Below are 144179 nucleotides of genomic sequence, written 5' to 3'. Positions count from 1 at the left end.
TTTTCCCTCCCTCCCCTCCCTCTCTCTCCCCTTGCTCTAGCCAAGAACCGTCAGAATTTTAGAAGTTTAGAAGTCTAGACTGGTTTTAAGACAAATTACTGTTTTAACGATGTATAACATTAATATTTTTCTTTCAGACATTTAACGCCAACACTAATGCTGATGATTCAGCCGTTGATATTACATTTGCGGAACCTGTTTTGGCACGTTACTTGAAAATCATACCGAAAACGTGGCATGACTGGATTTCAATGCGCTTTGAAATAAAAGGCTGTGGTAAGAGGAATAAGCGGTCTGTTTTGTTTGTACTCTTTAAACCAAAACATAATATAAAACTGTTAACCAGATATCACAAGGTTTCATCGCATGCATGCCGGTTCGTCCTTCAAAAATAGTTGACCAGATTTAAATTAAGTTTTAAGAAAAGCAGTGTTTTTCAACATTTAGTCTTGAGAAATGATGTTGAATCAGATTAAACCAAACTGATCCTTTTGAGGTATTAACAATTTTACTTATTCTCAATTTATAGGTTTAATAATTTCTTTATGTATCCGTATAACAAGATTTTTAGAAAATTGATGGCGCTATTTACTTAGATAAAAATGAAGAGTTAGTATAGTTTGAGTCATGATTTAGCCATTTATTCATATTTTTATACTTTTCCTTTGTTAAATCGGAAGTATACAATTAAGTCTTTTAAAACATGAATTTCACGTACAACTTAAAATAAATAGCGCCCTCAATGTTTTCATTTAGTTAATAATACTGCACATCTGCATGAACTAAACAGTGGCGGACTATTAAAGTATTGTCCGCAAGTCTGTATCTCTCTCCCTACCACTCCCGTCCACTCTCCCTATTGTTGATAATCTCACTAAGTTATAAAGCTGCAGCCACTGTTTGACCAAATAAGAAACCGCCAATAGTGATAAACTTTGCAACACCCTGCATTTCCAACCTAATTGTGGACACGATATCATTTGGAGATTATAAACGCATTATTCATATATTTTTATGTGTATTTCTTTTTCATAGATACTTCCGGACAACGATGATTCAACGTACTCCGAAATGTCCGATCTTTTGCTGAGCCCGTATATAGGGTCATGCTTGCCAGCGTTAATTTTTTTAATAATCCGACATTCAAATGTTACTAAAACGTTTCAACTAAACCCATAACATGTTTGTAACATGTTTATCTGTTACAAAAACATTGCTGAAATATTGTTGTTAAAAGAATTTTAACTTGTTGCAAATATTAGCTTTCGACACGTTACTTGAAAATCATTCCCAAAACGTGTTATGACTGGGTTTCCATACCACGTTTTAATCCGTTTTGAAATAAAAGGATGTGGTAAGAGGAATAAAAGCAGTGTGTTTTGTTTGTTTGTATGTTTGTTTGTTTGTTTGGGTGCATCAACAACCGAAACCCAATCTATAGCAAACATATTCCATCATACAACCAAAAACAATTTGATTTCTCAATTTGGGCCAATTTAAGGGTACGAGCAATTAAGTAGGTACTCTCCGAAAAGTTTTTCGATAAATTCATTAATTTCTCAAAAAGTTAAAATCTCAGTTTAACAAATAACGGTTAAAATGAAAGCCATTATTGGGGGCCTACTTATCGTATCATTATAATAGGTCTGGCACCAATACAAGCATTTGTTTCGGTGTCCCAAGTTCATAGTCAAATACGCTCACGCTGTTTTTTACAAATCGCCTGGAATTGCATATTTAAGTTTCAGCGATTACTGAAAAAAGAGTGGTATGTTTCTGAAAATCGTTTCCGCTTGGAATGTAGATGCCTATGCTGATTTTTACCTTCTCCAGATGAAATCACTGAATAGGCTTCTAACGCATGGTATAACGCATCAGTCACCTCCAGCTCCCCCATCATGATCATGAGCATCAAATGCCTCCACTGAGCTACTATAATTATGGAAGTGACCCCGGTACAAGACAATTTTCCATACCATTTAAAGTTAGGGTACTTGCCCACTGAAGCATGATTAATAGCTGCTAGTATTGCATAACATGATTTCTACATTGTAAAGCGTTTTCTATAGTGTGCACAGAAAAAAAAACAGAAAAAAGAAACCTTCTGCGACGAATAAATATTACTATAGTCTGGTCAGTACAAAAAGCGCAGAATGATTTTATTTATTGTATTTTTAATTAAGGGAGGTGTAATGGGCGTGAACCCGGTTTGGATTCCAGAGCGGATGTGCCTGTAAAGAGTCACGGCCATCAGAAAAGGACCAGGTCAGATCGCGCGCCAAATAAGTTTGCATTTCAGAAATAACTTTTTTTTTTCAGCCTTGAAAAAAAATACAGGCAGAGCTGGGAATCGAACCCGGCGGCCCTGATTTGGTAAAACGATCTAACTTGAAATTTGGATATTTTGAGATAAATCTATATCATGGGTAATGTGAGGGTGCTCTTTCCATTGGTGACATCCTAAAATCACCACCATGCCACCAAATAATGAGATTTTTATATTTTCTAAGACATTAGATCTGTTTAATAATTTATTTTATTCCAAAAGAAAAATGTCAAGTGTTCAAACTTTAAAGCTCTTTTTCTCGAAACAACGATTTTAATTTCAAGTTAGATCATTTTACCAAATCAGGGCCGCCGGGACCTCCCGTTTGTAAAACTCAGTGCATACCACTGAGCCAAGTAACTATTAGCTACGAGAAGTTTGATAGTAATCCTTGATATTGCTGAATAGAATAAATCAATACTTATAGCCCTATTTATCTCATGTACGATGCAATTCAAAATTAAAAGGGCCTATAAACTAGGAATATGTGTGAAATGGCTATCAATCGATCAATCAACCAAGTTTTTAAGTTATCAACAATCAATAATAAACCGATGAATCATGGAATATTATTAATTAATTACTAATCTATCAAACTAGTCAGTAAATAAACAAATAGATAAATAGGCATAGGCCTAAAGAGAAATAAATAGGCCTACATAATGCAGAACGCAGTTAGTATTTTAGGTACAAAATTCTATTATTCTATTATTTATAACTTCCTACTATACACGGGATTAGGACCTGTGCTTTTAATATCCGCGCCTAATCAATAAAGGGTCTTTCACTGCATGTTCACCCAATACCGTAAAACCCCGTCTACAAGCATATATAGTGTTTTTTATAAAAGCTTAATTAATTCGAAGCAAGCGTTAATATACCAATACAATTGATCGGTCTTAAAATAATACTTGTTTGTATATGCTTGGATCCGTAATTTATTTGCTCAAACTCCATAATGGCGACTGGATTAATGTAGCTTTCATCAGAAGCACACTATATGCTTGTAGACGGGGCTTTACGGTAGTTAAACTATACTGTATCCCTGTAGGATTATCTACTGACGAGGTGCTAAAATCGATGCTTTAACAGTACCCAAACAAGTGTACATATCAAGGTCATAGCAGGGCATTATACAAAGAATGGTCAAAGGTCAACGTTTCCAAAGAAGTAGAGTATAGAAGTAGACGCAAGCTTTCGTGCGGGAAACATAAATACATACTCGCCAGTCGTGGCCTTTTTATGAGATTTGATACGGCGCCGAAGACTAGAGCTCTTCCATAATTTAGTCCGAAACCCGGTTTCCAGACGAACATTTGTGTGTTGTTACAAGGAATTCAAAGTAATTTTATCATCAAGTGACCTACATAGAGGAATACGACATCTGTCGTGAGTCAATCTGTCTGCATTCTGTTGCCTGCAAAAGCCGACGATCAGGTATAAAAGGAGCGTGGGCAGATATTTTTCTTAATTTCATGATAAGCTTAAATTGCATTGAAAACGCCAAATTGCAGTCACAAAATATATAATATTCGTAAATCACTAAAGTGAATGGTAACGTAGGTATGTGGAAAAGAAGTGCAATAGCAATAACAAAGTATGTGCCCAAAGAGTTGTCTTTGGCATGTCGCTTTTTTCAAATATCACTAAAAATATCAAATTTTGGAAAAACACCCCAAAATTTAAAACAAACCTTCCAAAATAAATACACATTCGCACTCGGCGGCCCAGTCACTACCTGCCGCTGTGATTTGGGGTAACTCGTTCCCTCTCCAGATACCTGTACTTCAAGTTCGCCCATACCCCATGCCTTAAAAGAACCACTTTTTTGGTAAGTTACACAGCTGAAGTTGTTATAGTATTGAGATACAACAAGTTCATGCTTTAAACAGGAATATGTTCCTTTGGTAAAAATTTCTATTGTCTCTACCCTTAAGTACAGGTTTTGGTCATATTTCACATGTAGTTAAATTTAATATGAAAATCATCACAAAAATACCAACTTATTTTCTATATAACATATAAAATATGATATTACAAAAGCAAGCTCTTTCGCAGGCAATTTTCATTAAACTCGAGCTAATATAAATAATTAATGATTCCAATGCATTCATATCATATCATATCATAGCCATAGTAACTAGAGTAACTATTCCTTCCGGGGGGAACCACTGTACGGTGGAGCTCTCGTACTGTGATGCTTGCGACTCTCGTACTCTGATTCTTGCGAAACGCATGGGCGTATTTCAAGACAGGCAAGCCGCACGGCCACCTTGAGACCTCGATATTTGTTTAAGGATTTCGTATACGGCACAATGTAGAGTGTATAATGGGGTCCGGGCTCCGAAAAAGTGGAAATCAGGAAGCTTCTTCCAGGTTTGTTTTTTGTTTGTTTGTTTTTTCATTTTTATTTGCATTTGCAGGTAAATATTCTGCTTCCTTTAAAAAAAACACATAATTATACAAATTATCTCTGTAATACTAGAAAACAAAGCGAAAACAAATATATACAAGTATTTTTCCTTTACTTTATTTTATTTCATTGCCTTTTTTCTTTTATTGTTTACAGAAACTGATTCCATGCAAATGTGAGTATTTTCTGCGACAAGGAAATCCCTTGTGGGTGAATTCTCCCTTCTGCACCCTATTTCTTATGAAATTGTTTCTGAAAACCATGACCTTTATGTACATATTTACATTGTTACTTTTAGTGTTACCGTATACAAGATTTGGTATACTCTAATAAGACTTCTAAACATTTATCTTGCAGTTGTCATAGTCTGATAACTTTCTATTAACAAACGTTGGAGCAACCTTAATACATTGGACAATTCTTTACCGTTTTTCAAGTTTACTGCTCTAAATTCGGGATCTGGTGAATTTTTTGGTCCCCGAGGTGAACTGGAGACCGCGTGGCTGCTATTTTCCCGAGACTGCTAAGGATAGGAAAATAGTAGGATCGCCATGCTCACGGTCTCCAGTTCACCAAGGGGACAATTAGATTCCATCACATCCCGAATTTAGAGCAGTAATTATTTGTTTTATATCCTTCATTAATATATTCTTTGTTTATTGATTGGTTAAAACGCCAGGTTTGTATCATAGATGTAGGCCTAGGCATACATGTATGCTACGGGGGTATGCTAGGCCTAGTCAACCACAAAATCTCAAAAACGAAATTACATAATTTTGATTGATTATGATGATATGATTTGATATAAGAGCTCTTTGCAAATTTGACAATTAAGATATATAAGTCTCAACAGGTGTCATTTTGGTGATAACTAGAATAAGTGATAGACGTCATAAAACCATCGCAATTATCGTCAAGTAGGAAATGACAGAAGAGATATAAGATTTGTGTTCTACCCAATGAAATCATTATATCACCTCACCATGCATAATATTTGTCCCCTACCGCATTTTGATATAAAATTGGACCGATGGAGCCCATTTTATTGATCGAGCTATGAGTTTCAAAACTTCAGACGAGACGCAGTTGAATCTAATATTTTAAAACACATCGAGACCAATAAATCGAGATGTGAGAGACAGAAAGCCTCAACTTACAATCACATGCTCCCACAAAATGAGCATTAAGTCGCCTAGACATTATAAAGATGCAGTCCATTAATCATGACAAAATTCAATAGACATTGTGGAGGAAATATTGACTTTTGTAAACCAAGCAAGGAGCCAACTTTACGCTCATATTGCGAGAGCTGGCAGGCTTTCTGGTTCAGAACCCTCGAAATAGTGGGCGTCAAACATCCAATTTTATCATTATTATGTTTTGGTTCCAATATTTTCACACACTTGGATTTATCAAAACATAATAATGATTTTTATTTGCCGACATCCGCCTCATTCTATTGCGTTGAGTCACATATGCAGTTTTGCATGATTTACTCTTTACATCCTAATATCTCGAACCTCAGTGCGTAAAAACCGCCATCTCTATGCATGGACAGACAGGTGATGCGTACAATACGGGCATATACGGGTTCAGCAAAAGTTGTGACCACATCGGCGTACCCGTCAACGTTGCCTGCATATATCTGTAGGAAAAAGAATGTTATTGGATTGAGTAATAAAAAGTATAGTTTGAATAGAGAGAGGTACAACAACAGGCTGTTGATACAAAGGTGTACGTTGTCTCCTAAGTAATAGTGGTTTTGTTGCGCATATGGCTCTTTCAGGGATAAATAGAAAACATTTTATTCGCGTTTAACCCGGCTGTGCACTATAGGCGTTGATTCTTTTATGTTTCGTTTTTTTATAAATACAAGCAAAAACAATATCAATTCATAAACCCCCAACTGCATTTTTTTATGGATTTTATTCCACTCTTTCACTCGTTAAATTTATTAAAGCTCACATACGCTACGGCTACGTAATGCTGGTTTCATACTTTTCTGTCTCTTACCGCTCTTACGATGATTTTGCTCCACTGCGCAATCGCACCAAAACGTTAGCGGTGACCAGCGGCAATCCGATATATCGATCACTCCACCGGGTCACTCCACCGCTTTGCCAATGCGGCAGCATCGCTAGGAGTTGAATTTAAGTCGGAGCGGTGCCGCTCTGACGTATGAGAACAAATTATGATTTTCGAACGGTGCAGTGCGGCAACATTGGCTTTCAGAGTCATGCCGTTACTGCTGAGCGGCGTGCTGCTCCGCTTGCAGAAAAGTGCAAGCGACATGATGAATTGGCGTCACGTCACTCAGCGGTAAGCGACAGAAAGTATGAAACCAGCTTAACGCTTATCTGCTGATTTCATTTTACAAAAACCTAGTGGTCAAATGATTCCGTGTTAGCTGATAATTTTTCACACCAAATCTCTATTAATACCGTCATGTCTTGACTTTAAAAAAATGCCATTTTTACTACATGCATGTCTGAGAGTGCACAGTTGTCTTACCTTACAAATCTGAGAATAATTTTATTGGATTAACCCTAACACTGGACCCTGCTTTTTGGGATCGGAAGTCAAAGAAGATCCGAAAAAGTCAAGGAGAAGAAAATTTTTTGACTTGGCACCCCCGGATTCGAACCTTTGACCCCTCGCATGCCAAGCACACGATCACGGACCGGTAGCTACACGGGTTATTGCTGCCCGGCCAGCAATTCCGTGCGCATATAACACTTAGGGTGATTGCGTCATCGCAGACCCTGGGATTCATGCATGCGCAGATTTTTTCATCGTAAGATTTTGTAAGATTTTTGGGTGTTAGGGTTAAGCAAAAAATAAAGTACGTAATTTTACAACGAAAGGGCAAAATCACAATTGTGCCACTTTTACTAGGTAAGAGAGCTGTACATGAAAATCAATGATAGCTGATGTTGATGCGTCTAATGCACTCCTCATTTCGGGGCGCATGCATTAGACGCATCAACATCAGCACGCGTGCATTATTTTTGTCCAATATCTCTCCCAACAAGTAATACGCGATCATTAACCTATAACATGTTTAAGTCCGCAATATTTGTTTGTCTTTTAACATGTCTTAAGTGACTGAGAGAACAGCATTTACCATGATAAAATCATTGACATGCACATGTATTTAATTTTTACAGCAGAATGTGAAATATTTATTTATCTTTTAATATCTTTTAAGTGGGAAAAGAGAATCATCATTCCTGTATCATGATAAAACAGTAAAAAAAAATGTTGTATTGTGTAATTGATGCATTTTTTTGATTTCACGAAGGAACTCTTGATAAACTTGATGCTATCCCTGTTACATTTAAAGCCTTTCTTTCCTAGCAAAAGTGGCACAATTGTGATTTTACCCTTTCGTCTTTAACTAACATATCTTAAAACCAGCAAATTGAACAGAACAAACGGCATTTGAGAGCTAAGACTACGACCTTGACGTTGATGTAAACATTATATCACAACGGTATTTTCTAACTGCCAGAGAGGGCGCTTTTCACTTGCACATTTTTTTTTAGACAGGCTGTAGTTGATGCTTTCGCTCCGGATAAAGCTGGATTGAGATCAACGGGCAGTGGACGCCTGCTGGAGCTTCGCCCACGAACCTTACGGGGGATAGATTCTTCGAAGTTGGTGACCTAAACCATGGAATACACTGCCTGTAGCACTGAGAACATGTGACATCACAACTTTCAAATCCGGACTTAAGACCCATCTGTACAATGAGGCATTCATAGAGAGACTCGTTTAGTATTTGACTGTTCTTATGAACTGTTTCCCCATGTTGATTTACTTTTTTTAGATCTTTTGAACTTGTTGTGTCAAGCGCCATATACAATATTTATTATCTCAAGTCATTACTTACAACCACGTTTCCATCTTTATCTCTAACAAACACCTCGGTGCTACCAGTAGTCAAGAAGGTTGACACTTTGAATGACGTCACCCAGTCAGGGTTGCCAAAGCCACCATCACCCTGCGTTATAACACCGGATACATGCGTCTGATAACCTATGACAATACGAAATGACACATTTTTTTAGATATTGAATCATGTGGACCCTATAATTGATCATCAATAACTTGTTTACTTATCACTTGTGAACCGTATACCGTGGTTTTTTTCCAGCCAGGACGGTTTTCGAAAATCTAAAAAGTAGGGGTGGGGAAGTTTTTTTCACATATTTTCAGGTGTTACACCCCCCTCAATACCCCCACCGCCTCGAGCTTTAGCCCTGTTTACGGTCAAAAAGGTATAGTTTCATTAGTTTTCCATAATTTTTCGCCCCTTTTCCTTGCCGCCCCTTCAGTCCCAAAAAAAAAAAAAAAACGCGCATGGGCTCACATTGCAGTTATGTTAAACTATACTTGTTTGAATATTCATTAATTAATTATTTAATTCATTCATTCATTCATTCATTCATTCATTCATTCATTCATTTATAACAATTCGGCCATGATGCCAGGCGAAATAACTAAATAAATCACTAAATAAAACGTGACCTAAATGTACCAAACAAGAAATGAAATTGGACGCACGAAAAAATGAATAAACAAGACAAAAAGGTGAAAAAAAATCAAGTACTGTCAGTGGAATGAAGCAGTGAAGCAATTAAGTGAATTTGTTTTGTTATGATAAGAGTAGAAAAACACTACCTACGATGTTTTGTTACCATGGTAGCACACCAAAAGGAGTAACTGCCTGTTGATATATTTTCCCTCGTTACCTAGGTAACGAAATGTCATACAAAGTGAAAACTATTCTTTTTCTGAATTACATAACAAGGCAAATATTTTGAGACAATTCTAATCAAAATCGGATATATTGTATGTGTTTGACTCCTACGGAGCCCAAGTTAAACCTTTGACCAGGGCCGTTCCTAGGGATTTTGCCGCCCTAGGCAAAGCCTCTCCCTGCCGCCCCACCAAACATGCCAAACCATACCAAAATAGTGTTAAGGGCACTAGTGGAAAATTTGCAATGAGAATTCTTTCAAAACGATGAGAATTGGACAACATTTTTTTTTTCCAGTGGCGAAGCTAGGGTTTGACGCACCCAGTAGGCTTAGGATACATAATTCTTGACACAATTGCGCGCGGAGCGAGCAAAAATGTGCACAAATAGGGCTTACCACTAATTAATTTTGGTTATAATGAAATTGAATATCGGTCTTAAATTGATATTGCAAATGATTTTGCGCGAAAAATTTTGACTTTCATCACTTGGAGGGGCGCAGAATCTATACTGAATGGGTCAATTCGGCGCCCCGAAGGTAGGCGCTGTCATTTTTTCTTCCCTTTTCTTTCTCCATTCCTGTTTTTTTTTCTTTTTGCGCCCTTTTTTGCGCCCCTCTACGTTTGCCGCCCTAGGCGACCGCCTTACCTGACCTAATGGTCGGAACGGCCCTGCCTTTGATCCTTTCAAATCGAAGCAATGTTGAGTTTTGACCCTGTATAACCTTTGACCTCATTATTTCGTTTAGGGGCGGTGCAATAATTATGTGTACATATCAATTTGTAAGCGCTATTTTAATTTAGCAAAGTCATAGTTCATTGAATTTACAACCGTATGACAAAACAAGCGAAAATAGCAACTTTTCACACAAGATTTGCAATTTAAAGAGAATTGGTCATTGCTCATTAATATGAGGCTAGTATATGGACAATATAAGTGTGCTCTTTCATTTAATGACATAAAATTTAAAAAATATTGTTTTGAAAAACAATGTGCTTGGATAGGTATTTTTCAACAGATTGACCACATTCGCCTTACTATAACATTGAATTGCGTTATCTGTTGACTTAATGACGAAAAGTGTTTTAGGGGGAAGTTAGGATTCAACTTTAAACAAGAAATTGTTAGTCATACGCAACTTTACACTAAAGGGAAAATAGCAAAAGGTGTCTACCAATTTATTCCCCTTGATAACAGTTACAGAAGTAGTTATATAATGTTGTTTTGTGACTAACATAATATATTCTGATCTAAATTACTTATTTAAGATATTTGATTAATCGATAAAGCTGATCGGTAGGTAGAAATATATTATACAGAATATCACTGATAGTGACTTTTAATGACTGGTATACAATTAAATAGATTCGTGAGATACCTATATCAGCTTGAATCCACTGTGGTCCTGACATAGATGATGCCCAGCAATGTGGACCATTCAGTCGTCCATATCTGGCTGGCCGAAAAATGGTCCCAAATTGATAATATGATGACGCTTGAATATTTTCATCTGGAATGCTACCATTTTTCATTCCCAGATAATCGTTGCAAACTAGAATATTGAACAAGAAATATTATAGGGAGATTGTATTAAAGGATCGATTGATATAATTGTATTAAAGGATCGACTGATATAATTATAAAGTAAAGATCATTACGATACTTCTTCTTGTCTTGCTGACTTAGTATCCACATATCACTGTACATGACCGTGTAGTTCGTGTACATGTATGTAGCCAACGGGCCCATAGTGCCGGCGTTCCACTGACATTTGGCTTTGCGAGCGTCTGGTATAAAACCAAACTCCTGATAAGGGGTCCGAATATTAAATCACAAAGATATACCTACTAAACATTTTAAATAAATACTGTTTCTGCCAAATCGATAGTAATGACAAATTTGATAGATACAAAGCATGAAATAAGTCGTAATTTAAGAGATAAAACACACATTTTGAGGCATGATATATATTTTTTTTTTCATAAGACAAATTAAATATTTCTTGCACACTGAAACATGATGCAATTAAAACTCAATAACGCTTGAATAAATTATTTTTGATTTGAAAACTTTAATCAATCATAGAAGAAAAATTATGATAGGTATACACAATTTCCAAAAACGTAGTTTGACTCGCGTATAGGTTACAATTATTAGAAATATATAGAATTGTAGCATGGTGCATAATAGACTAACCTGTGCATGTTACTCCATCTCCACTGTAACCGGCATTACATGCGCATGTGAATGAACCAACAGTATTGGTGCAAGCATTCTTTTGTTTATAATAATAATAATAATAACAATAATAATAATAATAACAATAATAATAACACTAATAATAACACTAATAATAATAATAATAATAATAATAATAATAATAATAATAATAATAATAATAATAATAATAATAATAATAATAATAAAATTCTTACCACAATGAGCAGTGCGATCCAACATAATATCAAGTATATCTTTCCTCCAGTTATGTCGCATGCTAAGTGGCCGTGGGTCATCTACATACCACAGATCACCTTCTTCATACTCATCATCCCCAATTGGGCAAGATGACATGGTTACAGGTGCTACCACGCCTTGACAAAGACATATTTCTGCAAATGGTAGAGACCATCTCAAGGCACCGCCTCTTGAAGGATCTGGTCTTTCTTTCAGAACACAAACGTGAGTCTGCATCACATTTAAATGAGCTGTAAATAAAAATTATAATAGGGAACAGCCCATTAGACTAAAGGGTCATTAGTTGGGGTTAGGAATAGGGTTAGGAATAGGGTTTGGTTGTCAGAGTTAGGATTAGAGTCAGGGTTATGTTTAGAGTATGGGGTAAGGATTCGAATATAGGTTATAGTTATTGGGGTATTTATTTGGTTTGTTTTTGGACTAACGATCCTCCAAACTATCAACATGACGAACGTGAACTTCCAAGGACTGGTTGGTGTTACTTTCCGCTGCGATAAACGTAGCGGTTAATTCTCTGTTAGCATCTTCAATAGCAGGTGAAATGTTCTTCCCCTGCAAAAAACGTCGATGATGAGCACAAGACCCTGAACAACGCTAATCGACTGCGCGTAAAATCAAGGCCCAGCACCAAAAGTCGCCGTGGAGAACTAAAAACGCGATGTCCCGCAAAGACATGGGACTATAAGGCCTATGTTTTAATAGTCTCACTTTGACGTTGCAAGAGACGCAGCGGCTTTTTTCCGCAGCGTCTTTCACATTTGGTCAAATTTCACACAGCATCTTGGCCCTTCCGAAGACATGCGAGCAGAAACTCGCGGTGGACAACCGAAAACGGAATCTTGTTTCCGCTGAAGTTGTCAGATTTTTTTTGAGCTTTGTTAATCTCATTGACGTCTTCTGTTTGTAAACTGTACTCGCTGTGGGAGACGCTACGGAAAGTTAGCCGCTGCATATGTCGCAGCGTCAAAGCGCACGCAATACGCCCGACTATATTTTGACATGTATAAAACAAATTCTGGTTGGCGTTTTCACATTTCGAATTGCTAATTTTCCGCTATTGTCTTCCGCAGCGGCTAAATTTCTGCAGCGTCCATAGCAAAGCCTCGCAAAGTTTATCATCTGAGCGGGAAGAACCGAAAGTCGCAGCGGACTACCGAAGTCGCTGCGGTGAAGAACCGAAAACGCGACGCCTGTCGCAACGGTAAAACGCTCGCAAAAAAACTATAATCGTGGCATATTAAAGAAAATCGCCTGAAAAAAAATCCATCGAACGATTAAAAAAAGGCGGATATAATTTGCCTCAGCGTCATCCGCCACAGAAACTATCAATAAAGAAAACAAATTTGAGATCAATCAAAGATAAATTAATCGAGCCCGAAAGTCGCTGCGGGGAACGGTCAACGCAATGACTGTCGTCTATAAAGACAAAGACGCCCAACTATAGCCTGGCCTTAAGACCAATCAAAATGAATAACTAAACAAATGACAACTTACCGGTGAAGACGAGCAAAACAAAAGAGACAGCGACATCCATTATTATGCTTATTATTATTTCATTATCTGTACGGTGTACAAAATTTGAAAAGTCTTCATATATATATTTTAGCGCAGAGTGAATCAAACTATAAAGCAGAATGATATATTTTCGTATATCTGACACTATAAGTTATTAGAATGAAATACCATCAGATATTTAATTCTGAATATACAAGCCGTTGGAGCTTAACTGTGTATAATGTGTAAATTTGATGTTGTCGAAGACAAGAATGCCGATTGGTTAGCTGCATCATCACGTGATATCGCATATCATGTGAAAAAAGTAGAAAAACAACCAGTTACATTAAAGCGTGTCATTTTAGCGTCCTCAACGGCTACTACATGTATCTCCATAGATTTACATATTAAAGACATTTTAAAGCCCTTTTTCTTGTTATGGCTATACGTGTGTTTGGTTTCTAATAAATAAAAAAAACCTCACAAAATAATAATATACTTTTGCTTCTTCTTTTTTATAACATACAGACGTGTCATTCTGCCATTCAATAGTTTAATGTTCGGGCCCAATCTATTGTTCTCTCAGTAACAAGGTTGAGAAACGTGTCTTGTAAAAAGAAACTTTTACGAAGTCCTCATCCTTCATATTGCATAAATGATATTTGTAGCGAAATATTAGCGTTCTAGAAATGAAAACCTATCATGTACGAGAGGAAATTTACAACAGTATGTTAATGTACTTCAGTGTTAGGAATATTATCGCTCATTTCCCCAATTTTGTAATCTTTTTATTTTGCTATGATGTCGCTAATGAATTGATTTTGAGTCTCATGATATAATCCCACAAACACAAAACGTTTTTAAAACGTTTTAAACAGGTTATATTTTGGGTTTTTGTTTTGGTAAAAACGTTTTAGTAACATTAAATGTCGGGTTATAGATTATAAAGGTCATGAAAACGTTTTAAAACGTTGTGTATGAAAACACACTACATCAACATTTTTAAAATGTTATTGTAAAATATTTTTTGCCAAATATTTTGTTAACGCTAATACCAACCTTCCTAATTCACTTCTTTCAAACAAAATTTCACTCCTCTCCTAATGATGACAAATGCAAATCGAAGTATACACTATATTATCAATATCATTACTACATAATTATTTATCTTTACAGTTCCTCATTTGCTCACCCTGTTCCTTTTTAAGGGGTTGTTTGGAATGGCAGGTGAGTCAGGGGTCAAAAACAAAATTGTTACCTTTTTGACCTCAGCACATGTGTATGTATGATGTGCCATACAAAAATTTAAAAAACAATACCTTAAAGTATCATTTTTTAATGTTTTTTGTCATAATCACGCTTTTTTACAAATTATATCTGTTTGTACCGGGGGCGTGTCTGTTGCCATGTACATGACAGCATAGACACACGTTACAACCTTGAATAATAATACAGAATTGTGACGTTAACCTATCTTAGAACTGCCCTCCAACGTGCCTATTATTTCAATTGTTATACTGTTCTGGTTGGTTTATTGCATATACTGTATAGAAATTATGCAATATGACGTCGAGCATGACAGAGTCACCTTCATTCAAATAAAATCCAGGTACCCATAAGGTACCACGGAGCAATTCGCAAGATAATACAATAAAACAGATGAAAGGTATGAATGGTTGTGGAATCGAATTGCAGACCTGTCCCTCTATCACCTTAGGACTGCATCTCCTAGGCAATGGTAGGTAATAAACCAACCAGAACAGTATAACAATTGAAATAACAGCATGTCTTGGTCTCAATTCAAATTAGTTCAAGATGTGCAATTTGGACACACATGAGTGACCGGACAGCATTAATCTGCATTTTTGGGACATCACTTATTGGGGAGTTGTGAGTTAGTTTGCAGAGTTTTGCAGAGTTTATATAGACGTGACATCATGATGATGAATGTGTGGGTGGGGGCTTGTGTTAGGATGTGGTTATGTGTGATGTAGGCTTTGTGTCATAGCACCTGTGCGAAGTAGAGGACTTACATTTCATTTATTATTAATTTTCTAATAGACAGACACGTATAGCAGAAACAGTTTCACTTTAATTTACTGGTCTTCCACATGATAGTTATATATACAGGAATGTACAACATTTAACACCATAATGTGAAATTCTTGTCAAATTTGAATCTTGAAAGATGATGAAATAATATACGTAATAACATTTTAAGCCGAAATAATGATGTAAATGAAATAAATGAATAAATAAATAAATAAATAAATAAATAAATAAATAAATAAATAAATAAATAAATAAATAAATAAATAAATAAATAAATAAATAAATAAATAAAAATTCATCCGTTATCCTCTATAAAAACAGCAAATTTATTTGAGTCCAATAAGGTACCAGCTGGGGCATGTGTAAAAATCACAAATATATAAAAAAAAAATAGGTTTGGGAAATATTAACGTTAAAATTTTACGTTAAAACGTCGTCACTTTATGCCTGCCAAATAATGTACATTTTCCTGATTGTTGCCCTTTACTGGTGGCATTATTTTCGGAAAGTGATTGAGGTTAAATGTTTCAGTGAAATAAACATTCATGCAACATGAAGGTCTTTCTTTTTGTTCACAATTAATGATAAAACTTAATTAATATTCAAGACAGTGTCAGTAAGTTATGGGTTACAGGCCGATATTCTTGAGGTCATTAGTCCAAAAACCCAGTAATTTTGTTCTATACCCTAAACTTCACTAACCTATAACCTAAGCTTTAATCCTAAACCTAAACCTAGCCCTATAGCCCCAAAACCTTAACCCATGACTCTCTGAATCCTAACTCTCACTTCTAACTCCCCGCAACCCTTAAGGGATGAAGCAACTAAGGTGACGATCTCCGAAAAGTGTTTCGATAAATTCATTAATTTCTCAAAAAGTAAAAATCTCAGTTTAATAAATAACGGTTAAAATAAAAGCCATTATTGGGGGCCTAATTATCGTATCATTATAATAGGTCTGGCAACAATGCACACATTTGTTTCGGTGTCCCAAGTTCATAGTCAAATATGCTGACGCTATTTTTTACAAATCGCCTGGAATTACATATTTAGGTTTCAGCGATTGCTGAAAAAAGATTTCTGAAAAGCGTTTCCGCTTGGAATGTAGATGTCTATTGTGGAGCTTAATGTCCGTGATTTTAATTTATAAGCTCTTTCATTGACAATTTGCAACGTCTTTTGCACACCATGCGGGTCGCCTGCTTGAATCCCGATATTTTAAAAATTATGGTGTTTTTTTTAAACCAAACAACCAGCTAAACGAGTTCTCTAAACTGTCCTCTAACCGCAGATAACATTAGATCGACTGTGTAATCGGTAGAATTTAAACGAGAACCAAAAGTGTTCGCCAAAGTCATGTAAATATGGACTTTCGCGGAATATGGCGTTTTAGTAAAAAGTTGCATTTTTGCCAGTGATTTTGCTGTTCTTGCTATGAAGAACATTATGAACTTACCTCCAACGTAGAACATAGTTGGCAAATATATTCCGGTTCGACTATGACTTATTCCAGATCCTTGATCTTTGCTATTGGCAAACTTATGAACATATTTGTATTTTGTAAAATGGCGAAAATATTGCAAAACTGAGCACTCCACCAGCCATACGTTAACGTGTCATATGTTGTCCTTTCCGATTCTGACAGAATGCAGTGAGCGTATTAGAATTCTGATTCTTTCCCATATTGATTGATTTTAAACAATTGATTCGAACCAACGTCCTTGATCCTACTGTAATGTCTGTGGTAATGTGTTCAGAAGTTTTTGGATCTTGACAGGCGGCGAGTGGCATGATAGAGCCGGCAACTTGTGAAACGGCCCGGCCGTATGGTATTTCCATATACTCGGTTAATTTGGTGCATGTGGGGTTCATTATCGAACCCCAACGGTTTTAGCATGTATTTATATTATTTATTAACATAGGCCTATTTGTTTGTGATATTTCAAGCGTTTTAAAATTTCAAAATAATCCCATTCAATTACACGGTTGACGATGGAAATTTACTGAATTTAGAGAATGCACGGCGACCACCACCCGGATCTTGATCAATTTTGCAACAACTGTGCTCAGTCTGGCGTATAATAAGCGTTTCTTTGTTATTTACATCAGATAAATGAATGGGAAATAAACAGAGTTTATTATCGTGAGTTATAGGTTTGTTGGACAGGAATATCGCTATGCACAGCTCCAAGATATAGTATAGTGCGTTTTATTTTTTAATTCATCCCATTATTTTGGCTGAAACTGGACATAAACCACTTTTTACAGTTATTACTGATAGTGATATTATTTCTTCATTTTTGGTAAACCGAAATAATATACTATAAAACCATTAACTGATGGAATATATTTCCTATAAGGCGCGTGAAAGTCGATTCCGAGTTTATCGTCCCCCGCCCGCGGCACTTTTTGGAAACCAAAAATACCCGCGTCAAATTTTCAAAAATGCCTAATAAATAATTCATTATTTCCAAAGTATCAGTGTTTTCACAGGTTTTAGCAATTGGAAACATATATTTTCGTTTGTAAAACATATATTCATAACTTGGAAGCAAAATCCGGCTCTTTTCTAACTTTTGTAGGCCTTACCCATATAAAAAAACATGTTTATAAATCACATGTATGAGTTTGGTTTAAATCAACGCGCATTTCAGGTCAATAATGAAATCTGATGAAAGAATGAAAAATGAAAAAGTCACCTCACCAACCTGGAAAAAAAGGTGACGATAAACACGGAATTGACTTTCATGGGCCTAATCTATACTGTCATGTTGGTGCAAAGTAGAGCATTTGAGATTGTTCATCAGGTGGTAAAAGTTGTTCCTGAGAGTATCTTATGTCCCGCTGCCTTCAAATTTCAAGCCGTAACAGTATCAGAAATGTTGAATGACACCAGGCAGCTGTTATCACCCACCCCTCCCCCATAAACCCCGGGTCATAAACACAACACATGCCCCTCACATCCACACACCTCGCTCTGCTTTCACTTTGCAATGGAGCTTATAACTCCCCATTAAGAACTCAGGAAATCATTTTGTATTCTTACATGTCAAAACTAAGCATAAGCGTGTCATTATCTTGCTATTCGGGGGAGCACTTCAATGAGATCTACTAATGAGGCCTTATAATTTCAAAAGACTATTCGGCAACATCATCAGTGATAAATATAATAAAAGTTGTAAATGAAACAATAAAAGCGTCTGAATCAGGATGACGAAAGATCCAATGTGAAAAAAGTGTGTGGGGTGGGGGAGAGGGGTGGTGGATGGCAAACCATGTGTTCTGGGTGATAGCGAATGGGGGGGGGTCTTAATTTAAGGGTTATCCAGTGATCCCAGCGAAAGTATAAAATGGTAAAACAAATTTAAATTGTATATAAAATGCCCAAAAGTGAAGGATAAAATTCATTAAAAATTATTGTCATTAGATATTTTAAAACGTTTTGGCAAGAACCGAGGAAAGCAGCAGTAGGCCCTATTGATGAAGTTGAAGCCCCGTTCAAATGCTTGTAGCTAATTTCTCTGCTGAGTAGAGAAATTACAGATTCATGTTAAATAACTTATTTTGTCTTTACAGGGCTTAATGTTTGCACATCGAAACTAACAAAGGTGCTGGGCAAGGTGCTAAAATCTAAATTTTGCTGATTCATGGATTTCTACATTCTCCGGATGAAATCCCTGAACAGGTTTTTTACAGCCCTACATAGGCCTACTACGCATCAGTCACCTTCACCATAGACCCGAAAATAACGCCACTGAGCTCCCCCCGGACAAGACAAATTTCAATACAAGTTAGAAGTACTTGCCCACTGAAGCATGATTAATATTAGCTGCTAGTATTGCATAATATTGTAACGCGTGCACAGAAAAAAATATTACTATAGTCTGGTCAGTACTAAAAGCGCAGAGTGATTGTATTTATTGTATTTTTAATTAAAAGAACCACTTTTTAGGTAAGTTACACAGCTGAAGTTGTGATAGTATTGAGATACAACAATATCATGTTATAAACAAGAATATGTCACTTTGGTAAAAATTTCTATTGTCTCTACCCTTAATACACACACACACCCCACACCTCACACGCCGCGTAGCACCCAAATCCACATGCCATCGACTTCAAACATATCCCCATATCCCAAATACCTCACTCTGCTAACTCCTATTCTACCATATAATATATAACTCGTCATTAAAAACTCACACAAAATTACATGCTGCTGGAATATGGATTTTTAGCTGTCGTTTTTGCTCCTGGATTTAGATTGGCTGATTTATACTCAACAGTTCATACTCATTGTTCATTGGCCCGCAGTATGCGCTCGCCCCGGGGGCACTCAACTTTAGAATTAATGGGTATGTGCCTACAAAAAGCGTCGCGAAGTAGGGGCATATCAGTACGAAACGTTGGTTTGTGTTTGTTTTTTTTTGGTTTTTTTTAAAGGGGGTCATTATGTACAATCAAAATGAAAAAGGGGTCATTGGGTATAATATTTTGAAAACTGAAGGTGCATGGTCATCGGGTATAGTCGACTTCAAAAGAAGGGCCTATATTGACAGGCACATACCGTCACTTCTAAAGTTGATGCCCCAGGGTGCTCGCATTATATTTTGTTCAGGGCTCGGCTTTTAAAGCTCCCGCACATCACAATAAGGCTATTGAAAAGTGTATAGAATAGCTAATAGACCGGTCCCTGCGATTAGTCGCGGATCTGCAGCGACAATATAGTAAACACACCCAGTTAATAACACAGGTGACAGAAGTCGTGAATTATGAAGTAGTGTTGCATTGAACTTCTACCAGCAAAATATGGAATAATACTCTCACAAGACACCAATCGAGATGATAAATGCAACCATAGTGGAAGTCTTGTATTTGACCTTCTTATGAATCCAATTTCGTGGCGAGAAGTTGAAAAGGTAAGGTATATTTCAAGAAATTTGGGTTCAAAAATTCCATATCACCATTTCCGTAGATAGGCTATGCCATATAGGAGCACAACTTGACAATAAACTGAACTATTTAAACGCAAAGGACGCGCTGAATACACATAAATTTGTGTTTCCTTGCTGACGGTGTGGTTGCAAAACTCTTTTTTGTCAAAGGACAATTTATGAATTTTGATTGGCAAAATAGCGAAAGGAAATAGACTTTTCCAACCATGTAAAACTACACTGGATTGTTGACATGGTCGACATAAATTAAGGCATATGCACGTCCCCAAAGTGGGAGGTAAGTACTATAATTATTTGTTTAAAGTGCTCAACATACCAGCAAAAAGTCATTGGGTAATCAGAGAACAGGGACTTTGTGAAATAGTGGGTACAAAAAAAAAAAGTGCGTGAGCCGATATGCAACATCAAATATACAAGCCGGTTTACATAATTTCCCATGACCTTACAGAAGTGATCATGCTCAAATATAAAACTATCAGAGTTTGGTCCTTGATATGCACCATCAATTGTGTACTTGTGATCAATATTGCTAGGCAAACAATCACAGCAAACATGCCAAAATCCTCCCATTTCTCTTCAATTTAAAAATAAATTTCCCCACCCCTTAAAAAAAATTTATTATGGTTTTACGGTTCAAAATGATCCCACGTCTGTCCTGGTTTCAATACCATTTTACAGGTTCATGTTTTATAATCAGAATTAACTGGTTAAAAAGGCCGAATTACATACAATATGTTTAACATGACTCTGTTGCAAGATCTTGTTTTCCATGATTACCCATGACTCGCATCCGTACAGAAAGACAGTAACACAAGTGTACAAAGACACCTATTTGGGTAAGTCCACCCAACAAGGATATACTGAATCGGACATTGGTTTGACATTATGACATATTTTTGCCCAGAAATCCAAGATGAACCCCATTCGGTACAGCGAAAATGTAACTTTTGAATGCATCTAGGATCATGAATTAAACCTTTTTTTGGCTAATTCTAAAATGGTCACGGATATGGAAGCATAAGTGTGTCATCTCCGCCTTACCTGGGGTGTATGTCCCTCATCTTGGGTTTACATCCCTTATCTATGGACAAGGCGCCTTATTTGTGGTTTAGACTACCTTATCCGGGGTTTACGTTCCGTATCTGCGCTAAGATGCCTTCACCTTAGCATAACGCAGTCTAAACCCCAGATAAAGCATCTAAACCCCAGATATGGCGCCGTAACCCCAGATAAGGGAAGTAGATCCCAGAAAAGGCAGTCCAAACCCCAAATAAGGGGCGCCTTAACCCTAAGTAAGGAACATAAACCCCAGATAAGGCATCTAAACCCCACGTAAGGTGCCTTAACTCTAGATAAGGGTCTAAAACCCCAGATAGGGCAGTCTATAAACCCCAGGTAAGGCATCTAATTTAAAAAAGACGCCTTAACCCCAGATAAGAGACGTAAACCCCAGATAAGGCGGTCTATAACCCCAGATAAGGCGGCTTAACCCCAGATAAGGAACGTAAACCCCAGCTAAGGCATCTAAACCCCATAATATAAGGCATCTAAATCCCATATAAGGCGCCTTAATCCCAAATAAGGGATGTAAACCCTGCAGTCTTGTTTAGGCATCTAAACCCAGATAAGGCGCCTTAACCCCAGATAAGGGACGTAAAACCCAGATAAGGCAGTCTAAACTCCAGATAAGGGACGTAAATATAGGATAATGCAGTCTAACCCCTAAATAAGTTGCCTTAACCCCTGATAAGGGAAGCTAACTGGAATAACGCAGTCTAAACCCCAGATAAGGCATCTCAACCCTATAGATAAGGTCGCCGTATACGCCATATAAGGGACGTAAACCCCAGATAAGGCAGTGTAAATCCCAAATAAGGTGCCTTAAACCCTAGATAAGGAACGCAAACCCCAGATAAGGCATCTAAACCCCAGATAAGATGCCTTAACGCCAGATAAGAGACGTAAACACCAGATAAGAGAGTCTAAACCACAGGTAAGACACCTACCCCACTTAACAATCTAAACCCCAGACAAGTAAAAATGAGCAATAAATGGCAAGTAAATTTTCTTTAAAATTTATATTATGAAATTTATGATGTCATCTCATGAATATTCAAATTAATGACGTCATCTCATGAAAATTCAAATTATTCTCATGAATATTCAAATTAAGGTGGGACAGGTGGAATTGGCACTTTTTTCTAGTGGAAACATTACTACTTAAACCCTTACAAAATATATGAAACAAGTATTTACTGAAATACACATTTCATACTTAATTACATATTTTACGCATATTGATTAGCTAATTTGCATAATTAATTAGCATAAATTGGCCAATTAAAAAAAATGTGGAGCCACTATGCAATGTCCTATGAAGTTCATTGAGGTGTCAAATCAGGTATTTTGAATTTACTTTAATTTAGGTCCATACCCTAGATAATTAAATAAGCTTTATTTTGATACCTCAATGTGCCTCGTAGGACATTCTATAGCGGCTAGAAAATGACAAAAACTAATTATTGATGAAATGATGATTTTGGACTATCTAATTACACATGTCCCACCTTAATGACGTTATCTAATGAATATTCAAAATATCATACCCCATTGGATTTTCTAATTTGAGGTGAATGCAATTTTGAAAATGTACCAAAATCACAATTTCAGGTGTTATGAATTTACTTTAATTTAGGTCCATTCCCTAGATAATTAAATCAGCTTTATTTTGATACCTCGTAGGACATTCTATAGCGGCTCCACATTTTTTCAAAATTCGATATTTGCTGAAAAAATGAAATGCGTAAAAACGTCATGCAACGGGTTCGTAAACAAAGAAAATAATAAGATTCTTGTTGTAATTAGCACGCTTATACAATTTGCATAATTTTGCCAGATTTTTTTTTATGTTATGAAAACTCCATATATTAATGTGTCTATAAATGACAAAAACTAATTATTGATGAAATGATGATTTTGACCTATCTAATTACACCTGTCCCACCTTAATGACGTTATCTAATGAATATTAAAATCAATGACGTCATCTCATACATATTCAAATTAATGACGTCATCTCATTAATATTCAAATTAATGACGTCATCTGATAAATATTCAAATTAATGACGCCATCTTATGAATATTCAAATTAATAACGTCATCTCATGAATAATCAAATTAATGACGTCATCTCATGAATATTCAAATTAATGACGTCATCTCATGAATGTTCAATAAATAATAAACGTAAACAAAAACAAAACTCAACATTTTATTGAAGTGCGCACGGCCTTGTTCTTCGCATCGCAAAAGTCCGTTTTCCAAAATATTGTAAACTGTAAAAGTTTTTAGCCTCAGCAATTCGCCAAGCTCAGTAATTTATTATAGATGTCCATTTAAGACCAAAAAGCTAGTCAGTAAGAGACCCCGGGAGGGGGGGGGGGGGCACTTACATTACGTGATGGACACCATGCTCATGTATGGACGCTCGAAACGCACCCTAAACGAGTATTACTCAGCGCGTGCAAAACATACCCTAAACAAGTATTTTGCCATTTAAGAAAGTAAAAATTCATGTTCAGGTTCTTGTTATAAGGTGTTTGATGTTTCTTAATGTTTTACACTACCACTTGTTCTGATAGAAGCCAAACATAGCCTATTTCACCCCTTTTTATTTTGCCATTAAACTTTGGTACCCTTAAAGCAAGTATATTGTTTGGAAAAGTATACCCTTTTTCCTGATTTTTGGCGTTTTTGACACCCGAAACAGGTACAGCGCTGTACTTGCCCAATGCTGAAAGACAACTCTTTTTACTCTGAACAAATTCATCAGGATCGTTCATAAATCACAGGTTAATAGTAAATATTCTCAGTACAGATCCAAATAAGTAAGATTAGGTACTCACTAGAAATATTTCGATTCCTATCAGGAATCTTGTTCACTCTGGTTTGGTGAGTGGTGGTGTTTCTAGTTGTTATCGGCAGTCTTTGTGACTGATCTTGATGACGTCACATGGGTTGCTTGCCGATTGATGATCTGATCGTAGATTCGATCAAGTCTGTACGCCCCCTCGTCCTTGTTCATGGCGGTGTTGCCTCTGCTTCTAATCCAGCTGGCCTCTTTGAGCCAACGGGTTGTTTTGTTAGCCTCTTGATCGATGACTTTGGCCTCCTCCCACCCAATCACGTGATTATTACCGTAGTTGTTGTGTGTTCAGCTATGGCCGATTTATAGGTTTCTGTGGTTGACGCTTTCCTCTGTGCTCTGGTGAAAGTTTTCTCACTAGCTTTATCTGCTTCTGACTTATGTTCTTTTAGCCTAGTGGACAAAAGGCGACCTGTTTCCCCTATAATGTTTTTGGGCAGCTCGGAGGTAGTAGGGACAATCAAGTCAACTAAACTACCAAAATAATGTAACAAAGGACAAACGAATCGCCATTAAAGAGCTTCAAAAGGGAAAATCCATTCAAATCTTGGGTGCAGACAAGGGTAGAGCCACTGTCATATTCGATACCACTGAATACCGTATGAGGAAAAGCTTGAAAATCTGCTCAATGATACTAGCACGTATGAAGAGCTTAAAGAAGACCCCACCCCAAAATTTAAAAAGAAGCTTGTTGCAATCTTAAACAGACTCTTGCGTGATGAAAAAATATCTCAAAAGGACAATTCCTGTTCCCAACAGCGGAGATTGTCCCGCGCATATACGGCAGTCTATAAGATAGGCCTACATAAGAAAGACAATCCGTTACGCCCGATTGTCGACTACACAGGCTCAATCGGTTATAATGTATCGAGATCTCGGGCAGACATAATTATACCCGCATGCGAAGCATGGACGGGTATATTGTTATCCTGTGGTTTCTTCTCCTCCTTTTCCTCCTCCATCAAACACATCATTCTGTCAAGGCTAGCGCTAAAACTACAAAGGCCCTGGGGCCCATATGTGGTACACTTATGGGCCCTACCCCGTAGAAGTGCCTTTTGCCCAAATGTGAAAATACAAAGCACGCCAGGGGCCATCAAATGAAGCAGCCTACACTGAGTTGGTACACTGATAGCCCTAGGGGTACTCTATATTTACAAATATACAAGAGCCCCATATGTTATATATTATGGGCCCCAGGGGCCCAAATGTTAAAATATGGTGCAACAGATTGACAAGCCTAGCTCTAAAAGTACAAGATCACCAGGGCTCATATGTGGCATATGTATGGGCCCTAAGTTGTAGATTTGCCTTTTGCCCATTTTGGCCCCAGATGTACAAGGCTGGGGGCCCCAGGGGCCCAAATGTTAAAACAAAGGGCCGGCCGTTTCTCCGCAAATAAAGTAGCTACAGGGTTCAGATTTGGTACACAGGTCTTTAGTATTATATTGTCATATGTATATATAACCCCCATATGTCACATAATATGGGCCCCAGGGCCCCAGGGCCCCAGGGCCCCAAACGCTAAAACATAAGGCCGGCCGTTACTCAGTAAATAAAGCAGCTACAATGCCCAGCTTGAGTCTACTGATAGCACTTGAGAATCATACTTCAACGTATGTACATGAGCCCCATAAATATATATATTGGGCCCAGTGCCCTAAATGTTAAAACAAAGGGCCGGCCGTTTCTCATCATATAAAGCAGCTTTATGGCTTAGAGTTTGTACACAGATTGCACCTGAGAATTACATTGTTATATGTACATATGAGCCCCATATATCACATAATATTGGCCCCAGGGCCCCAAACGCTAAAACATAAGGCCGGCCGTTACTCAGTAAATAAAGTAGCTACAGTGGCCAGCTTGAGTCTACTGATAGCACTAGAGAATTATACTTCAACATAATTATGTACATGGGCCTCATAAGTCAAATATTAAGGGTCCCGGGGCCCCAAATGTTAAAACAAAGGGCGGGACGTTTCTCATCAAAGAAAGCAGCTTCGGGGCTCAGAATTTGTACACAGATAGCACCTGAGAATTATATTGTTACTAACACTCACACACACCCATCCACCCCACACACGTAGGACTAAACAGACAGATCGTATTATATCATAATTGGAAATACCAGCGTGAAGCGTTAAGGCTGTTCCAGTTAAATTACATACCCATTGGCTGTTCCATTTAACTTACATACTCCCTCTGAAATGGCCCAAAAAGGCTGTTCCGTTTAATTTACATACTCCCTCTGAAATGGCTGTTCCATTTAATTTACATACTCCCTCTGGAATAGTTTCCCCTAATCATATTGCATAGCCTCGCTGTGATAAGAGAGACTGACAACAGCAACCTATGGAGAGTAAGAGAGACGACTCCCCTGGGAGGGGACTTTTTACAATTTCTTTATTTTAAGTGCTACGACAGTGCAAGTGCAACCTACATTCAATTAAAGCTTGTGACTTGGACTTTCACTTTTTACACATTTTCTGCCCAATTGGGCGACTTTTTACAATTTCTTTATTTTAAGTCCTCAGCAAAAAAAGGACTGTAAGTTTGGGTACACCGATATAAACATGCGGGTATAGCCGTATTTGTGTACAAATATATAGCCTTCTAGTTAGTCCTCTTGTCGGTAACACAGACCATTATGTCCTTAATTTTTCTAAACAACTTGCTGAGGACTTGAACGGGATCATTATCGGTGACGACGAAAACCTGATCTATGACGTGGTATCCCTGTTCACAAAGACGCCTGTGGATCTTACGCTGAAGATTAGCCGAAAAAAGTTGGAAAAAAGATCATGAGTTGAAAAAAAGGGACTCTCCTCAGCGTCGACGACTTGATGGACCAACTAGAATTCATTCTTACCACCACTTACTTCACATCAAAAGGCAAAATCTTCCAGCAAAAGAAAGGTATGGCAATGGGCAGCCCCCTAAGTCCCATAGCGGTCAACCTATTCATGGAATGGTTCGAGAAGACATATCAAGACAAGAGATACCGTATATGTAGACGATGTCTTCCCAGTGGGCACAATTGGTTGCTACTATGTTGTGTCAACGTCAATATCTAACGTTGGACGACGGTTGCCTGGAGGATGGATATGAAAGTTTTTTTGACGCCAAAATAGAACGTTGGTGCGACGTCCACATTCAGCGTTGTGCAGACGTTAGCCAACGTCGATCCAACATTGACCCAACCCTAATAAAGATGTAATTTGTGACGTTGGGCTAACATAATATCGTTGATGTTGGGCCAATGTTATTAATCCATCCATTGACCAACGTTAAACCAACCATTAATCCAACGTTGATCCAACCATTGGCAAGTAACCCCAAAGAGACGAAAAATCATGAAAAAAAGAAAGAAGAATATTATTTTGTAGCATATACTCTGCTTACACAGAGTCTTACACTTAATACTGTCTATATTACAACGGAAGCAAATTTCCTAGCTTAATTTTATACATAACACTTACCTTGATGTACCTGCCGGGATTCGAACCCATGACCTTTGGATTATGAGACTGATGCCCTACTGACTGAGCTAACGGGGTTCGAACCCATGACCTTTGGATTATGAGACTGATGCCCTACTGACTGAGCTAACGGGGTTTACATATTCTATGAAGTGTTTTAAGTTAATATAAGCAATATTTTGATGGCTAAACCTGCTAAAGTGCATTATTTAAAGGATATTGATCAAATTTACTGTAAATATTGATAACATTTACTAAATTTGTTGATTTTTTTTTTTTTTTTAAATAAAAAATCTTACTGACGATTGAATTCCAAAATTTTATTGTTAGTATAAATATAATTATATATTCATTAGGTTTATATATTACATTATCACTAAGCATTATATTCATCACCATCATCATCATCATCATCATCATCATCATCATCATCATCATCATCATCATCATGAGTTGCAACATCATCATCATCCTCATCATTATTATTATTATTATTATTATTATTAGTTTATCTAGTGGGCTTTTATAGTCTTTATTTAATGTTACACTTTAATGCGCCTAGTAAATAGAAAATTTTGGACCAACTTGACCATTCCGATGACTTGGAAACAGTAGGCCTGTCAACTGTCATGCTGTTTACCAACGTTGGTCCGATATCGCGGACGGCATTCTGACCATCATATTAAGGTTTGTGCGACGACGTTTCCCCAATCTCGGCGTAAGAAACTGTCATTTTAAGACAATATATAAGCCAAATGCAACATATTTATCGTCGGTCGTACCGATGTCGTCAATGAAGTGTTACTTCAACGTTAGTATTAGCTAGTATTGAGGTCATACGACAACCAGCGTATGGCAGACGATGTCGTCAATGAAGTGTTACCTCTACGTTATATTGAGATCGTACAACAACCATTGCACGGCAGTCATTATGTGACCTTAATACAACGTCTTTATCGCAGTTGTACCGATGTCGTCAATAAAGTGTTGCTTCAACGTTAGTATTGAGGTCATACGACAACCATCGTACGGCAGACGTTGTTGCGACGTCTTCAATCATTGGTGTACCGATGTCGTCAATGAAGTGTTACCTCAACGTTGTATTGAAGTCGTACGACAACTGTCGCAGGGTAGTCAACAGGTGACGTTAATGTAACATCTTTATTGTCAGTTGTACTGATGTCGGCAATAAAGTGTTGCCTCAACGTTATATTGAAGTCGTACGACAACTGTCGCAGGGTAGTCAACAGGTGACGTTAATGCAACATCTTTATTGTCAGTTGTACTGATGTCGGCAATGAAGTGTTGCCTCAACATTGTATTGAAGTCGTACGACGATCGTCTTACGGCCGACATTACCACAACGTTTGTGCGACGTCGTCACTAATAGGTGTACTGACGTCCTAGATTATTACTTGTGTTAACGTTGGAATTTGGTTGCCCGACGTCCGATCTTATTACAACGTCCATACAACGTAGTTTTTCCCGATTGTGCCCACTGGGTTAGAAGTGATCAAGAAAGGAGAAGCGGAGAATCTGACTACACATTTGAACCAAGTTGATCCTACAAATAACATACGTATGAAGAAGAATCGGACAATAGTATCCCTTTCTTAGACACTTTACCAAGAAAGATGACGGGTCCCTCAAACTGTGCAATATTTAGTAAACCAACGCACACGGACCAGTAGGCCTACTTGCAATTCCAATCGCACCATCCGTTACACCATAAATTAGGTGCCGTGAGGACCCTCATTGATAAGAAAGATTCTATTGTTTCTGAAGAAACTGATCGAAAGAAACATACTGCAGTTACTGTCCGTTTTCCTATACAAAATACACAGTGCTCTTTCCCATTGACGCGTGACCTCTACAAATAGCCTACGTTAAAAGTATGGGGATATGCCTATTAACTTCGCTGTGTGAAAAATAACCGGCCAATATTAAAAGTACTCTTCTAAAGTTCTAGAAAATATAGTTTTGTAACATATCCTAAATTTTTAGCTAATTTAGATGTTTGGAAATACTCGTACTTTGGTGTTTTAGTTAATGTTATAGGTAATAGTACATTGCCTAGTTAACGTCGCTGTGTGAAAAATAACCGGCCAATATTAAAAGTACTCTTCTAAAGTTCTAGAAAATATAGTTTTGTAACATGTCCTAAATTTTTAGCTAATTTAGATGTTTGGAAATATTCGTACTTTGGTGTTTTAGTTAATGTTATAGGTAATAGTACATTGCCTAGTTAACGTCGCTGTGTGAAAAATAACCGGCCAATATTAAAAGTACTCTTCTAAAATTCTAGACAATATAGTTTTGTAACATGTCCTAAATTTTTAGCTAATTTAGATGTTTGGAAATACTCGTACTTTGGTGTTTTAGGAAGGATATGTAAACGACAGAAAAAAAAAAAAAATATGAAGAAATTATTTCCAACCCGTGTTAAGTCTGCAAACCACCATGTTTCTCATTTTCAAGAACGCTGGTTAACATGCACGTATTGTCTCATTTCGTAAACAAAGACCACACACAATTGTTCTCTAGCGCTCGCTTTATAATCGTTCACCCAACTGAAAGTATAATCCCAGCTCATTGCTCCATTGTACGTTTAAAGCAGACACATATGGTGTGTGTATTTAACCAGAGAAGATATGATTTAATCAGTTGAGCTGTTTTCAATGAGTGTTATCTTGGTTTAATAGCTTTTAATGGGGTTTAAGTCCTGCAAAGGTCGAATTGAATTCTACTGTAGACATGACTGCATCATGAAGAGCCATATAGACAGTGATAGAGCAGGCACTTCAGTGTGGTTACCTCATCAGTGGTCAATCGAGAAAGAGGAAAAAGATTTCCTAAAGCCAAAGAAAACCAAACCTAGTGACAGTAAAGACAAAAGTAAAGACCTCGTTGTGCTTCCATATGTAGAGGGCCTATCTTAGATACGGCACGATTTAGGGTGTAAAAAAAATCGGATCTTTTTTTTTCTACAGCCTCACATTTCTATAGAACTAAAAGACTGTTGCCTCACAAAACAATCAATAAAAAAGCAGAAAATATATTATATACATCAATGTAATTATGCAGCATTAGAAATGTTTGCGACATTGTAACCGGGCATTGTAACCAGTATTATAAATCATAACAAAGACTCCAAAGGGAAATATAGTCCAGTTTCGATAAGCAAACAGGCTTTAATCCCCCAACTTAAATACATAGACCACTCACAAAATAATAGAAAACATAACATTAGGCTTTTTTCTCTTTCCTAAAAACGATCGCCTCACAAAACAATATAAAACAAAAAATAGCCACTAACAAAATAATAGAAAACATAACATTTAGATTTTGTTTCTCTCTCCTAAAATTGACCGCCTCACAAAACAATATAAAACAAAGAAAACTATTCACAAAATAATAGAAAACATAACATTAAGATTTTTTTCTTTCCCAAAAACGATCGCCTCACAAAACAGTATAAAACAAAAGATATCCACTTACAAAAATATTAGAAAGCATAACAAATAGTGGTTTTTTACTCTTTCCTAAAAATCAGTGATCGCCTCACAAAACAATATAAAACAAAAGAAATCCAATCACAAATAATACAAAACATAACATAGTGGGTTTTTTATCTCTCTTGCAAATGATCGCCTCACAAAACAATATAAAACAAAAGAAATCCAATCACAAAATGACAGAAAACATAACATAGTTGGTTTTTGTATCTCTCCTGCAAATGATCGCATCACAAAACAATATGAAACAAAAGAAATCCAATCACAAAATAATACAAAACATAACATAGTTGTTGTTTTTTTATCTCTCCTGGAAATGATCGCATCACAAAACAATATGAAACAAAAGAAATCCAATCACAAAATAAAATAAAAAAAAACATAACATAGTGTTTTGTATCTCTCCTGCAAATGATTGGATTTCTTTTCTTTTATATTGTTTTGTGAGGCGATCATTTGCAGGAGAGATAAAAAAAACCCACTATGTTATGTTTTGTTTTATTTTGTAATCGCAAAATAATACAAAACATAACATAGTGGGTTTTTTTACCTCTCCTGCAAATAATCGCCTCACAAAACAATATAAAACAAAAGAAATCCAATCACAAATAATACAAAACATAACATAGTGGGTTTTTTATCTCTCTTGCAAATGATCGCCTCACAAAACAATATAAAACAAAAGAAATCCAATCACAAAATGATAGAAAACATAACATAGTTGGTTTTTGTATCTCTCCTGCAAATGATCGCATCACAAAACAATATGAAACAAAAGAAATCCAATCACAAAATAATACAAAACATAACATAGTTGTTGTTTTTTTATCTCTCCTGGAAATGATCGCATCACAAAACAATATGAAACAAAAGAAATCCAATCACAAAAAAAAAAAAAAAAAAATAACATAGTGTTTTGTATCTCTCCTGCAAATGATTGGATTTCTTTTTTATATTGTTTTGTGAAACGATCATTAGAAGATAAAAAAACCACTATGTTATGTTTTGTTTTATTTTGTAATCGCAAAATAATACAAAACATAACATAGTGGGTTTTTTTTACCTCTCCTGCAAATAATCGCCTCACAAAACAATATATAACAAAAGAAATCCAATCACAAAATAATACAAAACATAGCATAGCGGTTTTTTATCTCTCCTGCAAATGATCGCATCACAAAACAATATAAAACAAAAGAAATCCAATCACAAAATAATACAAAACATAACATAGTGGTTTTTTACCTCTCCTGCAAATGATCGCCTCACAAAACAATATAAAACAAAAGAAATCCAATCACAAAATAATACAAAACATAGCATAGGGTTTTTTATCTCTCCTGCAAATGATCGCATCACAAAACAATATAAAACTAAAGAAATCCAATTACAAAATAATAGAAAACATAATATAGTGGTTTTTTTTATCTCTCCTGCAAATGATCGCATCACAAAACAATATAAAACAAAAGAAATCCAATCACAAAATAATAAAAAACATAACATAGTGTTTTGTATCTCTCCTGCAAATGATTGGATTTCTTTTCTTTTATATTGTTTTGTGAGGCGATCATTTGCAGGAGAGATAAAAAACCACTATGTTATGTTTTGTTTTATTTTGTAATCACAAAATAATACAAAACATAACATAGTGCTTTTTACCTCTCCTGCAATTGATCGCCTCACAAAACAATATAAAAGAAAAGAAATCCAATCACAAAATAATACAAAACATAATATATTGTTATTTTTATCTCTTCTGCAAGTGATCGCCTCACAAAACAATATAAAACAAAAGAAACCCAATCACGAAATAATACAAAACATAACATAGTGGGTTTTTTACCTCTCCTGCAAATGATCGCCTCACAAAACAATATATAAACAAAAGAAATCCAATCACAAAATAATATAAAACATAACATAGTATTTTTTATCTCTCCTGCAAATGATCGCATCACAAAACAATATAAAACAAAAGAAATCCAATCACAAAATAATATAAAACATAACATAGTATTTTTTATCTCTCCTGCAAATGATCGCATCACAAAATAATATAAAACAAAAGAAATCCAATCACAAAATAATACGAAACATAACATAGTGTTTTTTTTTACCTTTCCTGCAAATGATCGCCTCACAAAACAAAATAAAACAAACGAAATCCAATTACAAAATAATTTAAAAAAACATAACATAGTGGTTTTTATATCTCCTGCAAATGGTCGGATTTCTATTCTTTTATGTTGTTTTGTGAGGCGATCATTTGCAGGAGAGATAAAAAACCCACTATATTATGTTTTGTTTTATTTTGTAATCACAAAATAATACAAAACATAACATAGTGGTTTTTTACCTCTCCTGCAAATGATCGCATTTTTTATCTCCCCTGCAAATGATCGCCTCACAAAACAGTATAAAACAAAAGAAATCAAATCACAAAATAATACAAAACATAAAATATTTTTATTTTTATCTCTCCTGCAAGTGATTGCCTCACAAAACAATATAAGACAAAAGAAATCCAATCACAAAATAATACAAAACATAACATAGTGGTTTTTTTATCTCTCCTGCTGAATGATCGCATCACAAAACAATATGAAACAAAAGAAATCCCATCACAAAATAACAGAAAACATAAAATAGTGGGTTTTTTAATCTCTCCTGCAAATGATCGCCTCACAAAACAATATAAAACAAAAGAAATCCAATCATAAAATAATACGAAACTTAAAATAGTGTTTTTTTTATCTTTCCTGCAAATGATCGCCTCACAAAACAATATAAAACAAAAGAAATCCAATCACAAAATAATACGAAACTTAAAATGGTGTTTTTTATCTTTCCTGCAAATGATCGCCTCACAAAACAATATAAAACAAAAGAAATCCAATCACAAAATAATAGAATACATAAAAATGTGGAGAGACTGTAGAGGGCGGTAATGTGAGTGCGGCACAAAATCCTCACACAGAAATTACACCTTAAATCGTGCCATAGCTGGCCTATCTGAACGGGTATCAAGAATTTTCAAAAAACATGGTTTCGCACTACATCGTTAAAACCACATTCCATCATCCGCAAGGCTCTAGTACACCCAAAGGACAAGCGAGACCCGCTCCAGACAGCCGAGGCGGTTTATGAAAAGCTATGAAATTCCGTGTAAGAGCTGCCCAAAAACATTAGGCCTATAGGGGAAACAGGTCGCCTTTTGTCCACTAGGCTAAAAGAACATAAGTCAGAAGCAGATAGGCCTACAGCTAGTGAGAAAACTTTCACCAGACCACAGAGGAAAGCGTCAACCACAGAAACTTACAAATCGGCCATAGCTGAACACACAGCAACTAATAATCACATATGATTGGATGGGAACTACTGGGAAGAGGCCAAAGTCATCGACCAAGAGGATAACAAAACAACCTGTTGGCTGAAAGAGGCCATCTGGATTAGAAGCAGAGGCAACACCACCATGAACAAGGATAGGAGGGGGCGTACAGACTTGACACCCTTACAAAATTCAGTTCAAGGTGCAGAAGTGCACCCTAATGTCATAAAAAAGAATTAATTATAATTATAATTATAATTATAATTATATATAAATATAATTGGTTTTGTTTGGAAGCAGTGGTTTGACTCGGAAAAGTACCCAAAGTTACCCCATTTTACGGTAAGAAGCAAAAATCAAAAAGCCACACAAACTAGGCCTATGTGAAACAATTTTTATGCCCAGAAACAATTTTTATGCCCAGTTCATGACATGCGACCAAATAGGCCCCCCAAAATAAGTATGAGGCTAAAAAGTCGACATGTCTGGGATATTGTGCAATTCAATCAATCAATTCTGGACTTCCCACCTCTTGTTTCAGGTGCACCGCTTTATGCGTGAATGTCACTGGTAACTCCACAGACGAAAACACCACACTGTCACAAAAGAATATAAAACACTCAAAGCAAGCCAAGCTATATGTATTATGTACATGCTCAGGTATTATGTACATAATTTCAGATTAGGTCGAGTTGCTCATAGACCGAGTTATCAGCTCGAGAGCTGTTCGGAGTGGGTCGAGTTGTTATAGTAGCAGTAGGTCGAGTTTGCCGACAGACACCTGTTGCTGATGCGAGCGTAGACTAAATCCGTCAGTCTCCTAACCTATGCGCACGGCCGCTTCTCTGTGCCGGTTCGGAGACTGACAAAAATATAGCGCAAAGAGTGTAGCAGTAGAATTTGACCCTACGTCATGAAACGTCACTTCATGAATATGGATTTTTCAAGCATATAAGATCGAAATTCACATCGGGGATGCGCTGGCTCAGTTTATTTTTACTGTCGCTTAGATGTAAATTTCGAATGTAATTTCCCTAAAAGATAACTTTTACTAATCTTTCTTGACTTTCAATGAGCATGTAGAAACTTTGAGTAAGTGGGCACACCTGGACTCCACTTGGGCATATACAGTGCTCCATTTTACGTATATTTGATAAGGACAAATATCGTAACCGGGGATAAGGCACCATACGCCGATACGGCACCTATACACACATGCACATAAATGTGTATTGAAAACTGCAGGCAGGTGCTCCTGAAAATGTGAAATGACATGAGCCTGATCGTCAAAATACTTCTCCACCGCCCTGCACATTAATGGCATCTGCAACCTGACATACCAGAGATGAATGGGTGAATACTGAGTCTGAGATATGTGCCGTTTGTGGTAAGTTTACTCGGACAGAAGTCTGAACTGTCACAACTTCAACTGTTGTCTGTTGAGCGTTGTATGGTTGTACTGCTGGTTTGTTTAATACTGGCATCATAATACTAATCATGCCATGGCGTGTCCATCCGTCCGTCCCTCTGTCCGCGCTATCAAGCGTGCGCGTGGCTTCGCTAACGCGTGCTTTCGCGGTGCGTATCGCGTCGCGAGCTGTCGCGTAGTCTTGCGCGGACGCTGCCGAGTATACCCACGAGCGTCATGGGCGTAGTGCGAGCATCGGAAAGCATTATACAGTGTGGTTAATCGTGCAGGTGCATCTCATCGGATTCCAAAACGGCACACGTGTAGAGGCCTATTAGTAGTTTAAAAGGTCAGGGCAAGTAGGCCTATATGGGTAACGGGTGTTGGGTAATGAGAGATAGTCACAAGAACCACCCAACTCGAGAACCGCGAAATCTAGTTATATATAAGGCGGAAATTATTCGGGTTTTGTTACTACGTGCGTCAATAAAGTCCCAACTCACGCTTGCGTAAATTTTTATTTAATATTAAGCGTGCGCCAGTCACGCATTGCATTTACACAACAACTAGCGTAAGCACTGCACCCAACAGGATGCTAGCTAGATGAGTCTTATTTTTTCCGCCTAATGCTGGTTTCATACTTTTTGCCGCTCAGCGGCATGACGCTTCACCGTGCCATTTGTACTTGTCTGCAAGCTGAGCGGCACACCACTGAGCGGCAGTGGCATGACTCTGAATTGCACTCTTTCCGTGCAGCACCACTCCAACAATTGTATTTTGTTCTCATACGTCAGAGCGACACCGCTCTGAATTGATTTGGAACTCTTTGAAACCAGGTCACCAAACTCAAGGTGTAGGGTCTTAATAGTGTGCGCATTTTGGTGATTGCAACAAATTATCAAATCACAGGTACCGTATTCGTTCCATTGCCCAGGGCGCTTAACAAAATCATTCAAAATCATTTTGGGTGGGTGCTGATTTTTTACATTTCTTAGGCCAAGAAGATGTAAATAAAGGCCCAAAATATTCATCTATCATCGTCGTGTGTCATATGTTTCAGATTTGCATGGGCAGAACTAATAATGTAATATTATCAGTTTGCTTGATGTAAAGTCACTACAAATTATGTAGGTGGGCGGTTAATGGAACAAATACGGTGCGGTGCGCCAACCTAATCCTTCAGCCGCAGAGCGTATACATACAATGGTGGTCTGTTGGAGGTGGCACACTGAAAGTAGGCCCAACTGATGTTAACTATCAAACTTGAAGCAAGTAAAAAAAAATACTATGGTCAATGTTTATGAATTCTAAAAATAGGCCTAAATGTAAATAAACCAAGACTACTAAATGTTTTGTATTGTTTGTTTTTTCAGTACGGTACACAACATGACTGTATAGTGTTCAGCAACTTGAAGTTTCACAACTCAGATGACAATCAATTATCAGGTATGTACAAATTAAACAACAAAAAACATTGTGAGAGAAAGATATGATCACTTCCATATTGAATTTTGAACTGGAAGTCATGCATACAGGTCATAAGTTATGTGTTATTTAGACCAAAATGTTTTGTGTTTATTAAGACAAAATGTAAACCAAATAACCAATGTAGGCCGAGTATGCCCAAGAGGGGGGCAGAGTGCCCCGGCTTTTCCCCTGACAAAAATGGAAGAAAAACTACCTTTCTGACAAAAAATGAAAGAAAAAAGTGAAAAAAAAAAAAAAAATAAAAGAAAAAAATCAGGAGGGCAAAGGAAAAGAAAAAGAAAAGGGGCAAGGAGCTCCTTTCCACCAATATTCACCCTGATCATGGGCAAAAATAGTGTAAAATGCATGAATGGTGTTGTTACATGTGCAAAAACAACAACATTTTAACTGTTCAAATGAGGGGCCTTCATGAGGCCTCATCGTACCACTTCAAGATGAGGCCTAAAAAATGTTTGATCGGCGTAACCCGACCGACCCCAAAAGAGTCCCGACCCTGACTTTTTTTTTTTTGCAAAATGAAAAATAAATGAATTAAATTTTTTAAAAGAAGAAAAGTTCAGCTAAATGGGTCATCTGGTTACGCCAATCAAGCAATTTTTTATGCCTATTTCAACAACTTGGAATTGGAATGTGTTACGATTTTGAAAGCCAACATGCTGTAATACCGTACATGATTGCATATCAATATTCTTTACTTTTATTGATTTAGCGTTCTTTTTTGTTGTTATTTTGCAGATCAAGAAGATGGATTTCAACTATAACAAGTTTTGCCTACAGCAACAATAGATGAATGATTAGCAAGCAATGGGTGCTGGCATTTTGCTGAACTGAAAATATGAAAAAGACCAATTGTAACATTCACAATCATTGTTTAAGAAAGCGATTTTGTAACTCTTAATTCACATTCCTCCAGGAGTGAAATTCATACCGTAGTTTTCCTTACTGATGTTAACAGTAACAGTATCCTGCAGGGTTCATCAAAAATAAATGAAATAAAAGATTGGGTCAGATTTTTATCCAAGTCCACCTCATCTCAGTCATCCAAGTCAGAGCGATTCCATAAATTGTATCCAGGTCAGTCAGCCACTTCCGAATTCATTTGTGTCTGAGTCTAGACTCGAATCCAAGTCCAACAAGACTATGGCAGATTTCATGCTCATAATTGGAAGTTACAGATTTTATATTAAAGATTCCAAAAAAATTGCCACCAATCCCATTGTAGATGTTCAGTCACAAAAACAGGTGTTATATTTCTTGTAACTCTACATCCATACATTGTGAATCGCAAATTAAAACACCTTGGGCGGGTGTTGTTTTCTTATGAATAATGATTACTCTTCATGATTTTGTTGTTTATTATGTAGGGTGTCATTTTTGGGTAATTTACTGCCCGGTACCCGGCGGGTAACCGGTACCCAAAATTGCAAAAAAAGTTATTTATTTTTTCGGTTTTGTAGTGTCCCTGGACCTAGACCTAAATGCTAGGATCATTCATGGTTGACCAAAAAAAAAAATTTTTTGCACGATGTTTTGTGTTTTTAATATGAAAATTTATACTTTGTTTTCATGTCATACTCTATTAATGATATCAAAATGCATTGAATTTGAAAAATGCACAAAACATTGTGCAAATTTTTTTTTGGGTCAACCATGAATGATCCTAGCATTTAGGTCTAGGTCCAGGGACACTGCAAAACAAAACAAAAATTAAATTTCGGGTACCCGGGCAGTGTAATCCCGGGCGGGTACCGGCTCATCCGTCAAAAATGCCAGCCATATTATTATGTCAATGCAACTATTGGGTTGATCTGTGTTTGTCATTACCCAGCTTTTTGGCTGTCCGTGCTTCTTGCCATGTGCATTCACTTCTTCTTGACACAGATCATCTCCATGTACCGTATTTAATTTTAAAATAACTTTCATAATGTGTGATTTGATTGTATGAGCAGTAGTTGATTAAGAGCAGGGGGCTGGTGGTTACTCTCTTTGTACCAGAGATGTAAGTTTTCGGGAAATTTCCTGGGTTTGTTTTGGTTTGGTTCTTTTTCGTGGAATTTTCATGCCTTTCACAGGAGTTTTTTCGTGGCTTACATCTCTGTCGTGTGTCTTTTCCCCCCACCAGTCCCAAGTACAGGGAATAAAAAAGGAAAAAAGAATTAAAACACCTGTTTTTATCTTTTTCTAAGTTTTATGATTAAGAAGTAAACAATAAAAAAAGTGCACACTTCACAACCGTATCAAACTGCACCACTAATAATAACAAAGAAAAAGTAGCATTTTATTATTAAAAACATGCAAGAAATCATTAATGTTGTGACCAGATTGACTCTTCTCTTACAATATATCATCACTTCCCTGATCATACAAAGTGACAAAAACAACAACACTCCAACCCCTTCAGATGCTCCTTTTTTGTCTGAATTCAGTTCCTAAAAGTTATGTAATGGGACTACTCTGCACTGCACACCCCTACCAAGATTTTAGTTCAGTGCTCGCACCACAGAACCAGTCACACAATGAGTCCTGAATACATACTTATGAAGAGGCAGCTGCTACTATGAGCCCCAACTTAGTAACTCGGGCCATGACTTAGTAACTCGGGGCCCGAGTTACTAAATTGGGGCCCGACTTAGTAACTCAGGGCAACGCTTTAGTAACTCGGGGCCCGACTTAGTCACTCGGGGCCACAACTTAGTAACTCGGGGCCTTGACTCAGTAACTCGGGGTCCGAGATAGTAAGTCAGGGCCCCGAGTTACTAGCTCAGACGCCGGGCTACTAAGTCGGGCCCCAAGTTACTTAGTAACTTGGGGCCCTTACTTAGTAACTTCGGGGTCCGAGTAAGTAACTTGGGGCCCGACTTAGTAACCCGGGTCCGAGATAGTAACTTCGGGGCCCCGACTTAGTAACTTCGGGTCCGCGATAGTAACTCAGGACCCCACTTAGTAACTCGGGGCCCCGACTTACTAACTCGGGGCCCGCTTAGTAACCCAGGGTCCGAGGATTTTATTTTCTTTCATGTCACTGGGGCTCCGTAGACATATGACCATCCATCAAGCACGTAAAAAGGATAGAAGACGGAACCTAAGCTACTAAGGGTGGAATTGCACCACCACCAACTTATGCAAGTTGACCACTAGTGCATAGTGTAGTGCTAGAAGTTCCATTTTAAACCCTTAAAACACATACCGTATCTTGTGCAATTGACATATTCAAGGTCTGTGACCCGATTGACAGCCTCATCCCCAAGTTGAGATTTTTATACCATCAGAAACCTGAATTACCTGATACTACATCACATTAAAATGTATTTAACTTTACTGCGATATCGTTTGCAGTGCGATGCAGTCGGCACCGCACCGCATCGCAAAAACAACGATCGCAAATTTGCGGTGGTAGTATGAACGGACCTTCATGATAAGATCATGATGTACCGTACCATAAAAAGGTGTGACATAGGCCTAGCCCTAGCTGAGGCTAGCTCTAGTATTAGACTTAGAGCGCTCACTTTTTGGGTATTAGTTCCAAGGAAATGAAGAAATCCTTGTGACCAGATCCACAGTACCCACACATTAAAGGTCCGTTCATACCGCGACTCAACGCAACTCGTCACATTTCCAAGTTAAAATGTATTTAACTTCATTGCAATGCAGTATTTTGCAGTACGATGCAGTGCGACAACGCACCGCATCGCATTTGCGTTGCTTTGCGATGCCGATATATCGATTACTTTTTACCGCAACTCAACGCAACTCGTCGCACTCAAAGTTGAAATGTCTTTAACTTTATTGCAGGGCTGTCAACTTTTTGGAATTGCTTGGCGTGAAGGTCCGTTCATACTACCACCGCATTTGCGATGCGTTGCTTTGCGATGCCGCTATATCGATTACTTTTGCCGCAACTCAACGCAACTCGTCGCATTTCCAAGTTAAAATGTATTTAACTTTATTGCGATATCGCAATGCAGTACGATGCAGTGCGACAACGCACCGCATGGCAAAGCAACGCATCGCAAATGCGGTGGTAGTATGAACGAACCTTGAGACGTACTGGGATTTGCCGACTCCAATGTTCATTTTGTACCATGATTATTTGAGCCATGGCGCTCGGGAATGTGAAAAGTGGGGGGGTAGGAGCAACAAATTATTCATGACAATGCGTGAGATTTTACTCATTTTCCAGCTTTTTATGCGTGAGATTTACTACCTGGCGTGAGATTATACTACCTTGGCGTGAGACCGTGAGAAAGTGACCCAATGCGTGAGACTCACGGCCAATGCGTGAGAGTTGACAGCAACGAATCGCAAATGCGGTGGTAGTATGAACTACTAGGCGTAGGCCATATAGTAGTCACAGACACTATAGGGGCCTATAATTTAAAAGAGTCCTGTACTCCTAGGCTATATTTTTCACCCATGTGTCAGTGATGTCAACGCATTGTGGAGGCTATTTTCACTTACACATCAGCAATCTATGTGAGTATGTGGTGTCCTTACTCGTGTGCAGGTGTACACCAGCAATTTCATGGTACGCTAGCTATTTGAACTTGAAGCTGCGCCCAAATGCAATGTCTGATGTCATGAAATGCGCAGTCATGTCACTGACACTGCCACATCACAGGTTGCAAAATGGTAGAACTATGCATATATGGACACCAATATGGCAATAATATTTTTGTTGAAAATAAGTCGGTCTGGACAAACAGATATTAAACATCCGGGATGACATCATATTCATAGGCCCTAACCTTTCCCTTTTAAAGTAATTTATTATAAGCTGAAGCTTATACTCAGTTTTGTGAGTAAATATTTTTACACACTGCACTGCGGCCTCGGCATGATCAGTCTCAGCAGTCAGTATTCTCAGGGCCAGGGCAGGCATCAGAAACCCGATAATATTGCATGCTTGTGCATAAGCTTTCTTGCAGATCAGGCATGCATACAATGCATAACTATGCAGGTCGTTTGACAAAGATATTTCTCGGATAATCATCCATAATTAATACCTGACTAAGTTGACGGTAGATGAAAACTTGCATTCGGCCTACATGCCCGGGCCTACATGATCATGTCTGTGTCTGAAAACACAAGCCCTTACCCGGCCGGTTCTGCACCGGGGTTCTGCATGCCCTTTTACTGATGATGAAGCTATTCTGAACAAATAAATGTAGCGATTCCTCCAAAATAATCATGAAATACATGATTAAATGGTTAAATTACGATCACCAACGACACAGTTTATGTAAACAACTTCACGTGTGTGATGACACGATCCCGGCACAATAAACCTGTACCGCTGATATTTATGACAAAACAGGACACTACTGCGCACGCTCAAATGGCAGGAATCCTGCCAGAAAGTGCTAAACTTTTTAACACACAAGTTTTGTCAGGCCCTATTCGCGGCCGAACAGGATTATGGGTAAAAACGAACAGGATTGTGGGTAAAGTAGGACGCCGCCGCGATAGGGCCTGACGGAGATAGGCTAATGCGAGCGAACTGAACGTTGATGGGTGTTGATCGAGGGTAAGCTTAAATAAAATCTTGTGAAATTGATAAAAGATTCCTGCTAAATACGGTAAATACCAGGCGGGCTTGCCATAAGGTATTAATAATGTGGTAACGTGTCAGTAAATTTTAGACTTTATCATTATGTAGTCCGAATAATCAGACCCAGAACAAAATATTAATTTCTGACATGATCGTGTACTGGGTCTGAACTGTTTCCATATGAAATCTTGATGGCAAATTGGACAATAGAAGCACATGGCTCTACTTGACAGCTTTTTAATCCCTATTCAGGTTACGTGAATCATGCTATTGTGGACCATCCTTCTGATACTTGAGTGTTTGGACAAGCGGAACGGTTTTTTGTCTACCTCTCTGTTTGTAAACAAACCAGGAGGTCGAAATCGTCCTCCTCGCCGAATACGAAAGTCAGCGTAATAGTACGGCACTGATCATTATGCAATGCTCTCTGGTCGATGAGTCCGAGTTGCCCGGTAATTAATAAGCTTAAGTTTTAAAATTAAATACAAACTCATGAACTGAACTCAGCATTGTCTTTTTGTCATCATTCAACTTCAAGTTCATTGTTGATGTGTTATGGTCATTATGATACTCATATCATGATGGTGTCGGATTGTTAAAGGGGCATTTCGTGATCCACAGCCTCATCCCCCCACTTTTCTCAAAAAAAGTTGAGATTTTTATATCACTGGAAACCTCTGGCTACATAATGTATATGTACAAAATATTTCTTGCAGATTAATTCGTTTTGCAAAGATATCGTGAAATTTGAATTTCGTTCTGGTGCACCAGAACGAAATTACAACGCATTGTCTCCCGGTACGTTCAGTTTGTATTTAAAGGTAGGACATATGACCGTTCCAGGATTTGAAAATGACCCCTATTTCACGGGGAATCGAGGACATTTGCAACAATTTTACCCCCTATTTTGCGTGAAATCAAGGAAAATTTGCCCCCAAATACCTCCCCTATTTTTATCATTTTGAGGACGCATTTTCATTTCACCCCCTTATCACGAGGAATCGAGGACATTTTTCCAAAATAAATACCCCTATTTTTATCATTTCAAGGATGCTTTTGAATTTTCCCCCCCTATGTCACGGGGAAATGAGGACAATTTTTATGGACATCAATTTTTGTGTGGAACTACTAAAAAACCGGGCAGAAAAAATAAAACAAACGAAAACTGTAGTGGTAAAACGTGGACAAATGTCCTAGAAATACACCCTATTTTTCATTTCAAGGACAATTTTGCTCCAAAACACCCCTAATTTGGACAATCGCAAACCATTTTGTCCTCGAAAATTCCGCGGACATTTCTTGAAAAGTACCCCTAATTGGAACCATCATGCGTACACATCGTCAGTGAAGACTGAACCCACCGGTCATTGTCTATGGAGCAGTGTAATACACATAATCATGCATAACTCGCAAAGCATAAAATCGGAATCAACTGAAATTTTGGGAATATGCTTTTTTCGTGGATATGTACTGAAAAATGTCATAAAAAGAGGATGCTATGATCACGAAATCCTCCTTTAAGGATGTTGAGTTCCAGTAACATTATGAACGTACAATGTACATGTATACTCGAGAACCCGAATTTGGACACAATAGTCATGATAGTGACCGGTACGCATTCGTTGATCGAGAAATATAATCTACTATCCACGACGACACGATAGTTACTGTGTGAATAGAAGATAGAGGGTGCTAGTATAACACGTTCAGTCATCATATGTGACACGATCAAGCAGGGAGTTGGATGTCGCTACCATAATATTGATTTTGAGATATTGGTAAAGAAAGTGTTAAAATTCTTTTGTTTTATATTGCTTTCAGCGATTGATAAATTGACGTAACTTCGAAAAGTCGTATCAACATAAGATTTTCAGTTTCTGAAAGCTTTATGTTCTCTTTAGAAACGTGTAAAACTCACTTTCGACCAGGGCCGACATGTGACTCATTCCCCTTGATCATGTCACATATCGTCTTCAGTTTTAAAACGCATTAGGTCGCATGTCACAAATAGGTCACCCATAAATGGAGGAGCCGTAACATGAAAATGCTTTCTTCCCACTTCAAGTTTAGTTTATTCTAAAAATATGATACCTATTTTAGAATGTTTGGTGTCATTTTGTAGATAGTTATGTTCTTTGTCAAATACAAAAAACCCCAAGTCAATTGGACAACTACTTTGAGATTTATACTTCAATATGTAAGATGTGTCAATGGAGGAGCTGGGGCGGGTGAGCCGGCATATATGGAAAAGTAGTCTCTTTTGCTCAAATAAAAGGGATCCCACAGTTAAGCAATTTAGAGAAAATTGTCTTTTTTCACTTTCAACTTCAATTATTATAAAGGGAAAGTCTTTTATTTTTTGTGCTCACTCTTAATTGTTTAAAGTATATAAATATATATTCGTGGAGAGCGTGGCGCAATGGTTAGGTACTTGCCTTTAGTGCATGAGGTCCCGGTTCGATTCAGCGGTGGCGATTTGCTGGGATATTGACTTGGAAAAAAAAGTCTGAAATTAATTGGCAACTTCTGTAGATTAAATTTCAGACTTCCGCTCTCCCCATGGTTCATTTAGAATTGGGTAAATGAACCATGAAAGTACTCCGTCCTTCGGAGGGGACGTTAAGCCGTCGGTCCCGTGTACAGAGAGCCATACCTGTACATGTATCTCGCAGCCAGTTTCGAAAAGAGTAGGGTGTTAACCCCTGACTGTTCCCAACCCGTCCCAGTGTTCAAATGGACCCCAATGGAAATAAGCTTCAATAGAGGCTTTCTTGGGTTATCCAGGGTTGTCAAAACCCGAACAAATCAAATCAAAAAAAAAAATATTAAACTTTACTTTCCCCGATTTTCAAGGAAATCTGATGAAAGACCTCGTCGTACAGGAGCACTAAACACCGCAATGTAATCCCAAAATCTCACTCGATTTACGGCGAAATACACTGACATGCACCCCGTGTCATTAAAGTAGCGTGCTATAGACGGCCCTCACTTGATAATAGAAAGTCTGATTGACTTGGCTCAAACGGTATTTCCTAGAAATACTTTGGCAGATTACTCTCTAAAAAGGAATCTGATTGGTTACAAAATGCCGTCGTACCGTAGGAAAAACCATGCCCTCTTCCGTACAGCCCTGCATAGTGTGTTGTGTGGTAATGTATGCATTGTGCATTGACCTTGAACGCCTCTGTACACACAGCGTGCACACACTGGAGTCAAGTATAATTTATTTAAAGAGACTTTCATAGGAAAACTTTTCCATATGGCGGGTGAGCCCCATAGGGTTGTACACAAAATTGTGAAAATATGGCAAACTTCAAACGTTTGTATCTTAAAAAGTACAACTAGCATGGACACCAAATTGCACATATCATCCTGAATTGTTAATCTACCTCATAGTAGATCAACTGTAACAAAAGATGTAACTAATTAATTGCCTAATTAAATGCTAATTAAGACAGTTTTCCCTATATGTTACTGTACAAAGTGTGCACGTAATTCTCCGACATTTCTAAATGGCCTATCTCTTGCCCGAGTCACCCTGCTTATTCAAAAGTACACATATTTTTAAGGAAATTTGATGAGGAATTCTATTATGCTATTAGTTTTAGTGCCAGAAATGGAGGAAAAAAGTTTTGATTGATAATGTCATACAAATTGTAAAATTATTTTGCAATTTTTGACCACCCTGTATGTTTAACGCAAGGGATACCAAACTCTTTCTTCCTAATTTGTTGGAAGGGCCCATGCAATGTCTTTCTGAATCCATATTTATTTTGAGCTACATAGCTTTCAGAAAAAGAAAATATGGGGTTTACCATGACACGAAAGATGTTAATTTTGTTGATGTTCCACCCTGTATATTTCTTACCCACCCTGTATTATGATATTATACTTTGTTGATTTGGCATCCTTGTAATATAAGCTTTCCAGAAATGTATACTTTTAATGGTCTAAAATGTATTCATTAAAAGTTGTGTTGAAGTGAATCAAAATTGGTGATATTTTTATCATAAAACATTATGTTACACAAAAGATGACCAATTTATGACATGCGACCATTAAAACAATTTTTTAGATTGTCCAATTTGGCTACAATTTAGGCCCTTCACAATTAATTCTTAGTTTCCTGTTTCATGGTTGAAAACAAGGGATGAGGCGACTTTTAATTATTAATTATTAATTATCTTTTATTTTCTTTATTTTAAAACAAGTGGTCGCAACCTACATACATGTACATCAACCCGTTTCGACAAGGGACAAGCATTTTTACTTTACAACTATGTTTGATTTTATACATAAGTAATGGTACAGTTATGTTCTTTGTTTATTCATCATTATAGTTGATATGATCAAAGTCAGAAAGTAGCAAATTGGAGTCATTTAAAGTTATTTTAAAAGAAAAAATCAAAATAAAATAATTAAATATTTTGCAATTCTCTACTTTGGACGCAGGCGGGAAACAGGAAACTAAGAATCAATTGTAAAGGGCCTTAGCTTGACATGGCTATTAAACATTTATGTATCTTAGAGTATATCTGCTTACTTTTAACCGGAAACACAAGCGCTGAAGTACAAATTCCGACCATTATTATGAGTCCTTGCTTGATCAAAGTTGTTTTGACGAGTCCTGTCAACTGCGTCGCTGATTAAAGATTTGAGAAAATCCAGTGCTGGGCAAATCAATCCATCTCCCGATTTGCAAAGGTTGACTTGTCATTGCAAACTGATGGTGATACCCTTCCGGTTCTTGAACATGTGAGCCCAGCACTACACGTGTTGATCACCTAATTACAATGGGGACTGTGTGATGTCTGACGATCACTCGAGAAAAATTGACACAAAATGATGTTTTTTGTGAGTACAGTCATGGTGAATTGATGAAGGAATATGGGTAAAGTAAAAAATAATGGCACTGTTTGGTTGTCGATGCCTGCTGTGCAAATGAAAAAGAACAGCAAAGAAATTCATGTTTCAAAAAGTGTGTTATGATAGACTCTGAACCACAGCAATTAGTAGTGTCATAGTAGAGCTTTGTCATGTAAAAAATAATATGCCCAATTTTCTTCCACACAGCAGTGTTACAATGTACATGTTAGCATGACAATAAAAGAGGTACTTGTATTTTAATCATGCACTGTAAAAAAAATATACAAGTTAAAAAGTTTTGCATGGGTATTCATGGCATTTTGTGAAATGTCTGCTATTATTTTAAAGTACCAAATTCTTTAGTCTCTTAATAGTCTACTTATGAACATGTGAAGACTATATGGTGCGAAAAATAAAATATATTCCAAAAATCACTCGTCGCCAGATTGTGTAGCATTGTAAGGTTATGATGACACTAATAATCTATTTCAGTCTGTTTTTAGTAAAAACAACATTTGGGCCAAACTTGGAAAAATAAAACTTGCATGATATCAAAACCGTTTTCATTTTAGAGCGGGTTGAAAAGAGAATTCCTGTCTCGTCAGGAGTGTTACATCAGAATTCAACTTGATTTTTTTCATACACCAAGGTGGCAATATTCATACATTACTTTTTATTTTATTAATGCATTGTGATAGGAACTCAAAAACAAGAAAAATATTTGCTATTGCTTGAACATGTTTGCTACAGCTACAAAAAATGTATGTACATAAATGGTCATTTTCACAGTAAAGGGTGTAACTTTTGATTTTTAGGGTGAAAATTTCAAACCACTTAAATATGTTTCTGTTTACTGTAATCATGCATAGAAGCAACTTAAATTCCAGTAAAATAGTGTTTCAAGGCTTAAACCTTTTGATTTCTGATAAAAAAATTGACATTTCCATAACATTTTGGTTTAAATCTAAGAAAAATGTATTTTACATAAGCTCAGAAAATTATGACATGAAAGCTGGAATACATGTGAAATCCCATTCCAAAGTAAGTCAACAGATATAAGTTAAATTTTACACCATGTTTTGCTATGTTTGTAATTGCAATTTTGAAAATTTTTAACATCAAGGGTCATTTGCAATGGAAATTTCCCAACCTTAAACATATTTTTTTTTTTTTTTTTGGGTTCCTAAAATAATTTAAATGTCTAACTTCATGTACAAATACTACTTGATGAAAGGAACCTCCCAGCCAAGTTTCACAGAAATTGGAGTTATTTTTTAGAATTGGCAATTCAAGCGATTTGTGTTTCGGAGGCTTCAGTTAACAACACAGGTGATCATAAAAGTAAAATATTTGGCTAACTACTACAAGTTGACATGAAAAAATAGGTAAAAAATATCACAATTACCAATTTTCATGCTTTGCTTCTAAGTATTGAATTTCAGTTGTGACAAAAATTAAATTATCACAGCAAGTCATTTTTTTTGTTTCGGAGGCTTCATGTTTACAATGGTTAAACATGGCAGAAGTAGTTTTTTTTTTTTTTTTCTGTTGGGATCATCTAAGCTGTTATTTTCTTGTGTGTATTGAATCAATGATTCTATGCGGCAGATATGGCAGATTTATAACATGATAATTTTTTCACCCATTTGTTAAGTATGGTGTTATTTGCATGTGAAGCCTCCGAAACGGGCTTTCTTGGATATCAGTATATTTTTCAAGCATTAACCATAATATCAATTTTTTTTTAATTTATGACATTCTGCACATATCATGCAACAATTACAATGCAGATATCAATATGGAACATACCAATTTAGATATGCATAGATGATAATTAAGTTTACTGTTGTTTCGGAGGCTTCATTTGTTTCGGAGGCTTCAATTGTTAACGGAAAGTTTGTATTGGGTCCCATTTTCAAACGGTGATATATATCTCCATGATTTAAAAACAAGTGACTTGAGGATCTACTTTGCTACATTTTGATAAATAGATTGGATGAGCTCTTTTATTTATATTTGCCCAAGCTTGCTGAACAGTTTGTTTCGGAGGCTTCAAAAAGTTAACGGAAAATCGGCTCTTTGAAGTCAAGATTTTATAAAAATTTTAAAAGCTTGCAAATCAACTAATTTTTGTTACCCATTTCAAGTTAAGATATCAACTGTTATGAATCAAGAAGAAGTGAAGAAATAACCAAGAATTATGAACCAAAGCTATACCCACAAAGTTTGTTAACAATTGTTAACGGAAAATGAAGCCTCCGAAACAACAAATCTCGAAGTCCGGTTCTCAAAAATACAGGGCTGTTCACAATTAAATCTAATGTGGCAGTGTTTACTGAACATATGACCGTACTTTCAGGATAAGAAAAATTATCCATGAACTAACTGAAGAAAACACAGGGTTTTACAAAAATGTTACTGTTTTTTACAGTTTTCAAAATGGCAATATTAGGTACATTTAAGCCTGCTAAAACTGAACGCAGTAACTCCCGAAGATGATTATGCTACCCAAGGTAGCTGCTAACTAGATGACTTATGTGGCCAAAAATCATGGAATTCTGTGGCTTTATTAGAAAACTACGGATCAAAATGTTAAAAATCCAAAGTTACACCCTTTACCGTGAAAATGACCAAATAGGCAATGTCAGGAGTGTTACACAGAATTAATTAATTGGCAATAATTCAAATTTCTGAAGAAACTACCAGTCTGTTGGTGTTCTTTTAGCCTTGAAAATATATATTCCTGAAGCCAAACTGCTGTAGTCATGATGTAAAGACCTTCATATTCCAGAAATATGTACCATATTCATTCCAATAAGTGTCCATGCCCCAATAAGCGCCCACCCAGGATATTTTCAATTTGCTAAAGGGTAGGCCTACCAGCATGTTTTTGACCAAGAAAAGATTCTGAAAACATAATAATGATAAAATTGGATGGGTTTTTTCACTCAATACAAAATTTATTGCACTATGAGTTTAAAAATATTGGACTCGACTTTGTCTCGTCCAATATTTTAAAACTCATAGCTCGACCAATAAATTTGTGTATTGGGTTCAAACCATCCAATTTTATATTAAACTTGGTACGGTGATAGTATATGGTCATTTTCACAGTAAAGGTGTAACTTTTGATTTTTAGGGTCAAAATTTCAAACCACTTAAATATGTTTCTGTTTACTGAAATCATGCATAGAAGCAACTTAAATTCCAGTAAAATAATGTTTCAAGGCTTAAACCTTTTGCTTTCTAATAAAAAATTTGACATTTCCATAACATTTTGGTTAAAATCTAAGAAAAAATGTATTTTACATTAACCTCAGAAAATTATGACATGAAAGCTGGAATACATGTGAAATCCCATTCCAAAGTAAGTCAACAGATATAAGTTAAATTTTATACCATGTTTTGCTATGTTTGTAATTGCAGTTTTGAAAATTTTTAACATCAAGTGTCATTTACAATGGAAATTTTCAAACCTTAAACATATTTTTTAAGTTTTAATTGGGTTCCTAAAATAATTTGAATGTCTAACTTCATATACAAATACTACTTGATGAAAGGAACCTCCCAGCCAAGTTTCACAGAAATTGGAGTTATTTTTTAGAATAGGCAATTCAAGCGATTTGTGTTTTGGAGGTTTCAGTTAACAACACAGGTGATCATAAAAGTAAAATATTTGGCTAACTACTACAAGTTGACATAAAAAAATAGGTAAAAAAATATCACAATTACCAATTTTCATGCTTTGCTTCTTAGTATTGAATTTCAGTTGTGACAAAAATTAAATTATCACAGCAAGTCATTTTTTTTTGTTTCGAGGCTTCATGTTAACAATTGTTAAACATTGCAGAAGTAGTTTTTTGAAAACAACAGTGTTGGGATCATCTAAGCTGTTATTTTCTTGTGTGTATTGAATCAATGATTCTATGCGGCAGATATTGTAGATTTATCACATGTTAATTTTTTCACCCATTTGTTAAGTATGGTGTTTTTTGCATGTGAAGCCTCCTAAACAGGCTTTTTGGGTATCAGTATATTTTTCAAACATTAACCATAATGTCAAAATTTTTTTTAATTTATGACATTCTGCACATATCAAGAAATAATTACAATGCAGATATCAGTATGAAACACACCAATTTAGCTAGCCCCTAGTAAAAATATTAACCTCAGGTAACTCTGTAAACTCTGTCCAGAGCTCTGTCCAGAGTAAAGAACAATGGGTTACAGAGTTTGTCCGGAGACAGTACAGAGAAAAAACTCAGGAACTTGGATCAGTATTACAAAAGAAACTCAGGCATCTCAGGAACTTGCTGGAGTATTCCAGAGAAACTCAGTGACATAACTGTCAACAGTTATACATCATCCATTGTCCTCTATACAATACATGGCCAACTTCCTCCTCCCACTTCTCCACCCACTTTATACTTTTCTTGTTCCACAATAGGCACTTATTGATTACCTATGAACCACTATGTATCTCCATTTAGTGTTTCTATATCAGGAAAGTTGACTTTCCTGTCTGCCTGTATCATTCAAGTTGTAACTGTTTTAAGTTGATATTTTTTGACAGTTCCAAGTTGATATTTTTACCTACTTCAATTTGATATTTTTAACTGTTTCAATTTTAATTTTTACCTTTCATGTTGATATTTATTACTTGTTTTCTACAGTTGATATTTTTTACCTGTTTTAAGTTGACAGTTTTATTATTTCAAGCTGTTATTTAATTAGTTAATAAAAAGGTTTGTCTCAAAGCTCATGGGCGATTTGTAAAATCGCATGCATTTGAATTTGAAAATTGCAGATTTTTTTTTTCCAAAATTTTTCCGGAAAAAATTTGGCGAAAATCAGATTTTTTTTCTCAAAATACCATAAAAATACCAAGTCGGGAATTTAGAAAAAAAATCGCATTTCGCATTTGTTTTCAAACAACTTGTGAGATTTGAGACAAACCTTTTTTTTTTTTGCCTTACCTATTTCAAGAATAAAATTTTGGACCTTTTTGTCCTGACTTGGCATACTATCCCGATGAATTTTTTTTTCATTTTATTTTTTATTTATTAGATATATATTGTTAGGTTTCCTTACTGGACAAAAACTAAAGAGCCACAATCCATTGAAGACAAGCTATACATGTATCATGGGTTACTAAATAGGCTTTCATTTATTAAGTCATACAGACAGGGACAGTAGAATACGGTTCCTGATAGATCATGCTGTTTCATGTCCACACTCAACATACATGTGCTTGAGTAGTTGTGGTTAACACAGGCCTATCATTTATAAGCTTGTCTTCCAATTTATCAGCTTAATTATTACATGCAATAGTACATAAGACCGAGTAAAATATTAACATGTTTCCTGTCCCTCCCATTTATGCTAAATTCAAAGCCAAATGTGGGTATTTACACCCATCTTTTGATAAAAAAAAAAAAAAAAAAATAAAAAGCCTTTCCTCCTTTTTTTTCAGAAACCCGGATGAGAAACATTTGTACTACTAATTTAGTATACCTGAAAATCATATTTATTATATCAGGATAATGCATCTTTATATAGAAAATATATTTTTGTGTGTTGTTATTTTCATGCCTGCATGCCCACTCATGAAATTCATGAAAATGCTTGCTTAGGTCACTAGCATAGAAAGTTAGTAATGCATATCTACTAAAATCTCACAAAACATATAATATGAAAAAGCAAGTGTGAGAGTAATTTGAAAATTAGGTAAAACATAAATTCAATTCAGAAACATAATTTTGGAAATACAAACTGTTGTAACATTATATAATATCAAAAAGGAGAATGCGGACTTTTTTATTAGACATACAATATTGTATGTAACATATCTACGGTATTTAATCTATTGCCATTCTATTTCCAGTAATGTTTAAGTTCTAACGAATGTTTGATGACGAAAATTGATATGTTACATACAATATTGTAAGTCTAATACTCGAGTCTGCATATTGCTTTAAACCTCACTCACAACTTGAATACAAATTTCCTACAGGTATATTGCAATGGGTTTGCATGGGTCAAGTAATTAGACATGGTGTGGCACAAAATACAAAGGTGACCACTTAAGTTTGCTTTTTAAACTTATGCAATAATCAATTATATTGGACCAATTTTGTACATGTATGCACTTGGTGTCTGCATGTTGATGGATGTTGGACTGATATCATAAAGGCCTATATATTTTGTTTTTTATTTTCAATTTCAGTTCAAGCAAATAGGCCAGATTATTTTTTGTTGTAAATTCTGCTTTGAAGTAAATATTGATTAAAGTTGATCAACTAACCCGAAATATAATAAAGTGATAGTAGAGCTGTCGTCCCTTACATACTTACGCAATCATCCAGAATAAAAAATGTGTGTATGTGTACCGGATGGGTGTGTGCAATTGGTTTCACAATATACCAAATGACCCTATTGACACTTAGAATAAAATTTCAAGAAAACAATATTGAAATATATGTGGCATTTTCCAATATTATTATTTTTATTATTATTGATATTAAATTTACTTGTTAAGGGTAGACAAGGTATTGTTGGTCGAAGCAACCTAAAAATCGATTTTCATTATCTAGATCAATATATTATTGAAAAATAACACCTTGATGTTTTGCAAAAGTTCATTCTACAAATCGTATACTTTGCAAACTTGCTTAATTTATTGTTGTTAATGATGAGTTATGTACGTTTTACAAAAGTGTTGTTGTTTCAGCCCTCTTTACAACGTAACTCAAGAACCGCAGTACCTATAAAAATATATCTGTGATATTTTAATTCTTCTACACACTCGCTATGAATTGAGCAATGCAGTTTTTGCCAAAGCTCACTACCATTCGTAGAAGATGCTGTGAACTACCAAATCACAACAGTTTAAAATAATTAATAACCTTAAAATGAATGATTGATCATAATTGAAATGTTTTGAGCATAAGTCAAAAACTATAATTCTGTCCTCTGTGTTGTGTCTGAACTTGAGTCAAGTTTTTAGAAGCTTAATTTTAATTCTACACTTCCTTCCTTTTTTTCAGTTATTTTTTTGTCATTTTCAGTTCAAGCAAATGGGTCAGATTATTTTTCTTTGTAAATTCTGCTTTGAAGTAAATATTGATTAAAGTTGATCAAGTAACCCGAAATATATTAAAGTAATAGTACAGCTATCATCCCTTACATAATTACACAATCATCCAGCATAAAAATTGGGAATTTGTTAGGATTTTCATTCTTTTGAGGGAGTACTGCACACACCCATCAGCAGACATGCCGCCAACTTTGAAATCCAGATTTCCATACTCTAAGAACAAAATTCCGTATTTTGCACCCTAAACCCGTATTTTTCAAATATGTACCTGCCAACTCCAAAGTGGAACACATAATTGCGAAGGAGCACTTGTGCGACCGAGCACGTAACGGCGGGGTTCAGGGGCTCGCCTTATGAATTTGCAATCAAATTTGGCAATAAAAGAAACATTCCATCTAAGTAATAAATCAATACAGAAAGATGCTTCCTTTACAAGTTATCACTCATTGAAAGTGCTACTTTGCTATACTTTGCATGGAAAGCGCCATCTTAAAGTCGTCATATTTCCTTAATCACATGACTGATCAATCTGATTTTCAGATATGTGATGCACAGTTAAAAATTAATTATTAAAAGATTTGGTGACCTCAGTCGACCTTTGACCTTGTATGTGACCTTTGACCTCACAAAATTGGATAAAGTATGTAGAGGAAACAAACTGATATATTTCTGGAAACATTTGGTTTTGTTACTTCTGATGTATAGAAGCATGCTTTGTTAAAACTTTCCAAGTTCAGAAAATCATTGATCATCATCATCATCATCATCATTATAGTATCAATTGGTAGGCCTAACATCGGGTTTTGTTCATGTATTCCAAAAAAATTAAACAGGTTAATGTCAATGTCAATTAGAAGACTGTACTGGGTAGGCCTATATAGTAGAGAGTCTAAGCATGGTTTAAGAAAAATATTACAAATATTACAAATATTAATGTGCCACTGGTGCACCATTGAGAAAACAAAGTCGGAAAGCATCTTGCAGACTTGTTCTTTTGCAGACCTAAATAGTGAACTAAATACCTCCTTCTTTAATGTGCATGCATGGTGCGAAAGTCGGAAGTAAAAGTAGGCCGGAAACCTTCTTGTAGGATAGTTAACTAAATACCTTCAGAAGACATAGCATTAGGTGGTTAATAAAAAAATATTAATGTGCATTAAAAAATCTGCAAGTCAGGAAAGATTATTTCGAAACCATATTTTAGACCTTTTAAATATTTCTTTAATGTGCATGCATGGTGCGAAAGTCGGAAGTAAAAGGAGGTCGGAAATTTTCTTGTATGCTTATTTGCACCAAGAGTAAAACTAAATACCTTCAGAAGACATAGCATTAGGCGGTTAAAAAAAATATTAATGTGCATGAAAAATCTGCAACTTAGTCAGAAGAAAATTATTGCGGAAACCATCTTGTAGGCATATTAAATACCGTATTTCTATTTAATGTGCATGCGCTGCATGGTGCGAAAGTCGGAAGTAAAAGGAGGTCGGAAACCATCTTAATGCTTATTCTTTTGCACCAATAGAGCTAAACAGTTAACTAAACATGCTAAATACCTTCAGAAGACATAACATATACTAGCATTAGGTGAATAATATTAATGCGCATGAAAAATCTACAAGTCAGAAGAAAATTATTTCGGAAAGCACCGTGTAGGCCTATTAAATAATATTTTTTAATGTGCATGCGTCATCGAAAGTCGAGAGAAAAACGATGTAGGCAACCACTTTATCAGACCAAGAAAGTGGTCAAATGATATCAGTAATTCAGGCGGTAGTCTAATCTTGCAGCTGTTTATCTTTTTAAGACACAACATTTATTATTTTGGTCAAAATTCTGGAATTCCGGGGTTTTTTTTTTGGGTGACCGTGCTACCGTATTTTTTTCATGTTTTACCGTACTAAATACGGTGAAATAATAGCCTTCGGGACTGTTGAATAATTGTTTGTTCAGGAAGAAGGAAACATAAAAATAAAGGACAGAAAAAAACAAACACAAAGAGACTTGTAATGATATCCATATCAACTTTTAGCGTAAGCCTATTTTGCTAGTACATGTACATTTTGCAATTCCCTAGATAAATTTAAAGATGATAAAACTGTAAGACTTTAATAAAATGTCCATGATCCCTTTATTATGCAAGTCCTTAAATTTACATTTAAAATTATAATATTTTCTAAAGGTTTAACCTGGGGTTTTAGCTTGAATTACAAGATTTTGTCATTAAAGATTTTTCGAGTCCAGAAATATACTGTTTTCCACAAGAGGGGCCTACATGATAGGCACATCTGGATCTTTGCATTTATTTCAACACAAACAGAGTATACCCCCATGCATTTAGAATGTTTAGGCATTATACTCTGTTGTTGGTCATGTTTGCAGAGATACTCCGTCAGATTTGGGCTACATGCCAGAGCTCACTGGGCGTATTCTTTTGTTCTTGCTCCGTTATTGACGGAGCTCTGTCAAATAAGCCACCATAGGAATACACATAATGGTTGAGAGACTCCGTTAATTTGGGCTCTCTGTGGGTGGAATCTTTTGTTTCTTGACGGAGGACTGCCGGAGCATGCCGGAGTATCAGTGGCATGGTTCCTGAGTGGGAAGGGGGCAAGTAAAAGGGGGAAAATTTTTCAAATCTGGGGCAGTAAAAGTTGTCCTATATATGGTAGGCCTATATATATATATTAGGAGCTAAAATAACCGAAAATTTGAAGTCGACAGTCGTTTATGCCCCATTCGCCCTTAGTTACTAGTCTCAGGTTTTATGCAATAACAGTTCGTACATTTACGGTCGGAACTTAACCAAAAGATGGTGACTCTTTCTGGACTCATGTAGGCCTATTTGCAATTTTAAATTAAAAATCCCTCAGAACCCTGGCTGGATGACTCGACTAGATAATGGTACTCATTTATCATGCATGTGGTCGTCAAATCTTGACTTTATTGAGCCTGTTTCCATCGGAGTTTATTATGGGACCAACACTGATCGTGTCAACGGTTTTGTGTCACGGTCAAAACTCATCTCTTTTTTCCTCAATGAATTAGGTTAGTAGCGTGTAACATGTATTAATGATGGATGTTTGAGATGATGCTGTACTGCTGCCGTATAGGCCTAATATCAAGTTATTTTAAGTCTAAATGGAAGCAAACTTGAGTCATCATTATAGAAATCTTATAGTATACCCCTACTAATCATTGTTATGAGTCTGAAAACTGAAGTTGGTGTTTTTACTTCAACCTTTTCATGCTTATCACTTGACCTTAAGTATGTATTGGCTTTGACTGCTATATAAGCCTATAATTATACGATCGATAAATAAACCCTGGGAAACAAACCAGAAACGTTTTGTTCAGCGTTCTATAGTATAAGTTATACTATACTTTCACTGAGTCTCGGTCTCAATATTACAGCCTACAGTTCTGTTAAACATTGTTAAAAGACCGTGGTATTTTTAATTAATTGTTTGGTCAGGTAGACGGAAAAGTCAAAATCAAGACAAAAATAAAATAAAATAAAAGAGAGAGAGAAAAAGTGTTGGCCTTTGCTATCATCTCCCATACCATGAATAACCTATAAATTAGAAAGTTATATTTTTAAAGGTGACAAAACTAGGTTTTAAAAAAATACGATCACTTTAGAATTATGCAAGTCCTTAAATTTGTACAAATTGTAATCTTTTTAAACGTGGATTGTAAGCTTTTGTCATTCAAGTCTAAGACCGCGGGTCTGAAAAATACTTTAAAACGTTTCGAGTACAGAAATAATCTTCTTTTTTTTTTTTTTTTCTAGATATAATAGGCCTATATACTCCTTTTCTCTGGATTTTTGCATTTCAACACAATCAGTATGAGTATACTTATTTAGCATGTTTAGGCTCCAACTATTATACTATGTTGTTGGTCATATTTACAGAGATACTCCGTCAGATTTGGGCTACATGCCGGAGCTCACTGGGCGTATTCTTTTGTTCTTGCTCCGTTATTAACGGAGCTCTGTCAAATAAGCCACCATAGGAATACGCACAATGGTTGAGAGACTCCGTTAATTTGGGCTCTCTGTGGGTGGAATCTTTTGTTTCTTGACGGAGGACTGCCGGAGCATGCCGGAGTATGACGGAGCTGCAGTGGCATGGTTCCGATCGAGAAGTTTGAGAAAGAGCCTCGGTCAGAGTGGGAAGGGAAGGGAGCTCAGTTTTGTAAAATTCGACTTATTTTTAAATTTGGGGCAGTATAGGTATAGGCCTCGGGTATAAGTCAAGAGATGTGAGCACATTTTCCACCACTTTTGATTCTTTAAACCTTTACAGCAAAATTTTCACCCGACTTTTTCGCACGCACGCTCAATTAATATTTTTGTTTAACCCTTTAACATATATAAGCTAACATGTTTAACTGACTTTAAAGTCAATAAATATCGTTTTAATATAAGTTTAAGTCAACGGTCGCAGAAAAACTATAGTAAAATCCTGCACGTCGTTTTGTCCCCTGACTCTTTCTGGATTCATAGTCCCAATTTTAAAATAAAAATTCCTAAGAGCCCCGGCTGGATGACCCGTCTAAATAATGGTACTAATTTAACATGCCTATGGTCAAAATCTTGAATCTTTATTGAGAACATGTTTCCATGCCCAAAATTGATTAATTTTGGCCCATTATCGGACCGCCAGCATGCTGATCGTGTTGTGGTTTGCGTTTAAAAAAAACTCATCTCATCTTTCCTCAATGAATATTACCCTAAGAAGTATGTAATGTGCATTAATTAACGACGACGTTTGAGATGATGTTGGACTGCTGCTGTATATATCAAGTTACGTTAAGTCTAAATGGAAGCATATGAAATGCTTACATATGTCGTATAGGCCTAATATCAATTTATGTAAAGTCTAAACATGCTAAATGGAAGCAAACTTTGGTCATATGAAAATCTTATACTAATCATTGTCTGACGTCATATGCAATGGTCAAAGGTCACAGATCCTTAAATGTAGTTGCTGGACGGCTGTTCTTTTTTTCAAGAAAGCTTTATTTTAAAAAAGCTCTATCTCATGACACAGTTCATATAATTATAAGCAGCTCAGTTGTCAAGTTATGAACCTTTAAACATGTTAAAGTTGACGCTTTCACTTTTCACACATTTCATGCACTTTAAAGTGACAGTTCCTTAAACACTGACAGGTCCTTAGATGGCATTTCTTTGTAAAATCCTCCATATGGACCTTCTTACCATAATGACCATGATGACGGTTCCTTAAATGGGGCTGTCAGACGGCGAAGCTCTGCCCATTTTTTTCAGGAAAGCTTTATTTTAAAAGTCTCTATCCCATGATGCAGTTCAAATGTACGCAGGTGGCTCAGTTTTCAAGTTATGAGCCTTTAAAGTTGGTGCTTTTACTTGAACCTTTTCATGTATTAAAAATCCTCCTTATATGGACTTAGTTCCTACTGACGGTTCCCTAAATGGGGCTGTCAGACAGCGAAGCTCTGTCCATTTTTTTCAAGAAAGCTTTATTTTTAAAATCTCTATCCCATGATGCATTTCAAATATACGCAGGTGGCTCAGTTTTCAAGTTATGAGCCTTTAAAGTTGGTGCTTTTACTTGAACCTTTTCATGTATTAAAAATCCTCCTTATATGGACTTACATGTAGTTCCTACTGAAGGTTCCTTAAATGGGGCTGTCAGACGGCGAAGCTCTGTCTATTTTTTTTTTTTCAGGAAAGCTTATCCCATGATGCAGTTCATATGTATTCAGATGGCTCAGTTTTGTTACGAGCCTTTAAAGCTGGTGCTTTTGCTTCAACCTTATTTTCATGTATTAAAAATCCTCCTTATATGGACTTAGTTCCTACTGACGGTTCCTTAAATGGGGCTGTCAGACGGCGAAGCTCTGTCCATTTTTTTCAGGAAAGCTTTATTTTTAAAATCTCTATCCCATGATGCATTTCAAATATACGCAGGTGGCTCAGTTTTCCAGTTATGAGCCTTTAAAGTTGGTGCTTTTACTTGAACCTTTTCATGTATTAAAAATCCTCCTTATATGGACTTAGTTCCTACTGACGGTTCCCTAAATGGGGCTGTCAGACAGCGGAGCTCTGTCCATTTTTTTCAAGAAAGCTTTATTTTTAAAATCTCTATCCCATGATGCATTTCAAATATACGCAGGTGGCTCAGTTTTCAAGTTATGAGCCTTTAAAGTTGGTGCTTTTACTTGAACCTTTTCATGTATTAAAAATCCTCCTTATATGGACTTAGTTCCTACTGAAGGTTCCTTAAATGGGGCTGTCAGACGGCGAAGCTCTGTCTATTTTTTTTTCAGGAAAGCTTATCCCATGATGCAGTTCATATGTATTCAGATGGCTCAGTTTTGTTACGAGCCTTTAAAGCTGGTGCTTTTGCTTCAACCTTATTTTCATGTAATAAAAATCCTCCATATGGACTTAGTTCCTACTGACGGTTCCTTAAATGGGGCTGTCAGACGGCGAAGCTCTGTTCATTTTTTTTCAAGAAAGCTTTATTTTTAAAATCTCTATCCCATGATGCATTTCAAATATACGCAGGTGGCTCAGTTTTCAAGTTATGAGCCTTTAAAGTTGGTGCTTTTACTTGAACCTTTTCATGTATTAAAATCCTCCTTATATGGACTTAGTTCCTACTGACGGTTCCTTAAATGGGGCTGTCAGACAATAAGCTCTGTCCATTTGTTTCAAGTAAGCTTTATTTTTAAAATCTCTATCCCATGGTACATTTCAAATATACGCAGGTGGCTCAGTTTTCAAGTTATGAGCCTTTAAAGTTGGTGCTTTTATTTGAATCTTTTCATGTATTAAAAATCCTCCTATATGGACTTAGTTCCTACTGACGGTTCCTTAAATGGGGCTGTCAGACAGCGAAGCTCTGTTCATTTTTTTTCAAGAAAGCTTTATTTTTAAAATCTCTATCCCATGATGCAGTTCATATGTATTCAGATAGCTCAGTTTTCAAGTTACGAGCCTTTAAAGTTGGTGCTTTTGCTTCAACCTTTTTATGTATTTTTTTGAAAAATCCTTCATATAAACTTATTCCTGTATAATTTCAACTTCTGTATTGATAAAATACCTCCCCATTGCTACCGTTGATTTCATTTAATGAACTGCACATTATAATGCTTAGGGGAGCAAAAAGACACTATGAACCCTATTTAGCTATTGAAAGTGATATTTAAGAAGAAAGTTCTTATCTTTCTGGTATAAAAAAACCCTCTGAAACATCCTTTGCCATCTTTTTCTTGTTAAACATGTTAAAGTTTCTCTTCTTGGAAATAATTTATAACCCCACTACATGTATATCAAAAGGTATATGAAGCCAAGTTTAATGCTGCATGAGAGCAAACCTAATGTGATTTAATATTTTTCAAAGTTTTAGGGGCCTGAGCTTTCGATCCTAGCAGGATCTTTATCAAAGGCAGAGTGACAAGACAACACACAAACATGCATAGGAAAAGGAAATTAGCAAGACAATAGAAGACATAAGTGTTTCTTGGGAAATATCAATAGGGGCAGGAAGTGGGATGTCATGAATGAAAGTAAGAGGGACAAGGATATGAATGAAGACAATGGGCTGAATAGAAATATGAAAATGAATGGCAACTACATGAACAAATTACAAAATGATAGATGTAAATAGGAAATAAAAACTAAAATAATAAAGTGGAGGAAAAATATATAAAAATAAAAAATAATTGGGAAAAAAAAAATTGGGGAGGGGGGGGCAAAATATTATGATGATTAATAGCTACTTTTCAAGCTTTACTGTTTGATTTTGTTAGACTTAGTTCCCACCAACAGTGTTCTCTGTGGGGCTGTTGGACAGCGAAGGAAATGGCTTTTGGCATTAAGCTTACAGAAATTACTGTCCAATCTTTATACAATAATAATTGATAATGAATAATACTGCTAATTAATATAGATCTATAAAAAAATGCCTATATGATTTCATAAATATTGTGTCTCGTGATATATTATTTTCATTTAGTATTATTGATATTCATAATATTATGAATGTAGTAAAATTAATATTTATCACTTTATTACATTCATTTCATTTCAAACAAATTGTCATAGCAGTATAAAGAAAACTTAAATGCAACAATTTTACAATACACATTACGGATTAAAGTACATTTAAGTACATCAAAATCATTAAGATTAATATATTTACTCAGAGAAGATGTACTATAATAAAAATCTGTTACTACATTCCATGTATTAAGAATTAAATTAATACATACCCTGAACTCTTTGAACACTGAGTGTTTCAAGTTGAACAGCAATGTTGCCAATGCAAATGATGCATGCAACTGAAGATCATTATCCCTCTACATGTGAAGATCATTAGAATATCACTATTATAGAGCTCATTGGATCATGAAAGACCATGAAGACCTCATGAACACTACCACACAGCACAGGGCATCAATAAACATTGCTGGGTTTTAAAGCATTGAAATAGTTTCATGTACTATTTCCATGGTTAAAGCACCTTTATTGATTAAACAGTACTTGAGACCAGTGATTGACAGCATGTGTTACTGAGCTTATTGTTAAGCATTTAATGATTGACATTTGGTAGGCTCTGGTGTTTACCTGAGCTCAGGTAGGACTCTGGCCTGAGTTTCCAGTGAATATGCCTGAGTATGCCTGAGTTTTCTTTTGAAATTATGTTCTCTTGCTGGAAACCTGAGTTTCCAGAGGATACTGCTCGGACAAACTCTGTATGAACTCTGGCATTAGTCCGGAACATGGAACAAGAGCTAAATTATTTTTGTTAGGGCTAGATATGCATAGATGATAATTAATCTTATTGTTGTTTCGGAGGCTTCATTTGTTTCGGAGGCTTCAATTGTTAACGGAAAGTTTGTATTGGGTCCCATTTTCAAACGGTGATATATATCTCCACGATTTAAAAACATGTGACTTGAGGATCTACTTTGCTACATTTTGATAATTAGATTGGATGAGCTCTTTTATTTATATTTGCACAAGCTTGCTGAACAGTTTGTTTCGGAGGCTTCAAAAAAGTTAACGGAAAAACGGCTCTTTGAAGTCAAGATTTTATAAAAATTTTAAAAGCTTGCAAATCGACTAATTTTTGTTACCCATTTCAAGTTAAGATAACAACTGTTATGAATCAAGAAGAAGTGAAGAAATAACCAAGAATTATGAACCAAAGCTACACCCACAAATTTGTTAACAATTGTTAACGGAAAATGAAGCCTCCAAACGACAAATATCAAGTCCGGTTCTCAAAAATACAGGGCTGTTCACAATTAAATCTAATGTGGCAGTGTTTACTGAACATATGACTGTACTTTCAGGATAAGAAAAATTATCCATGAACTAACTGAAGAAAACACAGGGTTTTACAAAAATGTTACTGTTTTTTATAGTTTTTCAAAATGGCAATATTAAGTACACTTAAGCCTGCTAAAACTGAACGCAGTAACTCCCAAAGCTGATTATGCTACCCAAGGTAGCTGCTAACTAGATGACTTATGTGGCCAAAAATCATGGAATTCTGTGGCTTTATTAGAACACTACGGATTAAAATGTTAAAAATCCAAAGTTACACCCTTTACCGTGAAAATGACCATATGGTAGCCTCATGCTGTATACTTTTGTGCCATGTTGTTTGCATATTTATGAATTAAAATGAGTTTATTTTCATATTTTGTCTGTTGTCATTTTAAATCCACTCTGCAGCTTAAACGCAATCACCGATCAACTTCTAACTTGGTCTTGTGATAGTATTAGATATATAGGCCTACCTTAATTACGAACCGCATAATTCTAGTTTGTAAATGCCTGATAGGATTGCACACATATCTAGCATTCCGCTGGTCTCTTTTGACTTTATCGTGGGGTATTTGACCTTATCGTGGCTTAAAATTGGATTTAAATCCAAAAAATCTTATTAATAAATGAAAAAATCAGGAACCCTGTCAAAATAGGTGCCAACCATTTTTGTCTTACCATACAATGTACTTTAAATTCCTTTTTATGTTGATGTATATTTATCAATATTTCAATTTATTTTTATGCACATTTTACAACACCTCCTAATTCTTAGAAATTATTTGGTTTGAAAATTAAAGGGCTGGGCTTTCGTGATCCTACATATAGCATCCTCTTTTTATGACATTTTTCAGTAGATATATACGAAAAAGCTTATTCCCTATAAATTCCAGTTGATTCTGATATTCCGAGTTATGCATGATTATACACTGCTGCATACGCCACTGTTGTATCAATTTTGTTCTGGTATACCAGGACGAAATTCAAATTTGACAATATTTTTGCTAGAAACAAATTAATCTGCAAGAAATTTTTGGTACATAAACATTATGTAGATCGAGCTATATAGCCAGAGGTTTCCAGTGGTATAAAAATCTCAACTTTTTTTGAGAAAAGTGGGGGTATGAGGCTGTGGATCACGAACTGCCCTTTTAATATAAATAATGTGCGTATAACTATAAACAGATTCATAGATTTCATTGTGGTGTGAAAAAATTGAGATTGTTCTAATCAATATATTGAATAATCAGGGCCACATATTGAACATATGAAGTAAACAGTATTTACAAGTGTTACCAAATTCACAACTTAGTAGCCCAATTGGGCATATTTTGAAGATTTTTCTTGAATACATCATAAATAAAATAGTAATAGCAGTGATGCCAATTCCATGATTTAGTTACCCAATTCGGCTAATATTGGAAGATTTTCAGTCCCATTTAGATAGAGGAATCACTTTATAATAAAAAGAAGTGTGTGACTTTTCAACATTGGCCGGCACAATTTTTGGTAGTTTACTCTCAGTATACATATAACGAAGGAAAAATTGGGTGACTTTTCAGTAATTTGGTCCGTGATTTGGGCTGACTATTTTTAGCAACCAACATTGCTGCTCATGTGGCACAAATTAATAAACAGTCAGTCGTGTAATTAGTAGACAGCGCGTTAACATGGTCTAGGATAACCTGTGTGCCAAGGCTACATTGCAGTGTGAGTGAGTATCGTTTATATATTTAATATCATTTGCCCTTGCCTGTTAATTAGGTATTGTTTAAATACCATACTGAGATATCAGCTTTGGATTGTGTGTAGACTGTAGAGTTCGTTGCCACATTGATAAGTGATGAAAATTGTATACATGTATATGAGCTTCCAGCCGGTATTTACATACATATGCCTGGTGTTACTAAGTGCATGTTTTGAGGTCAATTTTTTCTTCAAAATGTTACAATTTATTTTCTGGCTATATAGTTTTGTATTATTTAGTGCATGCATGAATTTTAAAATTTGATGGCAAGATTGTGTGATTTTAAGCATTATATTGCTCATTTCCCTTGATCCCTCCCTCTCTTTCAGCTGCTCCATCTCTCCCTCACTCTGTCTCTTTTCCTCTCACTCTCTCCCTCTCCCTCTTTCTCCCCCTCTACCTCTTCCTCTCTCCCTCCATCACCCTTTCCCTCTTCATTTCCCCTCCATCTCCTTCTTCCTCTCCATCTCCCCTCCATCTCCTTCATCCTCGTCTCCCTATCCATCTCCCTCTACCTCCTCTCTCCCTCTCCCTCCTCTCTCCCTATATCTCCCTCTCCATCTCCCTCCCCTCCCTCCTCTCTCCCTCTCCTTCATTGTCTACTCTCCCTCTCCTCTTTTCCTCTCCCTCTCCCTCACCTGCCCCTCCATCTCTTGCCCCCTTATATCCCCTCTCTCACAGTCAGACAGAATTTGAACCTTTGGCATTACATGTACAATGTATGTAATCATAAAATCCCAGGCATACAATTTAAAAGTATTTAATTATTACATATAAATGTATGTTTGCTTAAACTTGCATTTCAATCTGTCAATACAGTCATGTGCAAAAGCGAATATTTCAGTGTGTCAATCATTATGTCCCAGATGCCATTTTATTTTAAATTTAAGTACAAGAAGTGATGTATATGAACATATGAATAAACTATTTGGTTGTGCCTTATGCAAAATTAATATGTGTTGCGATCAAAGGGAAATATTGAATTTATAAAGCATTAAAATTTACGTACATTTGTTTTTTGTTGTTAAAGGTACAGGCCGCTTCATGACAGGACAACACAGCCAAATGTATTGGAAAGGCTTCACTTTGCACCTCTAGATTTTCCAATGGTTGCCATGTTACATCAGAGCCTGGTCTCATCAAGTGAATATGTTCTCATTTCTTACCATAATCCCTAAGTAGAAAAGGTAAATTTACTATGTTGTTTGAAAGTAAGTTGCTCCGTAATTGTTTTCTTTCTTTCTGTAAGTTAGATCAAAAATGCTATCATAGACCATGTAAATACATGTAGTAGATCCCGGGTAGATGCATAGACTAATCCAATTGTATGCATTTCTGTACCTCCATGGCAAACATTGATGGGGCTCATCCCCCTGAAATGTAAAATGCTGCAGCAGTGGCAGGCATTTTAAACTGCATTCCGTCACATGTGTTACATGTAGACAAAAGAATGATGAAGGTTTACAACACAATACATGTACAAGAGCAATTTTAAGTCTCTTTTATCCACCCAATTGGGCAGTCACAACACCAGTCGTAGGATGGAACCCAGTTATAAATGAATGACCAAATGAACTCTGGCCTTCACTTGGCTTGTTGGATTCGTCTACATGTATGTGGATCGCAGCAAACTTGTTTAGTTGCAACAATATATGCAGGGAGGGAAAAATGTCTGATTTGACTTTCAAAATATTAAAATTGTCCATTTTTGTGCTTTGAATTTGCATTAAAAATTTACACTTTCCTGTATAAATCATAGTGAATTTATTATTGTAATTTTCAATAAATCTGTCAAATTAAATATGATACCAGTTATTATATATGTATACCTCCTAAATACACAATAATTCAGCATGTACGGATCATTAGATTTGGAATTATGCTAGCCATTAAAAAGCTTGCAAATATTATAAGTATACTTCTTTTTTTAACTCTCAACTGCATATCATTTTTATGACCATATTTTAAAATTTTATTAATATTTTCATTTTCTTTGCTCAGTGATGTTGAATGGTGGAACAATACAGATGAGGTCATGCAATGCAGGCTGTGTCAGAACTTGTAAAAAGTACCATGTGATATGATAATATTACATTCTGATATGAAGGTAAGGTACTATAAGGTGCATTTGTAATCACCTCCAAACTGGGATGTAAATGTGACACCCTACATTTCAACTGGGGACCGCTCTACATGTAGGAACCGGGACTGTCCCCGTTTTATAAGGCAATGTACTGCAAATAAGAGTGTGCAGTCATACTGCCCTATCACGACAACAGGAAGTAATTGGACAATTTTATGTTTTTGAGATTTGGGACAAAAGACAATTTGGAGAAATTTATTCAATGATATCCAGATAATTTGATGTTTATTAGGTACTGGTATTAGCTTAGTTGTAATCAGTAAGATAGTAACAATTGACTTTTATGGTGACTATAAATTTGCATAAACTCATCCAAATTTGGCAATTTGTCTGTCCATTTATTCCTTTTGTGGTGGTTATTCACAGGTTTTCATGGAGTGTCCTATACTTCGTGTGTACAAAATTTAGGAAGCAAGTATTCGTCATGAGATTATTTAACTTTTCAGAGACATAACTCAGCCATATTTTTACATATTAAGACATAAAAGAACTAATTTAAGTCATAAAAAGCATTTTGAAGAAAAAAAAAGTCCACTTCTTCCTTTTGTCATGGTAGGGCGGCATATTTGTCACACTCCTAAACCGGTTAGTCTTGATAATTTTATTAGACATTAGACGGAATTTAGCTACTAGTATGTATATTGAAAAGTGGGTGCATAGCAGTTGCCAAGAAAGTTATACATAATTTGACAAATCAAAAACTAAACAGGAAAAACAATGCCATTTCCATGTGCATATATGTGTGTAGGAAGATATAAAAACGTGTGATATTATTGAGTGTGATTTCTGTTCATATTGATTTTTGGTTCATGGTCCTGCATCAGGCTGTGCTAATTACAAAATAGATTATTTAATTTTTGCCATATTCCCATATACAGATAATACATTTCACAATTTGTTTATTGAAAGGCCCACTCAGTGATCCCTGTGGAAGTATTTTAATAATTTAATAATTGACAAAAGTGAAGGATAAGTCAATAAAATTGTCATTTTGAAATGAAAATTTGGCAAAAAAACCCAAGGAAAACAACAGTATTGACACAAAGTTGAAGACCCATTCAAATACAGCTCTATACAGTTTCATATAAAATGACCTATTTTGATTTTAATACACTGCTTTCAGCTTAATGTCTAGCAGGCTACAATTATATGTGTTTTTAAAAAATGTTAAAAACCAAGCTGGGAAATTAGAAGCGCCGGACCTGGTTCACAGGGAACCAGGGTCTATTTTCAATGAACCAGAGAGCCTAAATGGCCCCTGGCCCCCACTTATTTCCCAACCTGTTAAAAACTGTTTAATATGTATAACATCCAAAATTTAGGTTTAAAAAGACAAACCAACTGACATTTCAGGAGCATAAGGCAAAAAAAAAAAAAAGTTTGTCTCAAAGCTTGCACGCGCATTTGTAAAATCGCGAGATACGGGCCTGGCGATATCATGAGAATAATATCGCAATATCATATCTAATGATATTTGTACTCTGTTGAGTGAAGTGGAACATGTTACCATTTTATCAATAATCAATCCAGACTATTGCATAATGCAACTAAAATAACACCCAAGCTGTTGCACAACACTTGTAATATTGCATTTAATTTAATTGAAAATTACTTGTTGACCAAACAATGCTTTCACTCCCAAATTATTATGAAACAGTTGTTATTTAGCATTGATGTGGGTGAATAACAAATGGGAATGTGTATCAGAAGGGGCAGGTGCGATGGGGGCAAGAAATTTTTGGCGAGCCGAAGGGGGGCAAGCAATTTTGGCAAGCCAAGAGGGGGGGGGGGCAAGCGATTTTTTGGCACGCATTCATGGGGCGCTTTTTAATAAAACGCTCTAAAAGGCTTAGGAAAACAGCACGGAAACGCTTAAATATGCAAATTTTCCTCCTCGTTGCGCTCGCAACATACATCTAGACCATTTAAGGTTTGCAATTTGGGATCCCCAAAATTTGGCATGTTCAAGGGGGGGCAAAGAATTTTTGGCGAGCCGGGAGGTCGGGGCAAGCGATTTTTGGCGGGCCGAGAGGGGGGGGGGGGGCAAGCGGTTTTTGGCGAACCGCTTTGGAAATTTTACCCAGGGGGGGGCTCATAGTTATTGCACAGCCCCTTAGACTTTGCCTCCCCCCCTTCGAACCTGTGAATTCATGCATGTCCGTCAGGGTCGGGGGGGATACATTCACCAAGTTTCCCAATTTTATATTATCACTTATTTTATTTTATTTTGCTCTCAAATTGCACTTTGAAATATTAATCCAACTCAATATTTAATAAAACTCAAAATTTAATAAAATTAATAAAACTAAAAAAAGCGATATTTGCTGATGAATAGTTCAAATTAAAAACACCATATGTTTAAGCACTCCCGGCCTACCATCAATTGTAGGATTTTCAAGTGGTATATGATTTACACTTAACATGTGTACGTCACTACGATGTGCGTACTAGGTTTCATTTGAAAATCTGTAATTCTAGGAAATGTTACAAAGATTATGCATTGGTTAAAGTACAGCTGAATATGGATAAATAGTTGAAATTGAGGCCTACATGTCATAATTTGTTAGTTGTAATTATTTTAAATTCTTTGCATACAAATTATGAGGTAATAATGATAATTCTGATGTGTTTTTACTTTTTTAAAAGACATTGTGACACATGTAGATATTGAACTTCAAAGTACACTGCTGATGAGCAGTGGTGCGCCTGATAAATAGGCGGGAATTCCCAAAATCCAGTCCAATCCAATCCATTGTAAAATGAGTTGCAAAATTTTAGTTCCAGTATTATATTTAATTTCAAATTCATGCGATACATGCGATCCAATCATTTTTATTTATTTGCCAAAATGCAAACGCTGAACGTGGTTACCAATATTCGACAGTGAACCTCTGCGCCATCAGCGTAAATATTAGTAACCTCCGTGTGCGCTGTGTTGTGCGTCTAACAAATTGCGAGAGCGCTGGCTGCCGAATTTGGATTGTGCGCTACCTACCATATTTGCACAGATTGTGATTTGCACCTCTGTTATTGGTTGTCCTGTTTTAGCCTGATCGATTTTTGAAAAGTTAAAACGTAAAAATTTATTACTTTTGGGAATATTTTGTGTTATTTTGTATTAAAGTGAAGAGATGAAAGTGACGGTTATGAATGAGGTTAATAACTGTGCATCGGCAATATGCCTGGCATTGTGAAAAATCTAAACATTTTGCTTCTGACTTCAGAATATCCCCCTCAGTTCCAAAGGCAAAATGTTTAGATTTTTCACAATGCCCTCCAAATAACTGATGCGCAGTTATTTTAACCTCTAAATAATGTTATCTGCTGGCATAGGTGCAATGCCAAACTGTGGGTACACCATTCTAATGATTCTAATTCCACAATTATTTTGTCTTGCCTATTATACAATGTAAAGGGAAACAAAGTACATGTATAAGAGTAGGGTTCGGCCAGATAGAGCCCCACTAAAATGTGCAATATACATGCATGTATTGTACATGTACAGCAGTAATAAAAAAACATACCACTCCCTTGAATAGTTCAAATAATTTGAAATGATTCCAAATAAATGGCTAATTTTTGATTAATAGAAATTACATACATATGTAGTGTTTAGTGATATGTTGGTTTCCGTGACAACAAAATAGCAAATAGTGACATCTGTCAAAAAATAGGATTTGATATTGATTTTTTTTACTAAATTACACATCACAGTAGTATTTATATAGCCTATTTTCAGTTGCATTTCAGCAGAACAGCTAACCATATGGTACAAAAACAAATTTATGAACATTGTTTAAAGTATGATACTGTTAATATGTGTGACAAAATTGCTTAAAAACGCCCCCTGAACGAGTTAACTCATTCAGCCAAAATGCCCCATAACAAGATTTTTTTACAAAATTGTGCCCACAAATTAGCAAGTGTTTGGCCAATAAATCGTCGGCCGTATCACATACTGACGTATTCGACATTTTAAACATTTTTAATTATGTCGTACTTACAAAACCCTGAAATGTATGCATCACATAACGACGTATTTGCCAATCACCTATACTGCGCAAGCCCAGTATATCGTATAAAATTGCTGTTTTGTTCTTTTCACATACTGACGTATTGCGCAACTGTTTCACATACTGACGTATTTGCGTGACGTATTTGTCATTTGAACGGCGAAATTGACATTAGTCCCTTTCACATAGCGACATATTTTATTTAATATTGATTTACAAGTTATGCTCTGATAGTGATAAATGAATTATATTGAAAATATGGTAACTAATTTTTTTGGATTAAAAATATTATGCAGTTTTGCCAAATGAAACATAGCTTAATCCTAATCCTTTAGCTAGTCCTAACTGGCAATAAAAGTCAAATTGTAATATTTGGTCAATTTTTAGAAATAAGGGCCAAAAACATGCGTTTTTAGGGTGTTTTTCGACCTTTTTCGTATTCTGTGACAATCAGGCCCAAAGACTTGAACAAAGACTAATTTCAAGTTATGCATTCTAATATTTGGAAAACACATTTTCCAATCTTTTTCATAACCAATAAGCAAGAATAACATGTGATATTAAAATTATGAGCTAACACTTAGCCTATACTCAAGATTTTGAATGCTTAGACTTGTGCCAAGTCTTATAATTTTGAAAACATGCAAAATTGCATGTTTTTGGACCATTTTACCTCAAATTGACCAAATCTTGAAATTGGACTTTTATTGCCAGTTAGGACTGACTAAAGGATTAGGATTTAGCTATGTTTCATTTGGCAAAACAGGATAATATTTGTTTAATTCCAAACATTTAGTTGTATTTTTCTGGAATAGGGAGTAGGCAGGGTCAAATAGCGAAAACTTTTGTTTTGACCTAACCGTAATACATATGCGACCCCTCGCACAACTGAGCCCTGAAGTCGCCAATCATCATTTTTGAGATATTCAACCAAAATATTCTGCTTGAAATTAGCTTTAAAATGATGTATATCATGTCTATAGTACTTGACATTTAAGTAGTGAAAAATCGATAAAACAGTCAATAAATCCTTTGTTTCCTATTGTTTATTGTTAAGTTCGATGGAGCATATCTCAATAGTGGCACTGGCGACATCCGGGCTCAGTTAGCAGAGGGGTCACATATTTGTGACCAGTGACTTACTTGATTCATTTCATAAAGATAAACATACACTCTGCAGATATAAACTGTATTATTTAAGCAAAATAACCAAAACTGGAAAAATATGACATGAGAAATACATTTAGCAAAACAAATTAGGCATACAACTAAATGATTTGCATGCACAGTATTGAAGTACATAAAATAAAATTGCTGTGTAATCTGATCTCCATTCTCCAAATTCAATATTCAAATGAAATATTTATAGAGAACCTAATTGGTGCCATAGCACTTTTGCCAATAATATACCTCTTATAGACAGATATAACAATGTATTAAATATTCCTATTACCAGTATTTAATAAAATTCCAGATGAAATTTTATATTGTATTTTTATTGTGTATGCTAACTCTCTGCACAGCTGTGGGTTTAAGAACTACATTGTGTTTTTAATAAATGGATAATTTTTGTGTGCTTTTTTTTCAAGCTTTTATATTTCTCAAACGTTCTTGCTTAAATGTTACTAGAGTTAGGCTTGATACATAGTCTGAGCCTGTATATGCAAGTACTTTTGTGACCTTGTTTCACTGAGATGCTTAAAATTGTACAAAAAATAGTGAAAATTAACGGAGCAGGTAAATATTTCTGATATTGTTTCATACATGTATATATAGCTGAAGCCATACCAGCACTGTCACACAAGGCCTTATTTTACATACAATTAAGCATTCTCACTCCAAACCATCACAATCATACATGCTTGTGACTATTGGGGAGATGTTATAAGTTTACTTGTCAAAGAAAACAATGGAATGTATTGTTTAAACAACTTGTTATTATTCTCATTACTACAGGAATATACTTGATGACGGCGTAGCAACTATGGACACATAACAGGAATATACAGCAGGAAATGCGACGAGTCTGGAAATTACTAACTCGCAGATACCATATGGACATGATATATCAACATGTGGCTGTGTGTGTATTACACGGATTCAGTTTGATACTTGTTCATCTGGAGCTGTCAAAGTAAAAGAAGTGGCTTCAAACAATACTGTCAAGGAGTAGAATTATACCAGGATTGTTGCTGAATCTGAGAAACTTTTATCGCACAAATGAACGCAATTCGACCTTTATGGTGAGAATGTTGAAAAGTTGAATTTCGATCAGGATTGTTTTCTTCACTACAAATTTCACTGCTGGTTATTTGTGGATACAAATGCTTTACATCTACTGTCTTTGTAAACAGATTGTGACATGCAAAGTAAGCGAAGGGTAGTGCTCTCTGTGGATGCAGCATGACATTGGCAGGACTGTAATATCATACTTAGGAAACATATATGTCTTGAATCTGTCTGCAATTAGGAGCTGAAGGTCAACATAGATGAAAGAAACTGCTTTTGGAGAACATTACTGCTGTTGTTTTAATATCATGTTACAGATACACAGCTGATGGTAAGGTAACAGTTAATTGGGACTGTAGATAACAGAACTGAAATGATGTAGAAACTGTGTGTGTCATCAGACTTTTCACCATTTGTGCCTTTGCAACTTTTGGGCTTCCAAATTAGACATCGTCTTCCAAGATAGTGTGCGTACAAGTGCACAAACATATTTTTACTTGCACCTGCAGTCTACCGAATTGATGACCAATTGTTTATGAACTTAAAAGAAATTATATTTTCATTTCAAGCAACTGATCACATAACTGTCTTCCAAAGTGATTAACATTGGTCAACACATGTACATGCAGTACACTCACATCAAAGCACATAATAACAGTACAAACCGATGTCATTAACTGAAAAATGTAAATATTTGTAGGGATTCCCTCGTCTCATGTGCCTTATATGACATAGAAATTACATAGTATATGAATAGATTTATATATATTTAATTGTAAAGAAAATTGTATCAAATTGTATATTTTATTTATTTCACAATTATCAAAGTAGAAACACACACACTAATTTGGTAAAGGACCAAAAGTACATTTTCATATATTTTGACCAAAGAATTTTCTTCTATTGTGCAATCTTCCATATCATTTTGCCTTGCCAGTTTTCTTGAAGAAATTATAAAAATAGTAACTCATAAATCTTTGTAACTTCTTACACAGTCTATAACTGAATGAAATTTTTGAATCTATAATTTGAAGTATAATTAACAACAGCTTCCAACAATCAAAAAGTACAAAATTAAGAGAAAAAGAAAACAAGTACTAAAAGAAAGCAGAAAACATATCTAGATATAGATACCAAAGCAAAACACATCAGTAAACAACAGACAGTACCAGAACCAGTTAAAAGTGTCATCAACAACAGTAAAAAATAGAAAAGATCTAAATATAGACACCAAAACAAAATACATCAGTAAACATTAAATAGTACCAGATCCAGTTAAAAGTTTCGTCAACAACAGTAAGACCTTTCTTAAAATTAACTTTAGCTGAAAATTGGTAAAACAAGATAATTTGCAACAAAAGGTTTTAGTGAAATAGTTTCCTAAACTGTGGTAACAAAAATTAAGAAAACAATAACAAAAATAATTGAATCAAGTGAACAAAACACATAAGTTACAACAATGGATGCAAAATACAGAGAAAAGCTCGGCCTTGGCAACAAGATTCTTACTGATGACGAGATCCAGATGATTGTCGAAGAAAAGGCCAAGGGGATGTTCAAAATATGCGATAAGGAGGAGAAAGGCTTTGTTACCAAGCGAGATATGCAGCATCTTGTGGGGGAGTTGCCGTTGACAGCAGACCAGCTGGAAGAGGTGTTTGACTTGCTGGATGATGATGGAAATCAGTATATGACTCTGGAAGAGTTCAATGAAGGGTTTGGTGAGTGGATATTTTAAATTTTTAAGGGTGGTCTGAATTATGGAAACCTTTGAGCTGTGCCTCATAACTGCTAAATTTTTGGTCTAAAGTATATAAAAGTATACATATTAAAAATTTTTGGAGAAAAAAAACTTTTGTTTTGGCCCAAATTTTTTCAGACCACGTAAAAAATTCTTGAGTAAAAATAATGTTTTTATTAATTTTTAAAAACTAGTTAAAAATATCTAGGACCTGCTGTTTTATTGTTTATTTTTTGTGTGCAAAATTCTGATGTTTAAATGTCATTATACAAGTTGATGCAAACAAGATTTAAGATAACAATGTTCAACTTTGTTTAAAAATGAATACAGTTCTACATGTACATGCCATCAAACAATCGTGAGCTAATATTTTATGTGGTTTTTTTTTCTCTTCATACGTGCAGGTGGTTACCTCGGAGTCCAATTCAAGGCTATGCAGCAGGCCATGATAGAATCAGATGACTTTGAAGAGGATGAACTTGGAGCTGAAAACCTGGATCATGAATACTCCAAAACTATGAGGAACCTGGGAGCAGAGGGAATATTTGATGAGTGAGTAATTTGACGGAAACTGTCATCGTCTCCCAACTGAGAGCTTTGGTTATGTTTATAAACGAAAACTGCAAAATATTATGCTCTTTTTGTTGTGAACAACTCTCGACTCCAGAAAAATACAGCACTAATTTTTTGGGCTTCAAAATATTAGCCTGTTTTGCCCAATGAAACATATCTTATATACAGCCCAATCCTAAACGTTTAGTTGGAACTAGAACTGGCCATAAGAGTGGAATTTTAATATTTAGCCAAATTGTGGAAATCCACTGTGGCGCAGCGATACAGACTTCGACTCTGATCGGAAGGATATAGGCTTGAACCCTGGTAGTGACAATGTGTTATGCATTAAGGCAAGACCCTTTAATTTGCCTCTGATGGTTCTCTACCCAGGTGTATTTAAATGGGTACCACCATACACCAAGTGCTGGGAATTTAGGTCAAACAGACTTGTTGTGGGGAAGGAGTGGCGAATCTCCAACAAGAAGTTGTATAGGGGCTCTGGTCCGTACGCCAAAAGAGAATTCCAGAAATGAGTGGGACACCCCTATAGAAGATACAGGAATTTCCAAGAAAAAGGGCCATGTTTCTTCAGAAATGTTATAGAAGGCATAGGAATCAATTGCAACACACCCTATGTATGTGTGGACACCAGGGGATATACAGTGCTGGGAAGGTAAAACATACTTAATATTGCCTGGGACAAGTGGCAAATTCCCAATATTTTCTGTAAAAATCTGTTTTCCTATCTATAAGGGGTTGCTATTAATTTCTGGAATAGCCCGATAGGCCCATATTGGCCTGCTAGCATTATACTCTGGCATGACCTTTGACCTCATCTTATTTATGTAATTGCAGGCAAGAGCAGACTGTCAAGGAGTTATGGATGAATATGAAGAAGAATGAACCAGAATTGATAGGATTCTTTGAGGATTTTGTTCACAAAGCATCAGCGGATATAATCAAAGCAAGGAACAGCGCTGGGGAACTGGAGAATGCACTCAGAACGTAAGTACCGGTATAATAGTCTATTCCGATTGAAATCCATACACCCTATGGATGACATGACCTTAATCTTCTACACAGGGAGTATGAATTTCAAATGGAGCCACCCATTTAGGTAACCCCATTTGAAATTCACACTCCCTGTGTGGAAGACTATGACATGTCTGGGGGCATGTGGATTCCAACTGGAATACTTTTAAAAATTGTTAATAAGCATATGTGCCTAGTAACATGTTGCTCGGACAAGAACAAGTTTTTAGGGTAGTTTGTTCAATTTTTCTTATAATTTACAAAATATCAGTGTTAACATAATAACAGAAGTAATTAAAAGGAACAGCACTGGGAAACTGGAATATGCTCTCAGGAGGTAAGTATATAGCTTGAGGTCCCCTTGTCAGCAATTCCGCTATACAGCACGGTTGTTTGGTGGGATCATTTATTAGTTTTTCAAACAAAACATCATGCACAACCAAATTTTAGGCTTAAACAGCTAAATGTGATATCATGCTAATGTTTACATATGCTTTTGAGTCATTCTCAACTTTAATTTCCCCTGTTTTACAAAATTATACACTTTTATAGCATTTTTTAAAGCTTTTTCGGATATAAAATGTATCTATTAATGGCAAAATTGGTGGCGCTATTTAGTAACTGGATATTACTCTTTCAAACTTTTAATACAAATAATTCCTTTTATTGCTTGATAAAATGTGTTTATTAAATTTCCTTGTTGTTTGTTTCACCTATTCCAGCTGTTTTAATGGCCGTATTAATCACCTACCCCTTGCAAATAAAGAAATATGATTTAAGATAAATAGCGCCATCTATAGTTTGCATTTAGTTAATAATGAAGCCAATTCTATATACATCAAACAACCGTGACAGATTCAGTAGATTGATTATAACTTGTGACAATTGTTTTTCCTTGTCAATTTTTGTATGTAACAGTCGTACAATGGCCCATGAGACAGAAGTCCACAGACTTTATGAGGAAATGGAGACACAAATCAAATCAGAAAGGGAAAGGATTCTTCACGAGGTCAGTATGATATGCAGCATACCTTAGATTATCGTCACTGGCCCCTGAACATGTTTAAAACAAAACCGCCTATGTAACCACTTGTCACTTTTGTTTTAAACATGTTCAAGGGCCATACGTAGATAGGAGTATTTCCTGTCCAACAACGTTATTAAATTCCAGATATAGGAAAGTCCCATTCCTGAGTCTTCTGGGCAAGCTTGAATTCGGCTGATGCCGGCAGAGTGTTCAAACCTGGCAACTTCGCTCATCTGAGTGTACACGGCACTAAACTTGTCATGCAGTGTTTATACATGCAAACTGCCTTTCTGTATACTCATGCTATTTGCATTATTTTTGAGTTTGCTATCACACCATGATTTGACCAGAGGTCAAAAGATCACATGGCGTTGAAAATTACTGCAAATCAGATGTCACATGACCTTTTAACCCCTGGTCAAGTCAGAGCTGCTCTAAAATCATACCTCATGTATTGTTTGTACTTGTGCAGCTCATATCTATGTAACAAGACTAAATTTGTTAAATTTGACTGAGTAGAACTGGGAAAATGCTCCACAATGCTACCCCTACCCCTTAATTTAGCAACTTAAATAACATCAATATTTGAATACAGATATATGTCTTTAGCAAAAAATAATGGTAACAAATTGGAGACTGCTTGCTATTTGGAGATGTTCTAGAGCGTCCAAACGAACTACCCGAAGTGTTTAATATTGGCTATGATTTCATCTGAATGTCTACTTTTCCCTGGTTATCCCTACTGATTTCTCTATATAGAGTTATACAGTAAGAAATAGCAAATAAGTAGGGAATTTTTTGAAAATCTACTGCCTGGGCGAAACATGCTCCGATCTTACTGATATTTCAGCACAATACTAGTATGTACCCCAGTAAAATTCTCTGAGAGTTCCAAGTCGATCCGAGAAAAAAGTGTTTTTCGCCCCACCCTAGTGTACGTATACACCAATATTTTTGTGTAAAGATATTTTTGTGATTTGAAGCAAAAGGAATATTAGGGATGTTTTTTTTGAGGGGGTTGCTCAATCCTACCCGATTTTATAGCACGGTGTTGTAGCGGCTCATGATCATAAAGTTGTAGGTGGAACCCTATCAGGACTAACATCTTTTGCTTTTGGACAAGATACTTTATGCATGCCCCACTCAGGTATACAGTGGGGTGTTGGGGTAGCAGTGCTGTTTTTGTTGGCCAACAAATGGTGTGATATATCCCCCATGACATTGGAATAAATGACAAGCACTTTTATAACGCTTGAATGCTGTCCTATAAGACACTCTATTGATGCCTACATTTACTAGTATATATTAATTATATTAATGTTTTGCAGGAAAGGGATAGAGAAAGACGAATCAAAGAAGATTTAAGCACACAGGTGAAGAGTAAAGAGGAACAACTTCAAGAGTTGATGAAAAGACAAACGGAGGTATGGTAAAATTTTACTGAGAGTATTGTTGCTATAATACATGTATCTTGTGATGTCCTGGTCCTAGCATAGAATATGTGTGTACATCAATATACAGAGAACATTCCTAAATCATGTGATGTGGGGATGATTTGAAGTGACCTCCACTTGAGATGAGTCTGGTATTTAGCTATTATGTAAAAAGAGACACATGTATAAATGTAGCAGCGGAAAAAGTGCATTGTTTTGATATGGATGTACACAAATGGGAAACAGTGCATCGATGTCTGTTAAAAGTATTATTATTTGAGACAGGAAAAACTTTTTTCCAACATTGAGCAGTCTTGTTAAATTCTCACCAGAGAACAACAAAAATCTCAGTGTTCTAAAAGTTTCATCAATAAAATAACTGTGTTACTAGTTATCTTTTACTAACAATAACTATACATGTATCATTGATTGTAATCCCATCAATACACACCCATTTAGTAGTCCGACCTACATGGCATAAGGTCCACAAATGTCACAAGCATGTCTCAATTAGTGACCAAAATAGCACGGCATCATCCACTGCCCGCTTTGTTTTGTTTACTGAAAGAGATCTAATGTTATATACAACTATATGTTGTATATATTCAGTTTATTTTGAATATCAGTTTCACTAAATGAAAAATAATTGATAGTTAAATTTTGGGTTCTATGGTTAGATGTTTTTCATCGCCACAAAGGCTCAAAGGGTAATTCATTTAAAGTCCACACTCCCTCTGTGGAAGATTTTGGAAATATCTCCCACAGGTGGAGTATGAATTTCAAATGGAATTAGCACATTAACAACTCTTATCTGAAGCTCACTTTCCTTCTGTGGAAGATTCAGGTTGAATCTTTATCAGTGGGTGTATGAAATTCAAATGGAGCTGCCTAATGTGTTCATTCAATTTGAAATTCATACTCCCCTGTTGGATGATATTTCCAACATCTTCCACAGGAGTAGTGTGGATTTTAAGTGGAATGACCTGTTCTACAGCTCCTCATTTCATTTTAACCTCATAAGAACTACCTGCCAATTGGCCAAAAAGAAGTTTTCATTATCAATTGGACCAATCACAACATTGTTAGAATAATTTCCCCATGCAAAAAAATTGGGGTGAATTATTTGCAAAGCTCCATCTGATTGGTGATTAAAGTGAAAGTATCATATAATTGACCAATCAGAGGCAATGTTAGATCGGCAGGTAGTGCTCAGGGGTTAAAAGACAAATTAAACATTAATGATTATATTTCTTAATTGTAGTTGGAAGAAAAGCTGGGTGATCTAACTGTAGCGGAACAAGAAGCTAGAGAGGCCAGAGAAGAATTGGAAAAGGTATAGACATATGATGAGCTTCTAAATGTTCTTGAACTCAATAATAATAATAATTATAATAGAGATTTATAAAGTGTCTTTATCTCAAATCTGAAATAGTCATCATCATCATCAGTCGGCTGCGGAGCCAACTTTCTCCAACTGTTGTGATCTTGGGCAAGCGAAACAATTTTGTTTGGCTGCAGCATCCCTTCAGTGTCTCCCAGGAGGTGCTGGACATACTGGAAGTACAGTGTGCGCGACCGCCCGGTTTCCTCTTCCCATGTGTTGACTTTGGCAGGTTGTAGATGGTTTTATTTGGAATCCGATCCACACGCTTGATGTTTAACATGACTCTGTAGCAAGATGTTGCAAAGGCATTGATCTTATTTTCCATGTCCTTGCTAATTACCCATGACTCGCACCCGTACAGAAAGACAGTAACACACTTGTCTGAAACAGCTTAAATAGTAAAAAAAAAAATACATGGCATGAAGGTGAAGGAAGCAAAGATCGTTGGTAAAGAGTGATAAATACACAAGATGGATAGAGGAGGCCATCACCATCAGAAAGCAAGACACCACAATGAACAGAGATGAGGGCCAATATAATCTAAGTCATATCTTTGACGACCTGTTGATGGAGATAGCATCTGGCAACAGTGATCAACAACAGCTGTTCAACGATCATCACATCAACAGTAGCATTGAGACAGATAGCTGGTAGCTATCATAAACGTCTGCTCGTAAGTGTGTTTAACCTGGACTAGTATATGATAAAAATATACAGTTATATGGAACAGTCCTGATGAATCTATTCAAGAGTCTCCCATTATACGCAAACATGTAAGCTCCTTCCGCATCGTCAAGACAAGCCACGCGCCGTCTTACAACTGTACTGGGATTCGCACTGGGGTCTATGGATCAACATATTATGCATACTTGCTCAACTGAGGATAATTTGTAAACTAGCAACTTGCATAGTACAGTGAGTGGAAGACATAGTACAGTGAGTGGAAGACGTTTCCAGTCCCTTCATACACGGTCCCTGATTTGACACTCTTAAGATAATTTATTTTTGTGTATTTTATTCTACAGGATAATTATGAGCTGAGAAGTGAACTGGATAACTCTAAGTATGACTTGAAGGAATCCAAAGGCTACTTGTCTGAAGTACAAGGAAAAATCAAGAAAGAGAAAAGAACGAGCACAGTAAGTATAATAGCTTGTATTATATTGAGAGAATAAAGGTATTGTTTTTATCCGCTGTCGTGCATCTATCGTCTCATATAACACGGGCGACATCATTATTAAAACAACAAGGCGAAGCCGACTTGTTTTACGCCAAAAATAATGATGTCGCCCGTGTTATATGAGACGATAGATGCACGACAGCGGATAAAAACACTACCTTTATTCTCATTCTTAAACATTTCAATTCAAATAGAAATATCATAAGTATTATAAATTTTAATCAAATTAAATCGTACATTTTACAAGGAACTACCTAGGGCTTAAAATCGACCAGTCCCATTGTTGCTATGCGCCTCCGATTGGTTCAAATAGGTGCAAATTGATGCACACGCGCTGACCCGTGTGATATCGTGTCATATCACACAGGTAAAACCAATAAGATTGCAGGAATGTTCTCAAGTGTTTAAGAATGTTTCATAGTGGACAGGAATACTCCTATCCCATTGATCAAGATCCATTTAATATATAGAGCCGTATTGCATAGTACAGATTTGGCGACTAGTAATACATTGTGACGTCACATGTTGAAGTTTATGCGATGCTTAGCGTGCTGGTGATGGCTTGTGCTCTTTGCCCCCTGTCGATGGGTGGCTGAGAAGGATTCACTCAGTGTCGTATGAAAAATGGACAGTACAAAAGATTTCAATGTAGGATTCTGTGAGTAAGACTTGATTTGAAATTGTGTTTATATTAAGTTTCGTGTGTAGCTACTAATTGATAAATTTGGTATCAGTCTGTTTGCTCTCATGGAATACAAAAAAACATCATGGTTTGAGGTTGTTCATATGAGGCTGTAAATATGACCTCAAACAAGCGAAATCTTGTATTGTGTGAACAAACAGGGGTTTATTATATAATAGTATCGCACCTATAGTGAGAGATTCAAATCCTCAAACAAATCCCTGACACTAAATCTGATAGGATTGTATTCTGTTTGTTGTTTATTTATATGTTGGATGAACGTGACACAATAATATACTGTTACCGACAGATCAGTTACACTGTTGGAACTTTTATGGCGAATACAGTACATTCTTATATCACATGAAAAAGACATCCAATATTACTATTGTTCTATATTGTTATAATTTTTTTTTATCCTTGTAGAGTTGCCTTCAAAGTCACTGCTGGAATTGTACAAGAAAGGGAAAGTTTAGTGAAGCAACTGGAAATGCTCAGGTATGTATATGATAACTACTGCATACTGACGAATCACAGATAACTAGAAACTGCTCCTTTTATATAATAACTATTAGAGGTCAACATTTGTGACATATGATATGAGAATAAGTCACATTTTTGTTGACCCTGGTCGAAAATGAGTTTTACTTATGTTTCTAAATAGGACATTTAGAGCTTTCAGAAACTGAAAACCCCATGTTGATATGACTTTTCTTTGTGAAGTTACATCAATTTTTCAATCTCTGAAAACAATATAAAACAAAAGAATTTTAACACTTTATTTACCAATATCTCAAAATCAATATTAGCGACGTCCGCCTCATTTCCCTTGATTGTGTCACATTTATTTTTTGTTTTTTTATTTGTGGTGCAAGGCTGTTATCGCCCTCATTTGGGGCACGTGGTGAATCCATTGATGAATCGATATGCATTGGGCTATATTTGAAACCCATACAACTCCTATGGAATACATTAGTCTTTCACACAGGGAGTATGAATTTCAAATGGGGTTACCTGAATGTGTTACTCCATTTGAAATCTACACCACCTTTATGGGGTGACTTGGATCATGTCTTCCATAGGGGGGGTGTATGGATTTCAACTGGAATAGCTAATCTGATCCAACCAGGCTAATTGTAAAATGGAGTTGTAAAAATATGTCACATGATCTGATCCAATCAGACCAAAGTCGGCAATAATGAAATTCAGATACAGGCAAAAATAAGGAGCAAAAAAAGAATGAAAAAATTCTTGTATTCATGTCAAATCGATTAGTGGACATGAATATAGATGGACATGAATATAGATGAGTTGACTTCTGACGTCAATGCCTGGCAGTATGTGCACGCATCATCATCACAATTTACATTGTTTTTTGCCTGGCAGTATGCTCGCGTATCATATTTTGTTCAGGGCTCGTGTTTTTTAAACTCCTTCCACATCACAATAAGGCTATTGAACAGTGTAGTGGTTGCACAGGGTGTACTCAAGCATATCGATATACCAGTCCCTTGCCTCCGTTGATAAACATTGAGGTCAAGTCTATGCATTAATATTTTTATTTTAAATAGCATCCCATCCAAGTATACCAGATTATAACATCAGTAAGCTTTAGGTACTGGGCAAGTTAGTGATGGTGACAACTAAATTGTCAAATTTAGTGCATCAGATTGTGTCACATATGGGGAAGAAAAATAATAAAATACAAATAAATACTTTGCAAGTAGATGTGGGAGTATGTTAGGATTTCAAGGAATATAAACACAACCAAATTAAAACGTCGCCACTAGTTCCATCCCCATTTAATCAGAGTATGATGAGTTTGGAAATTTGTGCAATTTTAAAAATGACAAATTACGAATTGACCACGCAAAAGCCAATGCATGGTATCAGCTTGTTATGTGGCCCGAAGCAACCCGTACAGGAATCATTGTACACTTGCCTCGCACAATTAAATGAGCGGGTATTTGATTTGCATTTTGACATGCATGGGTAAACCTTTAATGACAATGAAATTAGACCTCTCAAATGCGTGTAGATGTGTACATGTAGATGTTGATTAACCTGGCGGCCTATTCAGGCGACGTAATTCTTGGCACTCACGCTAGCTCTGCCGCGTGATACAACTCCCTACGTCATTTTTAAAATTGCACAAATTTCCAAACAACGGTTCCTATGCTCACGATGATTGAACTTTTGATATTAAATTTGGTATCAACCTTCGAAGGAAAGTGTATAGAAAATTATTATATAAATTATAAACTCATCAGACGCTAATTAAATAGGGATGGAACTAGTGGCGACTTTTTAATTTGGCTGTGTTTAGTATAGTTACTGGGTAAGTTGACGCTCTGATAATGACTTTTTTCTGTGTATGGTATTTTTCTTATAAAACCCTTCTTATTTAATCTTTTACAGGGATATGAACAAGAAGCTTCAAGATGAGAGGGACGAGTACCTATCGCAGCAAACGGTATGTCTGATAACAGCACTAAGAAATCGATGTTTGGGAATATTTCGTAAAAATATTTCTATGATATGAGATGGAATATTTCACTCGGGAAGACAAGAAACTTCTTGCCAGTACAAATGGTAGAAAACAACTCTGAAGAAAGTATTATAAACTGTACACTATTCAACAAGTATAAGGCATAATTATTCCTTTTTAATGTGTGCATCAAAAAAGTTAGGCACCAGCCACAAAACATGCAAGTGTATTTAGCATGTACCCCTTCTTTAGGGATACACATTGTTATGAGTCTTGTCTATTATGAGCAGTGTTTCAATGGGTGCAATGAACAATGTGTGAGACCATTTGGGTTTCTATGTGTAGACAATGTTTTGGAAAGTTTTAACAAAAGGCGAAGGCCAAACGATGGTATATGTAGGATTACAGTAGCATAAGCAACTGATGGAATTAAAGAACTGTTGTATTACAGGACAATCAAGATACATCTAACTTGGATACAACTCACGACACAAAGGGAAAGGTAACAGCTAGAACATACACTCCTTGCACAATCATCATCTCCACAAAGTACCTAATGCTCCAACCCTTTGTCTTACCAACAATAAAGCCTCTATATAAACTGGGCTCAAAAAGAAACTTATAATTTTTCACAAGGTCATATCTTAAAATCATATCCATAAAAATGAACCAAAATTGCAGACAGGATTACTTCAATACTCTACTCTAAACACTGGTCAATAACCAAACAGGTGTCCAACTGACACAACAGCAAAATGGACTGACATGGAACAGCTTCCTGGACCACATTCACAGTCCAATAAATGGCACCCAACAAAAGAATTCTGTGAGTAAGTGGAATAATGTGGAACCAAACCTGTTTCTTGAACAAAGTTTGTGAAAAGCAGAAGCAGCCCCGTTACACACTATTCCACTTACTCTTTGGAAATGATCACCTGTGTAACTCGTAGGCAATCTCACAGATTTCTTTTGTTGGGTGCCAATTATTCGCCTGTGAATGTGGTCCAGGAAGCTGTTTCGTGTTAGTGCATTTTGCTCTTGTGTCAGTTGGACAACTGCTTGGTTACTGACATGTGTTTAGAGTAGAGTATTGAAGTAATCCTGTGCAATTTTGGTTCATTTTTATGGATATGATTTTATTTAAGATATGACCTTATAAATTTATAAGTTTCTTTTTGAGCCCAGTTTATTAACTTTGATACAACTCATGACACTTGCAAGTCAAGACAACAGAGCATACACACCCTATACATGATCATCAAGCATCATCATATCCACAAAGACCAAATGCCCCAACCCTCTTTCCTTACCAACAAAGCCTCTATACATTGACTAGGATACTATTAGTTACCCCCTGTTCGTTCATGAAATGCGGGAAAATATCTACGGTCTCGGCTGAATGGAATACGGCATCAGACCATATGAATAGATATTTTCCCGTGTTTTGTGAGAACAAACAGTGGGTAATGATATCCTTTAGTGAACATGAATTCAATTATCTTTGCTAAAGGAATTTAGTTTGATAATTTTACTGAAAAGTAGGCTAGTTTCTTCCCTGCAGTGCAGCCATGCTGCACATGAAGTATGCATGTGAGTCTTAGATATCGCGCAAGTCATGTTACGCATACGCATGTTAGGACTACACAGGTAATATGGATTTTTATCCAAGTGGTATTTGACCAATGAGATTACAGAATTCATGTCAACTATAGGATAAAATTCATGACACTTGGCAAGGTAACAGAACATATAATACACACCCTGCATGATCATCTTCACAAAGTACCAAGTGTCCCAACCCCCTTGCCTACCAACCATAAAGTCTTATATATTAACTCATGACAAAATGGGCAAGTTAAGGGATCAAATCAAAACTCGACCGCCGGTTCCGGGCGGTTCCGTCCGGTTGGAGCCGGTTTCTGTTGTTCTAAACAATGGAACGCGGTTCAACCACCGGTAACTGCCGGGTTTTGATTTCACCCCTAGCAGAACATGCACACCTTCCACTATCATCAAGCATCATCATCACCACAAAGTACCAAATGCCCTAACCCCACCAATAACAATAACAATAAAAGCTTACCATTGTCCACCACTCTTTCTTCATACCAGTTGCGGAAATCATTTGGAATTATTATTAAATTTTGTAGGGTCATTGGTCATATCAGTTATCAGAATTAGAAATGTCTCATCACATGAACATCTCCATCTGTATCTATAAATTATGTAGCTACCTGTCCACCTGTCAGTATGGACAGGCAGTTTTCTCCTAGGATGGGCAAATAAGTAACTCTGACAAGTGGTAGATTATTATTATAGCTGTTGGAAGAGAGTTATATTGAAGTCAAAAGTGGTGGCTATATAGGCCGGCTCGTACATATACATCTGGTACTGCACTGGCTTAAAGTTTGGTTGGCCAATTTGCAGCGCATTACGTTGATAAGAAGCGCAGTCCCATCACACATGTTTATGCTGTTACCCCATTATGTGCAAGTTGTTTTAACACATAAAGTCTGCACAAAAAGTAACTCAGCTGTTATAAATACGCCTATAGATTCACAACTAATAATTGTTTTCACAATATTTCAACATAGAGAGAAGGATGATTTATTTCATACATTTTGATACCCCATTCGTCAAATGTTGTTCAATATTAACAACGCAGTTATAGTGCTTTTACAGAAAAATACCCGAATTAAAAAGTTGCAGTTTACAGCGATCAATGGTTATAATGCCAGCACTGTAAACCCGTAAAGCCCGCCAATATCTTCACGCTTACTTCAAATCAATACAAATAACTGCAACTTTTAAATTGGGGTATTTTTCTTTAAAAACACTGCTGTATTGTCAATATTGAACAAAATTGGACAAATGGGGTATCAAAATGCGCGTAAATAAATCATCCTTTTTTATGTTGAAATATTGTGAAAACAATTATTAGTTCTGCATCTATAGGCATATTTATAACAGCTGAGTTACTTTTTGTGCAGACTTAAGGTTATTTTCACAGACACCTAACTTTTTTTTGCCCGTGTTATCAAGCCTTGAAATAAGTGGGTGCGGGGAGCAAACAGTTTTTGCACTTGTCAGTTTTTGCACTTGATGTATAGTACAAAGTGCTGGTATGCTGTATTGTAAACTCAACAAAAGTTTGGCAAATTCTTTTAAAGACCCCACTACATTCACAATGCGTGTACTCAGCCGTGAAAAATGTTTTTGTTTCAAATGGGGTGTCATTGTAAAGGGGAGTATTGTAGCTATCCATTGATATGCAACACGATATGAAACTTTTGTTGAGGAGTTTATATATGCAGAAAAGGATTTACAATTTGAAAATTACTCTTCAGAAATCGCTCTTGGTTCTTGTAAAATCCCAGTGAACCAGGAGCAGTGTTCAAAAACAAATTGCTCCTTGTTCCAGGCTGCTTATTTCAAGCCTTGCCTGTTATGTCATCCCATCCATTGAAATAGTTGAACCTGTGATGCCACTGAAGACTGATGAAGCCTTTGGGCTCAATCAGCAGCTGAACATTTACAACTGTTATTTTTACAATGGGCTTTGATGCTTTAAAAATTAAAATGCAATAGCCAGCTGCAGTTCCAGCTGATAATAAACTGAACATGTTTACAACATTTTTTTTAAAATCCCAAGCAGCACAATTCCACCCTGCTTCTTAAACACCTATACCAGCCCTTATATTCTTTATCAAATGTACCTCATTTTTATATTGCAGCCATTTTAAACCAATTTTTTATCCTTTTCTGCAAACCATAAATGGGAGTTGAGATAAGGGGGGTGAATTAAGTAAATTATATACCATAATATACACCTGACTTATTCTGATTCATCATTTCTGGTCCATAGAGGCCAAAGAAGGCCTTTTTGAAAATTGAGTTACCCTAATGTTTGTATAATAATTATAGTATCTTATACTGAAAATACCAAATGTTTAGCATACTTGGTTCTAAAGTTTTATAAAGTTTTGTGATGTCTATTTTCTTCTGTATTTTATTGTTTTTTTTTAGTCCATTCTTTTGCTTTTATCTCAATTTCAAACTTGCCGCCTTTGGCCTTCATGGACCAGATCGTGTTACATATTAACCTCCACTTCATTTTTTTTTTTTTTTGCTTTTTCACTTGAAATGATTTGTTTATGTTAGCTTAAGGGATCTGGAATGAGCGTTTTGAGCTTTTCAACAGTATTTGTTGTGGGACATGAGATCACATCAGACATATCGAATTGCATTCTGAATACAAAGAATGTCTTACTGATATCAAATAATTTTCATTTTTGAAATTCACGATATAGTACAAATTTTATGACAAATTATTAAAGTTTGATATTTTTCACATTTTTGATATAATAACAGTCCTCGAAGTAAATTTTTATAAATCTAATGACATATTCTTAAAGTGTATGTAGCTGGGAGGAAAAGCCGACGATCAATTTAACATTTTGACCTTTCATATTGAAGATATGGATTTTTTTCCCCAAAAGACCTATTTTTTTGGTGTGTTTTGGGGAAAAAATCCATATCTTCAATACGAAAGGTCAACATTTTCAATTGATCGTCGGATTTTCATCCCACCTGCATACACTTTAAGTATAAATCATCAGATTTATAAAGTTTACTTCGACTACTGTTAAATATCAAAAATATCAATTTTTAATCATTTGCCATAAAATGTGTATTACATTGCAATTTCAAAAAATCTAAATTATTTGATATCAGAAGGACATTCTTCGTATTCAGAATGCAATTCGATATGTCTGATGTGCTCTAAATGTCCCACAATAAATACTGTCCAAAGTTCATACCCCCACCCCTTAAATGGGCACTTTCTTGCAGATTTGGTCATTTGTCAACGATATTGTCCAATTTGTATTTTTGGGTCCAAAATTACAACACGGTGGATATCTATACCCGAAAAACAGGATGCTAAAATCACAAAATAATAATAGCCTATAGTTTAATTGTATGATTATGTGTTTTGATATTCAGTTTCTCTTTTTGTCATCATCTAGGAGGAGGCTGAAGCTGAGGCTTTGGCTCATATTGCGAGACAGGGGTCTATCATGAGTGGCTATAGTGACCCAAGCTCAAGGTGAGATTACACAATGGGCTATTCCATTTAAAATGCATGCTACCCTTGTGGAAGATTTAGCTAAAGTCTTCCACAGATGGAGTATGAGTTTTGAATAGAATAGACAATTGGTAACTTCCATTTGAAATACTCACTCCAGTTGTAGAAGATATAGTTAATTAAAGCCATGATATGGAGGGAGTATGGTTTTCAAAATGATTAACTGTAACCAATTACATTTGAAAAACATACTCCCCTTGTAGAAGATATTTCCAAAATCTTCCACAGGGGTAGTGTGGATTTCTACTGAAATAACCCAATGTAAATGTGCACACACTCCCACATGCAACCATGGACCCCAGAATTTTACACAGGCAACCGAGGACTGACATTGAAACTTGGACTTTATACACAAATTATTGTACAATTAATTGCTCTGACCTGACTTTATACCTTGAATGGGGAACCTATGCAATTTTGTGTGTGTAGTGCCCAGTGGAATAGAATGCAAGTCTTTTATTAAATGGTGGACGTCCACAGTATTATTGTGTGTCCATGTTTTATGAGCTTAAATTCATACAAAAATCAATGGTTACTGGTGAAAACAAATGCATACACTCACACGCACATCAACATACCCACGTACAACAGATGTATTGATTTATACATTTGACCTGATCATCCCCCACTTGACCCCATCAAAATGCAGATTTTGGTATCAGGTGAAAGCTCATATTTTTCACATTAACATACTTCAATTAGGCGTTCCAAATCGGTATATTTCCGGAGAAATCATCAAAAAACTGTTGAATATAGTCTCGACTGTGGTATACCACATTTGAGACTAATAAACAGTTTTTTGATGATATCTTTGGAAATACACTGCAAATGTATCTCTCATTTGATATCAATTTATTACATGATCATGATGATTATCATTAATAAAAACATGGTAGACTACCAGTATTACGCTGTATAAATCTCGGTAATTCCATAAGGAATTAGTCACATTTACAAGGAGAATTTACATGTTCTGTTTATTTTTTTGCATGAATGTTTGAAAGGGATGACATTTTATGTTATAAGTTTCAAAGATTACAATTTTCCAAATATATCAGGTCACCTTCCTCTAACATCTTACGCCATGAAGATAGTAAAAAAATAATGTTTTTAGCAAATCACATTACTCAACAATGGGTTGATTGGCTGCCTGGGGTACTCAGTACAAATGACCATATACGGGACGTGCATAAACATGGGTAGCATTTTCAGCCTTCTGGTATATCAATGACCCTTTTTCAAAGCTTATTTTGGTATATGAATGGGTCCTTTTTCAAAATTTTCTTGGAAAACAGCCCAATTTTTCCTTAATCTAGCCAAAATTTTCAAATGTTCCCAAAATTTTGGGAAAATTTGTAAAAACTAAGACAATTTTGGGTAAATTCGGCCGAAAATTTTGACTTTTGGTATATCAATGGGTCCAAATTTCTTGGAAAATTGGTATATTTATGGGTCTACTTCCAAAATCTCAGCGGCACGTCCCTACCAAAACCAAACTTGAGTACCCCCCAATAGATCAATAGAGGTTGTTAACATTAATAATTAAGGTCACATAGCACCCTAATCAATATGTAATACATTCACCTTCAAACTTGCCATGGTTGGAATGTTAAACTGTGTAACAGGTGCAGTGTATGGCTATATCTAATTGCATCAACCACTGCTTTAAATTCATATTATAACATATATGGTATGAAACAGTGTCTGTGTCAATTAGCACAGCATGACATGATGCCGACAATCGCTACCATGCTTTTTGTACTAAACTTGCAAATACTTTTAAGCATACACACAGGCATATTCTGAATGTGCATTGTATCAACATAGAGAAATATGCCTGTAGCTTCTGAACGTATTCACAATATTTTAACATAAAGAATGGCAGTTTACGTATGTGCATTTTGATACCCTATTCGCCCAATTTTGTTCAATATTAACAATACAGCAGTATTTTTAAAGGAAAAAACCCAGAATTTACAAGTTGCACTTACAGAGATGAGTGGTTATTATTTTAAACACATTCATTGTGGCATGTAAAACCCACCATTATCTTTGCGCTGAATTCATATCAATGCAATTTACTGCTTTCTATGTTAAGATATTGCGGTATGCTATGGGCGTATTTGTAATGGCTGTGTTACTTTTTGTGAGGATCTTAGATAGTGCATTAGAGCAAATATTGATGGTTAAGGGATCTGGAATGAGCGTTTTGAGCGTTTCTACAGTATTTTTGTGGGACATGAGAGCACATCAGACATATCGAATTGCATTCTGAATACGAAGAATGTCTTTCTGATATCAAATAATTTTCATTTTTGAAATTCACGATATACAAATTTTATGACAAATTATTAAAATTTGATATTTTTCACATTTTTGATATATTCTTAAAGTGCATGTAGCTGGGAGGAAAAGCCGACGATCAATTGAAAATTTTGACCTTTCATATTGAAGATATGGATTTTTCTCCCAAAAGACCTAATTTTTGGGGTGTTTTGGGGAAAAAATCCATATCTTCAATATGAAAAGTCAAAATTTTCAATTGATTGTTGGCTTTTCATCCCACCTACATACACTTTAAGTATAAATCATCAGATTTATAAAGTTTCCTTCAAGTACTATTAAATATAAAAAATATCAATTTTTAATCATTTGCCATAAAATGTGTATTACATTGCAAATTTCAAAAAATGAAAAATATTTGATATCATCAGGACATTCTTCGTATTCAGAATGCAATTCTATGTCTGATGTGCTCTAATATCCCACAATAAATACTGTCCAAACGTTCATACCCCATCCCTTAATGCCCAACAAGTGGTAAGTGACATCTGTGTAGAGTAGGAAGCACAAAATTTCGGGTTGCAATTTACCTAGGATTATTAAGGGCTCTGATAGGGCTGTTTTCACATATTTTTTGTGGGACCTGAGATACATCAGACATATATATCAAATTGCATTGTGATCTGATATCAAATAATTTGGATTTTTTGAAATTTGCAATATAATACCCATTTTATGGCAAATGATTAAAAATTGATATTTTTGAAATTTTAATAGTCCTCAAAGTAAATTGTATAAATCTAATGATATGTACTCCTCAAAGTAAATTGTATAAATCTAATGATATGTACTTAAAGTACGGAGGAGTTGGTCTGGTCATGACCAAGCACATTCACAGATGTCTAAAGAGTGTTGAAGCTGTTTCCAAGAGGATACTATTTGTAACATTCCATGGCAACCCTCAGCTTAGCATCACTGTTGTATATGCACCCACTGAGTGAGCAACATCTTCTGACAAGGAGGAATTCTATTCATCTCTATCTGACTACCTGGATGGTATGAAAAGGCACAACATCCATCTCATCCTTGGCGATTTTAATGCCAGAATAGGAACAGACAGTCATCTTTCCCATCCTTGGGTCGTTGGTCCACATTGCTACCATGATTCAACAAATGACAATGGTGAGCGTCTGGTCAACACCTGCCAGGAGTACAATCTCAGACCGGCCCAGATGAGATTCCCGCAACCCAGGAACCGTCTCTGGACTTGGACCCATCCAGCTGGATCAACCCATGCACAATTAGATCACATACTAATAAACAGCAAGTGGGTAAATTCTCTCCGCAACTGTTGAGCATACAACTCAGTAGAAGTGGACTCCGATCATCGTATTGTGAGCATCCGTCTAGCTGTCAGTCTGCGAACTAGCAAAGGAAAACCTTGCAAGAGACCAAAATTCAACTGGAGGAAGTTGCAAGATCCTGATACAAAGGAGGAATTTCAGCTGGAGCTATCAAACAGATTCCAGGTCTTGAGCATGGATGGATGACACCACACCCATCTCTGATAGGTATGAGACCTTCGAAACAGCGGTCTGTGAAGTTGCTGAGAAAGTTATTGGAAAGCAAGAGCCATGCGGACTACCAAGTTGGGTATCAGATGCAACCATCAGACTTAAACTTGAAAGGGATGAGGCCAAAAGCGGTACTCCATTTCAAAGTCTCGTCAATCTAGAGAAAGATGGAGGAACTTGAACACCAGCCTTAACAACTCTTATAAATCTGATGAGCTTGCTACCCTCAATAAGCAGATGGAAGACCTGAAGCTGGCAGACGAGATGGGGAATTATACCACCACCTGGAAAATTATACACTCGCTTTCTGGGAAGAACTCAAGGAATGGAAGGAATATTTTAGCTCACTCCTTAACAACGACAGTGGCACAGCAGCTTCAGAACTTCCTGCACCAGCTGTTGAAGATCTTCCTATTATCACTGAGCCCCCAACTCGTGAAGAAGTAGTCAAAGCAATAGCAGCCATGAAGACCAACAAGGCAGCAGGATTGGACTGTGCTATAACTGCAGAAGCACTTCAGGGAGGAGGGATAGCATGATTGATATGATTCTCGAATTCTGTATGGAAGTATTCTCAATGCTGACACCGCCACGTCAATGGGTTACGAATGTAATCATTCCTCTACCAAAGAAAGGTGACCTCTCTCTCATGACAAACTACCGTGGTATTTCGCTTATGTCCATTGCCGCAAAAGTGTACAACAAGATCCTTCTGAAAAGGATCCGACCCCAGATTGATCCTTTACTGAGAAGCAACCAGGCTGGCTTTAGATCGGGTCGCAGCTGTGCTCAGCAAATACACATTTTGAGGAGGATCATGGAAGGCTTCAAGGAGTACCAACTTCCCTTAACAGTCACTTTTGTGGACTTCAAAAAGCCTTCGACTCCATCAACAGGTCCGTCATGTTTTCAGTGCTGCGACATTATGGAATACCAAAAGTTGTAGTCAATGCCATCCAGGTGCTCTACAAAGACTCCAATAGTGCCGTTATGGCACCATTCCTGTTCATTATCCTGGTAGACTACCTTCTGATGAAATCAACTTCTGGAATTGATGCTGGAATTGTTACCTACCCACGTCGGTCAAGCAGGTATCCTGCCAAGATGCTGAATGACCTGGATTTTGCTGATGATATTGCCCTGCTGGAATCTTCCATAGACCGGGCCCAGTCACAGCTTACTAGGACTGCAACTGCAGCAGCAGATCTAGGCCTTGTCATCAGCGCACCTAAGACAGAATATATGACTGCAAACTGTAACGCCCAACCAGCACTTGAAGTCTATGGTAGTACCATCAACCATGTCACAGACTTCAAGTATTTGGGTTCCAAGATGGGCTCTAGTGTTGGAGACCTAAAAAGAAGAAAAGCACTAGCCTGGGCAGCTTTCTGGAAACTGGAACGCCTTTGGAGAAGCCCGTCCTTGCCAATCGAGACAAAAATCAAGCTGTTTGAGACAACATGTGTTACTGTCTTTCTGTACGGGTGCGAGTCATGGGTAATTACCAAGGACATGGAAAACAAGATCAATGCATTTGCAACATCTTGCTACAGAGTCATGTTAAACATCAAGCGTGTGGATCGGATTCCAAATGAAACCATCTACAACCTGACCAACACCACTCCACTGGTTGCCAGAGTCAAGATTCATCAACTCAAATTTCTCGGCCATATACTGCGTCTTGAAGATGGTGAGCCTGTGAAAGAATATGCGCTTTATATTCCACCACATGGGAAGAGGAAACCGGGACGGCCGCGCACACTGTACTTACAATATGTCCAGCACCTCCTGGGAGATACTGAAGGGATGCTGCAGCCAAACAAAATTGTTTCGCTTGCCCAAGATCACATTAGTTGGAGAAAGCTTGTAGTCGCCTGCTCCGCAGCCGACTGATGATGATGATGATGATGAAAGTGTATACATGTCGCTGGGATAAACAGCTGTCCATCATGAAGAACACCAAAAACAATTAGGTCTATTTGGGAAAAATCTATATCTTCAATATGAAAGGTCACAATTTTCATATGATGGACAGCTTTAAGTACATACCATTAGATTTATAAAGTTTACTTTGAGGACTGTGAAATATCAAAAATTTAAAAAATATCAATTTTTAATAATTTTCCATAAAATTTGTATTATATTGTGAATTTCAAAAAATCATAATTACTTGATATCAGAAGGACATTCCTTGTATTCAGAATGCAATTCAATGTATCTGATGTGCTCTCAGGTCCCACAAAAATACTGTGCAAACATTGCTATCCAATTCCTTAAGGGGATACTACACCCCTAGCCAATTTTTTGCTTATTTTTGCGTTTTCTCAAAAATTTAGCGCATTGGTGACAAGTAAGGTATGTATATTATAGGGGCAAGGACTACAACTACTGCACTGAAAATTCAGCAACTCAAGGCAAGTAGTTATTGATTTATTGATCAAATATTGGTTTTCCTCATTTTTGACTGTAACTCCACAACTGTTGTCTGTGCTGAAATAAAATTTCCAGTGTAGCAGTTGTAGTCCTTGCCCCTATAATATACATATCTTACTTGTCATCAATGCTCCATAATTTTTGAGAAAAATGCAAAAATAGGCACAAAATTGGGCAGGGGTGTAGTACCCCCTTAAGGTCAGAAAGGTGAAACAGTTTTGATATGGATAATTAAAGTGATGTTCAAAAAATGGAGCCATGTTCCAAAAAAGAAATGGAAGCCCTGTATTACAATACACCCTATTTTAAATAGCAACATAGATACGCCCTTCATACAAACACTAGATATATTGTATATGTCACAAACCTGGTGATTTGACTGAAATTGATTTCCTGCCTTTTAAACATGCTGCACTCCATCAGTAACGGCAACATCAACCGCTCCAAATCTCCCGTGAAATTCACAATTTCCAAATTGGAAGTTGATGAAGCATTAAGGTAACAATGATAATGGCAGAATCTGTCTTTTCATATGGTTTCATTCTTTGGTGTAATGTAACAAACAGCTAGAGTTGCCACATTTTAAGTCCCTTATATAGTTGGTGGCTTACCTTATTCTAAAACATAGCCTAATGCACTACAAGAACATTAAAGAAAACAAATTATCTTACTTGCCCTGCACTTATTCCCCACCATGCCAAGTTACAATACGATAGTCACCAGACAAGGTGTAAAATACTGTGCAGGGTATTTCTTTTTGAGGAGTGCTTTAAAGTTCATGTATGAATATCAGTTTGGCTGCCAAGCAGGGGAACCAAGGAGGTTTTAATATACATTATTAAAACTCTTAGTTTTAAAACTACTCATGCTATATGTGACCTCCCATGAAATGAGGGTAAAGTCACAAGTTGGTGGTTTTGAGACCTGCCAATTGTTTCATGAGTTGGCTGTTCTTTGTTTGAAGATGCATGTCAGAATGCCGTAAAGATTCGCCTAAAGACGCTATGGGCTTCCTGGACATAAGTGGAATATTTTAGGCACAACCAAAAAGTGCCCTCCCACACAATTAAGTGCCCTCCCACCAGCAAATAAGGGCACGGAACCTTGATTCTTGCTGGGATTTCAGAGGAGGGAGCCCTCTATTTGCACATGAAATATACCGCAAGGCAAAGGAGCCCAAGTGCGCCATTAGGTGAATCTTGTGGGTATGTGATGATGACAATATCTCAGTTTTCAAAATTGCCTCCTTTTGGTGTGAACGGATCAGATTATGTCACACATTTAAACAGATGAGGACATATACATGTGGCAACCCTAAAATACTACACCTGTGCACCATTAATGGCCTGATTAACCTTTGTTAATTGTGTGATTAGTAACAGACCTTCCACCCACCAGCAAGCATGACATGAAATCATTACGTTTGACTACTTGGAGAGAATTGATCAAAAATTGAATTCCCTCCTGAGGTTGGAATCTGTCAATGAGTTGACCAGATCACAAGGATGTCATTATACAATGTAGCTAGAGGCAGTATATAACACAAATGGGACATTGAGTTGCATAAAAATGACCTTGTGTGGTATTTGGTTCCCAGGAAGTGAGCTTTGCCCGAGGCAATTTGTGGTTAATTGTTGATCCCTCACTACAAGAGTTATTACCGTCGATTCGGTTGAAAAAGGAGGTGAGACATGATCAAATCTCTCCAGGTAACAAAACGTAATGTTACATATTGCACATACAAACCAATCTGTGTACACAAATGTTTTTGTTTTTGTTTGTTTAAAAAACCCTGCCTGATGAAAAAGCAATTCATGATATAGCATGGGTCATCTTTCCAGAACTCAAAATGCTCACATTGGACTATTCCAGTTGAAATCCATACACCCCCTATTGAAGATATGACCTTAATCTTCCACACATGGAGTGTGAATTTCAAATTGGATTACCTGAGTGCGTAACCCCATTTGATATTTACACTTCCTGTGTGGGTGATTAAGGTCATGTCTTCGATAGGGGTGTACTGAATTTCAACTGAATATCCCAAATTGTCTTCACCAGACAACTAAACTCATTACTCAATTCATTTGCAGACAGTTTTGATGATATCTCTGTTGTGCTTCTTGCACATTTACTTCACAGGTGACAGGTGGAATAGCTACATAATGTATGTGTTCGTGGAAGTGATTAATGTTCAATGTTGAGTGCATTTATCTTCTGTTGAACATATGCTACATACTGATGTTGCATGAATAGCATGTCTCTAGCCTTGATAACAATACCTGTTGTTGATTCTGAGGTCATACGGCATCAGAATGTGGACCAGTATAACATTAAAAGTGTACAATTTCAACTGGGCCCCAGAAATTAATGCGTACCCATATATTTCCAACGTTAAACCAAGTGCCCAAATGGACCTTGAATTCTTAGGGTATTTCAAGCACTGTATCACCTATACATTTATTTTGGTTTCTATGGAATTGTCAAAAGTTGTGAGGAAAATTTTTAAAAGTTGCCCAATTGGGCTACCAAATAGCAAATTTGGCAACCCTGCATTTATGATCATCAATGAGAAACTAACTGATAAAAGAAAGCATTGGTGTTGGCTCTAGATTCCTAAAGTTTTGAGTGTAACTTTGGGCTATCCCAGTTGAAATCCACACTACCCCTATTCAAGACATGACCTCAATCTTCCACAGAGGGAGTGTGAATTTCAAATGGGGTTTCAGCTGATTGAGTGACTCCATTTGAAATCTACACCCCCTGTGTGGGAGATTAAAGTCATGTAGGAGTGTATGGATGTTAACTCTCTTCACGCGGGTGTCGACTGCAGACGACAAGTTTCAAAAAAATTTTAAAAATTCAAAAATTTCAGAAATGTAACTTTTCATGACCATATTTGAATCAGCATGAAAAATGCATTAAAATGAGTACAAACAAGCCTAGTATTGATTCAGTAGTTCTTAAGATAGCTCTTGATATTTTGAGAAAATATTTCAAAACTTGAACTTTTTCCACTGAAGCGCATGGCTAGCACGCAGAGCCTTAACTACAATAGATATCAGTTCTTCACATAACCATCTCATGTATGTACATTGTACAATGTATGTTATGACATGCTTCATTATCTTCCCCTTCAGTTATCACAGTATAACACCAAACTCAACTACCGTATTTCGTCAAATAAACGCCCCCGGGGGCGTTACATTTTCCCAAGGGGGAGCGTTTATTTAAGGTCAATTTTAGAACGATAATTCCCGTTAAAATCAAATCATTAGGTAAACTAAAAACACACGCTAAAATGACGAACTATGAACTAGAAACACTGACTTCTGGCTCACTTCCGGGTTTCCAATCCAGATTTTCGCCAATTATTGACGCTATTTACGACCATGTGGACAACTTGGTAAGCTTACTACACAAGATAGCATGGAAATATCGGCATTTTTGAAACTTCTTGGTTGAAAAAAGTGGTGGGGCGTTTATTTGAGGGGGGGGACTATTTGACTGAAATACGGTATATCATTATATACTAACACAAATCATTTCTACTACTAACATATGAAATATTAAAATATGTTGATAAACCTGTTCTTTTCTTCTGATTGAATGGCAATATATATGAATGCTGTATGTACTTGTGAATGCTGTTGATATGTATGTATGTTTGCATGTTTGTTCCATATGGATATATACTGTGCATAAGTTTTATATACAGGCTTAAACCCACCATCTATAACTTGACCTGGGGCATAATCAGTGGAGTGGTTGAGGAGATAAACATTAAAAACATGCTGGGTCAAATCAGGATTGAAAGAATCAATTTGATAATAAATCTTCCCTTTTTTGTGCTAGCATGTTTCCCCTCAATTCAACCAGGGAAAATGACTGTGATGTAGCCCCGCGAAACAGCAAAATTGGTTACATGCCTGGTTGAGCTTTCTTTGGATGCCCCCCCCCTTTCCTAGACTATAGATGAATCCGATGAGCCACATTCCTACACCTCACTGACGGCCATAGCTGGGGGCCATCCATCCATTTTACACGACACTAGCATCATAGGTGTACAGCCTCGATGCGCTCGCGATAGTGCGTGTCTTGGATCGCAATCCAAACAAACTAAGCTAGTTTGGCGCGGATGGCCCCCAGCTATGGCCGACTTAATCCTGACCATCACTTGGCTCGTCGGATTCGTCTATAGGTGCAGCACATATGTGGCACGATGGGGGCCAAAGGCAGGAAATTTGAAATTGAGATCAAGGCAAAAATATAGAGGAAAAACAAATAAATACATAAGAAAATACACATCACAAAATCTCAGAACTTTAGTACCATGTATATATGCTAGACCATTGGTGTTTTCAGTATATGACAGCCTAACAATTACAGTAACTCAATTTTCAAAAATGCCTCCTCTGGCCCCCATGGAGCAGATTGTGTCACATATATACCTCTCATCACTACTGTAGCCCTTACATAGCTAACCCTAACATTAACTCTATGCCCTAGCCCTAAATCCTAACTCTAACCCTAGACTATTCAGTCATACATCCATACCTAATTAGTTAGCAAAATGATAAGTTTACATTTCAACTTCTTCAAAAATAATAATTCATTTCTCAATTGATATTGTTATTTTCAGCAGGAGACGACGAGGCATGGGCACAAACAGCAGTCAGGCCTCGGTGTCCACAGATGGTGGTGATGGAAGCCTCGCTGGTCTTAATGGCTTAGAGGAAGATGATGATGATATTGAGGTGGACGACACCTATCTGCTCAACCAGGGCTTGTTTCCAGGGAGGAATGAGTCATCATTATGTGATGAGTTGGGCGGGGTCAAACCAAGCTAGGAGCAGGGGATGAAGAGGTGGACGGTCTGGAAGGGTATGATAATTTGCAATTTCTTTGAAATAAATATCTAATTTTGAATTGTTATTAGGAGACAAAAAATTTAAGACAATTTAGGAAAATAAGAGTAGGTCAGTGATTTGGCAAAGGTTTCCCCTAAATTTGGTAGTGGTCCTTACTGAGCTACTTCATGCATTGGGCTATTCCATTTAAAATCCACACTACCCCTGTTGAAGATTTAGCTAAAGTCTTCTACAGAGGGAGTATAAGTTTTGAATTTTGAATAGAATAGACAATTGGGTAACTTCCATTTGAAATACTCAGTTATGGAAAATATAGGTAAACCCCTAATACATGGGGAGTATGGGTTTCAGAATGATTAAATCTGACCAATTACATTTTGAAAAACATACTCCCCCTGTGGAAGATATTTCCAAAATCTTCCAAAATTTCAACTGTGGATTTCAACTGGAATAACCCATTTTACTGCAAATGGCGTCCAGAAGTAGGGCTTACCTGACAATTTGTGGGTTTTTTTTTAAAATGGTGTTCAAAATATATAAAATAGATGGTGTTTTGTGTGAAGTGAGATTTCATGACTTTGAAATGAAAAGTTTCTTCATAATTTATGGTGTTTACTCTTTTGTCAATATCACCCCAATTGTAACAGGGCCTACAAATATGTTATGGTGACAAAGCTTTTTCAAGTTATCAATGCCTATGGAAGAACTCCCAAAAAAACATTTTGCTCTTTTTCCAGTGTAAACGTGCTGCTATATGTGACACCTGGTCCATGGAGGCCAAAGGCGGCATTTTTGAACTTGAGATAAAGGCAAAAATATGAAGTAAAAAACAATAAAATACATCAGAAAATAGACCTTTGGTGTTTTCAACATATGTGATGTGATCAAGCAAAATCATTCGGAAGTCGGAAATATTGATTTTAAGATATAGCTTCGTTTCGTACTGTTTTGGAAGCTACTGCTCATATCTTTTGAACTGGTTGTCCAAATTCAATGGGGTTTTCTGCAAAATGTACGTAGCTTTGCAAATGCTGTTTACTATCCTATAAGAAACTGAAAATTGAATATGTCTCACTTCTGACTGATTTTGCTTGATAAAACCACATATGACAGCTTATAAGGTAATAATTATTGTAACTCAATTTTCAAAAATGCCTCCTTTGGCCTCCATGGACCAGATAATGTCACATATGTGACCTGCCACCACGAAATCAGCATAAAGTCTCTGCGACTTTATGCTCATTTTGTTGAGTTAGTAGTTTCGAGATATTTAGTCTGACTAAGTTGATGTTCTTTGTTTGCCGCCACCTGTACAAGCCAGTAGTATTATCCTTCGTGAATGGCCCATTGTGCCCCCATTCACAAAGGACATACAGACATACTTAGTGGCTTTAACAGGTGAGTGAACACCAACGCAGTAGCCAGGGCGTTTTGAGTGACTAACACCTTGCAACTTTACGCTAATTTCGTGGTAGCAGATCACATATTATAAAAAAAATTCTTTGTCAATAATCTCATTTTTCAGAACCCAAGGACTGGGCTTCAGTGCCTTGTCAATGAGAGGAGAGCCAGTAGGAGCACACACGACAGAATCTATGAGTGATGCACAAAGGGTTGGTACAAATCTCACTATTATAAACATGTATTTACAACACAGATACATCAAGCACATTTATGTGATTTTTTTATGGCTGCAACAGTTTTTTGCCTTGTTGGAACCTTAAGTTAATTGCCATTGCGTAAGGCTTCACTTTTCATTGCACATGTGTGATTGCAATGATCATTTCAGCAAAAGTGCGACATATGATGTGAAAACGTACACACAATCAAAGCTTTAGACAAGTTTGTTTGGAATGTTAGTTTCAACTGTAAAATTTGATATCTGTGAACAATTTCAAGTAAAATGAAGATGTTGATCTCACATTTTAAGTGACTTTTCAGAACTACACTAGTCAGACTGACAACCCATCACATCTGACTGCTTCCTTTTATAAGCTACAGAAACTACCATAGAGGACACAAGTTTGTCAAAGATGCTATTGAATGAATAGGCTCCCTCATCGAGTGTCTGGTCCTTTTCGGAAAATCCAGATGGCTTATTTCAGCCACCTAGTGGTCTTGTCCTCTTCTCTGTTGATAACTTTTGAGTCCTCCCAATGAATGGTATGATAAGTAGAGGCGATATGATCAGTGATCATCATGCCCTCTACAGCCGTTCCTGTAGCCTGTAAAAGGAAGCAATCAGATGTGATGGAGATACTACTAGTATAGTGGTGAAACGTTACTAAAATGTGAGTTTTAAAAGACATTATTTTTACTTGTAATTTTTCACAATGACCAATTTTACAGCACACATAACCAATTTTGTTGCTCCACTGCCTGTTGAAGCTTGCTTGAGACCATGAATTGATCATGCAAGGGAGCAGAGACATGGTGATAAAAAAGCCAACATTTTGAATCACTGCAAGCTTTCAATCTACAGAACTTGTTATCATGCATATACATTGTATCTATTGCAAGCAAGAGAATTTGAATCATTGCTACACTTGCAATATATTAAACTGCACTAAATGTCAATTGCAATGCAATGATTTCAAATGGATTAATTTAATTTTGTTGATCTCCATAACTCGTTATATAAATCATTTTGGAAGAAAGTGTTCCTTTCACTAGGATACAACTTCACATCATTATCAGGCATGAGAATTTTTAAAACTGAATTTAGGTTTTATTTAGTTAGAATTTCCCCAGCTTTATTTAATTTCAGCCTGTATTTGGGACTTTTTGCTCAATTTCACAGGCATTTTCATTTTTTTCATTTTTTTTAGGAAAGTCTTTAGGAAAGTGCAGTCTCATGTCTGCTTTATATTAAATGTTGGGCTATTCCAGTTGAAATCCATATACCCCCATTGGAGGACATAGCCTCAATCTTCCACACAGGGAGTGTGATTTTTAATGGGGTTACTTGAATGTGTGACTCCATTTGAAATCTACACCCCCAGTGTGGGAGATTAAGGTCATGTCTTCCATAGGTGGGCTGGTGTGGATTTCAACTGGAGTAGATTTGTTGTACTTGACTGAACCTGTGTATTTGGTTGAAATATTGCAGTTGATGTGGCACACTACATGTTACACTGCTGAACAATTCACTTGAGCAAGCAATCACCACTGCTGAGAGCAATTTCTATCATAAACACAGCCAAAAAAGAAAGTCTCCAGTAGTTCCATCCCCATTTAATCAGATTCTGATGAGTTTATGGCAAAATAATTTATATAATAATTTTCTATGCACTCTCCTTCGAAGATTGATACCAAATTTGATATCAAAAGTTTAATCATCGTGAGCATGGGAACCGTTCTTTGGAAATTTGTGCAATTTTAAAAATGACATAGGGAGTTGTATCACGCGGCGGAGCTAGCGTGTGTGCCAAGAATTACGTCGCCTGAATAGGCCGGCAGGTTAATCGATAAAGCGTGAGTGTTTGTGACTGCGGGAATTTCAAATGGGGTATAACATGTCGGGTTGTATGTGTAGCTGTTACACACATTTCGGCGTTGTTGTAAAGTTCTTTACCGGGAGATTTATTGAGTTCAAGTTCTAAACAGTTTGTGCAGACTTCAAAATAAGTAATGAGACAGATTTTTTCAATACGTCTTCTTGTAAGCATCATCAACATAAAATATAAAATTATCAGCATTCACACAACATTATCTGCAATGGCTTCTTTTACAACATTAAAAAAAGGATTTTTTACATCTACACATCTACACGCATCTGAGAGGTCTAAATTCATTGTCATTAAAGGTTTACCCATGCATGTCAAAATGCAAATCAAATACCCGCTCTTTTAATTGTAAAGCGTGAGGCAAGCATGGCAAGTGTACAATGATTCCTGTACGGGTTGCTTCGGGCCACATAATACACTGATACCATGCATTAAAATTGCACGAATTTCCAAACAACGGTTCCTTTACTCATGATGATTAAACTTTTGATATCAAATTTGGTATCAATCTTCGAAGGAAAGTGTATAGAAAATTATTATATAAATTATTTTGCCATAAACTCATCTGAATCTGATTAAATGGGGATGGAACTACTGGAGACTTTCTTTTTTGGATGTGTTTATTATTGAAACATTGTTTCTTAACTACCGGTATTGTGTTATGCTACATTTTTGTTAACAATGACCCAAAACACACAAGAATTAAGGTGTATGGACTAATAATGTATTCATTTGGAGAACTAAAAACTTTATTAATGACAACACAAACATTGTCTTTTGAAGCACTGAGCAAAGTACCCAGGGTTGCCAAACCTGTGATAAGGTAGCCCAATTGGGTGACTTTTGAAGATTTTCCCCGCAACTTTTTACAATTTCCTGTCCGATAGAAACCAGTGGTTAAAAAAAAGGTGACTTTTTAACATTGGCTCCTGCGACTTTCAGTATCTACCACTCCCATAGAAACCAATGGTTAAAAGAAAAAATAGGTGACTTTTGGATTATTTGACCCGCGATTTGGGCTGAAATTTGCTAGATGAGAGAAACAAGATGATTATGCTCCATAAAAGACAAGTGTTTGGTACTAAAGACATACCTTTTCATCCTATGTTAATAATGTGGTTGTTCATCATAAGGCCAAAAAAAAATTGTTTGTTTGTCCTCCACCACCCGCTCCTCAGATGAAGACCTGACCAATATTTTTTTTTTTCAATTTTTTTTTTTAATAAAAATAAGTAAAATTCAATTTTTTTTCCAGATTTGGAGTATCTCTGGACCTAGCTAGAGCTAAATGCTAAGATCTTTCATGGTTGAAAATAAAAAAAGCCCACCAAATCATTAAAAGACTATGACATGAACACAAATTAAAACTTTAACTGCATATTAAAGAAACAAAATGTTGGTTTTTTAAGTCACCATGAATGATTGTAGCATTTAGCTCTAGCAAGGTCCAGGAATACCCCAAATCCGAAAAAAAAAAAAAAAAAAAAAAATCCGCCCGCCCGCACATCCTCTTTCAAAGCTGTGGAGGACAAACAAACATTTTTTTTTGGCCTAATTGGCAAGCTATTTTTGTTTTGTCATGTTGTGTGCTCTTTATAATTTATTTATTTATTTATGCTTTTACAGTTTGGTCACTATTACAAATCATTGAAAGAGTGACATATTATGATTCTTGAGAACTTGCAAAGTTTCATGAAGTAAAAGTAATAGTGTTTGAACTGTATTGGCCAACCTACCCACTTTGAGTCAAATCTTGAAGAGACGTCCTGCTATTATCACTATGGACCACAATGGCCTCATCCTAATGGCATAGTTCAATAACCTCAATTAAACACTCATCGTGCAAAATTAGACCTCAAGTTGCAGATTTTGAGTTTTTGTACCCAAATTGTCTAAGGTCATTCAATGAATGTACAAATGTTTTGGGGTTAAAGAACTGCCCAAATAGATGTTGTGGATCCTATTGCAATGCAATACCTTGACAGAGGAAGTCTCTTTAATATTTGATGATATTATTTACCAACATGCTCTATAATGACTCACCTCATTAAGCAGCAGGTGTAGGCTATGGTGTAGAAATGACCTATAGTCTACTCCTCCTGTATCCAGTGGCGTGTCAGGGGAGGGGGGCAAAGACCAGTGTTTTTGTGGTGTGTCATGGTTAGAGGGACTCGATGCTCACCTACTCCAAAATTGATGGGACAATACATAGATCCTGGGTTTCTCCAGCAGAAGTCAGTTTGACCAGATTTTCTCTCATGAAACAATATGCATATTGCATAACAATAGATAATGCGCAGATTTTAATCCATCTCCTTGGGTATGTAATACGCATACAGCTCGGAGGTTAATTCATCTCGTTTGTGATACAATAGAGGCTGTCAGCCTTTTCCGCGGGATCTGCCATCTTGTGGGTACTGCCGTTCTGCATGTCATGCGTTAGACATTATACGCCCCCGATTACGCAGATGTCGCAGCATGTGACGCACCTCTTCAATCAAGCGTCAATGCGGAAGATCTTGCCCACGAAATGGCAGCGTTGACGTCACAATGACTACCTCTATATGCATATTGTGTTGTATGAGAGAGAAATTCAGTCAAACTGACTTCCGGTAGGGAAACCCAGGATGCATGTATTGCACCAATTCCTGCCCGGTAGATTGAACTGGCCAGTTGGGTAGCTGCTGTCTTGAGTGCACCCTGCCATCCCCTGCCCCCTGCCTAATACGCCACTGGTACTATCACTCATATGCACCCCTTGCTTTTATACCTACACTTATTGCTTTGTACTAAAGGTTGTTGCTACTAACAATGTGCCAGAGAGACTCTTTAAAGTCGTATTTGTTGGCGACTCTGGGGTCGGCAAAACCTCTTTCATCCATCGCTTTTGCACCGATTCCTTCCAAGGCAATTTCAGTGCAACGATTGGTGAGTATTAACAACCATCGCAGTGCACATGGCTTATTGGGCTATTCCAGTTGAAATCCACACTACCCCTGTGTACAATTTTGGAAATATCTTCCACAGGGGGAATATGTTTTTCAAATGTAATTGGTTGGGCTTAATTATTTTGAAACTCAGACACCCCTTCATTATGGCTTTACCTATATCTTCCACTTAACTGGAGTGAGTATTTCAAATTGAAGTTTATACCCAACTGTCTATTATATTTAAAATGTGTACTCCCTCTGTGGAAGAAATGGAATAGCCCAATTTTTGTGTCGTATGTTTAATATTCCATATCACCATGGCTTGTCGTCATGTGTATGATATTTAAATGTGAAAGAATGTATTCTTTTTACCACATGGTTTGCCATGCACATAATCGATACTTGTCAAAATGTCTTCAGAACTATATGATGTTTCAAACCCATGATTTAGAAACCTAATCAGTTGAATTATGACGGATCTTATATGTAACTTTTGTAAGTTGTAACCTCGTTATCATTGTCTTTGTATTGGTACCTCATCTATAGATGTGATTCAGATTCAAAACAAATCAAAAATATATATATTTACATAAGTTTATAGCGATGAGTTTTCAGACAAGGATAAATTGTAAACTTTAATTGAAGTTTTGGCTCTGATTGAATCCTTAAAACAAAAATGCCTGGTTCCTAAAAAAGTCATAGCTAATCTTGATAAGTATGCACTCATCCATTCAATAATACCAACTTTAAACTTTATATCACTTAATAATAATACAATAACGTATTACAAAAGATTTTCTTTTTCTTTTCAAAATCATATTAAGGGTGGGTATGAACGTTTGGACAGTATTTATTTTGGGACATCAGAGCACATCAGACATATCGAATTGCATTCTTAATAAGAAGAATGTCATTCTGATATCAAATAATTTTGATTTTTTGAAATTAGCAATTTAATACACATTTTATGGCAAATCATTAAAATTGATATTTTTGATATTTAACAGTACTTGAAGTAAACTTTATAAATCTGATGATTTATACTTAAAGTGTATGTAGGTGGGATGAAAAACCGACGATCAATTGAAAATTGACGATATTGAAGATATTTTTTTCCAAAAAAAAAAAAAAAAAAAGGTCTTTTTGGGAAAAAAATCCATATCTTCAATATGAAAGGTCAAAATTTTCAATTGACCGTCGGCTTTTCCTCCCTGCTACATACACTTTAAGAATATATCGTTAGATTTATATAATTTACTTCGAGGACTGTTATATATCAAAATTTGAAAAATATCAAATTTTTATAATTTGTCATAAAATTTGTATTATATTGTGATTTTCAAAAATGAAAATTATTTGATATCAGAAAGACATGCTTCAGATTCAGAATGCAATTGATAGGTCTGAGGTGCTCTCATGTCCTACAAAAAATACTGTCGAAACGCAATAAACGCTCATTTTAGATCCCTTAATCTACATGTAGAAATGTTGCCTTGGCCTGCCCATTCATTTATTTACACTGAATAAAGGAATATTAATAAAGTAACATATGAAATCTTTCTAACTCTGAAAATTGATTTGAATGTTAATTTAATAAACTTTAAATATATTTTAATCAGGCATCAGTATGATCCATGTTCGTGTCTGTGAGTAAACATTAATAATTCTAGGTTTTTATTATGCACCAGATTCTGATACATGTACACAATATTCAGTAGAATTTCATGCAAAGCAAAAACTTACGTTTTACTTGCAATGAGCAATATGGCACTGTAAGAGTTGTAACAAGTTATGAACTCGCATTGTAACTGGCAGTAAAACGAGGCTATTCCCCCACCATGTTTTAACCAAAATGTTTAAAAATGCTGAAATTTCCATGCTATCTTGTGTAAGTAAGTAAGTAAGCTTACCACAGTCCAGACACAATCGGTATGTAGTTACCAAAAATGACATCGCAGACCCGAAAGTGAACCGGAAGTCATTGATCCCAAGTTTTTTCATTTCGGCATGATTTTTGTAAAAAAACTCTAATAAATGCCCTCTTCCGAAAATGTCAGACTCAGACCCGACGTGGAGGTGTTAATTGAGTACATATCATTTGTCTAGTAAGTATAATAAAGAGACATTTTGCTTGCAAGAAATTCTACTTGCTATGTTTTAAGAAAATAACTATATGTTCTGCACCACAGTCTTGTTCTGTAATCCATATTGGCTGCCATGGTATGATCGAATCAGTTGGACTAACAAGGAGTGTTTGTGTCAAAAGTGGGAAATTTAACTTTACTTATTTGTCTTCCTCATGTTCCTCTTTTCTTTTCTTTTTTTCATTTTTGTTCTAATTAATCTTTTCTCATCTTCATGCATCCCCTTCATTTCCATTTTCTTCATCCACTGCTTCCTCTTTCCCCTTCTTCCTATCTTCTTCCCTAATGCCATAAATAAGAAAAAGAGGAATAATCTATTCAAATTCTTAGTCAGTGGGAGTGGTCTAGTTCGTAGACACATTTCTGATTGGACAATCGCATGATTTTGGGTGCCGTCTATCAGGCCGTAGACGACCCCACGTCATGCGTCTTGAGAATCCGTAAAACGCGTGTAGAGGTGCGCGTATGTATCGCGTTCTATACGGAGATTAGTGCGGAATACGCGAACGCGCTAGCAGTACGCCGCAACAGAATACGTAAAGTTGTAAACAAGTTTCGCTTCATTTTATAATGAGGGAGTTTTTATGACGGTAACTTAGTTTTTGCTTTAAAAATTGTTTACAGTTATTAAAATAATATTTAACTGACTAAGAATGAGAATAAGCGATAGAATTTTTATTTTGCCTATCCTCTACCTATGATGAGCGACAGGCAGGTCCAATATTTTTATCGTAGTGGATACCGGCTGCGCCGCATCCACTACTCAAAATATTGGACCTGCCTGTCGCTCATCACACGGTAGAGGATAGGCAAAATAAAAATTCTATCGCTTATTCTCTAATTAATGAACAATTTTACATGATTGCTTCCATACATGTATATTTAATCGTTTGAGGAATTTTGATTCTTTGACTAATTTCCTTTTCAAAATGTATACGTTTATATATCTTGCATGAATAATAATTAAGAAGTTACATCACTAATACATTACTGAGAGTGCACAGTAACAGTTGTCATTATTTTGTTTCTCTCTAAGTGTTATGTTAATCATGTTATGAATAGTTTGCATGTAAATTGTTTATTTTAAAGGTATTGAATTCAATTAAGTTTGATTTTAAATGAAATATATAAACTAACATTGTTGCTTTATAACTCATATTACAAACACAAACATCTTTTTATTTTCTTTACACTGATCATATCTATTTCTTTACAATTATAAATATGCTTTTTTCAAATATTTCTGTATCCTTCCTACTTGCCACAATGCATTTGAAAGTGCACCCATGTGTTCTATTTTCAATAGTTATGGGCTGATTTTATAAATGAATTTGAATGCAAAATATTTTTTGATGAACATTGTCTTTTGTCATATATCATATTACTTGGATGCTGTTTGGTGGTTATCTAAATTATCTGTTTTGTGTTCTTGGTTGGAAATTAACATGAATTCATTTTACTTGGTTTTGTTGCAAAGTTATGAACTTTTATATGTCCATTTCTTGTGTTTTTATTAGATTTTAGCGCATTATTTTTGCCCATCTGCGTTTCATTATTGCCGACTGTGGTCTAATTAGATCATGTCATCCTGTGATGTTGGTTTTCTTGTCTATTATAAATGTTATACCAACTGAGCTGCTGCTGTCCCATCCAATCAGTTTGTCAGTACTTTTAGTCTTTAAATTTGATGATTCAGATCTTGATGTAGAATACCATCTATGGGCAATTCCAGGGCAGGGTGGACTCCGCATTGTGTGCACATGACCCCCCTTAATAATTTGTCCAATGTGCTTTTACACTCCATATATTGTGTTTCTCCCTTGTTTACCACAACGCTCACATACACTCTCAAAATTGTTGCTGTGCCAAAAACTCCCAGGGGGGGCCACTCATATAAAAAGTTGTAAGCATGCGTGTGAACAAAAACGCGGAATATGGGTGGTATTTTCTACTGCAACACGGGCCCGCACGGGCCCGTGTTAAGGGTCTCAAAATCATTGATTATGGCAAATAATGGTGTCATTTTTGACACCATGTGTCCGTGCTAAAGGTAGTTAAATCTAATCACATTCCTACCCCTACAATCGTCATAATAAAATATACTGCCCTAATAATGCAGGCGATAATTCTAAGCCTAAGCCTACCAAATCCAGTTAGGAAGTATCCAATTAGAGTATAATAATAAAGGAAATAAGAAACCTTGAAAGTTGATGTCTTTTACTTTTTTCTTCAAAATTGATCATGCATCCTTGCTAAGGGTTGGATTTAATCCACTTGTAACTTTGTCCTTGTTAAGGGTAAGGTTAACAAACCATTATCCTTGTTAAGGGTCATTTTGAAGACACAATGGTTGTCCTTGTTAAGGGTGCTTTTCTAAAGTGCATTCACACGCATGCTTACAACTTTTATATATGAGTGGCCCCCCTTTGGCACAAAACATCAGGTTTTTGATGTTTTTGTTTTAAAAAAAAAAGTGGGAAATTAATTTAGTCAATTGAAAGATCAAATACCACCCCCCCCCCCGATATGAAATGTGGGGGGGGGGGCTTGTGATCAGTATCATTGATCTCAGTTGTTTTGGGATGTTAATTAATAAATCCCAGACTGCAATTAAAAAAACATCAACCATGTGTGGTAGCTTCGAGACATGTCTACTTTTTTTTTTTTTTTGTTGGGGGCTAAAGGTGATAGCATGGCTGAAACGTCTCATTATATTTTTGTGTTTATATGCTTTGTGTCAATACTTTTAAATCTCTATGCATGCCTGTGTCCAAGCCTCGAAATAAGCAGATCTGGACCAGGAGCTACATATTTGGAAAAAGCGGCTCCTGGTCCTGTGATTATCTAGCGAACCAGGAGCCATATTGAAAGAGCTAAGAGTCATTTAAATGTTAATTGTACACATTAAATACAAAACCAGCTTTAACTACCAGGCTCTATTTTTTTTTAAATGTAGAGCCTGGTTCACATGATTTTCGTGTGGACCAGGAGCCAAAATGTTATGACCATTGGGTAAATGGCTCCTGGGTGCCTGCTTATTTCGAGGCTTGCCTGTGTCTCCATCATCAAATTACAATCACTTATACAAATTCCATTCAATTTGACAAAAAACAGATATGCTATAATCTAGGAACACTTTAATTTCTCATTTTTTCAGGGGTGGACTTCCAAGTCAAATCAATGTCAGTAAATGACCAATTAGTGGCGCTTCAGTTGTGGGATACCGCAGGCCAGGAGCGATTTCGCAGCATCACAAGGCATTACTTCCGCAAAGCTGATGGCGTTATCGTTATGTATGATGTGACCTCAGAACAATCATTTGTAAATGTCAGGAACTGGATGTCAAGTGTTGAGGTAAGGTCTGATTGGTTGGGCTATTCCAGTTGAAATCCATACACCCTCGTTGGAAGACATGATCTTAATCTCCCACACAGGGAGTGTAGATTTCAAATGAAGTCACCCATTCACGTAATCCTGTTTGAAATTCACACTCCCTATGTGGAAGATTATTGTTGTGTCTTCCATAGGGGGTGTATGGATTTTAACTGGAATAGCCCATTTTTTTTATCTCTATCTAGGGGGCAGTGCGAGAAAGCTCTATCTGCAATAGCTGCCAGGTGTCATATTTTTATTTGTGTACAATACAGAATGCAGACATATAATCAAATGTCTATAGGGCAGCGAGTGCATATGAGTCTTCCTGTACACATAGTTATTTTCTGCAACCATAATGGGCCATAGTATGTTAACCCTAAACCCTAACCCTAAGGGTTAGGTATATTGCCGCCCCTTATGGTTGCAGAGGCCCATTATGGTAGCAGAATGAAATTAGGCTTACTGCACTAACCCATGGATATGCATTGATATTTACATCTTTGTTGTGAGAAAAAGTGGGTTTCTTTTTGTCATTTGTGTAAAGAAAGTTCTTTTGAAGAGTGATAATTAGTGCAATTCATATTTTTATTGTTCTGCATTAATTACTCAAATAAGTTCTACAGGGTGAGTCAAAAAGTGCAATAGAGTAACGCATCGATATTTATGTAAGAACCAAGTTGAACTTTCCCATTATTGAAAGTTTCTATAAATGCCACACTCAATAGTCACCTTCTGTGAAAAAATGAAGTGAGTCGCTTCTACCGTTTAATTTTTATGAGTCCTTTTGCTGCGATACCCAATTTCATTAGTTGTCCACGAGGTACCGTGTATTTTGAATGGGAGCACACAATGCACGATAAATGCACCAGCTCTGAAACTGACTTTAACTTAAATAAGGTTGATTTTTTTCTGTTCAAACAAACTTTCTAACATTACTTTATGTCCTTCATACCTCACTCGACTCCCAACTCCAGTTTTTTTAATCCCAAGATGTCCAACTTACTGGATGTTTTGTAATTCACTCCACTCCAATTTGCGCGCATTTCATTTCGACATTTGAAAAACCCGCGCCTACAAATTTACATGGTTTTGATAGAGAATAAACATCTTTAAAATAAAGGGAAAATGAAAATAACAGCACATAATGTTTCTTCTCCTTAAACAAGACCAAGGGCAATAACACTTTGGGTGCTCCATTTTATTTCAATGCCAATGAGGTTAAGATACTGGCAGTTATTCCAAATCTACCTTACACAGAGTGGGCTGACATTCAAATTTTAGGTGTCTCTTGGACAAACATTAAAATTGGGTATCGCTATAAAATGTGTCATAAAAACAAAACGGTAAATGCTAATTCCTTGATATTTTCACACAAGATCACTTATGGATATGCTATTTATAAAATGTTTTAAAACCTAAAAGATTCAACTTGGTTCTTTAATACGAAAAAGGTTTCTTTTCTCTATTGCCCTTTTTTTTTGACTCACCCTGTACTTCAAATATTAAACTGGAACTAACTATGAACTAGAGCAGGAGTGAAAATAAGGAGTGATGGACCAGGGCTACTTTTACATGGCACCTGGTTCAACAAATTAAGCTAGGAACCAGGGGCCATTTCCAATCACCAAGGGGCCAAAAATTTAAAGATGTGCTGGATGAGTTAATTAAAGCACTAGTTACTTTGAATTTGATATTTTGGGTCACTATTCAGGAGGGCAGTTTCATGAGACAGTGTCCCCTGGGCCATTCCATTTATCCAGTGGGTGAATCCAGTCTCTTATACTCTCTCCATTCGTGTATTTACAAGAATTTGCAGCCGATTCGCCAAAAACATTACCATATTTGACAATAAAATCCAACCTTCCTATTTGTAGTGCATTTGTTTTGATTACCAATTTCCCGCCAAAATTTGACCTCTGAGACTTAAGATGAATCCCCACAAGTTAAGAGGCCCCTGACCCCTCTGAAGTTTAGAGGCAACTTAAGAAGGATATTCATCTTAAGTTGTTTTATAATATAGAAGATAAGATTAATCTTAAAGTTAAGAGGAGTTCAAGACTTAAGATGAATTAATTCATCTTAAGTCTGACTTAAGATGATCTTAAAGTTTTATGAAATAGGACCCTGGTCAACTAAAATTGTGATGGAACCAGGAGCCATTTCAGAGTTTCTGGGGGGATTTGTACCCTTGAAGTTGAGTTAAGTATTGTTGTTATCGTCTGATTTGGAAAGTTTTGTATCACCTAGTTCCAATTTTCCATTGTATAATTAGAAATACATAATTTCACAATAATGGTGTTCAGTAATTATAACCAAAGTTTTTGATTTGTACACAATATAATTATGCACACACCATTTTATTGGGATCGTAGATGGTTCTTAATTTCAAGGTGTGTTCCAAATTAAAATATATACAGATTTTTTTAAACACTGCATGGTGATAAAGCTTTGTGATGCACCGTATTTATGAAAATATTTTATTGTGGTGTTTCTGGTATCTATATACTTTGATCAGCTCACAATAGGTGGTCAGTCATGAAATACGCAAAGTGCAGTTCGCTTAGGTGCTGTGCCATGTACGCCATTCTATATCAATCCACAATGTTATGAGGCCCACCTGTTTCAAGCTGATCATGAGTAAAGCTTGCTATATGCATATTGAATATTTAAGCCCCAAATTCTTAAATCTGTGTATTTCACAGAAACGACAGTAATTCAAAGTGGCAAACCCATCTGTTGGTGTTTATGCTAGCCATATCATGTGATCTCTAAGCAAAATTACTGCCTTTCAGATACAATGTTATATAGCAGTTCCAACAGTTTTATTCAACTCAGAAGTAGATCAAATTCATAAATTATAACAACACATTTTGAATCCACCAAATCTTTAACTGCTGAAGCCTAGTAAATAATGGATGTAGGTGTAATGTCGAATTTGGATCGCAAACTTCAACCTCTTACTTTCAGCTAAATAAGACATTGTTTATGGTGTGATCCACTTTTGAAGTCCTAAGAATACAGCAATGAATGCGATATGATGCAGTGGTGTAAATCTCCATGCTTTTTCTTGGGGCACTGATACACATCACAGCAGCTGCATATACATTTTTTTTGTACCTTGTGCACATATGAGACAGATATTGACTTGCATGTTAAACATTAATGATATTATTCTTTTTATATATACATGTACCAAAGCATGAAATTTGAAATGCTTCAATCAATATTTTCCGCATTGTTTTGCACCAAATTTACTCCAAAACCGTTACCAAAATTATATACAGACTTCGCTTTCCTGAAGAGGTGACCCTATACCACAGCAGGTAGTACTATTCAGTGATTGAAACCATAATCAAGCACCATAGATGCTGCATGCATGTATCTTGCAAACACTCAGATGCTTTACACAATTAAGGTCCGGTATTGGGAATACTGTAAGCGGGTTATTTACAGCAGGAATGTTTACAGTTACATTGTACTTACAGGGAGATATTGCTCAACTGTCTTGAATTGATGTTAGTTTAAGGGATGGGGTATGAGCGTTTGGACAGTATTTATTGTGGGACATTAGAGCACATCAGACATATCGAATTGCATTCTGAATACGAAGAATGTCCTTCTGATATCAAATAATTTTGATTTTTTGAAATTAAGCAATGTAATACACATTTTATGGCAAATCATTAAAATTGATATTTTGATATTTAACAGTACTTGAAGTAAACTTTATAAAGCTGATGATTTATACTTGTATGTAGGTGGGATGAAAAGCCGACGATCAATTGAAATTTTTGACCTTTCGTATTGAAGATATGGATTTTTTTTCCCAAAACACCAAAAAAAATAGGTCTTTTGGGGAAAAAATCCATATCTTCAATATAAAAGGTCAACATTTTCAATTGATCGTCGGCTTTTCCTCCCACCTACATACACTTTAAGAATATATCATTAGATTTATAAAATTTATTTCGAGGACTGTTATATATCAAAAATTTGAAAAATATCAAATTTTAATAATTTGTCATAAAATTTGTATTATATCGTGAATTTCAAAAATGAAAATTATTTGATATCAGAAAGACATGCTTCAGATTCAGAATGCAATTCGACACGCCTGAGGTGCTCTCATGTCCCACAAAATACTGTCGAAATGCCATAAACGCCATTCTAGATCCCTTAATGCATTATATTCTTGTTATTCTAGGAAGCAACAGAGGAGAATGTAGTAAGGCTGATCATAGGGAATAAGAAGGACTTGGTCCAAGAAGATCCCACATCCAGAATTATTAAAGAGGAAGTAGGGAAAAGCTTAGCTGAGGTGAGTGAGTATATACTAAAACAAAGAAAAAAACAGGGGAGAGAAGAACCACACATCACACACTCATCACACACTAGCAATAGCACAATTAAACTGTGCTGGTGTGCGCAAATTATGATGCTCTAGTTTGTTTTGTTGAATTTTTCTGTGTTCCAGTGTACAATACGTAAGCCTCTTCCCTTGTTTGTAAAGAAAAAATGCTCAGTGATTTTAAATGCACTGTGCAAATTCTACAAGGCCCCTGCTGACTTTACAGATTGTCGCTGGCAACTGTGGGCTGCAGTTACTTCATAAAATGTTGGCAGCAACATTCAGGGACGTTGCTGAGAGGATAAGATTTTAAGAATTTTTTTTTTCAATACAGGTTTCCTTAAGAAATACAATCTCACGCTTGCATGTAACCTTCCTCAAACTTGACAAGTCTGCATGGCTTCGGGTAATTAATAGGAAAACAAATACTACACAACAGAGTGAATAACGTCATGGGATGATTTGCACTGTTATAGCTTTAGGATCTTTTTATGAATAATGATAACCTGTTCATCAGGCTGAAGAATCTGAATATTGTACTTGGGTTTGTCTTTCATTGTACTTCACTAATTTCCAAGTATGATAATAATGTTTTTCCATGCAATAATGACCTTTAATACTTTGATTATCATTGTAGTTACTAAAAAAAATTAAATTTTTGACATCTATATTGTTAATGCAATTCTTTAATTACTTTACTCTCTTACACATCTCTCTTATTGACAGACTTACAACAGTCTCTTCATAGAAACTAGTGCCAAAAGCGGAGAGAATGTGAAACAAGCCTTCATTGACATGGCCAAACTCCTGTGGGAGAAAGAAGACCAAGATATCGAGAAAGCTCTGACACTCGACGATGCTGCCATCAAAAAAGGATGCTGCTCATAAAGACTCCGCATTGGGCTATTCGATTTAAAATCGACACTACCCCTGTGGAAGATTTTGGAAATGACTCCCACAGGGGGAGTATGAATTTCAAATGGAATGAATACATTAGCAGCTCCATTTGAAACTTGCCCTCGCTCAACAGAGGGTGTATGAAATTTAAATGGAGCTGATAATGTGTTCATTCCATTTCCTGCGGACGATATTTCCTAAATCGTGCACAGGGGTAGTGTAGATTCTAAATGGAAGAGCCCATACAGACTGGTCCATATCAGTCAGGCAAGAATAGTTTGATTGTTCATGGATGAAAAAAGTGCAATATGAAAACTCTTGTCATAGAAGCAATGAGAATCATTGGATTTGGATTATTCTACCAGAGTTTTAGACTTACTACAATTGTTATAAGGACTGAGGTTGCTACGTGTAATTTCGTTATGTAGCCAATTGAACTTTGACCTTGTCTGCTGCGAATGAAAGAGACATTACCTGTGCCTTGCCTAACATTGGACAACTAGACTTTTTCCTGCTGTCAACGTATGGCAGATAATTTTGAATTTTTATTATGTATATGTGGGTGCTGTTTCTATATACCTGATTGGAAGCTTGGTTTCTTCAGAGCTGCTGCATAGTTTTACTACATCTCAGCAGCATACCTTGGTTGGCTCCAGTGGGGGTTGCGTCTGCATATGTGAACATCTGTATCAAAATAATGCACTTTTTGGCTGCTAAATATGTATAATTTTTACAAAATAGCTGTGAAAAAAATACCAGACTCATCTAAAGTGGACGTCACATCAAGTCACAGGGTTTTGGAATGTACTGTGTATTCCTAAACCATGTAACTTTGAGGATGATTTGAAGTGACCTCCACTTGAGATGAGTCTGGTATTTATTCCTTGCTATTTGTAACAAGAGACACATGTACATAGCTGCTGACAAGTGCATCATTTAGATATGGATGTGACATGATCAAGGGGAATGAGTCGGATGTCCCTAATATTGTTTTTGACATATTGGCAAAAACAGTATTCAAATTCTTTTGTTTTATATTGTTTTCAGCCATTGATAAATTGCTCATAACTCGGTAACCAGATGTCCGATAAATTGCTCATAACTCGGTAACCAGATGTCCGATTTTGATGGGTTTGCATCAAAATGTAGCATTCGTAAACTGCCAGAAAATGATGTAAAAAACTTCTAATTGAAACTTGTCAACATGTGATTCATTCCCCTTGATCATGTCACATATTTATGATACTATCTGATCCAATCAGACCAAAGTCAGCAATAATGAAATTGAGATATAGGCAGGAATTAGGAAGAAAAAACATACGAAAATTGACATGTAAAGTTATATAACTTTTCATTCAAGTCTATCAGGGATTTTGGGATTTCAACATCAATTTAGGGAGGACAGCTTTTATGGTCTACTTTAATAGCTCAGTAATGCTTTGCTGTCTTCAATAATGGTTCAGCAGAGCAGCAGGATTATAAACACAGTCAATGGTAAAACCATAATCAATTTCCTCTGTGTTCAGTAAGTGTATAACAACACACTCATCAACTACTCAAGTGGTAATTAAATAAGCATGTCTGGGGTCGTGTCTGCGGTCAATAGAAAGTCAATAGTATGTGTAAGTAGGTTTCAAGGGGTTGTTAATTCAAGCATGGCCCTAAAATTGATTCAATCAATATTTTGGTTAACGCATGGTATCGGAGCGGAGTGTACAATTGAGCGGAGCCTGACAGAGTTTGCTACAGGCTTTTATGGGTTTGGGCTTTGATAAAAGCCAGGTACCTCTCCGATACAATGCGCTATCGAAGACAGCAAAGCATTGCTGAGCTCAGTAGACCATAAAAGCTGTCCTCCCTTATAACTTTTCATTCAAGTCTACCAGAGACTTTAGGATTTCATGCAACATCAGTAAGCTGTTAGGTACTGAGCTAGTTAGTGATGGTAACTACTCAATTTTTAAAAATTCCTGACTTCAGTCTGAGTGGATCAGATCATATCACATGTGTGTACATGTACATCCATATCAAAACGATGCACTTGTTGGTTGCTACATGTGTCTCATTTCACATAAAAGCTGAGACTAAGAACCAGACTCATCTCAAGTGAAGGTCACTTCAAATCATACCCAAATCACATGGTTTAGAAATACAGAGAATATTCCTAACCCATGTGACTTGGGTATGATTTAAAGTGACCTCCGCTTCAGATGAGTCTGTTTTTTAGTCCCAGCTTTTATGTGGAATAAGACACATGTAGCAACCGCCAAGTGCATCGTTTTGACATGGATCATTGTAAGAACCTTCAGTGGAACTACTTTTCAAGAAAGTTGTATTTTTTACTTTTGGTGCAAGTTTGAGGTTTTTGTTATGAGGTTTGAACATTTTTTCCAGTATTCAGTAGAACTTGCTGTATGTGGTATAGGATGGTGCATGTAATAAGACAGACAAAAAAACAGGTTTGTGTCGGCGGACTAGGTGCAATCCTTGCACACTTTTAAGAATTGGCCTTTATTTTTTCCTATGTTTTTATGATCTTTTGGCCTATTTTGTCATCTTCAGAACAAAAAATATGGACATTTTGACACAAAGCAGCAAAAAAAAAAAAACAGTGTGGAAGAAAAAAAATGTAGCCATTTTCAAGTAACAAGCAAATAAATTGCATAGCGCTGAGGATTTTGAGCAAAAGATGATGACACAAACTTTTTTTTTTTTTTTAGCGACTTCAAAATGTGCAAAGTATAGAGACTAGAGCACCAATAGTAGCTCAGGACCACAACTGCTGCCAAATTGAATTTTATGGTGTTAAAAGTTTATTCTGAAATGTGTTGAAATTGTTTAGTAATTGCTGCTGGTTTTTTGAGATGCTGCATTGTATATAACAGGTATTATTTACGTGACATGACCAGTGATTTCAAGTCTCACCTTCGGTGCACAATTGAGCTATTTTACGATCACTTGCCACTTCTCAGAAAACCATGCCACTATTTGCCTACTTGGGCTGCTTTTGCAATTTTCGGGCTGCAGCAGTAATTTGACGTAATTCCTTTCAATTTTGCCGAATTATGAAAGGTTTTGAATCTCTGAAGCTCCAAATTGCAATAAAAATGGGTTTTGTGACTATAAATTGATAGGCCAGTAATAAGTACAGGAAGTTTTTATCAAGTGCTTTTCCGGCCAATTGGCAATAGTGCGCATGATCTGGGTAGGGTTTCTTGACCGACCATAGTTCAGGGCCCCCAGACCCAATAAGGCCCACAAAGAGCCATAAAATCTCAAAAGTCACCACAAATCTGTCACACAATGTCCTGTTGCAGGAACGAGTGACATTCAATTTTCAGATAGCTTGCATTGTTTATCACACAAAATAAATCACTAAAATAAATCTATTTGCGACTGACAGATTCTAGTTTTTGAGTGGCATACAAGTCAAATATTTATTTTTCCACAGCCTATAAAGGAGGTTGACAGGGGTGTCTATTCGTCCAGAAAATATAAATTATTCCCTTACTACCGCGCTGTGGGCACAGCCTTCCCCAGATTCTTCCCTAACCCAAATCCCACAGAAATGGGCCCAAAAGGGAAATTTTGTGCTTGTTGGTATCTACATGTACATGGTTTGGCCATACTTTTCCTTGTTTCTTTTTCCTTCCTTCCCTGACTGATCATGATTGTAGGTATTTGTCAGACTATTATTTCTTTCCTGAATGGCACTTTATGAATGCACCTATACAGTGGCGTAGCTGAGTCATCCGATTGGGGGGGGGGCACCGGGTCTGATTGGGGGGACACCAGGTCTGATTGGGGGAGCACAACCGGTTTTTCGGCCATTTTCCTATGGGATTTTTAAAAATTTCAGATTGATTGGTTCCCGTGCCCCTATGACGCTACGCCACTGCACCTATACCCTGAAGAGCAATCAATGGCACTGCCAACCAATGCATAAATGACCATCTACCGTATTTCATTCCAAAAATAGCCCCAGCTTCATATTTTATAATACATGCTCAGTTACAGACTTTTTGTTCCCCAAATTTATTTTAATCTTCCTTGAATCCCCTTGAAACTTCTTCTTCCCCTCTTTTCTTTCTTTTTCTTTTACAAAACACAAAATTCTTCCCCAAATCATGCAAATGGAAAAATTATTCCCTCCCCTTTGGGGACAAATAATGGAAGAATAGACACCCCTGGATTGATGATGGTTGTAACTCAAGTTTAAAAAGCGCCCTCTTTGGCCTCGATTGGATCACATCATGTCACCTTGTAGAGATATCATCAAATATGTTATTGCATAACATATTGAGTGATTACTCTACAAATCTAGATTTCAACTATTTATTTGCTTTATAAAATTTATTGCAGCCCTGGAATTAAGAATTTGAAGAGGTCCGGGGGTGGGGGGGGGGGGGACTTGTATTTCAAGATGGACACCATGCTCGCTTAAAAAACAAGTAAAAGGGTTGTTTTTCAGCATTGGGCAAGTACAGCGCTGTACCTGTTTAGGGTGTCAAAAACGCCAAAAATCAGGAAAAAGGGTATACTTTTCCAAGCAAAATACTTGCTTAGGGTACCAAAGTTTAATGGCAAAATAACAAAGGGTGAAATAGGCTAAGTTTGGCTTCTATCTGAACAAATTGTAGGGCAAAACATTAAGAAACATCAAACTACTTATATTAAACAAGAACCTGAACATGATTTTTTACTTTCTTAGTGTTAAAAAATTGGCAAAATACTTGTTTAGGGTATGTTTTGCACGCAGCTGAGTAATACTCGTTTAGGGTGCGTTTTGAGAGTCCATACATGAGCTTGGTGTCCATCACGTAATGTATGTAGTGCCCCGGAAAAGGTCACCTCTGCAATTGCATGCTTTTCAGTAGCCTGAAAAATAGCCTGAAGTTTAGGACACTGCGGTATCACCATTGTGCGCCCAAAGCAAATTGCCTTGGTGCCTTCAGTAAATGTGATGGCTACAAAGGCTTAATTAACCAATTTAATTAGGATTCCTTGCATACATGTTTTGAGTTTGAAGCCATAAATGTATAATTATGAGAGACTCAACAAATATTCTTTATTCTTTCAGTTTGAAACAGTAATTATAGAACAGTATTTTTTTTTTCAAATATGTTTGGGATCCATATACATTCAGTGCACACATACTTCTCACATTTTTTGCACAAATCACAGTGGTTTAGTTAGGGGGGGGCATTTGTCTGCATTCATCAGAATTTTAACAATTTTTGAACTATTAGTTTTTCCCTTTGTACATTGTACATGCTGGTGCCTAGAATTGTTTTTGTAATGTCATTTGCCACATTGTAAATTCAAATGTTAGGGTTTACTGTATGTAGCACTTTTTAACCCCCCGAGCACTACCTAACATTGCCTCTGATTGGTCAATTACATGATATTTTCACTGTAATCACCAATCAGAATGGAGCTTTGAATAATTCACCCCAATTTTTTGTATGGTGAAATTATTCTAACAATATTGCTGATTGGGCCGATTGATAATGAAAACTTCTTTTTGGCCAATCGGCAGGTAGTTCTCATGGGGTTAATCACAGCAGGTACAGGACAGTTTCACTGGGCTAAATACCAAAGTAAACACAAAACAGGGTAAACACATCCAAGTGTTTAAATTTTAAACATTTAATATGTTTACTTTCAAATTGTTCAGAAAGTAAATAGATATGTGTTTACTTTCTAAACATGTGATGTGTTTATTTTCTAAACAATTTGAAAATAAACGTTATAATATTTTGCAGATTTCCTTTTACAAATTAAGCGTACTGCTAACCGTCGAGCACGGATTATTTTCCACAAGGTCCTATATATGCACATGCTTGATCCATCTTATTTCTTACACTGTATACACTTTTATTATCTTGCACATTAAGTGTAATTCTTAAGTATATAAATGGTATAAAAAATCAAATAATTTTGCATGGGTCACATTTTTGTCTTGCAAGGTTTTTTGCATCAAATATAATGAATGTATACTGACTAGTGCCTTAATTTTGTACTTTTATTTATTTGCTAATTCGTTCCCTGATTCCATGTTGTATCCATATATCTGATACTCTATTTTAAAATACACATTTCTTCAAGTAAAACACAAAAAAGGAACATTTATACTGTATTCAACTTCATTAGCACCTCCCCCTCACAAGTGCCTATCTAACTTCAATCTGTTTTAATAGCCCTTCAGTGTTCTGCACTTCTAGTATTTTTAAATATATTTTAAATAATTTAAAAATCAAAGAGAAATAGTGTACCTCAGCAGAGCCCGAAATCAAACAATAATTTGGGTCTTAAAGCTAGTTCAAAAAGCTAGTTTTCAAAAAGCATTACTAGGGTGTGCGTAGCAGACAATTGTGTCGCAATGTGCTATACACGCTGAATGCTTTTTGAATCAAAGTTTGCCAGATGTATAGAGACATTATCCACAGGTATACTATTTGTACTCCATGAGTGACATATAAACATGGCGGAGCCGGTACTCTTTGATTTTACCTTCTTGCTTACAATAGCAAAATTAATGTCTAAGACTGAAAGAAAAAGCCCATCAGCTTCAAAAATGAATGCGGAATGCATTTTTTAAAACTTAATTTTGAATTGAGACATCATTTTTGAGTGCGTAAAAGTACACAGCATAAAATTGTGGTTGGTTTTATACACAATTGAAATACAAATATCAATTGTTTTATAATTATACCTAAACAATGCGAGTATAGAATCAAGTAAATTAATTTTTATTATGCACCCCTTCAGATGACTTATGCACCCAGTGCTGTTAATAAGGTCGCATACAGTGTTGGATTTTTCACTCATTAAAGATATTTATTACTCATATAAGGCCAAAAATCTTAAGGTTTTCTCTCATACCTCCATGCATAATAAGTATGTGAAAGCAATTTTAGCATGCAGCCCTACGTTCTGGGCTTTTTTTACAGGCTTTTTTTAGTTCTCAGAAGAAACAAAATGGCTCTTGACGAGTCACCAAAAATTCAGGTCAAATAAAGTCATTTTGACTCATTTTTGAGTCAAGTCACTATACCAATTCAGTGGGGAATATCATTTGAGTCAGTTGCATCACAGTTTTATCACAAGTCATGGGTCATTACAACTCTGCAAAATGGATGTGTTGCCTCCAAAATCAAAGAAAAAGTAGGCTAAAACCACATTTAAAAAAAACCAGCATATCTTGAAAAATGTTTGAGAGACAAACTTTGTTTTGGTCTAATACTAGTATCCTTATTCATGGACAGTACCACAGCAGCTGAAGGGAGTATCCCATCATGCATCTCCATAGCAAATACATACAAAACATAAGTAAGAGCCTCTTAAAGGAGTGTGTTGTGATCCTAGCATCATCTTTTTATGACATTTTTCAGTAAATATCCACGAAAAAAGCCTATTCCCAAAATTTCAGTTGATTCCGATTTTGCGTTTGCAAGTTATGCATGATTATGTGTATTACACTGCTCCATAGACAATGCGTTGTAATTTCGTTCTGGTGCACCAGAACGAAATTCAAATTTCACGATATCTTTGCAAAACGAATTAATCTGCAAGAAATATTTTGTACATAAACATTATGTAGCCAGAGGTTTCCAGTGATATAAAAATCTCAACTTTTTTGAGAAAAGTGGGGGATGAGGCTGTGGATCACGAAATGCCCTTTAAATATTGAGAGCTATGGATAGTTTCACAATACTTTAGAGATATTTTTTCAAACAAAAGTCTAAGCTACCCTGATATAAGCGAGTAATTGAAAGTGAGGGATTTTATGTACACTTTCTATGGCATGTGCAGTTATACTATGGTACCACAGAGCATGATGGGATACACCTATTAGCAGCTGTGGTACAGTACTACTTGAAAAGAATATTGTGGAATTTGAAGACTTGATACATTTTCACATGTTCCTAGATAGATATTTCATGGGTGAAAACAAAAATAAATATCTGATTTTTATTTGAAAACAAAAGTGTCAGTGTCAATCTTAAGGGATCTAGAATGAGCGTTTATGGCGTTTCGACAGTATTTTTTTGTGGGACATGAGAGCACCTCAGACCTATCGAATTGCATTCTGAATACGAAGCATGTCTTTCTGATATCAAATAATTTTCATTTTTTGAAATTCACGATATAATACAAATTTTATGACAAATTATTAAAATTTGATATTTTTCAAATTTTGATATATAATAGTCATCAAGTAAATTTTATAAATCTAATGATATGTGACATGATCAAGGGGAATGAGTCACATGTTGCTAATATTGATTTTGAGATATTAGTAAAGAAAGTGTTAAAATTCTTTTGTTTTATATTGTTTTCAGCGATTGATAAATTGACATAACTTCGCAAAGAAGAGTTGTATCAACATGGGGTTTTCAGTTTCTGAAAGCTCTAAATGTCCTTTTTAGAAACATGTGTAAAACTCATTTTTGACCAGGGTCGACATGTGACTCATTCCCCTTGATCATGTCACATATATTCTTGAAGTGTATGTAGCTGGGAGGAAAAGCCGACGATCAATTGAAAATTTTGACCTTTTATATTGAAGATATGGATTTTGTTTCCCAAAAAGACCTAATTTTTTTTGGTTTTTGGGGGAAAAAATCCATATTTTCGATACGAAAGGTCAAAATTTTCAATAATAGATCGTCGGCTTTTCATCCCACCTACATACACTTTAAGTATAAATCATCAGATTTATAAAGTTTACTTCGTGTACTGTTAAATATCAAAAATATAAATTTTTAATGATTTGCCATAAAATGTGTATTACATTGCGAATTTCAAAAAATCAAAATTATTTGATATCAGAAGGACTTTCTTCGTATTCAGAATGCAATTCGATATGTCGGATGTGCTCTAATGTCCCACAATAAATACTGTCCAAACGTTCATACCCCTTCCCTTAAGAGTCTCCGGTTTTTTGTTATTCATCAGAAGCAGATTTTGATCCGGGAGGGGGTTTCTGTGGTTCTGTGGTTAAGGATGTATGAGACCTGGCCTGGTTTTGAGATATCAATGGGTGGGTTTTCAGTGAATTGGGCACATTTGGTAAAAGTGCCCTTAAAAGAACCAAATTCGGGTAAATTTGGTTGCTTTTTGTAAAAACTTGGTATACTCATGGGTTGCAAAATCAGAAAAAAAAATATGTGTAGAGAGAGAGTAGCAGCGTTGCACGTCCCTGTACAAAATGTTTCGAAGAACCCCCTCCCCTGGATTTTTATGGGAAATGGTAATTTTGTCAGTCATTTTTATATCTTTGAAAAGTTTTAAAATCATAGTTTTCGTGACAAAATGCATAAAATAAAACCACTTTTTTGTCATGTCCATATGTTGTTGGGTTTTGGTACATGGTATCAGTTCAGTAGAGGGGCCTACCCTACCAGATCAATGAAATAAAAAAGCCTCCTTTTTCCAGGTGTCGTGTGCGCGTGCACTTAAAACGGGCTATATAGACGAATCCAACGAGCCAAGTCATGGTCAGGATTTGGTCGGCCATCTTTGGTTTCCCGCTAGCACCAACCTGGGGTTTTGAGCACCCGATTGTGCAAATAAATGCCGCCTGACACCTAGAGAAGATGCAAAGACGGGGAGGGTTAATAGAATAATAATATACAATAGAGGTAATCATGTCGCATCTATTCATATTACATAGTCCTTTTGTTCATCCATTTGTACATCTATGAATAGATGCGACAGGATTACCTGCGGAATTATCTCTATTGTATTATTCTATTAACCCTCTTCGACCTTCTCTAGGTGTAAGGCGGCTTTTATTTGCACAACTGTTGGAACTGTATTGTCTTGTAAACCTCTTTTGTCTACCTGTGTTTTCGGGGAAGGTGTAAAACGGGTGATGGAATGCAGTTTAAAACTTCCGCCAAGGCCGAATCATTTCACATTTTGGATGCATTGTAGCCGACGGGGACCCAACTAAAGGCTGCTAGTCAGGTGTAGGAATGCGTGTATTTGGATTCGTCTATAGGGTTTTTTGCACGTATTTTTCAATAAAGAAATAAAAAGGCACCGCCTTCCTTTTTAAACATGTATTTTTATAATCGGTCTTAAAGGAGTATTTTGTGATCCTAGCATCCTCTATTTATGTCATTTTTCATTAGATATCCACGAAAAAACCTATTCCCAAAATTTCAGTTGATTCCGATTTTGCGTTCGCGAGTTATGCATGATTATGTGTGTTACACTGCTCCATCAGAGGTTGATTCAATGTAATCCCAGCATGCAGTATGATATTAGGTGCAATGTAATAAAGGAGCCATTTCAACACCATTTCACATTCAAATTTATGTGCAAAATAAGAACCAGTAGTTTTGATGGAATATTCATCGCGACTTTTATGTTTTGAATTGATAATTGGGTATGGGTAATGTTTGTTGATACATTGCTACCAAGAAAGTTAAAAAGTTGTGTGTTTTTAAAACAATGATAGATATTTTATATGCTTGGGAAAAGAAGGTGGAACCAGTCAAGTTTTCTTGCACATGCATGCATGCAGACGCATAGCTTATCTTGTTGTATAACAACCTTGACCATGCACAGCAGGAGCCCAGCATGATGTTTTCTGAAAATAACCATGTGTTTTTCAAACATTCTGTCAGTGGCTGCAATGTATTCTGGGCTTACATTTAATCAACCTCTGCTGCTCCATAGACAATGCGTTGTAATTTCGTTCTGGTGCACCAGAACGAAATTCAAATTTCACGATATCTTTGCTAAACGAATTAATCTGCAAGAAATATTTGTACATAAACATTATGTAGCCAGAGGTTTCCAGTGATATAAAAATCTCAACTTTTTTTGAGAAAAGTGGGGGGATGAGGCTGTGGATCACGAAATGCCCTTTTAATGATTAAAATGTCTCTACAAAATTATGTATTTTGAGAGATGGTCTAATCTAATACCGGTAAAGTATACCAGATGAATGGGGAACATATGAAATAATTTATTGTGGAGATATAGAATGCCGACATTCATACTGAGTTTGAGCTGCCATGATTTTCATTTTGCATACACTCACAAAACACAACTTCATCAGAATTTATATTAATAGGACCTACTAGAAAACTCCACATGGCAGCTACTGTATGCACATTACGATATTTGGCACCTTTCTCGCTAAGGAACCAAGCTCTAAAAGCTTTATCTGCAGTTAACAATAGCAAATTTATATTTTATTTTATAGCTACCTGAGATGAGCTGTAAGATGTAAGGGAAATCTCAATTTTGTGTGCTTGCTTTACATTAAAGAGAGCCCTAAAAGCTTTTATCTGTAGTGTAACAATAGTACAATTTGTATTTAATTTTGTAGCTACCTGCGTCGTAAAAATGTTCTCTGAACCGGACTTAATTTAAGGCAAAACATAAGTTTCATGTACTTGCTTTTCACTATTAAGGATTCAAATTCTATAAAAGATCCGTAGTGTAACAATAGTAAAATTTATATTTGATTTCATAACCTGTGTCGCGAGATGTGCTCTGAACTGGACTTAATTTCAGATAATATAAAGCAAAACATACTTCATTATCTCCCTTCTTACCGAAAATGTATTTCCTCCTCAGTCTCTCCTGTCACTATATTATCCATTTCTCTCTTTCCCTCTCTCCATTTACTTGCAGGTTCTCCTTTCTCGTTTTTCTGTCATTCCGCATCGCAATACTAGTTGACTTAATTGGAAGAAACTCTTGACTTTTTTTTTTAAATATTTTTTCCTCAAGATTTCAAATTCATGGACTCGATGAATTAGTATTGTGAAAATAGCTCAAATAATTTTAGCTTCCAATAACATGAATACCATGTGCGATAATTACCCCTGCTCCGAAATTGTGACTGAGCTCCAGTGTGCCATTTTGGTGGCACGTTAAAACAGCCCCTGAATATGACTAACTTTAGATCCCGCTTTAGATATGCGATTTCATGCCACTATATGCTGATGGTAATCTCTACTGAAGGGATCAATACTAGAACTAGAGTTATCATGGTTATGATTGCTTAAAATGCTTGAAATTATCAAATACAATAATCAAAGTCATGTTACTTCTGGTTTTCAATTACGGTGACAATATCGAAGCAATTTGGTGAACTTTCTTTTGTAATAATCTTGAATGGATCTTTGTGTCGCACCGTAAAATATGGGATCCAGAAAAGGGTTCATCTCACTAATAAGTATCATAACGTAGACGACGTCATAACTGTTTAAATCTGGACGCACAGCAACTATTATGGTATATGTACAAAACGGCAGCGAGCTGACACCCATTGCGGTTACCAAAGCTGCTAAAGTTATCGCGGGTTTCAAATATCTTTTCCTAATATCCGTGCGAGCTTGCCCATCATGTTGGTTACCGGTCTCTGATGCTGCAAGTCCATCTCCACGTTGTGAATTACTTATGGTGTTACAGCCTATTCGATGAGTGTTCTGAATTCTACGGCGAAGAAGAGCAAAAAACACCGAACTTAAAACGATAACACATACAAACGGCAAACAGATATAGCCAATACTGACTATGAGGCCGTAAACTTTCATCCGGCGTGACGGAAACAAACAGTACAAGTCAAAGTCAATACTTGCTGCAATAGGGTTCACTCTTTTCGCGTAGTTCCACAAACTTATATCCACTATAGATGTTGAAAAACCAATCCCATAACAAATAATAATAACCATCTTAATACGAGATGCGGATTGCCATTTGGTGTATCTGGAGTAACTTAACAACACCAGAAGAACTCTGTCAAAACTTATGGCAACAAGAAGTATGTTACTTGTTTGATATAAAAACTCCGTAAATACTGATATCATACATCCGATTTCGCCATAAAAATAGCCAGACAATGTTATGCCGTAATGCAGAAACAGGTGAACGCCGTTTATTAGATCACTGACGGAAAGCGCAAGTATGATAAGATTACTTGGTTTAGATCGTAAACTCCTTTCTTGATGAAAAGCGATGATAATCATTGCATTACCAATGATGGTAAGAACTGACAGCACCAAAGTTGTAACACCTTGGATATATATGATATCTGCCATCATATACATAGAGCAGCAAACTGCTGATTTGTAACATAAAAATTAAACCAAAGACTTGCTACTTGTAATTCACTGCAGTCTTATCTTATTTGACACGTTTGATCAAGTAGTATCTATATCTATTGTCGCAAATCATTTATGTCAAACGTAGCCTACATTAGTTACATGACGTAGCAAGTTTACCTGTACCTGTGACAATGCTACATTAGTAGATCGACGAATCGAGAAATTCGGTTAATGTATGCTTTTGATTCTGAGATGAATCCCCTACTTATACTCGTATATACAAGAAAGGCCGATATACGAAGATTTTGTTTCCAAAAGGCGCTAACTCGCTAATTTCAAAGTCTGCTTTGTGTACAATTCATTTGAAGATATTCCTAAGAGTAGCAGTAACCTTGCCAATCTAATAACATTGGACATAACATTTGTTTTTGTGGATATCTTTAAAATAATTCTATCAAATCTCTATAACCTCCAACTTGCGAAGAAGATGATAATAAATATATAAGATTTTTTTTTTGTTTCCAAAGGAGCTAAATCAAATGGCAGCCATTTTGAAACTTTGCACTGGCGAATTTTTAGGGGACAATTAATGTTGAAATTTGTTAGAAAATAAGCTAGAGCTGACATATCTATATATTTCAATCGGTAAATATCATTTAAACTTAAATGTTAAAATATGTGATACAAGGCAGCTATTGGATTTAGCGCCTTTTGGAAACAAACTCTACATAATGCAGCTGGAACATGCAGCTATACAAAGGCTGTATGTTCCAGTTTTATATGATGAAAATAAAATACTGATGTTGTGTAGAATAATGGACATCCAGTGATGTAACATTTTAAAAAGAAGCTAAATATATTTCTTCGTCTAATTGGGGTATCACTATTGAAATTAATGACTTCCTCGTAAAATATTCTCACTATTAAAGATTTTTTACTTCTATCCTTACTTCACTCGGACAGACTTTGCAACAAAAAGATATTATCTTAATCGATCCAGCATGCAAGTCTATGCGCAGTGATGTAGTACATAATGCCGAAATAACAGTAACATTTGTTTTGGATATTTGTTTCCAGAAAATGTAAGTATTGTAAATAACGCACATTCGCTTGATGTACTAGTACCTACCAAATAATGAATCGTGAATGTTCTCAATTTTAGATTAATAAATAATAAATAAATAAATTTCGGATTTATATAGCGCCTTTTTCCAGCTAGATCTTGAAGGATTCAAAGCGCTGTAATTTCGCTGCCATGGTGAATCATCACAATCAGATCGCATCATCTAGGCCAGTTGCAGCCGAACCTCAGGCGCAGACCTATCCGCACTTAGATTGTAACGACCACCAATTATCTGTGCAGCTCCCCAAATTCCATTGGGTGAAGGAAGTTTTTTTTAGTATTTGATAACCAAACAACTAATCACCGATTTTTTGAAAGCAGGAGGAAACCGGAGATCCCTGAGAACATCTGCGAGAGCGAGCATGGATTTGGGATAAACCAAGTGCACATAAGTCCTTGGGCCGCGCCGGGGCTTGAACCCGGGACCTCAGTGGTGCAAAGCGAGGAACTACCGCTGCGCTAACTCGCCCTACCCACGGCATTGAGCACGGCTAATGCGCAATTCACCATGTTCACAGCGCCCGCGTACCTTCTCTGATAAAATGAAAAATAAACGTATTGAGGGCTCTGGTAACATGGGTAACAACGTTTGCACAGTATTTTTGTGGGATATGAGAGCACATTGTATTCTGAAACGAGGAATGCCCTTCTGATATCAAATAATTTAGATTTTTTGAAATTGGCGATATAATACAAATTTTATAGCAAATTGTTAAAAATTTATATATATTAATTTTTTTTATTTTGCTTATTTAACAGTCCTGGAAGTAAAATTTATAAATCTAATGGTTATGTGCTTTTTAGCTTGGAGGAAAAGCCGACGATCATTTTAAAATTTTGACATTTCGTATTGAAGATGAATTGAATTCAACCGTCCAGTCTACGTGTGCTTCATTGACTATTCAAAAGCATTTCGTCGGCAGAGTGTAACACTATCGTAAGTGCAGTAGAATGCAATAGCTGCCATTTGCAACATTTCTCAATGTCTAATAACATTGGACATAACATTTGTTTTTGTGGATATCTTTAAAATAATTCTATCAAATCTCTATAACCTCCAACTTGCGAAGAAGATGATAATAAATATAAAAGATTTTTTTTTTGTTTCCAAAGGAGCTAAATCAAATGGCAGCCATTTTGAAACTTTGCACTGGCGAATTTTTAGGGGACAATTAATGTTGAAATTTGTTAGAAAATAAGCTAGAGCTGACATATCTATATATTTCAATCGGTAAATATCATTTAAACTTAAATGTTAAAATATGTGATACAAGGCAGCTATTGGATTTAGCGCCTTTTGAAACAAACTCTACATATGCAGCTGGAACATGCAGCTATACAAAGGCTGTATGTTCCAGTTTTATATGATGAAAATAAAATACTGATGTTGTGTAGAATAATGGACATCCAGTGATGTAACATTTTAAAAAGAAGCTAAATATATTTCTTCGTCTAATTGGGGTATCACTATTGAAATTAATGACTTCCTCGTAAAATATTCTCACTATTAAAGATTTTTACTTCTATCCTTACTTCACTCGGACAGACTTTGCAACAAAAAGATATTATCTTAATCGATCCAGCATGCAAGTCTATGCGCAGTGATGTAGTACATAATGCCGAAATAACAGTAACATTTGTTTTGGATATTTGTTTCCAGAAAATGTAAGTATTGTAAATAACGCACATTCGCTTGATGTACTAGTACCTACCAAATAATGAATCGTGAATGTTCTCAATTTTTAGATTAATAAATAATAAATAAATAAATTTCGGATTTATATAGCGCCTTTTTCCAGCTAGATCTTGAAGGATTCAAAGCGCTGTAATTTCGCTGCCATGGTGAATCATCACAATCAGATCGCATCATCTAGGCCAGTTGCAGCCGAACCTCAGGCGCAGACCTATCCGCACTTAGATTGTAACAACCACCAATTATCTGTGCAGCTCCCCAAATTCCATTGGGTGAAGGAAGTTTTCTTTTTTTTTTAGGTTTTGATAACCAAACAACTAATCACCGATTTTTTGAAAGCAGGAGGAAACCGGAGATCCCTGAGAAAACCTGCGAGAGCGAGCATGGATTTGGGATAAACCAAGTGCACATAAGTCCTTTGGCCGCGCCGGGGCTTGAACCCGGGACCTCAGTGGTGCAAAGCGAGGGAACTACCGCTGCGCTAACTCGCCCTACCCACGGCATTGAGCACGGCAAATGCGCAATTCACCATGTTCACAGCGCCCGCGTACCTTCTCTGATAAAATGAAAAATAAACGTATTGAGGGCTCTGGTAACATGGGTAACAACGTTTGCACAGTATTTTTGTGGGATATGAGAGCACATTGTATTCTGAAACGAGGAATACCCTTCTGATATCAAATAATTTAGATTTTTTGAAATTGGCGATATAATACAAATTTTATAGCAAATTGTTAAAAATGTATATATATTTATTTTTTTATTTTGCATATCCTCGAAGTAAAATTTATAAATCTAATGGTATGTGCTTTTTAGTTTGGAGGAAAAGCCGACGATCATTTTAAAATGTTGACATTTCGTATTGAAGATGAATTGAATTCAACCGTCAAAAAGCATTCGATACTGTTCAACATGAAAAACTGTGGGACACCTTAGGGACCGTTCATTATTTCTACCGGAGGGGGGGGCCGGGAGCAGACCGAAAGTCACTGCCGAAAACTATATGCCCCCCCCCTTCTCAGATAATAAAAACCATATGCCCCCCCCCCCTCCAAGCTACATGAAAATCATATGACCCCCCCACCAACCAAAAAAGAAAGGGTATTGCCGTGGAGGAGTGGGGTCTTTGTAATTTTGGTTTACAGGGATGTGCCACACAGACCTTTGAATGCTGACTTTCTATGTTCCATTTTTCACCATGTAGCAGTGATGTCAGTGTGCATTTCATTAGGCACAGTAGCTAGTGGACGCTTAAAGTGCTGACGTAGACCTATGCACACATGTAATGACGCGCAATAGATGTGCACATGTCGGATCAGCTGCCTCAACGCATTACGTCACTGCCACATACCAGGCTGAAAAATTATGCCTTTATTTCTTGCTGTTTTTGCCACCCAGCTATCAATTTTTCACAAAAAGCACCTAAATTTACCCAATTACAGTAATTGGGCACTTTTATTGGTCTCTACTGAATAGCCATCAATCCATATCCATATCAACCCATCAATCCATATCCATATCAACCCATCAATATACCACTCGCTGAAAAGGGCCCAAAATCATGGCACATCCTCAGCTTTCAACCGGGAAGAGCGTAGCCAAGCTTTTTTGGTCAGGGGAGGGCAAAATAAAATTTCGGCGACACAGACGAAAAAAATTAGTTGCATCATACAATACATACAGACTGTATGTCTTCAAGCTTCAAAAAAGGCTTTATTTGGATGATGTGCGCGGGTAGCACGCAGAAAATTTGTTATTTTACACTATTTTCGGCCATTATCAGGATACCCAGTTAAAAATTTTACCGGGACACAGCGTGATTCACGGCCTGATTTGCCCCGCACAACAATAGATTTTCCTTAGCAACACACCCGAAACTTCGGAATCTTTTCACGTTTTTGTCAAGCCCAACCGTGAAATACGCTGTGTAACCTGTCCGTGTTTCACGGTTTCAATGGATAAATCAAGACAGAAATCACGGCCTTCCGTTCAGTGTTTCACGTTATTTTTCGGATGCATTGTGTGTCCTTTGTTCTACTTTTCCCGGCGTGTTTCACGGAGTAAATGGGTGATTCCTGGGGTGAATCACAATGGGCGGAGTCGAGGGATTGCAGCTCACCCAATACAATTTAATTTTGTTTTTCACAAGTCTGCCCTCTCTCATTTACCAATATCGAAACATACTTACATGCTTTTATGTAAAAATTAGACGCGGCTCATTATTATGAATATAATTAAGGTTGCTGATGCTTGTTGCATACAAAACCTCTATTAGGCCTACGTTCCTTTCAATATCTTGACCAAGTAATGAAACGTTTCTCTATAAAAAATACCATTTGCGATAATTCATATCATCACTATCAGGTTATCATGTTGGACTAATAAAAGGGCATTACGTGATCCACATCCTCATCCCCCCACTTTTCTCAAAAAAAGTTGAGATTATACTACTGGAAACCTCAGGCTATATAATGTTTATATACCAAAAAATTCTTGCAGATTATTCGTTTAGCACAAGTATCGTCAAATTTGAATTTCGTTCTGGTATATCAGAACGAAATTACAACAGTGGCCTACGGAGATGTGTATTACACATGGACTCCATTTGAGATCTACACTCCCTGTGTGGGTGATTAAGATCATGTCTTCCATAGGGGTGTATTGATTTGAACTGGAATATCCCATATCATGCATAACTCGCAAACGCAAAATCGGAATCAACTGAAATTTTGGGAATAAGCTTTTTGGTGGATACTACTGAAAAAGGCATAAAAAGAGGATGATAGGATCGCGAAATCATCCTTTAAGTGGTTACGGCACATGTCCCCGGTGGGTTCAGTCTTCACTGACAATGTGTACGCATGATGGTTCCAATTAGGGGTACTTTTCAAGAAATGTCCGCGGAATTTTCTAGGACAAAATTGTTCGCGATTGTCCAAATTAGGGGTGTTTTGGAGCAAAATTGTCCTTGATATGAAAAATAGGGTGTATTTCTAGGACTTTCGTCCGCGTTTTACCGCCACAGTTTTCGTTATTGTCCTCATTTCCCCTTGAAATAGGGGGAAAAGTCAAAAGCGTCCTTGAAATGGTAAAAATAGGGATATTTATTTCGGAAAAATGTCCTCGATTCCTCGTGATAAGGGGTTGAAATGAAAATGCGTCCTCAAAATGATAAAAATAGGGGAGGTATTTGGGGGCAAATTTTCCTTGATTTTGCGCAAAATAGGGGGTGAAATTGCTGCAAATGTCCTCGATTCCCCGTGAAATAGGGGTCATTTTTAAATCCTGGAACGGTCATACGTCCTACCTTTAAATATAAACTGAACCCACCGGGACGGTGTCATGCACAGAGCTGGGACAGAGTGTTTTTGACATGTTGAAAAGTTCGTCAAATTAGCTTAATTTATGAAAACAGATCATTTCTTTTTTTTCCAAGATATTAGTCTTAACAAAGGCGATATTTAATTGTAATGTTAGTCCTTTTTTCAATTTTCTCAAAACACTAAATTTCCTAAATTCTAGAATTTTTTGAAGCTATACAGGCCATCAAGTTCCAATTTCAACAAACAAAGTGTCATATAAGAAAGGTAACAATCAAATTTATAAATTTTCTCGCCAGTTTTTTTTCATCAAGAGTCTCTATTTTAAGTTTCTGGTGTTTCCAAATTTCCCTAAATTAAAAAAAATAAAAATTATTTTTTCTAATACATCAAACACTTTATCTTAAAAAAAAAAAGCTGGCAAGATAATTTAGATATTAAGCGTATACACCATCCCCGCTGAAATGAACCATAACGTACTCCAAATGTTCAACAAATAAAAAAATATTAGAATCTTTATGAAACTCTAAAAATAGATGGAATGAAGACTTATCTTTTCTAAGTTTTAAATTAATACACAATTCTGATTCACCGTTGACATCACCATATTTCCCGAAACATTAGTATAATAACAAAAATATACCATTCAAGTAGTGGGATGGGATTGCTTCATAGTTGCACGCCTGCTTTGCACCTTTTGATATTTAGCAGTGCGAAGTAAACTTTATAAATCTAGTGATATATAATAAAATGTATGTAGCTGATATGCAAATCGATTGAAAAATTTGACCTTTCGTATTGAAGATATGGATTTTTTTTCTCTAAAAACACCAAAACAAAATAGGTCTTTTTGGAATGTATATCTTCAACTTACGAAATGTCAATATTTTCAATTGATCGTCGGCTTTTCATCCCAGCTACATACACGTTAAGTACACAGGGCCTATCATTAGATTTATAAAGCTTACTTCGAGGACTGTTAAATATTAAAAAAAATCAAAAATATCCAATTTTAATAATTTGTCATAGTAAAATTTGTATTTATGTATAGGCCTATCGCAAATTTCAAAAATTAAAATTATTTGATATCAGAAGGACATTCTTCGTATTCAGAATGCAATTCGATATGACTGACGTACTCTCGGCTAACACAGAAAATACGTGAAAACGTCGCTAAACCTTAATGTCAGATCCCTTAAGACATACAAAAATCCATTGCCCATGATATAGCTAAGTATAGAAATGGAGCCTATACACTATCGACATCAGCCTATCATTCAATAACTGAACACAATCAGTAATATGGTTTTCAGTAGAAAAGCAAATACCCTGTGTCAACCACTTGTTCAATTTGTGGTTTTTTTACACTCTTTTGACTTTCTTTATAACAATAATAGCTATGTCCTTGGATGGATATATCAAAAAATCACCATGGATAAACATAAATTGTACATTATTGCTCATCTGAGTCATCTCCATAGAGTCGGACATTCATTAACTTAATGCCACATTTTTTGACATTATGCTTTGAGGCAACTGATTAGGATCAATTAGCTTAGATCAGATCAGATTTTATTTCTCATTTCCTAACAGGCAATTTTTTATTAAATGTATAGGGCATATAGTTTACTTTTTTATTTTAAAGTTGTATTTTTTAAAAAGTACTTTGGTTTCAGTTAATAAGCAACCAAAATTTACAAAATAGGGTATTCTAAAGGAGTTCCATTTTTTATATCCTTGCAAAGTATATGCCCATGTTGACTTTTTGACCAAAATATTTTCTGTGCAAGTTTGAAGTGGCTGTGGTTAGTTAAATATACACACTTTACTTTCTGAGAAGTGAATACAATGGGTTGTCAATAACTGGAAGGCTGTGTGAAACTTTAACTGTCAGATTTGTTGTGAATCTGTTGAAAATCTATTCAGCACCATAAGTACATTATTTGCCACTCGTGCATTAAAATAAAATAGTGATACAAACTGCACGAGGTTGAATAGATTTACTCATTAGCTGGTTAATATCATTACTAGGCTATAATTAATAGCTCATTATGCATTTTTTCCTCCTAGACCGTTGCTGATCCTAGGGGATCTCTTTTTGGTTTATTTAAGATTCCTTTCTGATCTGCACAACATGATGTTTGTAACTTGTACTTTTTTATCCGTTTGCGTGGTGCAGAGAATGGTAATAAATAAATAGACTGTGTCAAGTCATGGAATTTTATGATTTACTATTGTAAGAAAACATGCACAATTGCATGTTTTGGCCCATTTTCCCTAAAATTGTAAAAGTACTAAGATTTGATTTGTATTGCAAGTTAGACATGTTAGAACTACCTAAAAGATTAGGATTTAGCTATGGTTCATTTGGCATATTAAAAAGTATTAAGATAAACTTTAGTAATTTTATTGGAACATTGGATTTAAGTAAAATCATCATGTGACAATGTTCTAACAACGACATTGTCTTTTTCGTACCTATGGTGAGTAATAATTACCGGTAGTATAATATTTGTGAATGGCCAAAGTGAAATATATACAATATTTTTCTTGAAACTTGCTACACGAATGCTTAATCACGACTTTTATAGGGCAAAAATTAAATTATTCACACTTATTATGTCAACCACAAGGTTTAGCCATTACTATAATCGGATCCTTCCAAACACTTATTCTTAACAAATGAACATGCACCAAAGCTATTATTGATTGTTACTGATGTGAAATTTTTGGCCCTCCGATACAAAATCACTCCATTTTTGCCAACACCGAATGACCCCCTTTTTCTGAAAATTTCTGCACTGATAGACCCCTAGTTTCATACGCTGGTGGGCACAGGTACGTTACTTTCATGCTCGAGTGCCCCCCCCCCTCGGTATCTGTCACTTCAAATGTTAAGTTTTCCAGGTAACTAATTATTGAGCGTCGATTACAGTCCAGCCCAATTTTATCTCAAGCCTTCTCTGCAGTGGCGGCGCTACGGAGGGAGGTGGGCAACGGAGGCATTTTTCTTGCACCTCCACCAGTTTTCCCCACCCCCAGTTTTTTTTTTTTTCCTCAAAATAGTTGTGGGGTGTCTGAAAATAAAAATGTTGGGAGAAAAGACAAAAAAATGATCGGTTGCATTTTGGTGGGAAAGGGGCTCCTTGACCCTTGCCTTCCCAATTTTTTCATCATTTATTTCAGAGGGCAATATTCTCTTTACTATTTGGTCAGTGGATACTCAACACCCCCTCCCCCCCCGATGTGGTTGAATTTGATGGAGTGGTGTGATCTAGTTGGTCTTTTGGTACAAGGAAACACACTAATTGCGCACATGGATATGGGGGCACGTACACCCACGTGTGTGTGCTGGTGCTCCCTCAAAAGAAGGAACCTACCAGCATGTGCCCGATGCGTTAATATTAGATATTGCGTTGTCATTGGGCATGGTCATCAAGTAGAAAATATTGGAAAAAAATAGCATTTTTTCCTTTTAAATTTGCACATTTTACAATAAGAACTACAATACAATTTGCTAAAATCAGAGAATTTCTGCATTATCTTTTATTTGATTATGAAATTCTAAGAAAAAGAAGGTCATTGGGTAGCCAAACCTAAAAGTGTGTGTGGGGTGTGTGTGGAGGAGGGGGTGGGGGTCATCGGGTATATTCGACTTCAGAAAACTTAGGGCCTCTTGAGATACATGTACATATCTGTCCCGGGGGGGGGGGGTGGGCACTACCATATATTGACATACGTCATGTGCCCTTGTAATGACCCCGTTATTTTTGGAAATCTACACCCAATGACCCCGTTTTTTCAGTAGCCTACACTAAATAACCCCCTTTTTGAACAATAATTGTTAGTCTTCAAAATTAGAATTTCGGCGCATTTTGAAAAAAATAATGAGTTTTGTCTATTTCGTACTGTAGAATTGGGTAAAAAGCTATTTTTGATTGTTACTGATGTGACATTTTGGGCGCTCCGATACAAAATCACTCCATTTTTGACATTGCCAACACCGAATGACCCCCTTTTTCTGAAAATTTCTACACTGATAGACCCCTAGTTTCATACGCTGGTGGGCACAGGTACGTTACTTTCATGTTCGAGTGCCCCCCCCCCCCTGGTATCTGTCACATCAAATGTTGAGTTCCCCAGGTAACTAATTATTGAGCGTCGATTACAGTCGAGTCCAATTTTATCTCAAGCCTTCTCTGCAGTGGCGGCGCTACGGGGTGAGGTGGGCAACGGGGCATTTTTCTTGCCCCTCCCCCAGTTTTGAGGCAAAACCCCAAAATAGTTGTGGGGTGTCTGAAAATAAAAATGTTGGGAGAAAAGACAAACAAATGATCGGTTGCATTTTGGTGGGAAAGGGGCCCCTTGACACTTTTCTTTTCATTTGCCTTCCCAATTTTTTCATCATTTTTTTCTGAGGGCAATTTTCTCTTTACTTATTTGCTCAGTGGATACTCAACACCATGCCCCTCCACCTGATGTGGTTGAATTCGATTGAGTGGTGTGATCTAGTTGGTCTTTTGGTACAAGGGAACACACTAATTGCGCACATGGTTATGGGGGCAGGTACACCTAATGTGTGTGCTGGTGCTCCCTCAAAAAGAAGGAACCTCCCAGCATGTGCCGATACGTTAATATTAGAGACTGCGTTGTCATTGGGCATGGTCATCAAGTAGAAAATATCGGAAATAAATTAGCATTTTTCCTTTTAAATTTGCACATTTTACAATAAGAACTACAAAACAAATTTGCTAAAATAAGAGAATTTCTGCATTATTTTATTTATAGCTATTTTATAGTTATTTAATTATGAAATTCTAAGAAAAAGAAGGTCATTGGGTAGCCAAACCTAAAAGTGTGTGGGTGTGTGTGTGTGTGGGGGGGTCATCAGGTATATTCGACTTCAGAAAACTTGGCCTCTTGAATACAAATCTGTCCCGGGGGGAACTCCCATATATTGACATACGTCATGTGCCCATGGAATGACCCCGTTATTTTTGGAAATCTACACCCAATGACCCCGGTTTTCTCAGTAGCCTACACTGAATAACACCCTTTTTTGAACAATACTTGTTAGTCCGCAAAATTAGAATTTCGGCACATTTTGAAAAAGTTAATTAGTTTCGTCTATTATGTACTGTAGAATTGGGTAAAAAGCTATTTTTGATTGTTACTAATGTGAAATTTTGGGCGCTCCGATACAAAATCACTCCATTTTTGACATTGCCAACACCGAATGGCCCACTTTTTCTGAAAAATTCCACACTGATAGACCCCTAGTTTCATACGCTGGTGGGCACAGGTACGTTACTATCATGTTCGAGTGAACCCCCCCAC

General features: G+C 36.3%; 1 protein-coding gene and 2 long non-coding RNA genes across 3 annotated transcripts; all 3 read left to right on the top strand.

Moving 5' to 3' along the window:
• The first annotated feature begins 35712 nt into the window (after nt 1–35712).
• LOC140138830 (uncharacterized) lies at nt 35713–39037 on the top strand. The gene is made up of 4 exons (XR_011857071.1): nt 35713–35760; nt 35985–36122; nt 37517–37589; nt 38367–39037. It is a non-coding gene; the product is annotated as an uncharacterized lncRNA (long non-coding RNA).
• A 4083-nt stretch (nt 39038–43120) lies between these two features.
• On the top strand, nt 43121–68310 carry LOC140139521 (uncharacterized). The gene is made up of 3 exons (XR_011857151.1): nt 43121–43155; nt 67247–67403; nt 68218–68310. It is a non-coding gene; the product is annotated as an uncharacterized lncRNA (long non-coding RNA).
• Nucleotides 68311–74747: 6437 nt separating this feature from the next.
• Nucleotides 74748–120363, top strand: LOC140139237 (EF-hand calcium-binding domain-containing protein 4B-like). Its single transcript, XM_072161017.1, is given in 18 exon segments — nt 74748–76322; nt 76747–76894; nt 77753–77902; nt 78848–78938; nt 80285–80380; nt 81651–81722; nt 82799–82912; nt 83662–83747; nt 84062–84133; nt 86054–86108; nt 91151–91230; nt 102202–102400; nt 102403–102443; nt 103956–104043; nt 108732–108864; nt 114168–114364; nt 118590–118703; nt 119460–120363. Coding segments are annotated over 18 exon segments (2160 nt in total). The 5' UTR covers nt 74748–76060; the 3' UTR covers nt 119622–120363.
• The last annotated feature ends 23816 nt before the right edge of the window (nt 120364–144179 follow it).

This window comes from Amphiura filiformis, chromosome 18, assembly GCF_039555335.1.
Source record: "Amphiura filiformis chromosome 18, Afil_fr2py, whole genome shotgun sequence".
Taxonomy (NCBI): domain Eukaryota; kingdom Metazoa; phylum Echinodermata; class Ophiuroidea; order Amphilepidida; family Amphiuridae; genus Amphiura; species Amphiura filiformis.
Note: the sequence above shows the minus strand (reverse complement) of the source record. Positions and strands in the feature narration are given on the sequence as shown.